General features: G+C 43.5%; 4 protein-coding genes and 1 long non-coding RNA gene across 6 annotated transcripts; 3 read left to right on the top strand and 2 right to left on the bottom strand.

Annotated features, from left to right (window-relative positions):
• The first annotated feature begins 42395 nt into the window (after positions 1 to 42395).
• Positions 42396 to 57808, top strand: LOC112264533 (transmembrane protein 106B). Of its 2 annotated transcripts, none has more exons than XM_024441197.2 (8): positions 42396 to 42507; positions 46500 to 46682; positions 50223 to 50286; positions 50432 to 50591; positions 50898 to 51038; positions 51905 to 51954; positions 55486 to 55539; positions 55675 to 57808. In XM_024441197.2, exons 2-8 carry the CDS (start codon positions 46508 to 46510, stop codon positions 55832 to 55834), a joined length of 804 nt encoding a protein of 267 aa, XP_024296965.1. In that variant the 5' UTR covers positions 42396 to 42507; positions 46500 to 46507; the 3' UTR covers positions 55835 to 57808. The 2 variants fall into 2 exon arrangements, with proteins under 2 accessions (XP_024296965.1, XP_024296967.1); XM_024441199.2 differs by lacking the exon at positions 42396 to 42507 and adding an exon at positions 45299 to 45370.
• An 870-nt stretch (positions 57809 to 58678) lies between these two features.
• LOC121838934 (protein rtoA-like) lies at positions 58679 to 60639 on the bottom strand. Its single transcript, XM_042294899.1, has 3 exons — positions 60608 to 60639; positions 59335 to 60140; positions 58679 to 58698 (listed from the first exon to the last, which is right to left on the bottom strand). The coding sequence occupies exons 1-3, from the start codon at positions 60637 to 60639 to the stop codon at positions 58679 to 58681; spliced, it is 858 nt and encodes a 285-aa protein (XP_042150833.1).
• A 6830-nt stretch (positions 60640 to 67469) lies between these two features.
• On the top strand, positions 67470 to 80390 carry scin (scinderin). Its single transcript, XM_024441195.2, has 16 exons — positions 67470 to 67793; positions 70297 to 70451; positions 71101 to 71262; positions 71810 to 71959; positions 72188 to 72280; positions 72355 to 72487; positions 72612 to 72700; positions 75961 to 76176; positions 76431 to 76552; positions 76661 to 76751; positions 77990 to 78160; positions 78401 to 78578; positions 79113 to 79234; positions 79328 to 79405; positions 79480 to 79540; positions 79828 to 80390. Exons 1-16 carry the CDS (start codon positions 67601 to 67603, stop codon positions 79995 to 79997), a joined length of 2184 nt encoding a protein of 727 aa, XP_024296963.1. The 5' UTR covers positions 67470 to 67600; the 3' UTR covers positions 79998 to 80390.
• Positions 80383 to 124091, bottom strand: LOC112264532. The gene is made up of 4 exons (XR_002955651.2): positions 124009 to 124091; positions 96101 to 96189; positions 86024 to 86144; positions 80383 to 81521 (listed from the first exon to the last, which is right to left on the bottom strand). It is a non-coding gene; the product is annotated as an uncharacterized LOC112264532 (long non-coding RNA).
• LOC112264531 (ADP-ribosylation factor-like protein 4A) lies at positions 81467 to 83798 on the top strand. The gene is made up of 2 exons (XM_024441196.2): positions 81467 to 81619; positions 82435 to 83798. Exon 2 carries the CDS (start codon positions 82596 to 82598, stop codon positions 83205 to 83207), a length of 612 nt encoding a protein of 203 aa, XP_024296964.1. The 5' UTR covers positions 81467 to 81619; positions 82435 to 82595; the 3' UTR covers positions 83208 to 83798.
• Positions 124092 to 144179: the final 20088 nt, after the last annotated feature.

Raw genomic sequence — 144179 nt, 5'->3', positions numbered from 1 at the left:
AGTTGCAATCATTTTAGACAAATTGTTTATGGAAATAAATGCGATAAATATAGGTTTTATTCCATCCTGGTGGATTGTAGTATGATATTGATATAAAAGACACAGGCCTATGTGTTATTTGTTGAAAACAAAATTAGTTAGTCATACTGCAACTTCAAAACAGCATTCAGTGGAACATAAGAAAATATGCATCACAAAAAACAGTGCAATTAGCTAACACAGATAAACGCTACCAGACATAATTCATTAACAACCATCATTTCATTGTACTACAGTGTTGCTGTATTTTAATGACAATGCATTGTTGTAAAGATATCCTGTATTATTGTGCATGTTTATCTTACACGCTGGTAGCCTACAACAGATGTTATGGAAGTGAATGTGCACTTTTCAATTGGGTGGCCTGCAGCTACGGAAACCACTGCCCTAGCCTGTAGTAAAAACAAGCATTTATTGCATCTGAGATTCTCTGAATTAGGGACCATTTCTTATAGTTATATGATTAAAGGACCACAGATACTGTCACACATTTTAGTTTAAATGACCTAGCAAATTCCATAACTTTGGGGTGAAATGTGTAGCATTTCTTTGTTTAAATTTGTTTTGTATTTCAACACCTGCTGAATAAAAACCTCAAATGGCCCTGCTCCTGAAAATGTTAATTGGGCCAGATAAGCTGAAGTGCAATCGGTTGGGCACCATTAGCCGAAGCCCAGAGTAATATGATTCTGCTGGACTCGGGAAGAGCTCGGCACGCATGAAGCCCTCCAAGTCAGAGTCCAGGCCGAGTCCCCCGAGTCTCGTATTAGGACTCTAACCCGCTTTGGTGTGCTCTGCCGGCACTTTTTGCCAAGTGTGCTAAGTTGAATTATGCAAACCCTGCTGAAATAGAACATTACTCAAGTGTTCATAATTGTAATGGTTCTTATATGCAATAGGTGCATATGGCCCACAAACACTATGCCGATGTTGATATAGATCGATGTCAATTAATTGAGTGGCATTTAGTTAACTGGTAAGTAGTTCAATCAGATTTCAACCAAAAGCCAGATATCCATAATAAGACAGTATTTTTTTTAAATAAGTCTTAATCTGATTGTAAGACGTCCCGACCAGATTTCAACCAGTAAAGGGTCCTTTATCATGTCGTATGCCTACTGGGATATAATAAGCAATATGTTTGGAACATCAAATCACAATAACATCACAGTATCAAATCATAATACACATAGAATCGTGAGAATTGCACTACATATTGTATCGGCACCTAAGTATCGTAATAATATTGTATCATGAGGTCCCTAGTAATTCCCAGCCCTAGTTACTAGGTGTTTTAATGAGTGTCAGTTCACACCTTTAATTAACAGGTAAGAGTCGTCATTCACAAGAATGAACGTGTGCCGGGTATCATGTGTACCATGTGTATTCCTGCATATTAACATCAGAAGCCTCCTCCCTAAGTTTGTTTATTCATTGCTTTAGCACACTCAGCCAACCCAGATGTCCTAGCCGTGTCCTGGCTTAGGAAGGCCACCAAAAATCCTGACATTTCCATCCCTAACGATAACATTGTCCGACAAGATAGAACTGCCAAAGGGGGCGGAGTTGCAATCTACTGCAGAGATAGCCTGCAGAGTTCTGTCATACTATCCAGGTCTGTGCCCAAACAATTCGAGATTCTACTTTTAAAAATCCACCTTTCCAGAAACAAGTCTCTCAATGTTGTTGCTTGTTATAGACCCCCTTCAGCCCCCAGCTGTGCCCTGGACACCATATGTGAATTGATTGCCCCCCATCTATCTTCAGAGTTCATACTGTTAGGTGACCTAAACTGGGACATGCTTAACACCCCGGCCGTCCTACAATCTAAGCTAGATGCCCTCAATCTCACACAAGTTATCAAGGAACCTACCAGGTACAACCCTAAATCTGTAACCATGGGCACCCTCTTATATATCATCCTGACCAACTTGCCCTCTAAATACACCTCTGCTGTCTTCAACCAGGATCTCAGAGATCATTGCCTCATTGCCTGCGTGCATAATGGTTCCATGGTCAAACAACCACCCCTCATCACTGTCAAACGCTCCCTAAAACACTTCAGCGAGCAGGCCTTTCTCTCTCCATCTTAAATAAGCATGCCCCATTCAAAAAATGTAGAAGTAAGAACAGATATAACCTGTGGTTCACCCCAGACTTGACTGCAGTTGACCAGCACATTAACATCCTGTGTCATTCTGCATTAGCATCGAATGGCCCCCGTGATATGCAACTTTTCAGGGAAGTTAGGAACCAATATACACAGGCAGTTAGGAAAGCTAAGGCTAGCTTTTTCAAACAGAAATTTGCATCCTGTAGTGCAAACTCAAAAAAGTTCTGGGACACTGTAAAGTCCATGGAGAATAAGAGCACCTCCTCCCAGCTCCCCACTGCACTGAGGCTAGGAAACATTGTCATCACCGATAAAACTACGATAATCGATCATTTTAATAAGCATTTAACTATGACTGGCTATGCTTTCCACCTGGCTACCCCTACCCTCCGGCCAACAACTCAGCACCTACTGCAGCAACATGCCCAAGCACCCCCCCCCCGCGCTTCTCCTCCACCCAGATCCAGACAGCTGATGTCCTGAGAGATCCAAAATCTATATCCTTACATATCAGTTGGGCTAGACAATCTGGACCCTCTCTTTCTAACATTATCCACCGAAATTGTTGCAACTCCTAATACTAGCCTATTCAACATCTCTTTCGTATTGTCTGAGGTCCCCAAAGATTGGAAAGCTGTCGCAGACATCCCCCTCTTCAAAGCTGGAGACACTCTATACCCTAACTGTTATAGACCTATATCCACCCTGCCCTGCCTTTCTAAAATCTTCGAAAGCCAAGTTAACAAACAGATCACCGACCATTTCGAATCGCACCGTACCTTCTCCACTATCCAATTTGATTTCCGAGCTGGTCATGGGTGCACCTCAGCCATGCTCAAGGTCCTAAACAATATCATAACCGCCATTGATAAAAGACAGTACTGTGCAGCCGTCTTCATCGATCTGGCCAAGGACTTTGACTCTATCAGTCACCACATTCTTATCAGCAGACTCAATAGCCTTGGCTTCTCAAATGACTGCCTCGCCTGCTTCACCAACTACTTCTCAGATAGAGTTCAGTGTGACAAATCAGGGGGGCCTCTTGTCCGGACCTCTGGCAGTCTCTATGGGGGTGCCACAGGGTTCAATTCTTGGGCCAACTCTTTTCTCTGTATATATCAATGATGTCACTTTTGCTGCTGGTGATTCTCTGATCCACCTCTACGCAGACAACACCATTCTGTATGCATCCGGCCCTCCTTTGGACACTGTGCTAACTAACAGTCTCTATGGGGGTGCCACAGGGTTCAATTCTTGGGCCAACTCTTCTCTCTGTATATATCAATGATGTCACTCTTGCTGCTGGTGATTCTCTGATCCACCTCTACGCAGACAACACCATTCTGTACGGATCCGGCCCTCCTTTGGACTGTGCTAACAAACCTCCAAATGAGCTTCAAATGCTTGCTTTAAAATGCTAGTAAAACTAAATGCATGCTCTTCAACCGATTGGTGCCCTCACCCTCCTGCCCGACCAGCATCACTACTCTGGACAGTTCTGACTTAGAATATGTGGACAACTATAAATACCTAGGTGTCTGGTTATACTGTAAACTCTGCTTCCAGACTCACATTAAGCATCTCCAATCCAAAATTAAATCTAGAATCGGCTTCTTATTTCGCAACAAAGCCTCCTTCACTCATGCTGCCAAACATACTTGTATAATTGACTATCCTACCGATCCTTGACTTCGGCAATGTCATTTACAAAATAGCCTCCAACACTCTACTCAGCAAACTGGATGTAGTTTATCACAGTGCCCTTTGTTTTGTCACCAAAGCCCCATATACTACCCACCACTGTGACCTGTATGCTCTCGTTGGCTGGCCCTCACTACATATTCGTTGCCAAACCCACTGGCTCCAGGTCATCTATAAGTCTATGCTAGTGTAACAGTATAACTTTAGACCGTCCCATCGCCCATACCCGGGCGTGAACCAGGGACCAAAGCCCCATATACTACCCACCACTGTGACCTGTATGCTCTCGTTGGCTGGCCCTCACTACATATTCGTTGCCAAACCCACTGGCTCCAGGTCATCTATAAGTCTATGCTAGTGTAACAGTATAACTTTAGACCGTCCCCTCGCCCATACCCGGGCGTGAACCAGGGACCTGCACACATCAACAACTGACACCCACGAAGCATCGTTACCCATCGCTCCACAAAAGCCGCGGCCCTTGCAGAGCAAGGGGAACTACTACTTCAAGGTCTCAGAGCAAGTGGCGTCACCGATTGAAACACTATTTAGCGCGCACCACCGCTAACTAAGCTAGCCGTTTCACATCCGTTACACTAGGTAAAGCCCCACCTTATTTCAGCTTACTGGTCACCATAGCAACACCCACCCGTAGCATGTGCTCCAACAGGTATATTTCACTGGTCATTCCAAAAGCCAACACTTCCTTTGTCTGCCTTTCCTTCCCATTCTCTGCTGCCAATGACTGGAACAAATTGCAAAAATCACTGAAGCTGGAGTCTCATATCTCCCTCTCTAACTTAAATCAGCTGTCACAGCAGCTTACCGATTACTGTACCTGTCTGTAAATAGCACACCCAACTACCTCATCCCCATATTGTTACTTATCCTCTTGCTCTTTTGCTCCCCAGTATCTCTATTCTCTACATGCACATCTGTCATTCCAATGTTAACGCTAAATTGTAATTATTTCGCCTCCATGGCCTATTTATTGCCTTTCCTCCCTACTCTTCTACATTTGCACACACTGTACATAGATTTTTCTATTGTGTTATTGACTGTTGGTTTATGTGTAACTCTGTGTTGTTGTTTTTGTCGCACTCCTTTGCTTTATGTTGGTCAGGTCGCAGTTGTAAATAAGTTCTTGTTCTCAACTGGCCTACCTGGTTAAATAAAGGTGAAATTTAAAAAATGAAAATAAATGTGTTTCAACAACCATCCCCAATTAGACTAGGCTTAATATTGTTCTATGTGTCAAAAAGGAAATTTGGCCAAGAAAAGCTTATTCAGTCAAATTAAAGGAAACTTTGTCAGTTTTCTGGCAACATGTCTGCTGTATAGAAATCAGTTCAGTAATAGAGAGGTGCTAATTAGGACATTTGGGGCAAACAAGGATTTTTTTCAAGGAAAAAACTCAATATTTAATAGTTTTCATTAGATGCATTTTGAAAATTCCACCCCCCATCAAACACAAATGACATTCCCATGCACAAAAAAATAAGGAAAAAAAGAATGCCGGATGAAATGTGGCATTAATAATGTTTATACTGCTGAGAGAAGCCCTGACATCAAAGAGTTGTCATCAATATATTCAGGATGTGTGATCGCTTGTTCCTTTAGCTGAAGGTGGATCAAACTTATCTCAGACTCAGAGGGAGATCCTTCCGAGTCTCATGAGACCAAAGTGACAGAAGTAAAGTAAAATCATCACCAGTCCCTTCCTTTAATTATGGCTAGAAGGATAACGAAGGAGGAAGGATGGGATGAACGAACGAGAGAACAAGAGAAGTGCGTGGAGGAGAATGCATTTTTTGCGTCTACCTCACACTTCCCCTTTCTTTTATCCCTCGTTTGCGTCCGTACCCCCCCACACACACACACACACCCTGCGACTCCCTTAATCTTCAGCGCAGCACTCCAAGCCAATGAGTGCTCAACGTTTCACATTCCTTCCCGGAGACAGTGGAACCTCCCGGTCGGCTACATAGGAACCCTTTATCATTCTGCTCTGCCAGTCACGCAGCTTAACACCAATCATATGCTGCTACCCCGGTGCATTCCGCATCACATACCTCCTATTTGGCAAAGCGCACAATATGGGGCTTTTCAAGGTTTAGTTAGTTACTACCCACAGGCATGACGAATGCCTTAGCCTGGGGAAGGAAAGGCAAAGCAAGCCATGCTCAATTACAGCACAGACAAAAAAATAATGTGAATTTTGTTTGTTACATTCCAGCTTATGATTCTGAGCATTGTTCTTGTCTTTCTTGGGGTAAAGTAGAGGGGGTGGGGGTTGATTGTGATTGGGAATGCCACTTCCTTGTGGTTCCTTGTCCGACATATCAGGATATTGAGCCATAAGTGTCTGCCCAAGGACTCTTCTGATCAATACCGTTGAGCTCATTGTCAGCTCATGTTATATCTCGGCCTGCTATGGCACACACACACACGCGCGCGTGCACACAAACACACACATCTTACTTGGCCTGCTATGGCAGCTGGGCCTAGGTGTCATCTCAGGGTGCATTGAAGCCTCATGACATAGAACATAAAAGAAACAAAAGTGTCTGTATATGAGGGGAAACCAGCTAAACACCATTCAGTATCAACAGAACAATATACCATCTGTGTGGAAAGTAGATTACATTTCATTATATTTATAGCTTTTATTCAATTCAATCTCTAAAAAATGACGTTTGAGTGTTGAGTGGAAAATCATCTCCTGATGGAAATTATGTGAGCTGAGGGGTTCAGATTAGGTCGTGAATTCATATGACATATTTCAGATACAGTATGTTTGGAGAGGTTTAAAAGCCTCAACAATGACATTAATAGGGAAAGTAAAACATACCAGAAACCGCTGGTCGTTGCTGCAGGGCTGTAACATAAAGTACATCATTAAAGTTATTACGACTGCGTCCAGAATGACACCATTTATATTCCCTTTATATTCCATTTATAAACCTTTTATATTCCCTCTTTCCCTTTACACTATAAGAAGAAAAGGAATAGGGTGTCCCGCAGGGGTGTTCACATTAACAAAATCGACTTGTCTGTAAAAAATTGTCACCTGCACTTACTTGTATGCCGATCATACTGTTGTGTACGCTATTGCCCCCACGGTTGACCAGGATCTATCTGAACTACAGTCGGCCTTCATTGTGTTACAGAAAATATTTATTGACCTGAAATTAGTATGGAATGCAGTTAAAACTAAGGATATGTTGTTCTCTAGAGTGCATCAAAACAACTCTGATGGTTTAAGCATATGTCATTTGGATGGTGTCATTTGATTGTGTCCCTGCTTACAAATATCTGGAGATTTGAATATATTAAAAGTTTTTTTTTAAAGCCTACTGATGAGTTAGTTAAGACGCCGAGAATAAAAATGTGCTTCTTCTATAGAGATAGGTGTCTGCCTTTCGCTAAATAATACTGATTATTCAGTCGACGTTGCTGTGGGTCCTAGACTATGGCTGCATCATCTATATGAATGCAGCTGCCACTTCATTAAAGCCGTTAGATGCTATGCTTTATTACAGGCGACAATCTTAGTACTCATCACTGCATTCTCTACCAGAAAGTTGGTTGGCCCACTTTGACGGCCTTTTACAAAAAGTCCCACTGTACCTAATATCTTTACTAAACTTTAGACATACGAGTTACCACACCGGTCATGACTAACTCCGGAAATTCCTTTGCTCTCTACTGAGTTAAATCAGCTATATAAATCAGCTATATAAATCAGCTATTAGTTTTCTTGCACCTTCTTTGTCAAACAATCTTCAAAATGTTCTTAAATTGGATGTTTTTCTGCTTGCATTTTGTATTCATATTTTGATGTGTGTATTTTCTGTAATTTATGTAATTCAGGGCTAATCTGTAAAATAGACCTTGGTCTCAGTATGACTCCCTGAACAAAATAAAGGTTAAGTCAAATGTGGGACACAGCCTAAGGGATCTCTCTGAACAGATGTGCCAACATATCAGTTTGTACAATATGGGTTTCCTATGTGGGTTTATCATTTCATTCCTATGGCCTTTTTCACAAGCAACAGCCTAGGAGCCTATAATCAGGTCAGGGAAAGTTGAGAACAGCAGTACCTCCTCTTTCAGATCAACTCAACCACATCAGAAATCCATGATACAGATGTAAACAGAAAGGCCAACTCATTTGAAACCAGATCCCCTGACAAATAGGTGAGCAACATTGTTTGTGTCTCTCTTCCGACGTGTACCCTTTCCATATCTTTGATTCAAGCAACGTGAAAAGATGAAATCGATTATATCCTAGCTGCATTCATAGACAAAAGGAAGCAGTTATCTCTAAGAATGTCGCCTCACACCTTCTCGGTCAGGCAGGGACGTACTGTACCGTACTGTTAGGCTTGCGATTCCCACATCAAAATTACATCTCAATCTTCACCAAGAGGAGTCTGGGCAGTAGAAGGGTTCTGCCAGCTGAGGGAACACAGCAAGGTTAATTGGAGCCACTTGTTTCACTGTGGCGACACACACAAACCACACACACACACACACACACACACAAACACACAGGTAATTGATGTCCACAGGCGCCCCGGCCTGCCTGTTGGATCGGAAACGTGGCTCAGCTCACCGTGACAATCAGAGACGTCTACTGCTGAGCTACAGAAGAAAGGAGGGAAAGAATAGGGGGAAGAAAAGACGGATGTTTAAGAGGAGGAAAGAAGATACGTTTTAAAGAGGGGGAAGATTGCTGGGGGTTAATAGACAGATAAGAAAAGAAAAGCCAACACATATTACGCATTATTACCTCTTATAAGCATGTATGAGCCTTTCTAATGTCTTATTATGATCTCATTCCTAGCCTGCCCCTGAAATGTTCTGAGACAGTACAGCCCATCTGTATAGTCGGTTCTATCCTATACAGGATGCACAATATGTGTTTCTAACAATGTATCCATTATTCAAGGTTCTACAACAAACGTTGATATTCCTAAAATGTGGGTCAGCCAACCAGTGTTTTTCTCAGCAACTACCAATTGCCCATCTGCAAGCCCTCTGCAGCCCCTCCCACACCCACCAATCAGCTGCAGCAGGCTGGTTTGCTCCCATCCTTCAGAGTGGATAGTGTGGGTCACACATGGGTCGAAATCACATTTCAAATACTTTAGGTGCAGTTGTTTGAGCTTCCTGGCAACACAAGAGAACGGTTCCAAAAGTGAAAATCATGTACACCTGGAACAACCAGTAATCTTTCCTGTGAGTACAATAAATACCAAATCAAATTGTATTGTCACATGCGCCGAATACAACATGTGTAGACCTTACAAGGAAATGCTTACTTCCAAGCCCTTAACCAACAATGCTTTAAGAAGTTAAGAATTGTTTTTTTTAAATAAGGGTTAAGTAAAAAATAGATAAGTAAATAAAAATAGAAAATAAAGAAGCAAATAATTAAACAGCAGCAGTAAAATAACAAGCAAGGCTATATACAGGGGGTACCGGTAGAGAGTCAATGTGTGGGTGCACCAGTTAGTTAAGGTAATTGAGGATATATGTACATGTAGGTGGAGTTAAAGTGACTATGCATAGATTACAAAAAGAGAGTAGCAGCAGGGTAAAAGTGGGGTCTGGGTAGCCATTTGAATAGCTGTTCAGGAGTCTTATGGCTTGACGGTAGAAGATGTTAAGAAGCCTTTTGGACCTTGAGATGGCGCTCCGGGTACCACTTGCTGTGCGGTGCAGAGAGATCAGTCTATGACTAGGGTGGCTGGAATTTTTGACATTTTTAGGACCCTCCTCTGACACCGCCTGATATCAAGGTCCTGAATGGCAGGAAATTTGGCCCCAGTGATGTACTGGGCCGTACGCACTACCCTCTGCTATGCCTTGGGGTAGGAGGCTGAGCAGTTGCCATACCAGGCAGTGATGCAACCAGTCAGGATGCTCTCGATGGTGCAGCTGTAGAACCTTTTGAGGATCTGAGGACCCATGCCAAATCTTTTCAATATCCTGAGGGGGAAAGGCTTTGACATGCCCTCTTCACAACTTAATGTGTTTGGACCATGATAGTTTGTTGGTGATGTGGACACCAAGGAACTTGAAGCTCTCAACCTGTTTCACTAGAGCCCCGTCGAGGAAAATGGGTGCTCGTCCTCCTTTTCCTTTAGTCCACAATCATCTCCTTTGTCTTGATCACGTTGAGGGAGAGGTTGTTGTCCTGGTACCACACAACCAGGTCTCTGACCTCCTCCCTATAGGCTGTCTCATCATTGTTGGTGATCAGGCCTACCACTGTTGTGTCATCGGCAGACTTGATGATGGTGTTGGAGTCATGCCTGGCTATGCAGTCATAAGTGAACAGGGAGTACAGGATGGGACTGAGCACACACCCCTGAGGGGCGCCCGTATTGAGGATCAGCGTGGTGGATGTGTTGTTCCCTACCCTTCCCACCTGGGGAGGCCCGTCAGGAAGTCCAGGATCCAGTTGCAGAGTGAGGTGTTTAGTCCCAAGGTCCTTATCTTAGTGATGAGCTTTGAGGGCAGTATGGTGTTGAATGCTGAGCTGTAGTCAATGAATAGCATTCTCACATAGGTGTTCCTTTTGTTCACGTGGGAAAGGGCAGTGTTGATCTGTTGGGGCATTTCATGGCTACAGACGTGAGTCCTACGGGTCGGTAGTTATTTAGGTAGGCTACCTTCGTGTTCTTGGGCACAGGGACTATGGTGGTCTGCTTGAAACATGTTGGTATTACACACTCAGACAAGGAGAGGTTGAAAATGTCAGTGAAGACACTTGCAAGTTGGTCAGCACATGCTCGCGGGTACACTTCCTGGTAATCTGTATGGCCCTGTGGCCTTGTGAATGTTGACCTATTTAAAGGTTTTACTCACATTGGCTATGGAGAGCGTGAACACAGTCATCCGGGACAGCTGGTGCTCTCATGCATGTTTCAGTGTTACTTGCCTTGAAGCAAGCATAGAAGTAATTTAGCTAATCTGGTAGGTATTCGTAACCGGGTAACTCGTGTCTGTGCTTCCCTTTGTGTGTAAATTAATCATGTCCTGAAAAGTAATCAGATTGACTGTGCAGGGACACACTCACATAGACACAACATGAATGAATAAATGCCCTGTAAACGGAGAACAGTAGAACTGTGCAGAATATCTTGCCTACAGTACATACACTGTCACTGTGCAGTTAGATCACACACACACGACACAGGGACATAGTGGAGGGTGAGCACGACAAGCTGAGAGAGAGAGGTCTGTGGTCTATGATTAAGGGATAATCTGCCAACCAGCCACCCCACGACACACACCTGCTGATCTGGGAGTGGCCTGGCTGGCGTGAGAAAAAACAATTACACAGACATGGAAATAAACATTGTGGCATACCAGTAGAGGTATATCAGACCTTTCTTGATGTACTCAAAGATTCATTATAAGCATGTTTTAATTACTCCTATCAACATTATCAAACATCAAGATACCAGGCCTGGTCTTCATTTGAAAAGGCATTTGATAAAGTATGACTATAATTTATACATACAGTAAATGCCAATGGGTATCAGGAATTTATTTATTTTATATTATTTATTTAACCTTTATTTAACCAGGTAGGCCAGTTGAGAACAAGTTCTCATTTACAACTGCGACCTGGCCAAGATAAAGCAAAGCAGTGCAACACAAACAACAACACAGAGTTAAACATGGAATAAACAAACATACAGTCAATAATACAATAGAAAAAGTCTATATACAGTGTCTGCAAATGAGGTAGGATAACGGAGGTAAGGCAATAAATAGGCTATAGTGGCAAAATAATTACAATATAGCAATTAAACACTGGATTGATAGATGCGCAGAAGATGAATGTGCAAGTAGAGATACTGGGGTGCAAAGGAGCAAAATATATCAGTATGGGGATGAGGTAGTTGGATGGGCTAACTACAGGTGGGTTATGTTCAGGTGCAGTGATCTATGAGCTGCTCTGAATCAAGGTAAGACCCAGATGCAGACTGTTGGGGGCCTGTTTTGCATGTTATTTTGGCATTAATACGTGTAACAAATCAGTTTGCAAACAATGTATAAAAAATATATATATATATATATATATATATATAATTGAGTTAATGAAGCCACATACGAACATGGTCTCTCTTTTGTTTTCTTGAGTAAGGCAGTTCCAAAATGCATGCTTTCACCACCACCACCACCACCACCACCACCACCACCACCACCACCACCACCACCACCACCACCACCACCACCACGTGGTGCAGCCAGCAGAAAATACAGGGTGTAGGGCTTGGTAATGTTTTCTAGTTGTGCCGTGATTGGCTCAGTGTTCTGTCACTAATGAGGACACTACATCACCGCAAAATCTACAGGGAGAGCTCGAAAATTCAAGCCCCTTGGGTGCTGCCATAGAGTTACATTAGAAGTGCCTATCCAGGAAGGCTATAGACTGTTTTAGAGAAATGTAATCCTCAAATATTGTAAGAGCTTTCATTTTCTGCTTATATACCCCCTTTATTTATCCTACGGTTCTGACTACAGGGGGAGAATATTGTAAGAACAGCCCATGTTCTGAATTCTGTACATTTCAAAGGTCCTGAACAAATAGTTATATTGACTACGTCTGTCCTAGCTCACTCATTAATGTCTTAATCGAAATTACGGATTGCCTCTTATCCGCTTGTCTTGCCCTTATGCCATAGTTTGTATATCTCAGAATGTAGAAACCACATTTGTTCAAGAAAGACAACCATAGCAACTATGTTTTTTTAAACGGCAGTAAATGAAGCTGAATGAACTGTTTTAGATAAGGCTCTGATGAAAGCCAAGTGTAGCAGTGGTAAGGTGTTGGGACTGCTGTTGGGACTCTACTGTTAGGACAGCTTTATGTAGGCCCTAACAGTTTGTGGGCACCGTTTGTCACCATTAAGGTGCAATTCATGTATTGTTGACTGTTATTTGTATTTTTTTCCCACCAAGATTTACATGCTAAAATTGCCACTGCACAGAGGTGATGGAAGATTTCATCAAGCAGCTGAGGGACAACTTCTCCACCAGATTTGAAGACGTTTGTACGTAATCATCTCACAGTCCACTCAGGTGGAAAATCCTCCTCCCTTGCTAAGAAAACTATACCCTCGCTGGATGAGGCCGCAATTCAAACTGAGTTGATTGAATTCCAGATTTCGAGCCAAATTAGGGATGCGCTCAGAAGTGACTAGTCCTTGTGTGAGTTGTGGGTGGAATGCTCAGAGGAATACAGAACTATAAAGAAACTTGCATTATAAACTCAGCAGAAAAAGAAACATCCTCTCATTGTCAACTGCGTTTATTTTCAGCAAACTTAACATGTGTAAATATTTGTATGAACATTACAAGAATCAACAACTGAGACATAAACTGAAAAAGTTCTACAAACATGTGACTAACAGAAATGGAATAATGTGTCCCAAAACAAAGGGGGTCAAAATCAAAAGTAACAGTCAGTATCTGGTGTGGCCACCAGCTGCATTAAGTACTGCAGTGCATCTCCTCCTCATGGACTGCACCAGATTTGCCAGTTCTTGCTGTGAGATGTTACCCCATTCTTCCACCAAGGCACATGCAAGTTCCCTGTCATTTCTGGGGGGAATGGCCCTAGCCCTCACCCTCCGATCCAACAGGTCTCAGACGTGCTCAATGGGATTGAGATCCAGTCTCTTAGCTGGCCATGCAGAACACTGACATTCCTGTCTTGCAGGAAATCACGCACAGAACGAGCAGTATGGCTGGTGGCATTGTCATGCTGGAGGGTCATGTCAGGATGAGCCTGCAGGAAGGGTACCACATGAAGAATGTTTTCCCTGTAACGCACAGCGTTGAGATTACCTGCAATGACAACAAGCTCAGTTCAATGATGCTGTGACACACCACCCCAGACCATGATGGACCATCCACCTCCAAATCGATCCCGCTCCAGAGTACAGGCCTCGGTGTAACGCTCATTCCTTCGACGATAAACGCAAATCCGACAATCACCCCTGGTGAGACAAAACCGCGACTCGTCATCGAAGAGCCCTTTTTGCCAGTCCTGTCTGGTCCAGCGACAATGGGTTTGTGCCCATAGGCGACGTTGTTGCCGGTGACGTCTGGTGAGGATGTCACAGGCAACAAGTCCTCAGTCCAGCCTCTCTCAGCCTATTTTGGACAGTCTGAGCACTGATGGAGGGATTGTGCATTCCTGGTGTAACTCAGGCAGTTGTTATTGCCATCCTGTACTTGCCATGCAGGTGTGAAGTTCAGATGTACCCATCCTGTGCCACGTGGTCTGCCACTGCGAGGACGATCAGCTGTCCGTCCTGTCTCCCTGTAGCACTGTCTTAGGCGTCTCACAGTACGGACATTGAAATTTATTCCCCCGGCCACATCTGAAGTCCTCATGCCTCCTTGCAGAATGCCTAAGGCACGTTCACGCAGATGAGCAGGGACCCTGGGCATCTTTCCTTTGGTGTTTCAGAGTCAGTAGAAAGGTCTCTTTAGTGTCCTAAGTTTTCATAATTGTGACCTTAATTGCCTACCGTCTGTAAGCTGTTAGTGTCTTAACAACCGTTCCACAGGTGCATGTTCATTAATTGTTTATGGTTCATTGAACAAGCATGGGAAACAGTGTTTAAATCCATTGCAATTAAGATCTGTGAAGTTATTTGGATTTTTAGGAATTATCTTTGAAAGACAGGGTCCTGAAAAATGATTATTTTTTAAATCTGAGTTTATGTGCAAACAATGTTTGGATAGACTTACACCTGTGAGTCCTCCTTTTCCTCTATGAAAGCAAACAAGACTCACGATAAGAAGCGGCTTTCACATAAGTCAGTGGAGGACTGCCTGCGCATCAACATCACATCCATCTGACCTGACATCCACAAGATCGTGTCCGAGGGGAAATGCAACTTTTCACATTGAGTAAATAACTTAGTGGCCTATATGATTGTATTTAGAAAATACTAACATTATTGTGAGTGCTTATCCAGGGCCATTTTGTTCTAAAGCTGACAGTATTTATTTTTTTCTGTTACAGGAGCATCCAATCCAGAGACTCCCGATACAGACATTCAGACACAGACAGCACCTTTTTTTCTTTCAATTATTGTTTTATGTAGGATGCAACATTTTTTTCCAGTTGCAATTGTAAGTAGGCCTAATAAAAAAATGTAAAACACCTCTGTTAGGCAATATTTTTTTTTATTGTGAAAGACTCTGTTAAGCGCCATAGCCTACCTCAGCCAGTTAAGTTATTTTATATGGGCCTTTGTTTGGAATAAATAGACTCCAATTAAGCCGTATTGTTGTTTGTAAAGTCAAATTAAAATGAAGATTACTGTAGAAATGAATTACTTGACTGGTGTAGTTTTTCTCCATCTGATGCTGTGAGCCACCTGCATAACAAGGTCACCTCCTGTTGATTGAGCTGCGGTTGCAGCTTTACGTTTCAGCACCACAAAATGGTCCACTGCCTGCTTTATTAGTTGACTGTCTCTTGCATTCAGGGCCGAGTTTGGAAAACCCTGTGATAGAGCACTCACCCTGTGACCAGGGTCGATGGTTCAAGTCCTGGTCTAGCGGGTCCCCATAAATCATTATAATAGAGATTAGCTGCAGCCCTCTCTTTCTCTCCCCCTCTCTGTTCTCCATCAGGGCTGTATTAAACAAGAAAGTGACTGCAAAGAACGGAGGAGACCTCTGCTGAATGTTTGTTCAGATATTGCACTTACTGTAAGATATCAGTACGCCATGCTCTAACCGCAGATGTATCTAATCTAATACTAGTAGTTATTTGGAGAGATATATAATTGAGGCTTGAGGTAAGTGTGGGTAACTGATGGTATGTCTACTGTGAAGGTCACGTAATCCATTTAATCCCATCAGGCACAATAGTGAGAAAAGAATGCTTGTGCTTTAGTTAAATAAAGTTAAAGTCATACTTATCAACAAATATGTCATATATTGTATTATGCATTATTAAGGTGTCTAGTATGATTCAGAGAAGTTTCATATGATTTCTCAAAATGGTCAGAAGACGACAAGCGTATATCTCCAAAGGTGTACATTTACAGACAAATTTGACCCCAGAAGTCTGTATTCAACAGCTTAAAAAACAAATGCATTGTTGAAATAAAATATTGGTTGAATAAAGAGAAAACAATAGCTTAAAAAATCCATAAATATCATTTTTGTGCAATTTATATCTATAGGCTACATTGAGGTTTTTCTTTCATTATTTTAGGCTATCTGGCATCAATGAGTAATTCGATTACATGTTAGGGTCATGTCTGGGAAAAATTGGGAACAAATGGGTTAACAGAGGTGGCTTAGGGCCTTAGGCTTCAGCTCAGCAGGCTAACACAGTCTTACGCAGGAGGAGCAGGTTTAAACCCACACACATCACTGACTGCAGTGTTCTCTGTAGGGTTGTATTCAGCGTACTGTAAGGTTTGACTTTAAGACACTGTTTGGAGAAGAGAGGAAAAAGAGACTTCTGAGAATGTAGCCACTCACCATAGAGGGAAATTGATTGTGTTCAGTCTAATGGCACGGAGAGAGTGCCCAAGACAAATTATGGTAATTACTTTGGGTCCAGATAGATAGCAGCAATCTGATCAATTGAAATGTAAAATGAGGTCTTCCCGGTCAGAGGTGGGGGCTGATGCTAATTAGATTTACATCACATTTGGAACCTTGGAGTTCTTTTTGATAGGACCACATTAACATTATACAGCTGCATTAGCCAACCACAACCTTTGGGGGGTAATGATTTTCCTGTGACGTGAATTTTGCTGGGAATTGTGGGTAGCTGGGTGCCGGACGGTCAGCCCATTTCCCATGTGACCCATGGTGCTGATAGGATAGACGGTGAACAGCCGCTCAATTATTAAAACCACCTTATTCCCATGAGCCTTTGTAGGTCGTTCATTGTCATCGATGATATCATCTTCTAAAGTAACAAACAACATATTGTGGAGATTGCATGTTGCCAACTGTCCTGTTTAAGTATGGTGCCTTCGGAAAGTATTCAGACCCCTTGACTTTTTCAACATTTTGTTACATTACAGTCTTATTCTAAAAAGGATTAAATTGTTTTTTTTTCTTCATCAATCTACACACAATACCTCATAATGAAAAAGCAAAAACAGGTTTTTAGAAATGTTTTCAAATGTATAAAAAAATTGAAATATCACATTTACGTAAGTATTCTGATCCTTTAGTCTGTACTTTGTCGAAGTGCCTTTGGCAGCGATTACAGCCTTGAGTCTTGTTGGTTATGACTCTACAAGCTTGGCACCTATATTTGGGGAGTTTATCCCATTCTTCTCTGCAGATCCTCTCAAGCGCTGTCGAATGGATGGCGAGCGTCGCTGCACAGCTATTTTCAGGTCTCTCCAGAGATGTTCGATCGGGTTCAAGTTCGGGCTCTGGCTGGGCCACTCAAGGATATTCAGAGACTTTTCCTGAAGCCACTCCTACGTTGTCTTGGCTGAGTGCTTGGTGACGTTGTCCTGTCAGAAGATGAACCGTCGCCCCAGTCTGAGGTCCTGAGCGCTCTGAAGCAGATTTTCATCAGGGATTTCTCTGTATTTTGCCCGATCCTGACTGGTCTCTCAGTCCCTGCTGCTGAAATACATCCCCACAGCATGATACTGCCACCACCATTCTTCAATGTAGGGATGGTGCCAGGTTTCCTCCAGACTTCACTCAACTCATCTAGGTTTCATCAGACCAGAGAATCTTGTTTCTCATGGTCTGAGAGTCCTTTAGACGCCTTGTAGAAGTTGTAGAAACATCTCAAGGATGCTCAATGGAAAACAGGATGCACCTGAGCTCAATTTTGAGTCCCACAGCAAAGGGTTTGAATATTTATTTAAATAAGGTATTTATGTTTTTTATTATGGGGTATCGTGTATAGAATAAGGCTGTAATTTTAGAACAAGGCTGTAACATAACAAATAGTGGAAAAGGGGAATGCGTCTGAATATTTTCAAAATGCACTATGAAACATAATTTGGAATACCTGATCGTATAATTCCCATGAAATGCACTAGACGTGTTGGGTTTAGTCTTCTGTTTAACAATGTCATCAATTGATCCAAAATCATCAGCTTGAAAAGCCCTACATTTATTCAAACTGTACTACACATTCTCCCTTTGTTACAGTGTGATATGAGGGTTAATGTAAGAGGTATGTGGGATAATGACTTCTTTCTCTCTCCTTCACTCCTTCCTCTGTCACTCCTTTTTCTCTCTTTCTTTATCTGGTCTAATAAGGTGGAAGAAAAGAAGCCACTGCTCCTTGCTGGTTCACCATAAAATCATATTCGGGAGATTCCACGCCAGGACAGCCCAAATTTGGGGGGGGGTATTTCTCAGACTGTTCAGGAATTTTCACATGTAACCTTGGGATGAAGGACGTTTGACATGCTTTTTACATTTGGGAAAATCCTGATGAAAAGGGCCATTTGAGGCTCTTTTAGACGTATAGATTCTGTAAGACCCTGCATGATACACACAACATCTTGGTTTCATTATACTCCTTATAGTGTCTCTAAAATAGGGAGTTTGTTTAGATTTTTTACATGAATTTATTCAGAATTATAACATATGTGATTTTGTTCATTTTTTTTTTTTTAAATCATAAAATTGTCACTTTCATCACGACTTTTTCAAAAACTGTTTGTAAAAAGCATGTTAAACATCCTTCCTACCAATTAAGTTTATATGTGAGAATTTCCAGAACAATATGAGATACCCTAAATATTATTGGGCTGTCCCGGAGTGGAATTGCCCATTCTTCCTTTCTTCTTCTTCTCTTTCTCTTACTTCCCTTCTTCAGTTTTTCAAATGGCCCTGTCGGGAGAGAGAGAGCCTGGCCCCATCAGATCAGTTCATGTTAGTCTAAATGAAACACGTTAAAGCACTGCGATTATTCATCCAGACAGGGTCGATCTGTGCAGTTATTTCATTTTTATTTCAATTCCAACTGAAAAAAATATCTTATCAGCATATCCCGATGACTCTCTGATTGGCTATAAGGTATGGCTAATACGGTTCTGAGCGGTGTCCTTGATAACCAACAGTTCCAGGGGGATTTGGCTTGGGGCATAAATCATTATGAGACATTCAGATAAATGTTTCCTGTCATTTCTGATTTAATAGAGGGCAAAGCAGTGAGTGAGATAACCTACCCTTCACTGCATCCATCTTCAAATAGGTTTTTCTGTTTTGATATTTTCATTCTCATAACAAATCATGGCCCTTATTAACTCGCAATGTCGGAGCTATTGAATCCTCAAAAAGCAAAGGGCATGTGTACATATATGTGTCTGTGTCTTTATCAGCTTCTGTCTGCCTTTGTGTCTGTCTCCTTTACGACCTTTGTTGATGAGAGAAACAACTGGAGTCTCTGTCTCTCTGGTGATGTCATTATGGCCTGCCATACAATGGCATCCTGGTCTCTTCTTCAGTCCCTCTATAACTACACGTCCCAAAGGAAGTAGACAACAAAAGGAGTGCATGTCACTCTGCCACCATGGCAACCATCTTACTAACAGCAGCATGGCACACGCACGAACACACGCACGCACACACACACACTCTGATGGAGCATGACATAGAGAGAGAAGGCCTGACAATCATTAACCTCGGCCAGCTGCTAATTACAACACAACCCCTATATAGTCATTATAGGAGGAGGGGAGAAGATGAGAAGAGAGGAGGAGAGGAGAGGACAAGAGAAGAAGAGAAGAGAAGAGAAGAGGGGAGGGGAGGGGAGGAGAGAAGAGAAGAGAAGAAGAGGAGAAGAGGGAGGAGAGGGGAGAAGAGGAGATGAGAGTAGGAGAGGAGAGGAGGAGGGGAGAAGAGGAGAAGAGGTGTAGTCAGACAAAGAAAAACTGAGAGCTTGGGTAGGTAGTTAGTCTCCCCTCTTCTCCCCTCCTGAGTTCAAAATGCACAGCTTACACAAATAGACACAAACATAGACACACGTGTGTACTCTCTTATACGCTCGAACACAATGACACAAACACACGGTGAGACATGCACACTCACAGACACACAGGCACACCTCCCTCTGCCTCTCTCCCCTCCCCCACCCCACCATGGGAAGGGTCATTGTGTCCCTCTCTTCTAGCTTTGTGAAGGTGAGAAAATATCTGCTGCGGTGCGCACTTTCATGTCCGGTCCACCGTTCGCTCTCCAAGGTACTGATTGTACCAACCTGCTCCGTCTTTACACAATCACTGCAGTTTATACAGGGAACAGCAACATCATTATACAACATTGTTAACTCCATCTTAAGCCAAAACACAGCCACTATAGTTTTGTAAGGGGTCTGTTTGTTATGTGTCTAAGGCCAATTCAATTGATGTGTTCATTAGTTGGACCCACCCATCAGTCTCTGATTGGAACTCTTCAGAATCACTTTTCAGTAGAAATAGCCCAGCACATCCTTCATGACATCATGGTGTCTTGCGGTCAAACAGAGAACAGAGCACAGAGCTTTTCATGGGTTGTGACCAAGGATGTGGTGGTAATCTACCTACTATTATTATTATTACTACGCTAAATTGAAGTCCTCCCTTGTCACTACTGCACCATGTCACGGTAGGACACAAATCACACACCCCGCTGGCACATAAGCCTACACACACACACACAAACACACACACACACACACACACACTCTTATCTCCCCTGGCCTCGTCTGACCGCTGGTGGACACACACACTTCAACTGTGTCATAACAGAGTGAAACAGAATGAGCTTTGGGAGCAACCCAGTAAACACAGAATCAACTGCTGGACAGGACTCCATCAACTGCTGGACAGGACTCCATCAACTTCTGGGCAGGACTCCATCAACTTCTGGACAGGACTCCATCAACTTCTGGACAGGACTCCATCAACTTCTGGACAGGACTCCATCAACTTCTGGACAGGACTCCATCAACTGCTGGACAGGACTCCATCAACTTCTGGACAGGACTCCATCAACTTCTGGACAGGACTCCATCAACTTCTGGACAGGACTCCATCAACTGCTGGACAGGACTCCATCAACTTCTGGACAGGACTCCATCAACTTCTGGACAGGACTCCATCAACTTCTGGACAGGACTCCATCAACTGCTGAACAGGACTCCATCAACTTCTGGGCAGGACTCCATCAACTTCTGGACAGGACTCCATCAACTGCTGGACAGGACTCCTTCTCACTACCCTATCAAGGCTTTACGGTGCGATCATTTTATTTGCATATGCGTGTAAATATTTAGCTGTACGACCTGGAATTTTCATTTAGGAGTATCAGTTTGCCTAGAAGAAATCACCCAGGTGAATATTGTTGCAATGATTACTTGACTGTATCACAGCCCCTGAGAGCCATGGAGAATACACCGAGCACAGATTCATGACCGTCATGCTTGCACCATTAATACAAAGAAAACGTCTTGTTACTGCACATTTTTTTCATTGTGCTCCTACATTACTTTGTGTGCTCTTAAAAATGTTCAACTTAGCCGCACACGTGCTCCTTGTAAAAAAGGTCATCGTATAGCCCTGCCTGTCTCACAACTGCACATGGAGGAGAACTGATCCAAGTAAACAGATCGAGAGAAAGACTGAGAGATGGGGGGAAATCCATCCACTTTGTCTTGACGCAGCAAAAAAAATAGATGAATGCTCCACTCCTCTCTAGGCCAGACAAAAGTTCAGAGAGAAACACCTTGAATATGTTAGAAACCCAGCAAATTTCATGTCTTACATTAGCTTCAGCCCAGATCACTTTATGGTTCACGGTTCCCTACATTACTGTGCAATATCAGCTATGCATTGTTTTATTTGCTATATCAGATACAGTGTTCCGCGCAACATGTAACATAAACGGACAATACACACCACACACACACAATGTAGTAGTAGAGTAATTAATCATAGTCATACGGAATATGGAGGATCGACCAATGGAGAAACCACATGGCAGCATTACACTTGACCGACACGGTTCAAAACAGAGGATGTACAGTACATTGAAAAACACCAGTCCAGAAATGGTCTGCTACTGTAGACTAGACACGGAGTCGATGGCGCAGACCCTAGCCTGCGTCAGCTTTTCCTCCCCTGACAAATGCCAAGTGTGTGTATGTTATATGACAGCTCACTGTGGTGGAGGAGGTCGTACCCTTTGTGTTGATTTGACAAGGAGTGAGTCATCCTGTCACATGTCTGAGTGTGACATATGACAGCTTTTTTTTTACTACAGAGCATGAAACACACACACACACACACACACAGTGAATATGAAATACACCTCTCTGCATGATGCTCTGATTTAGGGGGAACCAACCAGTGACAACATGGTGCTCATTCCAAACTGCATCTATGCCAACCATAGTGGGGGAAAGAGAGAGAAACTGAGGGGGGGGCGAGAGAGAGAGAAGTAGGGGGAGAGAGGGGGTGAGAGAGAGAGAAGCAGGAAGAGAGAGAGAGGGAGAGGGGCGAGAGAGAGAAGTAGGGGAGAGAGGGGGGGTGAGAGAGAGAAGCAGGGAGAGAGAGAGAGAAGTAGGGGGGAGAGGGGGGCAAGAGAGAAGCAGGGAGAGAGAAGAAGGGTGAGAGAGAGAGAAGTAGGGGGAGAGAGAGGGGGCGAGAGAGAGAGAAGCAGGAAGAGAGAGAGAGGGGGAGAGGGGGTGAGAGAGAGAAGTAGGGGGAGAGAGGGGGGGAGAGAGAGAAGCAGGGAGAGAGAGAGAAGTAGGGGGAGAGGGGGGGTGAGAGAGAGAAGCAGGGAGAGAGAAGAGGGTTGAGAGAGAGAGAAGCAGGGAGAGAGGGAGAGGGGGCGAGAGAGAGAAGCAGGAAGAGAGAGAGAGGGAGAGGGGGCGAGAGAGAGAAGTAGGGGAGAGAGAGGGGATTGAGGTAGAGAGAAGCAGGAGAGAGAGAGAGGGAGAGGGGGCGAGAGAGAGAAGTAGGGGGAGAGAGAGGGGGCGAGAGAGAGAAGTAGGGAGAAAGAGAAGCAGGGAGAGAGAGAGAGAGAGAGAATTAGGGAGAGAGAGAGAGAGACAGAGAGAGAAGTAGGGAGAGAGAGAGAGAGAGAGAGAAGCAGGGAGAGAGAGAGAGAGAAGTAGAGAGAGAGAGAGAGAGAGAGAGAGAGAAGTAGGGAGAGAGAGAGAAGTAGGGAGAGAGAGAGAGAAGCAGGGAGAGAGCGAGAGAGAGAGAGAGAAGTAGGGAGAGAGAGGGGGGGGGTTGGGAGTACAGTAGCTTATATTTCTATGGTACAGTAGCTTGCATCACTTCTTCTATTCATACACCACACTGTCCAGTGGCTTGATTATAGGGCCATAAATAGGCCTCTATTCTCTTCACAGGGCCTTTAATGTTTTTAAGCATTCTCTAAAAAACCACTGTACATTGAATAAACCACTTTGCCATGAACCGTCTGTGGAGGGAGCTCTGGGCTTAGCCAGAGGGTACATCCATACCATAGAAATATAATCTATGGTTCATACCATCATTTGACCTTAGGGGTCAGACCAAGGCCCCGATGGACTATAAGCAACTAATGAGCCTCTAACACACAGCTGAGTCACTCCCCTCATTAAGAACAGGAAGGCTGTCCTGCCGAAGACCAGGGCCTTTGGGTTAGACTAGAGCAGGCCTGGCATGGAGCAGAACTAAATAACCATCTCAAACATAAACCATTTCAAATATGGATCTGACATTTTAACATTTCATTATTTCTCTAAACATTGCTTATGACTTTGGGCTTTCTATTCTTTCTCACTTACTTGTGGGTTAGAGTAGAGTGTGTTACAGTACAGTACTACTGTATATGACCTTGGGCTTTCTTTCGTTCAGCCCACTATCCATTTCCAGGTATGATGGTGTGATGAAAACAAGTTATTTGACTACATAACAATTTGGTTTGTTCTGCATGTCTTTAATCATTACAGATATTTACACCAGTACAACACATCAGCCCACATACATATTTATGAGCTCCAAAAGGTTGTACGATCGTAATTACAGATTGATGTAAACTGTTTCCCCCCTGTAACAGGAAATGTCCTTTAATATTTCATGGCAGTTACATGCTAAGTATTCACGATATAGGCAATAATAACGGGGGTTTTGTACGTTCACTTAAAGGCTTCATTTAGTATTATGACAAAGCATTTCATTTTTCTTTGAAGCCAAGCTCAAGGATATCTATAGCCACCTTATAAATATTTAACCTTGTTTATTTCTCATCATCAATTGTTTCTGAAATATTACATATACCTACAACTATGTGACAGACTGGAAATCGAGGCTAAGTATAGTTTGTCCCAGGTATTGTGGTTTTGATAGGATATGTTTACATTTGTTTATTTTTTTAACAATGAAAAAGAGTTAAACATGTCAGCCTTCATTTTAAATCATGTAACATTGCACTTGAGGAAGAAAATAACCCTGACCTGAGAAAAAGAGCAAAGGGCCCACATAAAAGCAGGACAGGACCCACATAAAAGCAGGACAGGACCCACATAAAAGCAGGACAGGACCCACATAAAAGCAGGACAGGACCCACATAAAAGCAGGACAGGACCCACATAAAAAGGCAGGACCCACATAAAAGCAGGACAGGACCCACATAAAAGCAGGACAGGACCCACATAAAAGCAGGACAGGACCCACATACATAAAAAGGACAGGACCCACATAAAAGCAGGACCCACATACAAGCAGGACAGGACCCACATAAAAGCAGGACAGGACCCACATAAAAGGACAGGACCCACATAAAAGCAGACAGGACCCACATAAAAGCAACAGGACCCACATAAAAGCAGGACAGGACCCACATAAAAGCAGACAGGACCCACATAAAAGCAGGGACCCACATAAAAGCAGGACAGGACCCACATAAAAGCAGGACAGGGCAGGACAGGACCCACATAAAAGCAGGACAGGACCCACATACAAGCAGGACAGGACCCACATACAAGCAGGACAGGACCCACATAAAAGCAGGACAGGACCCACATAAAAGCAGGACAGGACCCACATAAAAGCAGGACAGGACCCACATAAAACAATGCCAAATTAGATTAGAGAAACCAGGATTGAATATCTTGTCACATTCCCCTTGTATCATCTCAGTAATGGATAATAAAACCATTAACATGCTGTTATAAAAAAATAGATAACACAAGGACAGGGAGGATAAACATGAAAATAAAAAATGCAACATGACAGACTGACAATAGATACACTGCTGTTCCTAATGCAGAGGATGGAAGAAAGAGAGAGAGAGGAGAGAGAGAGAGAGAGAGAGAGAGAGAGAGAGAGAGAGAGAGAGAGAGAGAGAGAGAGAGAGAGAGAGAGAGAGGGAGAGGGACAGAGAGAGAGAGAGAGAGGACAGAGAGAGAGAGAGAGAGGAGAGAGAGAGAGAGAGAGAGAGGAGAGAGACAGAGAGAGAGAGAGAGAGAGGGAGAGAGAGACAGAGAGAGAGAGAGAGAGAGAGAGCGAGAGAGAGACAGAGAGAGAGAGCGAGAGAGAGAGAGAGAGATAGAGAGAGATAGCGAGAGGAGAGAGAGGGAGAGAGACAGAGAGAGCAGAGAGAGAGAGAGGGAGAGAGGACAGAGAGAGAGACAGAGAGAGAGAGAGAGAGGAGAGAGACAGAGAAATGGAGAGAGGGAGAGAGGAGAGAGGGAGAGAGAGAGAGAGAGAGAGAGAGAGAGAGAGACAGAGAGAGAGAGGAGAGAGACAGAGAGAGAGACAGAGAGAGAGAGAGAGAGAGAGAGAGAGAGAGAGAGAGAGAGAGAAGATCATGATGAAAGTGTGCCACTGAACTGAGCTCTGCCCCGAGAGAGAGAGAGAGAGAGAGAGAAGATCATGATGAAAGTGTGCCACTGAACTGAGCTCTGCCCCATCACAGCACACGCACACAACAAAGACCCATCTATTGGTGGTGGGAGTGGGACAAATGAGGGCAGAGACATCCATGCAAACAGAGATGGGGAAATTATAATATTGTGATCCAACACACACTGTTATTAGCATGGCCATTAAAACCTCTTGCTTGTGCATAATTGTATGTCAACTGATTGAATTTGGTGTGTATAGTGCACTGCACCATAGCACATAGCGGCTTTTAGCAACACAGATTTGTTTACATACACTAGCGTTGCTCCCAATTGTATTGGGTTGCACAAAAACAGTCTGTGGGAAGCCAGAAGTTAAATACAATTAAATATCAATTTACTGTGCCGGGGGACAGGCGGTTGGTCATGATGGGAGGAATTAGAGACAAAATGTCTGAAGGATATTATTATACAGACTTTCCAAACGTGGGCTTCTTGTGCAATTTACATTGTAAATAGTTTAACTCAAGTACAATTAAAGAAATGATGTGTCTCATTTGACAACTATACAGCATTCAACTTGATTTGATGCATGGGTGTGGCGGATGGTATGGTAATCAAAGCTGTACTATCAGGGTGACATCCAGCTGATAACAGAGGAAGGAGGCTGAGTAAACATTGATATAACAGGGATTTATAGCTACGTTTTCAGAAGACATGGGCCTATAAAGCAGAGTCAAAACACAGATCACAGTAAGAACGTTAGTATGTTCGGAGTTGGTTGGTGGATTTCAAACACTAAATGTTACTGCCATCATGTGGATAGAAACAGAACGGCAGCTCATGAATTCATACAGATTTTGTTTGCAAGAATATGAACATTTCAAAGTAGTAGGCCTACAATTGTAGCGATAATTGAAGATAATTTGCTCATGGTTTGGAGGCCAAGTCCAAGTCTTAGAAATGTTTTTTTTTTACATTTTACATTCTTACTTCCAAAAAACATGTTTTGGACGTGAAGAAGTACTTTCTAGTACGGTTTTGTTTTGCTATGTTTTCAACCTAACACGAGGATCAATCCATATGCACAATCAGTTTCAATCAGCTTCGCACGCAAAGTTGGTGGATTTGGATTCTCTTCTTCTTCTTCTGTGAGGTTTAACGGCGGGTGGCTTGGTAGAGGTTCAGGAAGGGAAATGGCGGCGAGTAGTGCGGACAAAATGGAGGAAATGGAGAAAAAGTTAGTGACGCAACAGCTGTGCTGGAATGCCAACAATATGGGAGATAATTTGAGAAACCAAACTCTTGCATCTTTCACAGCATAGAGCGAGGGATTCCCGGGGGTGACGAGGAGGAGCAATGGTGGAAGCGGAAGTATTGTGCGATTCTCTTGGCGCGAGTATAGTTGGTGAGAATGAGTGGACGATGGTGAAGAAAAGTGGAGTGAACAGGGCTAAAGTTGGAAATGAAAAGGCAGTTTACGGTTGGAGTGCGATTCACGAGCAATGATGTTTTTTGGGGTGACCTGTTTGCAGTCTCAAAGATGGTGAAGGACAAATTGGGTAAATTGGCATTGGTTCAAGCAACCAGGAAATCAAATCAAATCAAATCAAATTTTATTTGTCACATACACATGGTTAGCAGATGTTAATGCGAGTGTAGCGAAATGCTTGTGCTTCTAGTTCCGACAATGCAGTAATAACGAACAAGTAATCTAACTAACAATTCCAAAAAAACTACTGTCTTATACACAGTGTAAGGGGATAAAGAATATGTACATAAGGATATATGAATGAGTGATGGTACAGAGCAGCATAGGCAAGATACAGTAGATGATATCGAGTACAGTATATACATATGAGATGAGTATGTAAACCAAGTGGCATAGTTAAAGTGGCTAGTGATACATGTATTACATAAGGATGCAGTCGATGATATAGAGTACAGTATATACGTATGCATATGAGATGAATAATGTAGGGTAAGTAACATTATATAAGGTAGCATTGTTTAAAGTGGCTAGTGATATATTTACATCATTTCCCATCAATTCCCATTATTAAAGTGGCTGGAGTAGAGTCAGTGTCATTGACAGTGTGTTGGCAGTAGCCACTCAATGTTAGTGGTGGCTGTTTAACAGTCTGATGGCCTTGAGATAGAAGCTGTTTTTCAGTCTCTCGGTCCCAGCTTTGATGCACCTGTACTGACCTCGCCTTCTGGATGACAGCCGGGTGAACAGTCAGTGGCTCTGGTGGTTGATGTCCTTGATGATCTTTATGGCCTTCCTGTAGCATCGGGTGGTGTAGGTGTCCTGGAGGGCAGGTAGTTTGCCCCCTGTGATGCGTTGTGCAGACCTCACTACCCTCTGGAGAGCCTTACGGTTGAGGGCGGTGCAGTTGCCATACCAGGCGGTGATACAGCCCGCCAGGATGCTCTCGATTGTGCATCTGTAGAAGTTTGTGAGTGCTTTTGGTGACAAGCCGAATTTCTTCAGCCTCCTGAGGTTGAAGAGGCGCTGCTGCGCCTTCCTCACGATGCTGTCTGTGTGAGTGGACCAATTCAGTTTGTCTGTGATGTGTATGCCGAGGAACTTAAAACTTGCTACCCTCTCCACTACTGTTCCATCGATGTGGATGGGGGTGTTCCCTCTGCTGTTTCCTGAAGTCCACAATCATCTCCTTAGTTTTGTTGACGTTGAGTGTGAGGTTATTTTCCTGACACCACACTCCGAGGGCCCTCACCTCCTCCCTGTAGGCCGTCTCGTCGTTGTTGGTAGTCAAGCCTACCACTGTTGTGTCGTCCGCAAACTTGATGATTGAGTTGGAGGCGTGCATGGCCACGCAGTCGTGGGTGAACAGGGAGTACAGGAGAGGGCTCAGAACGCACCCTTGTGGGGCCCCAGTGTTGAGGATCAGCGGGGAGGAGATGTTGTTGCCTACCCTCACCACCTGGGGTGGCCCGTCAGGAAGTCCAGTACCCAGTTGCACAGCGCGGGGTCGAGACCCAGGGTCTCGAGCTTGATGACGAGCTTGGAGGGTACTATGGTGTTGAATGCCGAGCTGTAGTCGATGAACAGCATTCTCACATAGGTATTCCTCTTGTCCAGATGGGTTAGGGCAGTGTGCAGTGTGGTTGAGATTGCATCGTCTGTGGACCTATTTGGGCGGTAAGCAAATTGGAGTGGGTCTAGGGTGTCAGGTAGGGTAGAGGTGATATGGTCCTTGACTAGTCTCTCAAAGCACTTCATGATGACGGATGTGAGTGCTACGGGGCGGTAGTCGTTTAGCTCAGTTACCTTAGCTTTCTTGGGAACAGGAACAATGGTGGCCCTCTTGAAGCATGTGGGAACAGCAGACTGGTATAGGGATTGATTGAATATGTCCGTAAACACGCCGGCCAGCTGGTCTGCGCATGCTCTGAGGGCGCGGCTGGGGATGCCGTCTGGGCCTGCAGCCTTGCGAGGGTTAACACGTTTAAATGTCTTACTCACTTCGGCTGCAGTGAAGGAGAGACCGCATGTTTTCGTTGCAGGCCGTGTCAGTGGCACTGTATTGTCCTCAAAGCGGGCAAAAAGTTATTTAGTCTGCCTGGGAGCAAGACATCCTGGTCCGTGACTGGGCTGGGTTTCTTCCTGTAGTCCGTGATTGACTGTAGACCCTGCCACATGCCTCTTGTGTCTGAGCCGTTGAATTGAGATTCTACTTTGTCTCTGTACTGGCGCTTAGCTTGTTTGATAGCCTTGCGGAGGGAATAGCTGCACTGTTTGTATTCAGTCATGTTACCAGACACCTTGCCCTGATTAAAAGCAGTGGTTCGCGCCTTCAGTTTCACACGAATGCTGCCATCAATCCACGGTTTCTGGTTAGGGAATGTTTTAATCGTTGCTATGGGAACGACATCTTCAACGCACGTTCTAATGAACTCGCACACCGAATCAGCGTATTCGTCAATGTTGTTGTCTGACGCAATACGAAACATCTCCCAGTCCACGTGATGGAAGCAGTCTTGGAGTGTGGAGTCAGCTTGGTCGGACCAGCGTTGGACAGACCTCAGCGTGGGAGCCTCTTGTTTTAGTTTCTGTCTGTAGGCAGGGATCAACAAAATGGAGTCGTGGTCAGCTTTTCCGAAAGGGGGCAGGGCAGGGCCTTATATGCGTCGCGGAAGTTAGAGTAACAATGATCCAGGGTCTTTCCACCCCTGGTTGCGCAATCGATATGCTGATAAAATTTAGGGAGTCTTGTTTTCAGATTAGCCTTGTTAAAATCCCCAGCTACAATGAATGCAGCCTCCGGATAAATCGTTTCCAGTTTGCAGAGAGTTAAATAAAGTTCGTTCAGAGCCATCGATGTGTCTGCTTGGGGGTGTATATATACGGCTGTGATTATAATCGAAGAGAATTCTCTTGGTAGATAATGCGGTCTACATTTGATTGTGAGGAATTCTAAATCAGGTGAACAGAAGGATTTGAGTTCCTGTATGTTTCTTTCATCACACCATGTCACGTTGGCCATAAGGCATACGCCCCCGCCCCTCTTCTTACCAGAAAGATGTTTGTTTCTGTCGGCGCGATGCGTGGAGAAACCCGCTGGCTGCACCGCTTCGGATAGCGTCTCTCCAGTTAGCCATGTTTCCGTGAAGCAGAGAACGTTACAGTCTCTGATGTCCCTCTAGAATGCTACCCTTGCTCGGATTTCATCAACCTTGTTGTCAAGAGACTGGACATTGGCGAGAAGAATGCTAGGGAGTGGTGCACGATGTGCCCGTCTCCGGAGTCTGACCAGAAGACCGCTTCGTTTCCCTCTTTTTCTGAGTCGTTTTTTTGGGTCGCTGCATGTAATCCACTCCGTTACACTGGTTGTAAGGCAGAACACAGGATCCGCATCGCGAAAAACATATTCTTGGTCGTACTGATGGTGAGTTGACGCTGATCTTATATTCAGTAGTTCTTCTCGGCTGTATGTAATGAAACCTAAGATGACCTGGGGTACAAGTGTAAGAAATAACACGTAAAAAAACAAAAAACTGCATAGTTTCCTAGGAACGCGAAGCGAGGCGGCCATCTCTGTCGGCGCCGGACAGAGGAACAGTATGATGTTGATTTCGTGTGTGTCAACAGCACAAAAAGAGAAAGCTCTGTGGCTCGACAAAATGTCGACGTATGATGTGGAAAGCTATGATTTTCAGAGTAGGGCACCGGTGTCATCTCTGATGTTTCATTGGACATAGAGGCTGTGTGGTTTAGGGATGACATTCCAAGAGTGGTAGACGCACATCGATTGAAACGAATGAAGGAAGGAAGGAAGGAAGGAGCAAAGCCTATCGGTTATAAGTGGTTCTCCCAATTTATGTCAAACTTGGGTATGTGAGATATGCGGTGAGGACTCCGGGCTACAGTAATCGCAATGAAAATCCCCACTCGGACACAGTCCAGGGACCCCCCTCCCCTCCTGTAGAACATGAGCAAATAAAACGAAACCCCAAACTCAATGACAGTTTAACAAAAACAATCCCGCACAAAACCCCAAAGGAAATGTTGAATGAAATACCTCCCCAAATTAACCAAAGTGAAACCAGGTGATACACAAAACAGACATAACCAAATGAAAAGGAAAAGGGATCGGTGGCAGCTAGTAGACCGGTGACTACGACCGCCGAGCGCCACCCGAACAGGGAGAGGAGCCACCTTCGGTGGAAGTCGTGACAGTGTAGGGATCTGAATAGTACAGTTTTTGTTTGAAATTCAGCATAGTAGGGTGAATTTTGTTTGTGTTTCTTTTTTACATTTTTGGTAATTAGTATGATTTGTTCATCCACAACATGTATCGAGGGGGGGGGGTGTATTTTATTTTACTACCCCATACAATTGTAACAAGTTTGTTCACGTGGCCAAGTGTTTGTCAAAGGAGAGTCAGATGAAGCATGTTGTTGTCATTCAAATTTTAAATCATATCAAATTGTATTGGTCACATACACATCTTTAACAGATGTTATTGTGGATGTAGCAAAATGTTTGTTATTGTAATGGGAATCATGTTCCTGAGTTTCTGGAGTGCCCTGTATGGATGAAGGAGGTCGCAGTAGCTAGGATCAGGGGCATCCAGCAGGTCTCCTATGTGATGGAAGTGAAAATAGCAGAAGGAGTGAGTAGAGAGGATATTTTATTTTTATTTTTTATTTCACCTTTATTTAACCAGGTAGGCTAGTTGAGAACAAGTTCTCATTTGCAACTGCGACCTGGCCAAGATAAAGCATAGCAGTGTGAGCAGACAACACAGAGTTACACATGGAATAAACAATTAACAAGTCAATAACACAGTAGAAAACAAAGGGGGGAGTCTATATACAATGTGTGCAAAAGGCATGAGGAGGTAGGCGAATAATTACAATTTTGCAGATTAACACTGGAGTGATAAATGATCAGATGGTCATGTACAGGTAGAGATATTGGTGTGCAAAAGAGCAAGTAAATAAATAAAAACAGTATGGGGATGAGGTAGGTGAAAATGGGTGGGCTATTTACCAATAGACTATGTACAGCAGCAGCGATCGGTTAGCTGCTCAGATAGCTGATGTTTGAAGTTGGTGAGGGAGATAAAAGTCTCCAACTTCAGCGATTTTGTTCGTTCCAGTCACAGGCAGCAGAGTACTGGAACGAAAGGCGGCCAAATGAGGTGTTGGCTTTAGGGATGATCAGTGAGATACACCTGCTGGAGCGCGTGCTACGGATGGGTGTTGCCATCGTGACCAGTGAACTGAGATAAGGCGGAGCTTTACCTAGCATGGACTTGTAGATGACCTGGAGCCAGTGGGTCTGGCGACGAATATGTAACGAGGGCCAGCCGACCAGAGCATACAGGTCGCAGTGGTGGGTGGTATAAGGTGCTTTAGTGACAAAACGGATGGCACTGTGATAGACTGCATCCAGTTTGCTGAGTAGAGTGTTGGAAGCCATTTTGTAGATGACATGAAGTCGAGGATCGGAAGGATAGTCAGTTTTACTAGGGTAAGCTTGGCGGCATGAGTGAAGGAGGCTTTGTTGCGGAATAGAAAGCCGACTCTTGATTTGATTTTCGATTGGAGATGTTTGATATGAGTCTGGAAGGAGAGTTTGCAGTCTAGCCAGACACCTAGGTACTTATAGATGTCCACATATTCAAGGTCGGAACCATCCAGGGTGGTGATGCTAGTCGGGCATGCGGGTGCAGGCAGCGATCGGTTGAAAAGCATGCATTTGGTTTTACTAGCGTTTAAGAGCAGTTGGAGGCCACGGAAGGAGTGTTGTATGGCATTGAAGCTTGTTTGGAGGTTAGATAGCACAGTGTCCAATGACGGGCCGAAAGTATATAGAATGGTGTCGTCTGCGTAGAGGTGGATCAGGGAATCGCCCGCAGCAAGAGCAACATCATTGATATATACAGAGAAAAGAGTCGGCCCGAGAATTGAACCCTGTGGCACCCCCATAGAGACTGCCAGAGGACCGGACAGCATGCCCTCCGATTTGACACACTGAACTCTGTCTGCAAAGTAATTGGTGAACCAGGCAAGGTTATGTTAGTGGATGTCCAACAGTCTGCAGTGAATGTCATGCAGGAGAAAGATCCCTACACAGTAATAGTGAAGAAGGTGGACTTTGTTGCGTTTATAGCGCAAGTGATGAATTGAACTTCACCACCGAGATCAATGAAAGGAGAAAAAAACTGTATCCCATCATGAAGGAAAAGTGTTGCCTGTATCAACAAGTCTCCATGGTGATGGATAAACTTTACATCAACTGGGAACTGAATCGGGACTCTAGAGTAACTCCCTGGCTATTTTAATCCAATGTTCAAATCTGAGTTTGTGTGGTCTAGCGTATCATGACAACTTCAACTATAATGAACACATGCTCTATTGATCTCCACTTGACAAGGAAAGGGTTGCATATAGCTAAGGTGAATGTATGCAGCCTTCCTAGCAAAATACATGGGGTTTTTAACTTGGTCAACATAAATAATATTCATATTTTGGCTTTGACCGAAACGCATTTAGATGCATCTGTAAATTATGGACAAATGAACAATCAAGGACATAGTCTACTTAGAAGGAAGGGACAGGAATAGGAATGGTGGGGGTGTAGCACTGTACATTCAGAATAATATACCTTTTAAGAGGAGGGATGTCACCAGGCAGGGACCCATATTGTTGTATAGACTACCTAGCTCTAAGGTGTCCAATCTGGATGATTTATGCACTGGGTTTGAACAGGCCACAGATAATAACAGAGATGTATTTATCTTGGGTGATTTTAATATAAATTGTAAGGATCATAATAATTCAAATAGAACTAAATTGATGAGATATGCCGACAACTGTTTTTTGAAACAAATGGTTAACGACACTACTAGATCATCAACTACGTTGGGTCACTGTTCGGACACATGCATTGAACTGATCTTCTGTAATATACAATTCCAATGCTTAAAAGCCAGATCAATGCCAGTGGGCTGGACAGACCATAATATAGTGACCATAACCATGAACACCAAAGTTCCAAAGAAACCCCTAAGGATTGTGGGTAAGAGACATTTAAAAATATTTAATCATGAGCTATTTCAAAATAATTTGGCTGCGGTACCCTGGGAGCTGAATTATCTAGAGGATGATTTAAATCACGCTACAGAATGTTTTATTGATTTGCTCACTGGGGTAATGGACCATTATGCCCCAGTAAGAAAGACTACAGTTGGGGCTCATCCATCTCCATGGATTGATGATGAACTGAGTGAGGCTTTTTCTCAAAGAAATATGGCAAAAGTCTTAGCAGCCAAATCTAAACTAGACATTGATGAATATAATTATAGAACACTACGTAATTATGCAGTTAAATTGAATTGTAAGAAAAAAATGTTATTTTACAAAAATGCTTTTATTGATTGTAAAAATGATTGTAAAAAGGCATGGAACACAGGTTTACTTCGTACATCAATCTCATCATGCCCATCGAGTGTGGAGGTTGGTTGGAGAACAATAACAAAACCAGCTGATATTGGCAATCATTTTGAAGATTTTTTTTACAAAGAAAATTAATTTACATAGCGATAATGTAAACACCCATTCTTCCAAACAAACTATTGTCCAATGAATTGATGATAATATTATGAGCAACAAAACTAACTTGCTCTTTTAGTCTACAAATGGTGTCAGTAGAGGAGGTGTTGAACCTATTGAAGTCATTACCCAATGGTAAATCCACAGGTTATGATCTTATGGACAATTTTTATTTTGCTATGCTGCTTCCCCAGATGGCAGCTCCACTGAAATACATATTTAATTGGTCACTGGAAAAGGGGATGTTTTCAAATGCATGCTAAACTGTGTCCTATTCCGAAAGACAGCAAAGAACCCATTACTCCTGCCAATAGTCAACCAATTAGTCTACTCCATTCACTCAGTAAGATATTGGAGGGTATTGTGAGTAGACAAATATGGGAGTACATGGAAAAGAATGATCTGATTACAGCCAGTCAGCATGCTTATTGCAAAAACCATTCCACTACCACTGCATTGATTGACATGACTGACCAGTGGCTCAATGCTATGGATAATGACAGGTTTGTGGGTGTACTATTTATAGATTTTAGTGCAGCATTTGATTTAGTGGATCATGAAATCATTTTGACAAAAGTCATGCATTGTGGTTTTAAGGAGGTATCTAACTGACAGGAAACAGTCCAGCTATATCAGTGGTTAATGTTCTTCCCCTCATGATTTAAACTGTGGAATACCACAGAGCAGCTGCCTTGGGCCACTTCTTTACTCAATATTTACCAACAACCTTCCTTATGCCTTCTGAAATTCAAGCTACTATATTTGCAGATGATACTACAATTTATACAGCAAGACATTCGGTTCAACGGGTACAGCAAGCTCGACAAGTAGATTTGGAAAATATCAGGGAGTGGGTTTGCCGGAACAAACTTGTTTTAAACACCAAGAAAAACAAAGTTATGTTGGTCTGTTCACCCAGGAAATGGTTGATACAATTAGCATGGGGATACAATTAATTATGGAAGGAGTACAAGTTGAGGAAGTGGCACAAACAAAACAACTGGGAGTGCAGCTAGAGAACTGCTTATCATGGTCGCCTCAAATAGTGTAACGGCATTCAGAGGTGGAAGAAGGATCGGACCAAAGCGCAGCGTGGTAAGTGTTCATGATGATTTATTCAAAACGAACTGAACACTGAAATACAAAACAATAAACGATGTGACCAAAAGAAAAACGTGTGGCCCAACCACTCACACGGAAACAAACACCCACAAACCAAAACCGAAACAGTACCGTGTGGCCCAACCACTCACACGGAAACAAACACCCACAAACCAACAGTGAAACTCAGGCTACCTAAGTATGATTCTCAATCAGAAACAACTAACGACACCTGCCTCTGATTGAGAACCATACTAGGCTGAACACAAAAACCAACATAGAAAAACAAACATAGACTGCCCACCCCAACTCACGCCCTGACCATACTAAAACAAAGAATTAAATAACAGAACTATGGTCAGAACGTGACAAATAGCTAATCTATGTAAAGAAATAGTAAAACTGCATGCATGATCAGAAGGATAGGTACATTTTTACCAGTAAAGATTCTTAAGCAAATAACACAAGCATTAATTGAGAGTCAGATGAACTACTGTTCTGTGGTCTGGGTAAAAGCAAGTGAAACTAGGAGGCTGCAGATTGAACAGAGCAAAGCAGCAAGGATTGTTTTAAGGTGGAGATAGGGTTCTTCTGTTGTAGTCATGCGCAATGCTCTTTGTTGGTCATCAATCAACAAGAGAATTGAAAAAAAACATGCTTAATTTATTTCATAATATACACCATTTTAAAATGGCCAAACTCTATTCACAACAGTGTTCAGTTGGTAAGAGACAGACATTCAGTAAATGCTAGGAACAGATTGTCCACCATCTATGTGTTATCCAGACAGAAAAGAGAAATAGGCAAAATAACATTTCGATTTAGAGCAATAAAGAAATTGAATAATTTAACTGAGCAAACCAGAAACCTTTCAATATATACATTTAAACAATACTTTAAAACCATTTGAATATAATACATAGGAAGGTTGTGCAGGACTATGATAAGTGAAGAATCAATCTAGATTTTTAGACTGTTAGAGTATTTATCTGGTCAATATGTCAGTGTATTATGTGTTTGTAACAGCATGTTATATGTGAAAATGTGATCGTATTAAAAAATGTATTTTAATGTTTAAGGAATCTTGGAATATTATTCCAAATGAGGACTAAAAGAGATCTAAATAAAATCAGATGAGCAGAATGGTACCGCCCTGAGCCGCCATTGATTACAGGGGCCTATGATAGAAATGGTAGATCAATTAAGAATTAAAAGTGACTCCAGCACACAAATGCTGCGTACGCATTTTAAGAATGTAGTAAAACTAACTGTTTTCTTGGCAACCATGTGTTTTTTCGGTGCAGCGCGTTGTCCAGCCGTTTGTCCACTGATCTCCACGGATGATTGTCGACATTTTGTATGCTCCGCAAAAACACATTCACGTTTTTAGTGCACAATTAAAAGAAAAGTTGTATTTGTTTATTTAACCTTTATTTAATTATTGATTTTATTACACAGTATGCCTAAACATTCATAGGCTACATACATTTTTGTTTTAAGAAAATGTACTGAAACCAAAATACCTTTAGTAATAAGTACTCACAAACTCCGAAAACCAACATATACAAAATAATGAACGTGGGTACAAAACCTGTCGCACACCAGAACTTCAATACAACAAACAATCACCGACAAGGACATGAGGGGAATTGATGGGATTGGAACCAGGTGTGATGGAAGACAAGACAAAACCAATGGAAAATGAAAAATGGATCAGTGAAGGCTAGAAGGTCGGTGACGTTGACCGCCGAACACCGCCAGAACAAGGAGAGGGACCGACTTCGGTGGAAGTCGTGACAGTGCCCCCCCTGACGCGTGGCTCCAGCAGCGCGTCGACACTGACCTCGGGGACGACCCGGAGGGCGAGGCGCAGTGCGATCCGGATGGAGACAGTGGAACTCTCTCAGCATTGAAGGATCCAACATGTCCTCCACCGGAACCCATCATCTCTCCTCCGGACCATACCTCTCCCAGTCCATGAGGTACTGAAGGCCCCTCGCCCGACGTCTCGAATTTAGTATAGAACGAACGGAGTATGCCGGGGCCCCCTCAATGTCCAGAGGGGGTGGAGGTACCTCCCGCACCTCAGACTCCTGGAGCGGTCCAGCCACCACCAACCTGAGGAGAGACACATGGAACGAGGGGTTAATGCGGTAATCGGGGGAAGCTGTAACCTGTAACATACTACATTCACTCTCCTCAGGACTTTAAATGGCCCCACAAACTGCTGACCCAGCTTCCGACAGGGCAGGCGGAGGGGCAGGTTTTGGGTCGAGAGCCAGACCCGGTCCCCCGGCCTCACTGTGGTGACGGTCTGCGCCAGTCAGTCGTCCACCGCAGGAGCCTCGGTCTGACTCTGAGGAGCCAGAACAGGCTGATACCCCAATACACACTGGAAGGGAGAAAGGTTAGTGGAGGAGTGGCAGAGTGAGTTCTGGGCCATCTCTGCCAAGGGCACGAACGTTGCCCACTCCCCCGGCCGGTCCTGGCAATTGTCGTTGTGGAACGGGTAAAGGTTGTAACTTACCTCTGGGCAGGTGTCTAGGAGCCTTGCACTGGGCGCACACCGAGCAGGAGGAAACATAAACCCTCATGTCCATAGCTAAAGTGGGCCACCAGTACCTCCCACTAAGACAGCGCACCGTCCGACCGATACCAGGATGACCAGAGGGTGACGTATGGGCCCAATAGATCAGCCGGTCGCGAACAGCAGACGGAACGTACAGACGCACAGCCGGACACTAATGGGGAGCGGGCTCTGTACGTAACAACTGCTCAATGTCCGGGTCCAACTCCCACACTACCAGTGCCACCAGGCAAGAGGCCGGGAGTATGGGAGTGGGATCCATGTGCCGCTCCTCTGTGTCATACATCCGGGGCGGTGCGTCTGCCTTCGCGTACTGGGAACCTGGTCTGTAGGATAGGGTGAAAACAAAACATGTAAAAAAAAAAACATGGCCTACCTTGCCTGGCGAGGATTCAGTTTCCTCGCCGCCCGGATGTACTCCAGATTGCAGTGGTCAGGCCAGATGAAAAAAGGGTGCTTAGCCCCCTCAAGCCAATGTCTCCACGCCTACAGAAGCCTTGACGACAGCCAACAATTACCAGTCTCCCACGTTAGTTAGTTAGTTTAGTTCTGCTAGGCTGAGCTTCTTCGAAAAGAAGGCACAGGGGCGGAGCTTTGGTGGCGTACCCGATCGCTGAGAGACCAGCCTCGCATGCGTCCACCTCCACTATGAAAGCCAAAGAGCGATCCGGATGAGCCAGCACGGGAGCCGAGGTAAACAGAGCCCTCAGCTGACCAAAAGCCCTGACTTCCTCAGCTGACCACTGCAAACGCACCGGTCCCCCCTTCAGCAGTGGGGTAATGGGAGCTGCTACCTGACCAAAGACTCCGGTAGTAGTTGGCAAACCCTAGAAACCGCTGCACTTCCTTAACCGTGGTGGGAGTCAGCCAATTACGCATGGCTGAAATGCGGTCACTCTCCATCTCCACCCCTGAAGTGGAAATGCGGTACCTTAGGAAGGAGACGGACTGTTGGAAGTACAGACATTTCTCAGCCTTGACGTACAGGTCATGCTCCAACAGTCGACCCAGCACCCTGCGCACCAGGGACACATGCTCGGTGCATGTAGCGGAGTATATCAGAATGTCATTGATATACACCACTAGACCCTGCCCATGCAGGTCCCGGAAAATCTTGTCTACAAAGGCTTAGAAGACTGATGGAGCATTCATCAACCCGTGCGGCATGACGAGGTACTCATAGTGCCCTGAGGTGGTACTAAATGCCCGTCTTCCACTCATCCCCCTCCCGGATACGCACCAGGTTGTAGGCGCTCCTGAGATCCAACTTTGTGAAGAAGCGCGCCCCGTGGATTGACTCAATCGCACTGGCGAAGGGAGGTAGCGGGTAACTGTACCTCACAGTGATTTGGTTGATGCCTCAATAGTCAATACACGGGTGCAGACCTCCATCCTTCTTCTTCACAAAAAAGAAGCTTGAGGAGGCAGGTGAAGTGGAGGGCCGAATGCACCCCTGCTCCAGAGATTCGGAGACATATGTTTCCATAGCCTCTGTCTCCGCCTGTGAGAGGGGATACACGTGACTCCTGGGAAGTGCAGCATCTACCAGGAGATCTATCGCACAATCGCCCCGTCGATGAGGTGGTAATTGAGTTGCCTTATTTTTGGAGAAGGTGAGAGCCAAATCGGCATATTCAGGGGGCATGCGCATGGTGGAGACCTGGTCTGGACTCTCCACCGTAGTAGCACCAACGGAAACCCCTAAACACCTACCTGAGCACTCTCGCGACCACCCCGTGAGAGCCCTCTGTGGCCAAGAAACAGTGGGGTTATGACAAGCTAACCAGGGTAGGTCCAGCACCACGGGAAAAGCAGGAGAGTCAATAAGGAAAAGACCAATTCTCTCCGTGTGACCCCCCTGCGTCACCATGCCCAAAGGAATGGTGACCTCCCTAATTAACCCTGACCCTAATGGTCGACTATCTAAGGCGTGAACGGGGAAGGGCACATCCACGGGAACAACTATGAGCTAATGCTCAATCAATGAAATTCCCAGCCGTACCTGAATCTACGAGCGCCTTATGCTGGGAATGCAGGGAAAACTCAGGAAAAGTGACAGACACAAACATATGTGCAACAGAAGGCTCTGGGTGAGAATGGTTCCGGCTCACCTGGGGTGACGCCAGAGCGCCATGCCTGCTGCCTCGATTCCCAGAGGTACCAACCCGGTACCGACCGGCAGTGTGACCTCTGCGGCCACAGATGGTGCATGAGCGGGAACCCCCTCCGGTCTCCCTGCGCACCGCCCGTCCGCGAGTAGCCAGCAGGTTGTCCAGCCGGATGGACAGGTCCACCAGCTGGTCGAAAGTGAGGGTGGTGTCTCTGCTGGCCAGCTCCAGGGTGGACGGTGGCCAGATATAGGTCTAATTGTAATAAGAAACCCTGGCAGATCGCAGCTCTCCCTTCCTACTCCTGGGGCAAGGAGAGACAGATCCCACTGGGTTCAGGCAGGAAAGTGGCGCTCAGGAGAGACCACGGTTGTGCTGGTGGAGGTGCTGGAAGAACTCCCTGTCTCTCCCAGCGGTCCATTGTCTGGACAACGCGATCCATGGCAGTGCCAAGATGGTGAAGCATAAGCGCATGCTCCTGGATGCGCTCCTCCACCTCAATGGCCAGGGCACCTTCTCCTGCTGACTCCATTTGTGGTCGGTGATTCTGTAATGGGTGCGTGCTGGTGGCAGGGAAGCCAGGCGCAGGAGAACGATTCAGTCTTTCCAGCCTGGTGCAGGTCAATAATTTGGTTTCTGGTGTCCTTTGACAGCTCTTTGGTCTTGGCCATAGTGGAGTTTGGAGTGTGACTGTTTGAGGTTGTGGACAGGTGTCTTTTATACTGATAACAAGTTCAAACAGGTGCCATTAATACAGGTAACGAGTGGAGGACAGAGGAGCCTCTTAAAGAAGAAGTTACAGGTCTGTGAGAGCCAGAAATCTTGCTTGTTTGTAGGTGACCAAATACTTATTTTCCACCATAATTTGCAAATAAATTCATTAAAAATCCTACAATGTGATTTTCTGGATTTTTTTTTCTCATTTTGTCTGTCATAGTTGAAGTGTACCTATGATGAACATTACAGGCCTCTCTCATCTTTTTAAGTGGGAGAACTTTCACAATTGGTGGCTGACTGAATACTTTTTTGCCCCACTGTATAAGTTATCCCGTACGAGCTTTTGTGCCAATTACATTACGTTGCTACAGGTGTCAAGCTTATGGGCATGTGGCAGCAGTGTGTAGGAGGGATATTCCTAGGTGTGAGAAGTGTGCAGAAGGGCATGAGACATAAAGAATGGGTAGAATTTGGGAAAGTAGTGATATAATTAATTAATTGTAGGGGTGCCCATGGGGCTGGGGATCCGCATTGTCCGGAGCGAGAGAGACAGGTTGGAGTTTCCAGGGTTAGAGTAGTGCAGAAGTTATCATATGCTGAGGCAGTGAAGAAAGTAGAGGAAGATGGGTCAAGGGGGAGGGATCCTGAGAGGCCAACAAGTGATATATGTTTCAGTAAGATTGGATTTTTAGCCTTATAGCAATGGTTATCAACTCTACTGCAGGGATTGAACGTAAATCACAGAAAATTGAGGTTGTGGTGGCAGCTGCAGAGAGGTATATGGGTGTGCAAGACTTGACATCAGAAGAGTTACAGGGTGTGTGTTAAGTGGTGGTGTCACATCCTTTCAGGCTGTTGGCCTGAAGTAGGACTAAGTAGATGTAAATATTGCAGTAGGGTAGTTTTATTTATTATTATTTCATTTAAAAAAAAAATGTTTTGTCAGAGTTGTGGTAGATTGTATTTTATTTATTTTTTCAAACTAAGTATGAGGGAGTTGTACTCCAGTCTAGTAGGTGGCGGTAATGCAACATTTGTTGAATGCCAACTGCCATTTAAACCTCATCTAAGAAAAAGACAGTTACGTCTTCACTCGAAATGCACTGCGCATGTCAGTTTGTTTGATAGATAAACAAGAACTGCATAAGCTTAAACAAATACAACGAAAAACTTAAATCGTATTCTGGTAAGATGGACAATAGTAATTTACCGTTATGAATAGTATGCAGTTAAATATGTGTCATTTAATTCCAGTGCAAATCAAACAGCACTGGCCTGCTGCTAATATCGTTAGCTAACGTTATCCTGTTGCTGTCATTTTCGCTATCTAGCTAACGTTAGCCAGCTTGTGTTATGATAGTTTATTTACTAACTAGCTCATTTACAAACCAGCTAGCTAGTTTACAAACCAGTCGACAACCATGGTTCTTGCTAACCGAATGAGGAAACTCAATTGAGTTTAATTGGCTAACGTTATTTAGCAATCACCCAAATCCAGACAGCTGATGTCCTGAAAGGGCTGCAGAATCTGGATCCCTACAAATCAGACAATCTCGACCCTCGCTTCCTAAAATTATCCGCCGCCATTGTCGCAACCCCTATTACTAGTCTGTTCAACGTATCTTTCGTATCGTCTGAGATTCCTAAAGATTGGAAAGCGGCCGCGGTCATCGCCCTCTTCAAAGGGAGAGACACTCTAGACCCAAACTGTTACAGACCTATATCTATCCTGACCTGCCCTTCCTAAAGTATTCGAAAACCAAGTCAGCGAACAGATCATCGACCATCTCGAATCCCACCGTACCTTATCCGCTATGCATTCCGGTTCCCGAGCTGGTCGAATCAAATTTTATTTGTCACATACACATGGTTAGCAGATGTTACTGTGAGTGTAGCGAAATGCTTGTGCTTCTAGTTCCGACTATGCAGTAATATCTAACAAGTAATCTAACAATTTCACAAGAATATGTTCATAAAATATATGAATGAGCGATACATATGAGATGAGTAATGTAGGGAATGTAAACATTATATAAAGTGGCATTGTTTAAAGTGGCTAGTGATACATTACATCCATTTTTTGTATTTATTAAAGTGGCTAGAGATTAGTCAGTATGTTGGCAGCACCCACTCAATGTTAGTGATGGCTGTTTAACATGGCCTTGAGATAGAAGCTGTTTTTCAGTCTCTCGGTCCCTGCTTTGATGCACCTGTACTGACCTCGCCTTCTGGATGATAGCAGGGTGAACAGGCAGTGGCTCGGGTGGTTGTTGTCTTTGATTATCTTTTTGGCCTTCCTGTGACATCGGGTGCTGTAGGTGTCCTGGAGAGCAGGTAGTTTGCCCCTGGTGATGCGTTGTGCAGACCTCACTACCCTCTGGAGAGCCTTAGGGTTGTGGGCGGAGCAGTTGCCGTACCAGGTGGTGATACAGCCCGACAGGATGCTCTTGATTGTGCATCTGTAAAAGTTTGTGTTTTTGATGACAAGCCAAATTTCTTCAGCTTCCTGAGGTTGAAGAGGCGCTACTGCGCCTTCTTCACCACGCTGTCTGTGTGGGTGGACCATTTCAGTTTGTCTGTGATGTGTACGCCGAGGAACTTAACTTTCCACCTTCTCCACTACGGTCCTGTCGATGTGGATAGGAGGCTGCTGCCTCTGCTGTTTCCTGAAGTCCACTAGCATCTCCTTTGTTTTGTTGACATTGAGTGTGAGGTTATTTTCCTGACACCACACTCCGAGGGCCCTCACCTCCTCCCTGTAGGCCATCTCATCGTTGTTGGTATTCAAGCCTACCACTGTAGTGTTGTCTGCAAACTTGATGATTGAGTTGGAGGCGTGCATGGCCACCAAGTCATGGGTGATCAGGGAGTACAGGAGAGGATTGAGAACGCACCCTTGTGGGACCCCAGTGTTGAGGATCAGCAGGATGGAGATGTTGTTACCTGCCCTCACCACCTGGGGGCAGCCCGTCAGGAAGTCCAGGACCCAGTTGCACAGGGCGGGGTCAAGACCCAGGGTCTCGAGCTTAATGACGAGTTTGGAGGGTACTATGGTATTAAATGCTGAGCTGTAGTCGATGAACAGCATTCATACATAGGTATTCCTCTTGTCCAGATGGGTTAAGGCAGTGTGTAGTGTGATTTCGTCGTCTGTGGACCTATTGGGGCGGTAAGCAAATTGGAGTGGGTAGGGTGTCAGGTAGAGTGGAGGTGATATGGTCCTTGACTAGTCTCTCAAAGCACTTCATGATGACGGAAGTGAGTGCTACGGGGCGATAGTAATTTAGCTCAGTTACCTTCGCTTTCTTTGGAACAGGAACAATGGTGGCCCTCTTGAAGCATGTGGGAACAGCAGACTGGGATAAGGATTGATTGAATATGTCCATAAACACACCAGCCAGCTGGTCTGCGCATGCTCTGAGGACACGGCTGGGGATGCCGTCTGGGCCGGCAGCCTTGCAAGGGTTAACACGTTTAAATGTTTTACTCACGTTGGCTACAGTGAAGGAGAGGCCGCAGGTTTTGGTAGCGGGCCGTGTCAGTGGCACTGTATTGTCCTCAAAGCAAGCAAACAAGCAACCAGTAAGAAAATGTAGGGGATGATGGCCCTCACTTATTAAACAAAAAATGTATTAACATTTGTGGGATTTACAGTGCATTGTGAAAGTATTCATCCCTCTTGGTGTTTTTCCTGTTTTGTTGCATTACATCCTGCAATTTAAATGGATTTTTATTTGGATTTCATGTAATGGACATACACAAATTAGTGAAGTGAAATGAAAAAAAGTACTTGTTTAAGACAGAAAAGTGGTGCGTGCGTATTCACCCCCTTTGATATGAAGCCCCTAAATAAGATCTGGTGCAACCAATTACCTTCAGAAGTCACATAATTAGATAAAGTCCACCTGCGTGCAATCTGTCACATCATCTGTCACATGATCTCAGTGTATATACACCTTTTCTGAAAGGCCCCAGAGTCTGCAACACCACTAAGCAAGGAGCACCACCAAGCAAGCGGCACCATGAAGACCAAGGAGCTCTCCAAACAGGTCAGGGACAAAGTTGTGGAGAAGTACAGATCAGGGTTGGGTTATAAAAAAATATCTAAAACTTTGAACATCCCACAGAGCACCATTTAAATCCATTATTAAAAAGTTGAAAGAATATGGCACCACAACAAACTTGCCAAGAGAGGGCCGCCCACCAAAACTCACGGCCCAGGCAAGGAGGGCATTAACCAGAGGTGCAACAAAGAGACGTTTGGCAAAAGGCAAGTGGGAGACTCCCCCCAAAATATGGAAGAATGTACTCTGGTCAGATGAGACTAAAATTGAGCTGTTTGGGCATCAAGGAAAATGCTGTGTCTGGCGCAAACCCAACACCTCTCATCACACTGAGAACACCATAACTATCTTTTTCATCGGCAGGGACTGGGAAACTGGTCAGAATTGAAGGAATGATGGATGGTGAAAAATACAGGGAAATGCTTGAGGGAAACCTGGTTCTGTCTTTCAGAGATTTTAGACTGGGACGGAGGTTCACCTTCCAGCAGGACAATGACCCTAAACATACTGCTAAAGCAATACTCGAGTGCTTTAAGGGGAAACATTTAAATGTCTTGGAATGGCCTAGTCAAAGCCCAGACCTCAATCCAACTGTGGACTTAAATATTGCGGAACCCATCCAACTTGAAGGAGCTTGAGCAGTTTTGCCTTGAATGGTCAAAAATCCCAGTGGCTAGATGTGCCAAGCTTGTAGAGACACCCCAAGAGACTTGCAGCTGTAATTGCTGCAAAAGGTGGCTCTACAAAGTATTGACTTTGGGGGGGTGAATAGTTATGCACGCTCAAGTTTTTTTTTTTCTTATTTCTTGTTTGTTTCGCAAAAAATATTTTGCATCTTTAAAGTGGTAGGCATGCTATGTAAACCAAATGATACAAACCCACACAAAAATCAATTTTAATTCCAGGTTGTAAGGCAACAAAATAGGAAAAATGCCAGGGGTTGAATACTTCTGCAAGCTGCTGTATTTCTCCCATCAAGGTACTCTTGAAGAAAACAGAAGTCTAAATGTCATTATTTAAACTGCCTTGATTGTCTTAGCATTCCAATGTAAATATATATTTTTTAAAACATGTCAAATGCCAACCAGTAACCTTTGACCCCCTCCTCCTCCAGGTGTGACCATGGGGAAGGCCTTCTCCCTCCTGTCCATGCAGGCATGTTACGATGACTCCCTGACCACCACACAGGACGATGATGGGAAGAGAGAGGACGTGTCCCAGTTCCCCTACATAGAGTTCACAGGCCGGGACAGCGTCACATGTCCCAGCTGTCAGGGCACTGGGAGGATACCTAGAGGTGAGCACCACACACACGCATACTTATGTAGAGTTCACTGGCAGGGACAGCGTCACATGTCCCAGCTGCCAGGGTACAGGCAGGATACCTAGAGGTAAACAGGAGGAGTAGAGTACTACTAGCCTGGTCTCAGATAACATCGATAAGCTGCTATACCATTTGAATGAATATGACTCGGTAAGAGTTTTGATCAGCTCAGGATCATAGTCAGACGGCAGTTCAAGTGCTGATGTATATGGAAAACCACGTTGGTGCTATCTTGTGGATAATGAATAGTGTGACTCCGACTCACTCTGTGGGCTTGAGGGAATGAGACCAATGACTGAATTTGGCATATGAAGGACACATGCTTTGCCCGTAGACTCACTATAATCAAAGCTGTGTTTGTAGTTTATGATTTTATCCCCAGAGTCTGGTGAATTTTCCCTTTGAGGGATAATAATGTACAATAATGATTAGTGATGTGAATCTCTCCTTTCAAGCCTGATCCGATACCCATCTATCCATTTGATTGATTATTTCACAATTTAATGAAAGAAATCTTATGAAGAATAAACTATTTCTAAGAGTTTTTCCGCAAGGTGGCGGCATAGGTGTCAATAGTGTTGGAGAAGAAGTTCTGAGGGCCAGCACCAATCCACAACTAGGAACACCACATGATTGAACACGTACTAATGCACGCACAGATTTCTGACACACCATGAACACAAACATGCAAGCACAGGCAGTCAAATAATAACCCCTATTTTTCATGGGAAAAACACTGCAGCTGTGCAGTCACTCCTTCATGGCTCTGACAAATAACCTGACTATTTTCCTTGATTTTTCCCTAGGCCACACAGTAGTCTTAGTTTTGGCACACAAAACCGAAAAGTATTTGAATTGTGGAACTAGATGTTCATACACTTGTTTGAGGACGTTACATCATGTCATCACACCCACCAGTGGTGAGAGCCTGCTCTAGTTGTTTTTCCCATCCTCTGTGCCCAAGTTGGTTTTAGGTGGTGCTACTTCACAGTTCTGTTTGCTTCCCTGAAGCACATGTATTTGGAACCAGGATAGCACTGTGAGAGCTTTTGCTGAGAAAGTGACTTCCTGCTATTGTTTGAGCCTCCTAAAATAATTATAAAGTTAAAATATATATTTGCCTTTTTCATCCTATTTTTCCGAATATCTGTGGAATTATCATCCAAAATCGGTAAAATACCATATTGGCCAATGAAATCAGTGAAATTATTTAAGCTCTAGCTATGACACAGCCAGTTAATATAGCATAGTTTTGAATGACACATTATTTAAACTCTTTATAGTGTTTTATTTACATTTTAGAGGCGATAAGTTGGACAGATCGAGTGGAAAAATAAGTTTTCCCACACTACATCTGTCCTTCTCACTATCACGCATTAGTTTTGCTTCTCCACCCGCCATTTTTACAAAGACCCGACGGAGCTCATTGCCTTGTTGAATTATGCAGAAACGGGCAGCGTGGAGCTCATGTCATTGATTTTGTTGGAAAGGGGATAAATTGTGCTTTACAATGGTATTGACATTACAGTTGATCTGGAAGTATTGTGTTTTTTGGGTGCTAAAATAAGGTCAATTGTACGGACCAAAGCGATGTACAAAGTGAGTGAGTTTACATTAGTATGTATGTCGTGAAGTCAATAGCAGTGACGCTATGACAGTGTAACTCCGGTAGGGCAACATCTGAAAAATAGTGCACTTGGTAGTGTACCGGTGCTCGACCAGTCGGCGAAAGCCAACATCACCCACAACAGAGTACGGTTGATTATCAAGGGAAATTGATTCCATTATCTTGACTTTAATGGATTTCGTCTTTTGAGTTGTCTCGCTGAAATTTTCTTACTCTTTCATATGACTGCTCGACCAATATATCGTGCATCCCTAAAAAACATGTTTAAAAAATTATAAAGTAGTTTCTTCAAAGTAGCCACCCGTTGCCTTGATGACAGCTTTACACCCTCTTGCAATTCTCTCAACCAACTTCATGAGGAATGCTTTTCTGAGAGTCTTGAAGGAGTTCCCACATATGCTGAGCACTTTTTGGCTGCTTTTCCATCATTCTGCAGTCCAACTCATCCCAAACCAGCTCAGTTGGGTTGAGGTCGGGTGATTGTGGAGACCAAAGGACACATTTCATCAGACCAAAGGACATTTCCACCGGTCTAATGTCCATTGCTCATGTTTCTTGGCCCAAGCAAGTCTCTTATTCTTATTGGTGTCCTTTAGTAGTGGTTTCTTTGCGGCAATTCAACAGTCTCATCGGAACAGTTGATGTTGTGATGTATCTGTTACTTTAACTCTGAAGCATTTATTTGGGCTTCGATTTCTGAGGCTGGTAACTCTAATGAACTTATCCTCTGCAGCAGAGGTAACTCAGGGTCTTCCTTTCCTGTGGTGGTCCACATGAGAGCCAGTTTCAATAGTGCTTGATGGTTTTTGCAACTGTACTTTCAAAGTTCTTGAAATGTTCCTTATTGACTGACCTTCATGTCTTAAAGTAATGATGGACTGTCATTTCTCTTTGCTTATTTGAGCTGTTTTTGACAAAATATTGACTTATTGACTCCTATTTGGTAAAAGACCATCTTCTGAATACCACCCCTACCCTGTCACACAACGCATTAAGAAGGAAATAAATTACACAATTTTAATTTTTAAGAAGGCACACCTGTTAATTGAAATGCATTCCAGGTTGACTACCTCATGCAGCTGGTTGAGAGAATGCCAAGAGTGTGCAAAGCTGTAATCAAGGCAAAGTGTGGCTACTTTGAAGAATCTGAACTATAAATATATTTTGATTTGGAGAACAATTTTTTTGGTTACTACATGATTCCATATTTGTTATTTCATAGTTTTGTTGTCTGTGTTATTATTCTACTATGTAGAAAATAGTAAAAATAAAAACCCTTGAATGAGTAGGGTTGGCAACTTTTGACTGGTACAGTATAGCTTTTAGGGAACCTGGCAATTGAAAAGCACCAATTAGCATTAAGCTGTTCATTCAGCAAGATGTGAGTCGTGTTCACTCCGGTAGCCTTCACTCTGCTGGTAAAACACCATACAGCGCATTTGTTAACAATTACCCAAATTACATTTGTCACCTAACTAATAAAGCTTATGATTTGACATTGCGAAAGCCATTTTACAATTGTTTAAGTGCTGAAGGTGCTACGCAGATACACAAATATTAGATCAGGGATAGGCTCTCGTTGCCTTGAGTTGCGGATCTCTGTGTGCACAGTTGTTATCTGACTTGGAGATCAATGATAGGCTGCTAATTTCAGTCACAAGATTTAGAGCTATTTTTGGATGGGGGACATACAATTACGAGTAAAAAAACAAAACATTTGTGAACCGGATTTGGATCGGTTTGGGCTCCTGCGAATCGATGCACTCATATCTTAAACATTTGAACCAGGGACTGATGCCTGTTGGTCAATTGTTACATTCCTAGTATTGCTGTAATCTTGTAGTTATGTCAGATGATTAGTTTAAATATTTCCTTGCATTACACAGGCCAAGAGAACCAGCTGGTGGCATTGATTCCATACAGTGACCAGAGACTCAGGCCCAGGAGAACGTAAGTGGAATGTTGTTGTTGGGTTGGTAGCTATAGGCTAAACGTCACAATGTTTTCCCATGTGACTGCAAGTAACTATTCCTTTCTTGCAATATTCTTTGTATCCTGCTACTTCTGACCCTGCCTTTGGCTCTCTCTTTCACAGAAAGCTGTATGTGATGGCCTCAGTGGCTGTGTGTCTGCTGCTGTCCAGCCTGGCTGTCTTCTTCCTATTCCCTCGTACCATAGACGTCTCTTACGGGGGCGTCAAGTCTGTCTTCGTCACCTACGATGAGGATAAGAGGATTGTCTATCTCAACGTGACGGTGAACCTCCTATGTTCTAACCACACCATGATGATTTGGATCAAGTAGGACGGTCACAGGAAGAGACTGCTTTTCCTTATCAACCGGTTCTTTGCTCCAAAGGTTGCCCGTGTTCGGGCAGATGAGTTGGGTCACAAATATAGTGGGATTCTAGGTATCCTGCCATCCCTGGCGATTGAGCCCTTGAGCAAGGCACCTAAACTGCACCAGTGTTGCCTTACTGGCTAACTCTGGTTTCCTGTGTGTTTGTGTGAAAAGATGAATTTCTGTGATCATAAAATTACAAAATATTCTTCTTCATTCCAGAACACTCTGAATATCACCAATAACAACTACTACAGTGTAGAGGTGTCTAACATCACAGCCCAGATCCAGTTCTTCAACACAGTGATCGGGAAGTCCTGCATCAATAACAGCACCGCTATCAGTCCTCTGGGCTTGCAGCAGGTACACAACTCTCATAACACGGTAACAACTCTGCAATAACCAGGGGGGTACAGCGTCCAGGCAAAATATATAGCTGGGGTACATGAGCCTATCACAATAATTGTAACAAAATGTCAAGACAATTGTAGACTATTACACCACTTGGTATTATTACTGCATGTCAGCAGCATGAAAACAGGTGACATAGCCTATGCCGCAAAATGTGATGTGGTTTGTCGAGAACACTGACATTTTGCCAAGGCAGAGATCTGTGGCCATCGCCGAGACACGCGCGGGCAGCAGTGGACACATACATTTTGGCCTAAATGTCATTACACTGTAACAGATGACTCTTTCCATTCACCACTGTTTGGAGGCTGGTAATATGAGGCTGGTAATATGTTGCCAGTGGATGAATGTGGGCGGGTAGCTAGTATATGAGCCCTTTGAAGTGATTGTGAGACAATAGGATGAAAACATGACTGGTTGTATTTATGCTACGGTAATAGGTCATACGTTTTACAAGTTAAATAACATCTTTACGATGAGGCACACGGAGATCCTAATAAGGTTTCTATATGTAATTCTATGATTAGGCCCTTACAATTCTACTTTCACCACTGGTAATAACACTAACCGCACTGTAGTAGTGTGGTTATTACACAACAATCATTATTGGACGTGCAGCAGAAACTCCAGTTTCACTAAATTCAAGATCCAACAACCCCTAGCTGGGGTTTTTTGTACTAGATTCAGACACCTCTTCCCTGCCCTGCATCCCTTGTCACAGTGAGGATTTCAGGTCAATTTCCTATTTTTGGTTCTTAGAGCACTCTTTCTCCATGTCACCTTTTTGATCATAACCCTGTGTGTTGTGTTGTTCCCAGGTTGACTACATGGTTCCCACCATTATAGCAGACGAGATGAGCTACATGTAGTAAGTACAGCACGTCACAGTACTAGTATTATGAGAACACTGGGAGCCTAATGGTCGAGATGTTGTTTAAAATCAATCCTATGGGAGTACAGATTGCAGTGTGGAGTCCTCTTTCAGTTCTTGCTTAACCTCATCCCCAGGCTCATATGTTACCGCATATAGAGCCTGGAAACCACGGGACACTAAAGTGTGACTTGAAAGGGGCACATGCTAAAGGCTGGAGAGGGACAGAGAGCCTGTCACAGCTGGATTAAACTTGCAGTGAATAGCCATGTTGGATCACACCGACCCATATGACTTTTTGGAAGCCCAATTGATTCTGATCTTCGGCATATAACGTTTATGTGAAGACGTATTTTTAGATCAATGGTATTCAACCAGGGGTCCATGAAACATTTTTTTTGTTATTTTTGTATGCATGTATTGCTAGCAACCAATTTTAATTTATTATTACATACCTACAATAGAAAAGAGGATCATATCTTATGTCAACTTTATTTCGTAAACTTCATATATTGAGCCAGTTACACTCATTGGAATATCTGACATACAGTTGAAGTGGGAAGTTTACATACACTTAGGTTGGAGTCATTAAAACTCATTTTTCAACCACTCCACAAATTTCTTGTTAACAAACTATAGTCCTGGCAAGTCGGTTAGGACATCTACTTTGTGCATGACATGTAATTTTTCTAACAATTGTTTACAGACAGATTATTTCACTTATAATTCACGGTATCACAAATATATTTTTACATACACTAAGTTGACTGTGCCTTTAAACAGCTTGGACATTTCCAGAAAATGATGTCATGGCTTTAGAAGCTTCTGATAGGCAAAAAAATAAATAATCACGTTTATTTAACCAGGTAGGCTAGATGAGAACAAGTTCTCATTTACAACTGCGACTTGGCCAAGATAAAGCAAAGCAGTGCGACACAAACAACAACACAGAGTTACACATGGGATAAACAAATGTACAGTCAATAATACAAGAAAATGTCCATATACCGTGTGTGCAAATAAGGGAGGTAAGTCAATAAATAGGCCATAGTGGCGAAATAATTACAATATAGCAATTAAACACTGGAGTGATAGATGTGCAGAAGATGAGTGTGCAAGTAGAGATACAGGGGTGCAAATACAGTATAGGGGATGAGATAGTTGGAAGGGCTTTTACAGATGGGCTATGTGTAGTGATCTGTGAGCTGCTCTGACAGCTGGTGCTTTTGCATTTAGTTCCAGTCATTGGCAGCTGAGAACTGGAAGGAAAGGCGGCCAAAGGAGAAATTGGCTTTGGTGGTGACCAATGAGATATACCTGCTGGAGCGTGTGCTGCTATGGTGACCAGTGAGCTGAGATAAGGCGGGGCTTTACCTAGCAAAGACTTATAGATGACCTGACCAAGTGGGTTTGATGACGAATATGAAGCTAGGGTCAGCCAACAAGAGCATACAGGTTGCAGTGGTGGGTAGTATATGGGACTTTGGTGACTAAACGGATGGCACTGTGATGGACTGCATACAATTTGCTGAGTAGAGTGTTGGAGGCTATTTTGTAAATTACATCGCCAAAGTCAAGGATTGGTAGGATAGTCAGTTTTATGAGGGTATGTTTAGCAGCATGAGTGAAGGATGCTTTGTTGTGAAATAGGAAGCCTATTCTAGATTTAATTTTGGACATCATTTGAGTCAATTGGAGGTGTACCTGTGGATGTATTTCAAGGTCTACCTTCAAACCCAGTGCCTTTTTGCTTGACATCATTGGAAAATCAAAAGATATCAGCCAAGACCTCAGAAAAAAATTGTAGACCTCCACAAGTCTGGTTCATTCTTGGGAGCAATTTCCAAACACCTGAAGGTACCACGTTCATATGTACAAACAATAGTACGCAAGTACATACACCATGGAACCACGCAGGCGTCATACTGCTCAGGAAGGAGACGCGTTCTGTCTCCTAGAGATGAAGGTACTTTGGTGCGACAAGTGCAAATCAATCCCAGAACAACAGCAAAGGACCTCGTGAAGATGCTGGAGGAAACAGATAATAAAGTATCTATATCCACAGTAAAATGAGTTCTATATTGACATAACCTGAAAGGCCGCTCAGCAAGGAAGAAGCCACTGCTCCAAAACCATCATTAAAAAGCCAGACTACGGTTTGCAACTGCACATGTGGACAAAGATCTTTTTTAATTTAGAAATATCTTCTGGTCTGATGAAACAAAAATAGAACTTGTTTGGCCGTAATGACCATTGTTGTTTTTGGAGGGAAAAGGGAGAGGTTTGCAAGCCGAAGAGCACCATCTCAATCGTGAAGCACTGGGGTGGCAGTATCCTGTTGGGGGTGCTTTGCTGCAGGAGGGACTGGTGCACTTCACAAAATAGATAGCATCATGAGGAGGAAAATTATGTGGATATATTGAAGCAACATTTCAAGATATCAGTCAGGAAATTAAAGTTTGGTTGCAAATGGGTCTTCTAAATGGACAATGACCCCAAGCAAACTTCCAAAGTTGTGGCAAAGTGGCTTAAGGACAACAAAGTCAAGGTATTGGAGTGGCCATCACAAAGCCCTGACCTCAATCCTATAGAAAATGTGTGGGCAGAACTGAAAAAGTGCATGCGAGCAAGGAGGCCTACAAGTCAGTTACACCAGCTCTGTCAGGAGGAATGGGCCAAAATTCACCCAATTTATTGTGGAAAGCTACCCAAACCATTTGACCCAAGTTACACAGTTTATAGACAACGCCACCAAATACTAATTGAGTGTATGTAAACTTCTGACCCACTGGAAATATGATGAAATAAATGAAAGCTGAAAGAAATCATTCTCTCTCCTATTATTCTGACATTTCACATTCTTAAAACAATGTGGTTATCTAAACTGACCTAAAACAGGGAATTTTTACTAGGAATAAATGTCAGGAATTGTGAAACTGAGTTTAAATGTATTTGGCTAAGGTGTATGTAAACTTCTGACTTCAACTGTAGGCTTTAAAAAAGCACCTGTGAAAAGTGCTGCCGGTAAGCTTTCTTGACTTGGACATACATTTTTGCAACACATTGGCTAACCTTTTATTTTAAACAGCAGCTCTTAGAGAACATGTGTTTGCAGTTTATTTTCTACCTAATAGACAGAGTTTATACTTCCATTTATAATGTTGGCAAGTCTAAATCCATTTTTGGGGTCACCAGTTTTCCTGGGAGGGGGTCCCTGGGCAAGAAAAGGTTGAAGACCCCTGTCTTAAATTCATACTTTCCGATTTCCCAAACTTCATTTCTTGTTTAGCCTTTCACTTGTGCTGCTCCTGCTTTGAAATCCACAACGTATTGGGGTGGTTCAAGTGGTATGCTGATGGACTGAAAGGTCAGCAATAGGCTCCTTTCAAGTCCCTTTCTGAAACTCTGTGAAAGCAGACTGTTTAACAGAGAAAGAGCCAGCTGGTGGACAAGATGATTTATTTTGTTTGTTTTCTTATCACGTGAAACCGCCAATCTGACTGAAGCTTCTGTTCTTCTTTTTCCCAGTGATTACTGCACCCTACAGACCATAAAGGTGCACAACATTGTGGTTATGATGCAGTAAGTACTCTGTCTACACATCTCTTTTAAATATTCATACAGGACCGCAGAAGCCTGGTTCCCATTCTCCCATGTAATACTTGTTAATGCACTTGTAATACTTGTCAATAATATATTGAATAATCCTGTTTCCAGGGTGACGGTGACCACAGCGTACTTTGGCCACATGGAGCAGGTTGCTCAGGAGATGTACCAGTATATAGACTGTGGAGGTAACACCACCACTGTGAGGGGGGAGCAGCACATGGTGTCTAATGCCCCAATACCCCCATACTTGCCCCTCTACCTGACCTGAGCCCGGTCCTGGTGAGGGTCCTTGGATGCTAGTCTTAGATCAGGGATCTAGGAAACCTGCCAAATCTGGAGAGGAGCTGTGTGTGTGTGTAGGCTATTGTTCCAGCCCTTCTCTAACACAGCTGATCAGCAGGATATAGAATGTTAGAGCAGGGATAAACGTGTCCACCCAGTAGCTCTCCAGGAGGGGGGTTTGCCACCCCAGCCGAAGATGGTACACTGTGTTTCTCCTTCCTCTTCACCATCCATCTACTGATGAAGACCCCACTGTCATGCATTTCTGTGTTAGCTTACCATTTTGTTGGGAGTATATGCCAAATGTGCAGTTGAGGGGAAAAATACTTGTTTTAAATGTATTAACACTACCACAATGTTTCAGTACCAAACCATTATGCACTTTATTAATGCAGTTCAAATTCATCCTGTCACTGTGACAATGTAACATTTCACGATGCCACTCCCGACTCCTCCAAACCACTTTGAACTGTAAATGTATATGAAGTAATAACACTTTCCTGTCTATGGATGAGGATAACCTCTGAAAGAGTTCTCTCAGTAATCTGATCTCAAATCATTATGATAGTCAGAGAAGTTGAGCCAACAGATCTGTGACCATCTTCTATTCTCAAAGTTAAACCTGTTTTAACACAATAGTGTGTGTTCTCAAGACATTAATCTAGTCCATTTAAATCTGCTGGTAAATCACAATCCCCTATATAGCACTACTAGGGCTCTGTCCAAAGGTAGTGCGCTATATAGGGCCCTCAAACTCAACTCTGGACCTCGAAGCCAGTTTCATTGTGGGCTTTCATTGTTCCCCTCTAGTCATGGACTGATTTAGACCTGGGACAACAGGTGGGGTGCAATCATCAGGTAGAACAGAGAACCAGCAGTCTCTGGACCTCGTCGGGTTAGAGTTGAATTCCCCTGATATAGGAAATAAGGTGCCATTTGAGATGAAGCCAGAATGTGGCGTTTCCAGAATTTCTCAGCTTATAATGACCAGGTTCTCCTTTAGAGGGCTCTGTACAATCTGTGAATTTGGACCAGTTTACTGCGATCCGTTGTGTGTCTGATCCGTTAACGTGAATTGAAAGGCTTATATCCCTGAAATTGAGTAAATTTTAAGATATTAAGTTCCTTCCACCACTCTGTTCCCAATTGGTAAAATATTGATTGATTGATAGTGATTCCTTATCAGTAATTTACTCCTCTGTTTGTGCCCACGAGGGAGTTGTGTAATGTTTTGCGATCTGTACCTACTGCTGATTTGTATTTGACCAACTGAATTTTTACATTCCATCGGATCCATTTTCATGATATACATAGAGGATTTATTAATAACCTGCAAGGAACTGCGTTTTGATAATTTACTTCCCCGCCTATCAAACTCAGTTGAGTTTGTAGAACTACCTAGATTTAATGAAAACCTGTTTTAATACAACTTTTGTAATATGAACTCAAATGAATATAAACTACCCTCTTTCATAGATATAAATATACCTTGAATTATACAACTGTAATATAAACTACCCTCTGTCATAGAAAAATATACCTTGAATTTCTTAATGAATATTCAAACTGTGTAGTTTGATGTAATTAGCCGTTTCCTAGGTTATTGTAGAGCACATTTAATTTAGTTTTTGTTTCTAATCATACACCTTAATCGTGTATGGAAGAGTGGTTCAGCTTTTGATGGAATGTTCGGATCGAGTGAAGACTTGAAATACTATTGGTACATCAAGAAGAAGAGTGGTTTTAATGATCTGATGAGGTTGTTCTTTCTGAATGTCTACTTCTGTGGGGTAGATACATTATTCTGATTAACAACTATTTGACAAGATGTAAATACAAGCTGTATAAATGTAGTTTTATTTATTGGCTTTTCATCACATATAAAATTGTTTGTCCTACCTAGGTATGTTGTCATGCTTTCAGGAAGAAATGTAATAGCATGAATGAAGTTGTCACCACATTTGTCTTTTATCTTGTATTTTCTTCAGTCTTTGTTCATACCTTTTTATATTTCCAAACCACAGAGGAACTGGTAAGAAATTGAACACTCACATGTTTAGCACATGAATCAGTGACATCACAATTCACTCACAATGAGTTCATGAACCAGAATTGGAATCATACTGGTAATTCTGATTCGATGGATGTTAGCAAAACGGTTGTCTTCTGAGCAAACCTGAACTCGCACAGTGTTGCCATGGAGACAGTGGACAGCCGGTGGGAACAGTTTTTACATCTTAAACCCCATATTTGACAAACACCTGTGCGTAAATAGCCCCTTTCGTTGGCATTTGGCACATTATTTAATTTCCTTAGGTGGCTGAAGGTATGTTGGCATCCATGCACTTTCAGGACAATTTGGAAGGTGATCTTTTGCCTTACTGTAAAATAATGGTAAGTTGATATCACTGATGACATGTTGATGCAAGCTTGTATACTTACTGCCTTGTCAGATGAGCCTTAACGTGGTTGTAGCCGCAAAGTCGTTTGACTTGACAATGGAGCAAGAGCATCAATTGATCCTGGAACAGGCCAGTAACCAAAGTTTGAGTCCCAGGACGGACAGGGAAATCTGGAGGAAGTTGCAGCCGAAGAGTTGCTGGCTCCAATATCCTATGTTCTATACCCAGTATCATTGTGCCCTTGGGCAAAGCACTTACCACCAGCAAATATGAAAAGAATGTCTCTGTGAATAGTATTGAATATTACACATAATGTATAACTGGTTTATTTTAGCATTTTGTGTATGCAGTACCAGCAGTTTCATTACTTGTGAACAGTGTATGCAGCACCATCGACATCCTGGCATGGTCTTCCTGTGTCCCCCACCTCACCAGCTGGCCTTGACCACTTCAGAGATACAAGGGGGCACATTTCCAGTGGTGTAAAGTACTTAAGTAAAAATACTTTTAAGTACTACTTAAGAAGTTTGGGGGGGGTATCTGTACTGTACTATTTATGTTTTTGACAACTTTAACTTTTACTCCACTACATTCCTATAGAAAATAATGTACTTTTTACATTTTCCCTGACACCCAAAAGTCCTGCTAAGCAGGACAGGAAAATTGTATAATTCACACACTTATCAAGAGAACATCCCTGGTCATCCCTACTTCCTCTGATCTGGCAGACTCATTAAACACAAATGCTTCGTTTGTAAATTATGTCTGAGTGTTGAACTGTGCCCCTGGTTATCCGTAAATTTAAAAAACAAGAATATCATGTCTTCTGGTTTGCTTAATATAAGGAATTTTAAATGATTTATACTTTTACTTTTGATACTTAAGTACATTTAAAACAAACCAATACTTTTAGGCTTTTACTCAAGTAATATTTTACTGGGTGATTTTTACTTTTACTTGAGTTATTTTCTTTTAAGGTATCTTTACTTTTAGTATGAAAATTGGGTACTTTTTCCACCACTGCACTGTTCCCATGAACCCTGTTGAAACACCTGAGACAAGCCAGCATCAGGAAGTTTCTGACTGGAGCCACGGGAGTTCTGACTGGAGCCAGAGTTCTGACTGGAGCCACGGGAGTTCTGACTGGAGCCACGGGAGTTCTGACTGCAGCCAGAGTTCTGACTGGAGCCACGGGAGTTCTGACTGGAGCCACGGGAGTTCTGACTGGAGCCACGGGAGTTCTGACTGCAGCCAGAGTTCTGACTGGAGCCAAAGTTCTGACTGGAGCCACGGGAGTTCTGACTGGAGCCACGGGAGTTCTGACTGGAGCCACGGGAGTTCTGACTGGAGCCAGAGTTCTGACTGGAGCCACGGGAGTTCTGACTGGAGCCAGAGTTCTGACTGGAGCCACGGGAGTTCTGACTGGAGCCAGAGTTCTGACTGGAGCCAGAGTTCTGACTGGAGCCACGGGAGTTCTGACTGGAGCCACTGGAGTTCTGACTGGAGCCACGGGAGTTCTGACTGCAGCCAGAGTTCTGACTGGAGCCAAAGTTCTGACTGGAGCCACGGGAGTTCTGACTGGAGCCACGGGAGTTCTGACTGGAGCCACAGGAGTTCTGACTGGAGCCAGAGTTCTGACTGGAGCCACGGGAGTTCTGACTGGAGCCAGAGTTCTGACTGGAGCCACGGGAGTTCTGACTGGAACCAGAGTTCTGACTGGAGCCAGAGTTCTGACTGGAGCCACGGGAGTTCTGACTGGAGCCAGAGTTCTGACTGGAGCCACGGGAGTTCTGACTGGAGCCAGAGTTCTGACTGGAGCCACGGGAGTTCTGACTGGAGCCAGAGTTCTGACTGGAGCCAGAGTTCTGACTGGAGCCACGGGAGTTCTGACTGGAGCCAGAGTTCAGAGTGTTCTGAGCCACCCAAGAAGAAGAGAAAGAAGAAGCATGTTGCACCTAAACAGAGAAACCCAGATGGCAGCTTTAATTGGACAAGTACAAGAGAATAATGTAACTGCTGAGGAAAGATGAAGTGGAGGTGGTGGATGAGACACTGACTAACAGACACTGACAGTGAGTCTGAGCAACCTATGAATCGAATGGTGACAGCAGTGAGTAAAGGGAAAAAGCAGTGCATCAAAAGGGAAAAAAGCAACAGTGAAAAGTAGGAGCTGAAACTAGGCTAACCGACTAAACCAAGACAACGGATACTATCAGCAATCTGACATATCCTCATCTCTGGTAGAGACACAGACCGATGGACCACTGGAGTGCTTATTCTACCTAGTAGCAGAGGGCAATGACGAGGCGGACCTGCTCTCAGAAGTGTCGGATGGGCCCTCAGCAGTCCCAACATACCTAGACTTCTCCGAGGGCGCTTTGAGCAACATGATCCTTTCACAATATGCCACTCTCATGAACATGTTCCCTCATCTGCCGCGTCCTCCCTTACCTGTACCCTCCATCCTCCCTCTGCAACCTCACCTCGGCCCAGTCTATGGAGAGACTCCAGACCTACTCACACCATCTACCCACAGCGACTGAGTCACCCATGGCAACCCCAGTGATGCCGGCTACACCCATACAGCTGGCCGTTTTGAGGACCAGTATCCAGCCTCCCGAGAACCCCAGCAGCCAGGTGATGCCGACTACACCAATACCTACTGCCATTCCGGGGTCAGCTTTTTTCCATCTACGTAACATTGCAAAAATCAGAAACTTTCTGTCCAAAAATGATGCCGAAAAATTAATCCATGCTTTTGTCACTTCTAGGTTAGACTACTGCAATGCTCTACTTTCCGGCTACCCGGATAAAGCACTAAATAAACTTCAGTTAGCGCTAAATACGGCTGCTAGAATCCTGACTAGAACCAAAAAATTTTATCATATTACTCCAGTGCTAGCCTCCCTACACTGGCTTCCTGTCAAAGCAAGCTCTGATTTCAAGGTTTTACTGCTAACCTACAAAGCATTACATGGGCTTGCTCCTACCTATCTCTCTGATTTGGTCCTGCCGTACATACCTACACGTACGCTACGGTCACAAGACGCAGGCCTCCTAATTGTCCCTAGAATTTCTAAGCAAACAGCTGGAGGCAGGGCTTTCTCCTATAGACCTCCATTTTTATGGAACGGTCTGCCTACCCATGTCAGAGACGCAAACTCGGTCTCAACCTTTAAGTCTTTACTGAAGACTCATCTCTTCAGTGGGTCATATGATTGAGTGTAGTCTGGCCCAGGAGTAGGAAGGTGAACGGAAAGGCTCTGGAGCAACGAACCGCCCTTGCTGTCTCTGCCTGGCCGGTTCCCCTCTTTCCACTGGGATTCTCTGCCTCTAACCCTATTACAGGGGCTGAGTCACTGGCTTACTGGGGCTCTCTCATGCCGTCCCTGGAAGGGGTGCGTCACCTGAGTGGGTTGATTCACTGATGTGGTCATCCTGTCTGGGTTGGTGCCCCCCCTTGGGTTGTGCCATGGTGGAGATCTTTGTGGGCTATACTCAGACTTGTCTCAGGATGGTACGTTGGTGGTTGAAGATATCCCTCTAGTGGTGTGGGGGCTGTGCTTTGGCAAAGTGGGTGGGGTTATATCCTTCCTGTTTGGCCCTGTCCGGGGGTGTCCTCGGATGGGGCCACAGTGTCTCCTGACCCCTCCTGTCTCAGCCTCCAGTATTTATGCTGCAGTAGTTTATGTGTCGGGGGGCTAGGGTCAGTTTGTTATATCTGGAGTACTTCTCCTGTCCTATTCAGTGTCCTGTGTGAATTTAAGTGTGCTTTCTCTAATTCTCTCTTTCTCTCTTTCTTTCTCTCTCTCGGAGGACCTGATCCCTAGGACCATGCCCCAGGACTACCTGACATGATGACTCCTTGCTGTCCCCAGTCCACCTGGCCGTGCTGCTGCTCCAGTTTCAACTGTTCTGCGTTATTATTATTCGAACATGCTGGTCATTTATGAACATTTGAACATCTTGGCCATGTTCTGTTATAATCTCCACCCGGCACAGCCAGAAGAGGACTGGCCACCCCACATGTGCTCTCTCTAATTCTCTCTTTCTTTCTCTCTCTCGGAGGACCTGAGCCCTAGGACCATGCCCCAGGACTACCTGACATGATGACTCCTTGCTGTCCCCTGTCCACCTGGCCGTGCTGCTGCTCCAGTTTCAACTGTTCTGCCTTATTATTATTCGACCATGCTGGTCATTTATGAACATTTGAACATCTTGGCCATGTTCTGTTATAATCTCCACCCGGCACAGCCAGAAGAGGACTGGCCACCCCACATAGCTTGGTTCCTCTCTAGGTTTCTTCCTAGGTTTTGGCCTTTCTAGGGACTTTTTCCTAGCCACCGTGCTTCTACATCTGCATTGCTTGCTGTTTGGGGTTTTAGGCTGGGTTTCTGTACAGCACTTTGAGATATCAGCTGATGTACGAAGGGCTATATAAATAAATTTGATTTGATTTTGATTTGATTTGACCCTTTAGCTATAACTCCAGAGCCCATGCAGCCAGAAGACTACACCAATTCAGGCAACCACTTGGAGGAACAATATGTTGCCTTACCTGACAATATGGTAAGACCTTTTTGGGACACTGACTATATTTCTACTGAGCCTGCCTCCTCCCCAGAGCCAGAGCCAAGATTCAGCCATTAGTGCTGAGTGCGGAGAGCGAGCCGATGAAGAGGGAGGCCCAGAGACTGAGGCAGCGGGAGGCCCGGGATACATTATATGGCCTGGGCCGCAACCCACTGGCTGACAGGGAGGACTTCACACTGGAGCTCTACCTGTTCACTGACTGAAACACAGTGACTGTGACTATGGAAAAATAACCAACAAACATTTGGAATAAAGACAATGCTCTGCTGTTGTTTATTCTAGTGTAATGTGTGCTTGTTTACACTAGAATCAGTAGTAGGAAATAGAATACCTTCATTATAGATTAGCAAGTGTGAATACCGTGACACTGTTAGCTAGTTGATTAACTAGTCATTTTGATATCTCCATGTCTCTGGGAAATGAAATGTAGTTGGTGGATTTACGTTATTGATTGATATCAGGCAGCAATGATGACAAACAGGACTATAACATATCAAGACGAGGAAGGAAGACAAGGTGCTATATTTTTTTCAGCACTTGTTTTCTGCTGTTGGAACTGTGGCTGTCGTTCGAAGCAGTTGTCTGATTTTAAGGGCTATGTGTGTAGGCCTTATCCTATCAAGACTGAGCGCCCCAAAGGACACAACAGAACAGGACAAGACTTCTGTTCACATGGAGACCCAATATGAAGACATAATATCTGGCCCAATCAAGCAGACGATTCATCTTGTGTAACATGCTGACCCAGAAGAAAGCACTCACTGAAAAATTGCCTTAATGAAATTGACTACACTGCTGTCTAGAGGCAGACAGATTGAAATATTGTCTGTGCTTGTGCTATGACAGTTTGCTACGGGAGTCAGGTAATACATTGATACTGTAGGCTATTACATCATACAGTTAATGCTACATCATCGCTCGTTATGTAGTGTTATCAGTGCTTGACTTGGACTGAAATAGGTTCCGGTACTCATTTTGGGTGTCGGTATTGTTTTTATTTAGGTGTAGGAGCTCCACAATACTTTTGAGCTAATATTCTATAAGATGAACAGGAATTTATCTGGTATTTATGACATCATTGTCACGTTCTGACCATCGTTCGTGTGTGTTTTCCTTGTTTTAGTGTTGGTCAGGACGTGAGCTGGGTGGGCATTCTATGTTGTGTGTCTGGTTTGTCTATTTCTATGTTTGGCCTGATATGGTTCTCAATCAGAGGCAGGTGTTAGTCATTGTCTCTGATTGGGAACCATATTTAGGTAGCCTGTTTTGTGTTGGGTTTTGTGGGTGATTGTTCCTGTCTTTGTGTTTGTGGCACCAGATAGGACTGTTTTGGTTTTTTCACGGTTCTTGTTTTGTAGATTGTTGTACTTTCATCTTTATTAAAGATGCACAAAACTAACCACGCTGCATTTTGGTCCGCCTCTCTTTCCCCAGAAGAAAACCATTACAATCATAGCTGTTCTTTACGAAATAATGAATTAAACCTCTCAAAGATTAAATTCCCAGCAGGTGGTACCTTTTAACTTTGAAACAGTGTCAACTAGAAGTTGTTGAGTTGAATTCCAGTAAACGTTTGATTTAATTATGAGCCATGTAATAAACTTGTAATAGATGACACGACAGAACTTGTTTACTTAACTGCATGCAATCACTTACTGGTGGAGAGGTCACAGCCTGTCTTTGAATCTAATACACACACACACTTTTACTGCACTCATTTCACGGTACCACTGCCTGTAAACTTCCCCTAAATGCCCTATCTTACCATCAAATATTTTGCCTACCTCACCATTGTATTGAAAATACTATGAGAAAATAACACAGCCAATGTAAAGCTGAACATAGTCACTTTAAGTGATGAAGTGTGGGTGTATATTGCAGATAAAGGGAATTGACACCCATTGCTTGTACTTTAATATCAGATCCACACCAAAAACAGGATATCACATGACACTGTGTTTTGATATGTTTACAGTGCTAAGCAACAGCACTGTTTTGCTCTATTTCATTTCTGACATAGACAGGGAAAATAGGTGATCTATCTTTCATATGCCTATAGACTATATTTTCAGCATTATATTGAAAAATGACCCAAATCAAAAAATATATTCAAAAAATGAATGTATGGAAATTATTATTGAACTCAAAATACCACTCATATTTCAGAACAAGTGGTAAAGCTTCATTTGACTCCAGTTTTTGCTTTGTAGCACCTACGTATGAAATATTATGGAGTCCTGGGTAAGTCCAAAAATGTCCTAAATATGCCAACTTTGATTATTTCTCAATTATGTTTTTTGATACAAATGTCAAATGTATGTCAACAATACTTCCTTCAAAGGACCATTCTATTTATTAAATGTTGTGAAAGTCCCGAATCATGGTCTTATTTTGTCCTGGTTTCGTGAGGAATCACCATTATAAAGCTTCCATCACTGGTCTGGTTCCTCTTCCATTGCTCACATTAACTGACACTAAGTGGAAACTGGTCACTGGCGTCACCAACTTTAAAATAACCTTATTTTTGAGGGGGTTAAAACTCTACAGTACTCAAAACAGATTAGTTGCACAACATTAGCAGATTGGTCTTGTAAAAAAAACACTTATGTAATAGTTAGTAGTAAGTAGTTGTACTACAGACTGTCATTGCATTTCAAGACTTACGAGGAAAATGCTTGACATTTTCCAAAGATTTGGCCCCAAGCTGTGCAATGTGTTGGAATTGAGCAGGTACGGCTGGTAAATCTACAAGTTTTTTTTTACCATCGCAAAAAACTTGAACTAGGGCTCTCCCCTAAACCATAACCTTTAGAGACCAGTCTAATTCGAAACAAGAAATAGGGAACTTGAAAGGGAACCATTCTGTAATGTCTGGTTTATATTTAGTTTCTTGGTCAAATGGTAATATTTCTTTAAACCAGAGTAGAGATCAGCTCTGAACTGATGCAATTATGGGGATTGTTTTCCGGTTCTTTGTGTTTATAAGTGCAGAGACAAATAACCACACACTGATATCATGGTCCAAACACACCAAAACAGTCATGAAGAGGGCACGACAAAACCTTTTCCATCAGGGGAGACTGAAATGATTTGGAATGGATCCCCAGATCCTAAAAAAGTTCTACAGCTGCACCATCGAGAGCATCCTGACCGGTTGCATCCCCGCCGGGTATGGCAACTGCTCGGCATCCGACCGTAAGGCGCTACAGAGGGTAATGCTTATGGCCCAATATATTACTAGGGCCAAGCTTCCTGCCATCCAGGATCTATATACTAGGCGGCATCCGAGGAAGTCCCCAAAAATGGTCAAAGACTCCAGTCACCCACGTCATAGACTGTTCTCTCTGCTACTCTGCGGCAAGCGGTACCGAAGCGCCAAGTCTAGGTCCAAAAGGCTTCTTAACAGCTTCTACCTCCAACTTCTGAACAATGAATCAAACGGCCACCTGGACTATTTACCTTGACCCCCCCATTGTTTTTACACTGCTGCAACTCACTGTTATTTATCTATGCATTGTCACTTTACCCCTACTTACAAGTGTCAATCAATCAAATGCATCTTAAAGCCCTTTTTACGGCAGCTGATGTCACAAAGTGCTGTACCGGTACCCAGCCTAAAACCCCAAACAGCAAGCAATGCAGATGTAGAAGCACGGTGTCTAGGAAAAACTCCTTAGAAAGGCCAGAAACTAGGAAGCAACCTAGAGAGGAACCGGGCTCTGAGAGGTGGTCAGTCCTCTTCTGGCTGTGCCGGCTGGAGATTATAACAGAACATGGCCAAGAAGTTAAAACGTTCATAGATGACCAGCAGGGTCAGATAATAATAATCAAATTGGTTGTAGAGGGTGCAACAGGTCAGCAACTCAGGAGTAAATGTCAGTTTGCTTTCATAGTCGATCATTCAGAGTTAGATACAGCAGGTGCGGTAGAGAGAGAGTCCAAAACAGCAGGTCCGGGACAAGGTAGCATTACCTCGACTAACCTGAACCCCCGCACATTGACTCTGTACCGGTACCCCCTGTTTATATGGCCTCGTTATTGTTACGTCATTTTATTGTGTTACTTTTTATGAAATGTTTTACTTAGTTTATTTAGTAAATATTTACTTACCTCTATTTTTTAAACTGCATTGTTGGTTAAGGGTTTGTAAGTAAGCATTTCGAGGTAAGGTCTACACATGTTGTATTCTGCGCATGTGATAAATATAATTTGATTTGATCTGCTGAGCTCTGTGGAAACTACGAGATAAATATCTCTGTTGACCTGATCTGAATGCAAGTTATTTGAAGCCTAATATTATGATGTAATAAAGTTATTATAGCAGAACCTTTACTCTGAGCGCTTTTCCAAGGGCATATTGGAAATATTGAGCATGGATAGAGACAGTAATATGTAGGTGTAATGAAAAGGTGTGTGTGTGTGTGTGTGTGTGTGTGTGTGTGTGTGTGTGTGTGTGTGTGTGTGTGTGTGTGTGTGTGTGTGTGTGTGTGTGTGTGTGTGTGTGTGTGCGCACGAATTGTGTGTGTGCGCACAAATTGTGTGTGTACTTTGGCCGCTTCTAAGACACACCCACCTCCTCTCAGCCTCAACCTCAGCCTTAGAGCCCTGCACACTGCTGCTATTGACTCACTCCTCCCCTGGACCAGACAGAGAACAGAGCAGCAGTCTGTGCCTCGCTCTCACCTCATACTCTTCTCACCACACCAGGGATCCACATCCAGCCGTCGCCCGTCTGCCACCAGACAACCAGAGGAACCATGGTGCTCTACCACAGGGAGTTTGACAAGGCAGGCAGGGCAGCCGGTCTCCAGATATGGAGGATAGAGAAGATTGAGCTGGTACCTGTGCCTGAGAACCTGCACGGGAGCTTCTATGTTGGGGACGCGTACGTGGTCCTCCACACCGTCAAACAGCGGGATAGCTGCTTCTACGACCTGCACTTCTGGCTGGGTGAGTCGGAGTGAATGAGCGAGTGTGTTTCCTCAGGCTCTTCCACACAACATGTCACACGCTGGATGATTTGTTTACTGATGGAGGGTTATGGATCCTTGGAGATCAACGTGAATACATGTGGGGAGAGCGTCATAGACGTTCACGTTTTATATCTACAGGCTGGAATCCATGGCATAATATTCTCAGAACCTTCTCATTAACATTAATAAATACATTGGCAATAGCTAAAATAACTTAGCATCAAAGGACATAATATACCAACAGTGTTATAACACATTCCCTTCATCATAGGATCATATCTGAGTAGATGTATTCATATAAGAGAAGAACAGGTTGTACATTACAAGACAGAACAAGATAGATGGTTTGGCTTGACACCACAAATGCAGATATGAGATGCTGATAATGTTGTGAAAGATAGTTGAGTCGTAACCGGCCGCGACCGGGAGGTCCGTGGGGCGACGCACAATTGGCCTAGCGTCGCCCGGGTTAGAGAGGGTTTGGCCGGTAGGGAAATCCTTGTCTCATCGCGCACCAGCGACTCCTGTGGCGGGCCGGGCGCAGTGTGCGCCAACCAAGGTTGCCAGGTGCACGGTGTTTCCTCCGACACATTGGTGCGGCTGGCTTCCGGGTTGGATGGCGCTGTGTTAAGAAGCAGTGCAGCTTGGTTGGGTCGTGTATCAGAGGAAACATGACTTTCAACCGTCTCTCCCGAGCCCGTACGGGAGTTGTAGCGATGAGACAAGATAGTAGCTACTAAACATTTGGATACCACGAAATTGGGGAGAAAAAGGGGTAAAATGTTTAAAAAAAACTAAAAAAACAGACAAAAAAGATAGTTGAGAAATGGATTAAATAATCACTATGATTTGGCATTGCTGGCCTGCACCTCCCCTGAAAGACCCCATGTCAACCTAACAGTAGAATGCCTCTGCTCTTTGTGGATGATCGTGTGTGAGCAGGGATGGAACAGAAGGATTTTGGGCACTGGACAGCCAGTCTTACGTATTGGCCTCAAGGCCTTTGTCAGAGCCCAGGTCTAAATGCCATGCGATGTTTGAAAAGACAAAATGTCAATAGCCAGGTAGCTAGTTGGGCACATTTTGTACTAGCCCTGTCTGAAAAGTACTGGCAATGAGTTAATGGGCTAGCTTAATTTCCATCCCTGTGTGTGAGTGACGTTTCGTAACGTTTCACAACTGTGAGGTCTCGAGGTGCTGTTGTCTTAGTGTACAGAGAAGTAAAGCAGAAGCAAGTCAGCCGATCTTGTCATCAGCTGAGCTGAATACAGTTTTTTTTTTGCCTGAAGTAAAAAATGAAAGTGACTATCTGGGTGGGGTGATTGACGATCATGAATCTTCCTGGATAAGATACGGTCATTCTCAGCAGTGGTCGTAAACTATATCAGTCCTCGTTCCACACCTAATCTGGGAAAACGATCACGCCTTTTCATTAACCTTTGAGTAACTTCTCTGTTCAGCTGCCTCAGAGTACACCCATTGTACCTGAAAGTACTGTTAGTTTTGTGGTGGGACGACTGAACCATGCAAGTCAAGGCTACTGATCTGTAACTCCAGCTTCCTTCCTTGACACATAATCATATATTTTTATGTCTCTCTCTCTCCCACACCCTCTCTCTCTCTCTCCCACCTTCTCTCTCTTCCACCCTTCCTCTTTCCTCTCCTCCTTCATCCCCCCCATCATGAATCATTAACCACTTAACATGCTAATGCTCCTCAAATCAAATCCAATTGCATTGGTCACATACACATGGTTAGCAGATGTTATTGCGACTGTAGCGAAATGCATGTGCCTTTATTTCCAACAGTGCAGCAATATCTAACACTGTATTCTCACAATTCCACAACAACTTACCTAATAAAAACATATACATATAAATATATGGATGAGCAATGACAGAGCGGCATAGGAAAGATGCAATAGAATGGTATAAAATATAGTATAAACATATGAGATGACTAATGCAAGATATGTAAACATTATTGAAGTGGCATTATGAAAGTGACTAGTGATCCATTTATTCAAGTGGCCAATGATTTCAAGTCTGTACCCAGGCAGCAGCATCTCTGTGTTAGGGATGGCTGTTTAACAGTCTGAAGGCCTTGAGATAGGTGTTAAACCACTGTTGTGTTGTTGCAGCAGCAGCAGTTACCCAGAAATGTACAATGGCAACACGCAAGGCTGTTAGATTCTGTTTGAGAGTGAAAATATGAAAACCGCATCACCAGTGTGATTATTATTGCCAAGCTATCTATCTGCAAGGGTGACAAAAAAGATGTGAACAAACAGGCCCACGCCACACAGTGTGAAAATAAAGCATACTATGAACATCACAGTGATAACATCAGCTAGGCAGTTTGACTCATAAGAATGAACATTGTGCTTAAGTTCCTTTGTCTAAACTTGAATACTCTCTCATTTCATGCTAACATTCATCACATTGTATTTAAGTACTGTACCACTCATGTTCTCTCCTTAGGTAAGGAGTGCAGCCAGGACGAGAGCACGGCGGCGGCCATCTTTACTGTTCAGCTGGATGATTTCCTAGGAGGGAAGCCTGTCCAGTACCGAGAACTGCAGGGGTTCGAGTCCACCGCCTTCACGCGCTACTTCAAGGGAGGCATCACATATAAAGTACAATATTGTCTTACTGATGCATTTTATTTCAGTTTATTTCACTAATATTATATTTGTTCCTGTATCTGTCTTACTGCTATTTACTACTAGAAGATATGGTGTTATATTAAACCAAAAAGCACCCTTGTTTTTAGCAGTGAACATTCATTCCATTTGCCACATTTCAGACCCTGGGCATCATACTCTGGAGGTCTGCTATTCAATAAACACTTGTTGTAATGTTTTGTTTGGTCCTGACCATGGGCAGCAACACTGACTCATGGGATGGTAAAGGAACCTGGTGTGCAGATGAAAAGGAAAAACAGTTATGCCTGATCCTCACATTGTTTGTTTTTCTTGGTTCTGAACCTTTCTTAATTTTCCTTAATATTGCCCAATCACTAGAAGGAACAACTTGACATTCTAACCTTGTTCAACCTCACAGGCTCATAGGCTCTGACGTTGCCTTTTATATGTTGTTTCAGGGATGTTTGTGTTGGGTACTATGTGACTGTGTATCTTGTTTTGTATGAGATGTGTGCTATGTACATCTACATCTTGTATTGCTTTTAAACTGAGCAAGACAAATTCCTTCTTGGGAGCAATGAAGTTTTCAATTTCATCCTGATCTACTCCATTTTTTCTATTCTATCCTGTTCTATTTTAGGCTGGAGGCGTGGCTTCTGGGTTCCATCACGTGGTCACCAACGACCTGTCAGCTCTGAGACTATTCCATATCAAAGGTCGCCGCGTCATCAGGGCAACTGAGGTCACCCTCAACTGGTCCAGCTTCAACACAGGGGACTGCTTCATCGTGGACCTTGGAGCAGTAAGTTTTGATTGATTAATTGATCTACTGATTGACTAATTGACTCATTGATGGATCGACAGATCAGTAGATTGTACTTTAGCCTCCCTCTATGTGAGAGTATACCATATAGATATAGAACATGTATCAATGATATAGTGTCTATGTTGGGAACACTGCCTCTGCCACTTGTATGGCACAGATGGTAGTGCACTCAGTCACCCTGTAACAACAGTTTGTTTGACTGTCACCTTCCTGAGAAAACAGACACATTGTCCAGTCAAACTTCAAATTCTGTTGAAAGTCAAATATTAACTGTTCGGCTTGAGTTCTTCTTAAATATGTAGGCCTACGGTATGTTGACTTGAGGTGAGTTTATGTATCAGATAATTTGATATACAAGGTGTCCTAATGTTTACCAAACTAAACTGGGATGAACATGGGTCATCTGCTTGCCTCAGCATAGTGTTAGTTATCCCTCGAAGCTAAACGCCTGTATGAACCTGGAACTTTATAAAGTGAGCAACAACCTTCTTTCAACTGAACCGTACCTGTTACCTGTCTTTAGGTTATCTACCAGTGGTGCGGTTCAGAGTGCAACAAATTTGAGCGCCTGAAGGCAGCACAGGTGGCTGCCAGTATCCGGGACAATGAGAGGAATGGCCGAGCAAAGCTGGTTGTCGTGGAAGAGTGGAGCGAGCCGCCTGAGTTAACTGAGGTGACAGATGTTAATTCAATATGTATTTTTACAATATTGAACTTTCATTCCCTAGTCTAAAATTTGCACTCTTGAATGGACATTAATCTTGAATTACTGCAGGCACTTAACTGTATGACAGTTAAATAATCCAGTTCTGTACACTATCATTTTGCTATCTCCATTAACACAAGTCAATATTATCTTGGTCTTTTTTGTCTTTGTGTTTATACCGGTCAACTTTAACAGGTACTTGGCAACAAGCCAGATCTACCAGAAGGTGATGACAATGATGATATGGTGGCAGATATCTCCAACAGGAAGATGGCCAAACTCTACATGGTACGGTACATAGTCTCTACACACTCTAACACACACTCACACACACAGACTCATCTCGCTGTTGTTCCTTTCAGGTATCTGATGCGTCCGGAGAAATGCAGGTGACCCTGGTCTCAGAGGAGAACCCGTTCTCTCAGAGCCATCTGCTGTCTGACGAGTGCTTCATCCTGGACCACGAGAAGAGCAAGATGATCTTTGTCTGGAAAGGTACTTATTTAAACTGCTACACATGCTTATCTTGGCCATCTAAATTCACCCCCTCATCCTTTAGTACCTCCCATCTTTTTTGTACCTCTTCTTCTGCATGAATCTTCCATCGTCACCCATAAAGGCCGTAACGCCAACCCCAGCGAGAGGAAGACTGCCATGAAGACTGCTGAGGGCTTCATCAAGCAGATGGGCTACCCAGCTAACACACAGGTTCATGCTCATTATCATCCATATAGCGTCAGTCATAATTGCTTTGGTTGGATCTTTTGATTGGATCAACTCGTGACTCAAATATCAGTCTATGTCAGTTCATGACCTGCTAAACTGATCAAATCAAATTTAATTTGTCACATGCACCGAATTCAACAAGTCTAGACCTTACTGTGAAATGCTTACATACAAGCCCTTAAGCAACAGTGCAGTTCAAGAAGAGTTAAGAAAATATTTACCAAATTAACTCAAGTAAATAATAATTTGTACATGTAGGTAGAGGTGAATTGGCTATGCATAGATAATAAACAGCGAGTAGCAGCAGTGTACAAAACAAATGGGGGTGGGGCAGTTCTCTGACCACACTGCCAGTTCTCTGACCTCCTCCCTATAGGCTGTCTCATTGTTATCGGTGATCAGGCCTACCGTTGTTGTGTCAACAGCAAACTTAATGATGGTGTTGGAGTCGTGTTTGGCCATGCAGTCGTGGGTGACCAGGGAGTACAGGAAAGGACTAAGTACACACCCCTGAGGGGCCCCAGTGTTGAGGATCAGCATGGCAGATGTGTTGCTACCTACCCTCTCCACCTGGGGGCGGCCCGTCAGGAAGTCCAAGATCCAGTTGCAGAGGGAGGTGTTTAGTCCCTGGGTCCTTAGCTTAGTGATGAGCTTCGTGGGCACTATGGTGTTGAACGCTGAGCTGTAGTAAGGTGTTCCTTTTGTCCAGGTGGGAAAGGGCAATGTGGAGTGCGAGTGATATTGCGTCATCTGTGGATCTGTTGGGTATGCGAATTGGAATGGGTCTAGGGTATCCAGGAGGATGCTGTTGATGTGAGCCATGACCAGCCTTTCAAAGCACTTCATGGCTACCGACGTGAGTGCCAAGGGGCGGTAATCATTTAGGCAGGTTACCGTCGCTTCCTTGGGCACTGGAACTATGTTGGTCTACTTGAAACATGTAGGTATTACAGACTCAGTCAGAGGTTGAAAATGTCAGTGAAGACACTTGCCAGTTGGTCCACGCATGCTTCGAGTACACGTCCTGGTAATCCATCTGACCCTGCGGCTTTGTGAATGTTGACCTGTTTAAAGGTCTTGCTCACATCGGCTACCGAGAGCGTTATCACATAGACATCCAGAACAGCTGGTGCTCTCGATCATGCTTCAGTGTTGCTTGCCTTCGAAGCGAGCATAAAAGCATTTAGCTCGTCTGGTAGGCTTGCGTCACTGGGCAGCTCACGTCTGTGTTTCCCTTTGCAGTCCATAATTGTTTTCAAGCCCTGCCACATCCGATGAGAGTCAAAGCCGGTGTAGTAGGATTCAATATTAATCATGTATTGACGCTTTGCTTGTTTGATGGTTCGTCTGAGGGCATAGTGGGATTAGTGTCACGCTATTTGAAAGCACCAGCTTTAGCCTTTAGCTCGATGCGGATGTTGCCTGTAATCCATGGCTTCTTGTTGGAATATGTACATACAGTCACTGTGGGGATGACGTCGTCAATGCACTTATTGATGAAGCCGATGACTGAGGTGGTATACTCCTCAATGCCATTGGATGAATCCCGCAACATATTCCAGTCTGGGCTAGTAAAACAATCTTGTAGCGTAGCATCCACGTCATCTGACCACTTCCGTATTGAGTGAGTCACTGGTACTTCCTGCTTTAGTTTTTGCTTGTATGCAGGAATCAGGAGGATAGAATTATGGTCAGATTGTCCAAATGGAGGGCGGGTTAGAGCTTTGTATGCATCTCTGTGTGGAGTAAAGGTGGTCTACAGTTTTTTCCCCTCTGGTTGCACATGTGACATGCTGGTAAATATTTGGTAAAACTGATTTAAGTTTCCCTGCATTAAAGTCCCCGGCCACTAGGAGCGTCGCTTCTGGGATATTATTTTCTTGTTTTCTTATGGCCTTATGGAGTTGTTTGAGTGCGGTGTTAGTGCCAGCTTCTTCTGTGGTGGCAAATAGACAGCTGCAAATAATATAGATGAGAATTATTTTGGTGGATAGTGTGGTCTACAGTTTAAGGTACTCTACCTCAAGCGAGCAATACCTCGAGACTTCTTTAATATTAGACATCGTGCACCAGCTGTTACTGACAAAAAGACACACACCGCCACCCCTCGTCTTACCAGACCTAGCTTCTCTGTTCAGCAGGTGTATGGAAAATCCCGCCAGCTCCATATTATCCGTGTTGACATTCAGGCACGACTCGGTGAAACATAAGATATTACAGTTCTTAATGTCCCGTTGGTAGGATAATCGTAATCATAGGTCATCAATTTTATTTTCCAATGATTGTATCAGGATAAGGTAAGACCCAGATGCAGACCGTGTCAAAGTAACAATGTTGATTACAGCAACAGGGGCAAAGGTACAGGAAGGCAGGCAGGCTCAGGGTCAGGTCAGGTCAGGCAGAGGTCGGTAATCCAGAGACGGGCAAAGGTACAGGATGGCAGCCAGGCTCAGGCTCAGGCTCAGGCTCAGGCTCAGGCTCAGGTTCAGGCTCAGGCTCAGGTTCAGGCTCAGGCTCAGGTTCAGGTTCAGGCTCAGACTCAGGTTCAGGTTCAGGGGCAGGCAGAGTGGTCCGGCGGGCGGGCTCAGGGTCAGAACAGACAACGGTCAAAAACAGGAGGACAAGAGAAGACAGACTGGGGAAAAGCAGGAGCTGATACAAAACCGCTGGTTGACTTGACAAACAAGACGAACTGGCAACAGACAAACAGAGAACACCAGAATAAATACACAGGAGATAATGGGGAAGATGGCAACACCTGGAGTGGGGTGGGACAATCACAAAGACAGGTGAAACAGATTAGGGTGTGACAGATTGCATGTTAGCAAGTAGAATGGATGGCAGTGAGAGTTTACTCGCTCGCTTACCGATTCTCAGAAGGCAGCCAGATCTGCGTCCTCTTTTCTTTATGCAAATGATGGGGATCTGGGCCTGTTCCCGGGAGATCAGTATATCCTTCTCGTCAGACTCGTTAAAGAAAAAAGATTCTACTAGTTCGTGGTGAGTAATTGCTTTTCTGATATCCAGAAGTTATTTCCGGTCATAAGAGACGGTGGCAGCAACATTATGTACAAAATAAGTTAAAAAATAAGTTACAAACAAGGCAAACATTTACAAAATAGCACAATTGGTTAGGAACGTGTAAAACGGCAGCCATCCTCTTCGGCGCCGTCTTAATCAGGACTGAAGGAGAGTTGATCCCCCAACCCTGACATTCATAGAAACAACTCCTCTATCTCCAGATCCAGGTACTTCCAGAGGGTGGGGAGACTCCCATCTTCAGGCATTTCTTCCAGGGCTGGAAGGATAAAAACCAGAGCGAAGGGTTTGGGAAGGTCTTTGTGACCGAGAGGATCGCAAAGATACGTCAGGTGGAGTTCGATGCCTCCAAACTCCATGAGTCCCAGGGCATGGCAGCCCATTATAACATGGTGGATGACGGCACAGGAGACACTCAGGTACAGAACCATGTGTTACTGCCACAAGACTGTTAGCCCGCTGAGCTAAGGTCTAAGCAATAGATCAAGGAGCTAACACAGGCCTTCAGGTATCAGGCAAGGTTCCTCATTACCCAAGCATTACGAGCAGTGAATAAGGAAATGTGCTAATCTAAAAATGAGTCAGGTGTTTTATTCAACTGACAATTCCAATCACATGGATTGTAAACAAATGATAGTAGAATAGCAAGCCAGATGCATGTTTCATGTTCCAGATCTTCAGAGTCGAGAGCAGTGGTCGCGTCCCAGTTGACCCAAAGACGTATGGTCAGTTCTATGGAGGAGACTGTTACATCATCCTCTATACATATAAGAGAGGACAGATCATCTACACCTGGTGAGTCTGGTAGACCTGTACTTATATATTCAATTAGATTGATTGGTTGATTGGTTGGATGGATTGATTGATGAATTAATTGATTGATCCCTATACTTCCTGTGGCAGGCAGGGGGCTAGCAGCACTCTAGATGAGCTCACAGCTTCTGCCTTCCTAACTGTGGAGCTCGATCGCTCTCTGGGTGGAAATGCAGTTCAGGTAAGTCTAACCTAATTTAAGTTGAGGATCTCTTATTGTCCAATGTCCACAGATGTCCAGTGGATGTGCTTTATCCCAACCCCTCCGAAAGACACACACACTACTGCTCAGTGGAAATGTGTAAAAGCTGTAGAAGGTTTTAAACATTTTTTTTTAGATCACAGTTGTAAAGTGTGATACTAGAGGTTTTTCTCTCCAGCCCATAGTTCCCTAATTTGATTGTTTCATCAGGGTTTACTCCATGCCTACAGGGCATGATGAAATCTTTTCTCTGGTTGTGAAGTTGGTATCTCATTATCTGATTCAATGTTTTATGATAAACTGTTAGCTCAGGGTGCCGCTGGGAGATTCTCAATTGGTTTTTACTAACTCCTCCATTCTCTCCTCATCTCTTTTTTTTTTTTAAAAAGGTCAAAGGTAATCAAGGAGAGGAAACGTGGAAACAAATGCGCTTGTATGAAATGAGAATCTCCTTCTCCACTCGTGCCTCAGCAGGCAAATCGAGAGCTTGGGACTAAAAGGTTCAATGTGGAAAAAGATGATTCTAAGATAATTAAAGTTCTGATCCCTCAATGGTTTGAATGGTGTCCGTGATGTTTATCTTGTATTCTTTTGAAATTAACAACATGATTTGGGGTATTTAGAGTACTATATAGGTAGAGAACATTGAACAGAACAAGGCTATGTCAATGACAACATTTCGACAAAAATGCAGATACAATCTTATAGTCCCAAACTCTCAAAATGTGTTTACAGGGGTGGAACACCCAAATAAATGTGTAACGTGATGACAACAAATGGAGCTAGTTGTGGCAGACAGTTTATAGATAAGTAGAGTATAGTTTTTAAATGTGTACATGTTTTTCTCCTTCGAAAAAAACATCTGATTCAAAGTGGGTGTGGCGGATTATAAAACCCTTCTGCGCTACCTGCCGCGAGGACACTCTTGTGCATCCGCTGCCGAAGGAGGCCATCGAATAGGGAGACTCCTTTGTTCACCTACTAACGAATTGACACTTTCCTCGACCACTCGGCAACTTATCGGTTTCTGGGTCACAGAGGATAGATAACCGTATTTTGCCCAAATGAGAATCTTCCACTGTGTTTTCCGTGTTATAGTGCCCCCTAGTGGTTGTCTACAGCATAGTTTTCTACCTGGCCCTCCAGCTATGGCTTTGCTATCCATGAGCTCCTGTACCAAATTTGATATGCGTTAATACTCTCTTTTGGTGTCCTAGGTGAGAGTATCCCAAGGAAAAGAGCCTGCCCATCTCCTGAGTCTGTTCAAAGCCAAACCCCTCATCGTGTATAAGAATGGTACCTCACGCATCGGAGGCCAGGCATCTGCGGCCCCCACACGCCTGTTTCAGGTCCGACGTAACCTGGGCATCATCACACGCATCGCAGAGGTAAGGATATTCTCTCACACAGACACACACCTATGGTTGTTTGATTGGCAGAGATGCAAGGTAAACACACATAAATGCAGTTTTCACACTATATTCTGAATAGGCACTGATTATTGCTAAATTTGCATTGGCATTTTCGATGCTCATTTGTCATTTCCTATCATCTAGACTGAAGGTCAGCATTTGCTCACCACTAGATCCCAGTTGCATTGTCTGTTGTGTGTGTGTGTGTTGTGGCAGGTGGATGCGGAGGCTGGCAGCCTGAACTCTAACGACGCATACCTGCTGAAGCTGCCCTCGGGGGGGAGCTACCTGTGGGTGGGTAAGGGCGCCAGCGAGGACGAAGAGCGGGGGGCCCAGTACCTGAGTCAGGTGCTGAAGTGTCAGACGCAACGCATCGTAGAGGGACAGGAACCAGGTGAGAATATCATACAGATTCCTCGGCCTGGGCTCATGTTCATAAAACGTCTCAGGGAAGGAGTGCTAATGTAGTATTAGTTTTCCTTTTTAGTTCATAATGAATAAGAATATATGGACGGGTTCTTGATATTAGATCAGAAGTTCTACTCCGAGAAGCTTTATGAGGGGTGGCAGGTAGCCTAGTGGTTAGAGCGTTGGACTAGTAACTGGAAGGTTGCACGATCGAATCCCAGAGCGTACAAGTTAAATATCTGTTGTTCTCCGCCTGAACAAGGCCTTTAACTCACTGTTTCTAGGCCGTCATTGAAAATAAGATTTTTTTTCTTAGCTGACTTGCCTTGTCAAATAAAGGTAAAATAAAATAAAAATGAGATGTGATGTGATGTAGTACTCAGGAAAGTCACCAGGGGGAACACTGACACAAGGAAAGTCTTCAGACAGATTGACAAGTTTGAGGTTTTTAGTCCTAAAATGTATATCACAAGTTGAAGATGCAAAGAAACCCAAGCAGATTTGTTTTGTTTGGTTGTAGCGGACCTCTGGGCAGCGTTAGGGGGAAAGAAGGACTACCAGACATCAGAGAGACTGGCGAGTAAGAGCCTCACTCAACAACCTCGCCTGTTCGCCTGCTCCAACAAGACTGGCAGGTTCATCGTGAGTACCACACACTCTCACTCACTCCCTCACTCACTCACACACTCACACATACACACACTCAAATAGATAGATGACAAATACTGCTTTCAGATTGAGGAGGTTCCAGGAGAGTTCAGTCAGGAGGATCTAGCAGAGGATGACGTGATGCTGTTGGACGTCTGGGATCAGGTATGGAGACCATTTTCAGCCCATTTCTAACTCTATGGAGGTTGAACTACATTGATGTTATTTTTTTGCGATAGGTGTTTATCTGGATTGGCAAAGATGCCAATGAAGTTGAGAGAACTGAATCTGTAAAATCAGGTGAGTTTTGGTCTTTGCGTTGTGTGTGTATATAGGGTAATTTATTTTTCGTAGTACGTTTAATATATAGTTTACTATAATACATGTATAATATATATATATATGTGTGTGTGTGTGTGTATATATATGTGTATATATATATATATATATATATATATATATATATATATATATATATATATATATATATATATATATATATATACCTTTAATATATAAGAAGTGTGAACACCCTCTTTTCTATGGTTTATCCCATTGATAACATCTATGTGCTCCCTTCCTTACAGCCAAGACATACATCGAGACGGATCCAGGCGGTCGGGATAAGAGGACCTCCATAGTGGTGGTGAAGCAGGGTCATGAGCCCCCCACCTTCACAGGGTGGTTCCTGGGGTGGGACGTGGCATGCTGGGACTCAGACACCATGGCCAGGACCATGAAGACACTGCATATTTAGCATCAATGAATCCTAAAAGTTATAACACCGTAATAACACTGTTTAGACAGTTCTAATAGTTATAACATTCACTCTGTATTCAGTAGAGGGTTTACAAATACTAGTGTGAAAGGAGGGTTAGCTTGCCCTTCGGGGACTAGTGTTAACCACAGATGATGTGTACTGCTTGGACATCTGTGTTGTTTTTGTTCAAAAGACCAAAAAGTATATATGATATATAAGATATATGATGTTAATTTGAATGCGGATCTTTACATTTGGACTACGTCTGGAAATAAGTATTGCTATTTGCTCTATAAAAACAAAAATGCCAATAAGACGTTTGTAATTTGTGTGTTGGCGAGTATGGAAGATTGAATGCTTTTGTCATTAAAAACTCTGATAGAAAATGCATAACGCCTTCTGAGAGTTATTTGCATGAACTCACACCGAGAAAGAGAATTTCATAGTTGTTTTGTCCTCGAGTCTAACCTAGCCTCGAAAGCCGCCTGATCTCGCGAGCTTACATGAATGGTTCGCAAATCAGTCTGGTAATTACCAAGCTAAAAGTCTAACCACGATGGACAATCAAATGAACTCAAGATGGGCTAATACATTATTAAAAATGTATTAGTTCCAGTGTCTTGTCTTCATCTCAAACCTTGGCCTCCTGTGTAGCCTGTAAAATGAACTTGTAATTCATATCCTACAATATTCGAGTACCTGAAAGTCATTTTGGTCACTTTAGAATATCAAAAGAAAGACCTAGGCTTTCCAATGAGAGACATAACTATCACTAGTAAATTGAGCATGCGATTGAGCACAGACATCAATTCAACGTTAATTCCACGTTGGTTCAACGTAATTTCATTGAAGTGGAAACAACGTCGATTCAATCAATGTGTGCCCAGTGTGTTTGCACTGCAATGTTATTTCAAATGTACATTTCCTACCATCACAATGTCTGGCGTCTTTCAGATCATACAATTGAAACTGTTGAGCGATCAGACCAGACCCGAGAGACCACCCAAGTCACTCAGTAAATGTGCTCTTGATGGTCCTCATCTTGGTAAAGAAAATCACATTTAGGCAGGACACATCTTTTAAGAAGACCTAGATCTTAATATTTTTCATATTCTTGACGTTTGTTGCAATCAATGAAACTTGAAACATTTCAATCACAAGCCACACAAGTGTAGCCTATAGATGAGTTCCAGATAAGATACACATTTTACACAGAAAACATATCAAGTACAAATACATCTAGAATATATAACACGCCCTTTTCATTGCAACCAGTACAATGTAATTTCAGAGTTCAATGACACCAAGTGACAGAAACAGGTGGCGCGTGGAGGTGTGTCGCTTGAGGACGACGACGACGACAGACACCGCTCATCACCAATCGGACAAGGTGAAAACGGAGCGCTCTGGGACTTCAACCAAACAGAGCTCTCGCTAGAAACATTCTGGGTTGAACCCGTGGTGCGGGAATGGAAGGGAGAGGGAGTCCATCCACGTTTATCGCTCAGTAGTCGTGTGGACCTGAAAGTGTGAGCAAGAGAGAGGAGATCATAAACGATACCCTGTTGCAACGATTGCGCTTTCATGTTTTGGAAAGTCCATAGGCCTACATCACAAAGGTAGGTGTGCATTCTACAAACGATATAATTGTGTAGAGATTGGAGATTATGCATAGAGATTACGTTTAGTACAATATGTGGAATGAATTAGATTATACCCAAACCATCGTCGCCAATGTTTCATGACAGTTTGCATTGAATGTCTGCCTAGACCGCCTATTATTGAGTGCAAGATGATTGAATAACAAACTAGCAATAGCCTACTAACATATATAAGAGCATTCGATGCAGTGTTTTGTTTTTTCATAGCACATGTTGGCATAACCCCTCTGTCTGCCTGTCAACCCATTCGTTTTGTCGTTAGTGGTAGAAGACTGATGTTGCCGCGCAACAGTTTCTTGATGGCCAGCCAGTCAATCTTCTGTAGCCTATTTAGATGATTCTCTCAATTTACGATTTGTCAGGCAACGAGCAGAATAATGTTATTCCTTGTGCCAACGGCAATGATCATCAACCCGAAGACAGTTAAAGTCGGATTTTGTTGGGAGCACGCCGGCGTCCTTGTCATTCAATATCGATAGCCTACTGTCTCTGAATGGGAATTACCATATGAAATCCACCGAGCTCCGAGCGCTGCTCTAGACGCTACATGTGCAAATATAGGCTCCTTTCACACCCCTCTGGTTTACCTCTCATTCATCTCATGGCCCGAAATATTAAAAATGTATAAGGAAGAGAGAGACCTATAGGCCAAGGTTTATATTCACTTACAATGCATAGCCCCTCCAATTGTAAAGCAATAGACTGCTATTCTTGTTGGTTGTTGAGTGCTTTTTACATCTGCTTACATTGTATACTCTCTCTTTTATGTCTAGGTGAATGCTGCAGCACAGCCCCCTGGAAAAGGAATGAGCAAAGAAGTCTAGGAACAGCCTAGGAACAGTGGGTTGCTCTGCTCTCTACAGTGATTATTTGTTGAAGCAGCGGCGGCCCGCTTCTCCCCTGTCTGAGTCTCCCTCAAAGTGTGAGTAACACCATGGGGAATGGATTATCAGACCAGATCTTCCCCAGCCTTCCTTCCTTCCAGGCCCTCCATATTGTCATCCTGGGTCTGGACTGCGCTGGGAAGACCACTGTCCTCTATCGCCTTCGTTTCAATGAGTTTGTGAACACAGTCCCCACTAAGGGATTCAACACGGAGAAGATCAAAGTGTCCCTGAGCGCGGGCGGAAAGTCCTGGCGGAAGGCGGCGTTCCACTTCTGGGACGTGGGCGGTCAGGAGAAGCTCCGCCCCCTGTGGCGCTCATACACGCGGTGCGCCGACGGTATCGTGTTTGTGGTGGATTCCGTCGACACGGAGCGTCTGGAGGAGGCCAAGACGGAGCTCCATAAGATCACGAGGTTAGCAGAGAACCAGGGGGTGCCTGTTCTAGTGGTGGCCAACAAGCAGGACCTGAGGAACTCCCTGCCACTTCACGAGATGGAGCGCTCTCTGGCGCTAGCAGAGCTGGGTAATGGAACGCCCTGGCACCTGCAGCCCACCTGCGCCATCATAGGGGAGGGGCTACAGGAAGGTCTCGAGAAGCTCCACACCATGATCATCAAAAGGAGGAAGACGCAGAAAGCTCAACAGAAGAAGAAGAGATGATCGGATTGGTCACACACACAACAGCCATCATGGCGGAGTTGGTGGAGTTACACAAGGACTTAATGTGAGATACCAATGGTGATGGACGGGGTGTTAACCTGTTAGCCATGAGCTGGACATGTGGTGTTGACTAGTATGGTCTACCAATAATGCTAGGCGTCTCCTTATCAATACATTGACCAGGTGATGTGAAGCACTCAGTGATGGGTCAGCTGCTTGCCGGACTGCCTGCCTTCCTGCAAGTCTGTCTTGGCTCAGTTGTATCGGTCAAATGGAATGGGACTGAGTTTGTTCAGGGCTGTCTTGGGGTGTTGTCACTATGTCCTCACGGGAACTGATGGAATAGATTTGTTTCACCATGTCATGGATTTTGGATGGTAACAGAACTGGCTGGCACAGCCACACGGGACAGTAGACACTAATGTATTTTTTAAGTATTTCGTCATACCATGAGGCACACGAGAGTTCCCAGAGAGACAAAACAATCAAAACGTTGAAGTGTCAGAGAAGTCAAATGCACACTTGACTGTATGCTGTCTTTACTGTCAAGTGTTACAGGTGTATGTAGCCTATTGTTCAATCAGTTTGAAACATGAAAACACAATGAAATGATAGGTTTACTAAAGCTTTTGTTGACAAGGAGATTACATGTCGAAAACACAAATAATGACTATCAAGTTGCAGTAGGAGTCATGTTAGTGTGACCTCTGAAATGTTGTCTTACAATCAGTCAGTATTAGAAGCAGGGGCGCCACTTTCACTGGGAACGGGGGACATGTCCCCCCCCCCACATTCTGAAATTGCATTTTTGAGAATGTTTAATCATTGGAATGTGATACAAAACGAGGCAACTGTGTGCTTTAGGACCATGCGGACGCCTCCAAGCAGTCGGGTAAACTGTTTGGAGTGTTTGTCCGACTGGATAAAATAAAACAAAAAATGACGTTCCCCCCTTTTCTAAAACCAAAGTTGCGCCTCTGTATACAAGTTTAGAGAGTTGTTCACAATAAGCTCAATGATGATGATTCACTGAGAAGAGAATACAGAGATGGACATTTTTAAACGTAAGTGTAACAACATTAGTGTTTCATCAGTGATAAATGATTAGGATCTACAGCAGTTAGGCTATTTAATGTTACGATCACTTGGGTGAAGTATGGTCAAGGTGGGGTATAAACTCAGTTCAACTCAGCACTATTGGTGTCAGTGTCAGTGGTTGTAGTTGTGTCTTGTGTAATTCTGTTGATTGTCAGGCTCAGTTGGCTAAGCAATCTCTGAATATTCCTTCCTGGCTTGGCTAGCGGTCTGATCTGGACCCTGTACATCAAAAGTGTCAGGCATCTGTCAGATCCAGGCCCCGTACCTGCCTAAGACTTTGGGTGCGTTCCAGAGTGTAGATCCAGGCCTACGTCACTATCTACCTAAGACTTTGGGTGCGTTCCAGATACACCTTTTCTGCTGTCAGATCCAGCCCTACCTTTTCTGCTGTCAGATCCAGCCCTACCTTTTCTGCTGTCAGATCCAGCCCTACCTTTTCTGCTGTCAGATCCAGCCCTACCTTTTCTGCTGTCAGATCCAGCCCTACCTAAGACTTTAGGTGCGTTCCAGATACACTCATTCTATTCAGGTCCTTGCAGTTTATAGGATCCTTATATCATGTTGATGTGCTTCCTGAGATGTTAAATAGTTCTCCAAATGATGTAAAGAGACCTGTGCAGAGTTTGTTTACCTGGAACGCACCCATGGACTTCCATATTCCATAGGGACATTCAAGTAAATGCACTTTATTGCTCCGTTTTCTGACCTTGCGTCATCAGATTTTTGTATGACGTTTATTATGATACTTAAAAGAAGTCAAATATTGATATTGTTTTGGAGGAAGCGTTTTAAAAAAAAGTTGTTACACTGTTACCACATTGGACAGTCAGTTATGTCCCCCTGTTTACTCTGTCTGTGTGTGAGGGGGGAGGGGTGATCATATGTATGTGTTTGTTTGTAGGAATTTGTTCAACTCGAATAAAGCAACAATTAAACGCAATAACATGACATCGCACAGTGGTTTTCTCCTCTCTCATGTCATAATTTCCTAGATAACGTTAGACATTGGGCAACGGTGTTATGAATATTATCTTCAGAGGAAAAAGAAGAATATTTAAGTTACATTTCTACCATAGCTTATCAGCAGTTCTATGGCATTTACACACTGCATTGGATTCTGGGGGGAAAAAATTGTAAATCACTGATATTTGCTCATGAAATAGGTTCCCGCCTATCTCACTGCCTATGCCCCAAAACTCCTTAATTCACTGCCTACGCCTAAACCCCTTAATTCACTGCCTACGCCCCAAACCCCTTAATTCACTGCCTACGCCCCAAACCCCTTAATTCACTGCCTACGCCCCAAACCCCTTAATTCACTGCCTACGCCCCAAAACTCCTTAATTCACTGCCTACGCCTAAACCCCTTAATTCACTGCCTACGCCCCAAACCCCTTAATTCACTGCCTACGCCCCAAACCCACTGAATTCTGCTGTGAAACTAATTCAGGTTCAACAGCTACTCTCACTGTTAGCTAGAAGTGAGGCTGGTGTTCTAATGAGGCTCATGAATATTCCTGTGAAACACTGAGGGAAAAGCATGATATGCATAATGTAACAGGGAACAGGGTCATACCAGTGGGATTTGGAGCTGGGCACAGAATTACAACTCTGATAGTGGTGCTGATCAGGTGGCCTTGGGATATAGGCTACCTCCATTACAGGACAAGCAGTATAACATGCTCACACCATTACCAGCTGTTTAAATGATGTATTACCTTGTGTATTATCTGAGGCTGGTTTCAGTGGTGTTGGGTTGTATCTGTTTGGAGAAGAGACGAGCGGTCACAGCCAGTTCTAGCCCAGGAAGACCCGCCCTCCTCAGAACAATAACAGATACTAACAGAGAGAGGGAGAGAGAAAGGGAGGAGAGGGGCAATCAGTCAGAGGAGATGACCCAGTAAGGAGTTATTTTTCTGGACTTGTTTCCCCTGTTAAGCCCTTTCCTGGTTGTTGGCTGGATGGAGGGGAAGGCACAGTCATGTGAGGGGAGGGCACACTGACACGTACACACACGCGTACAAATACACACACACACACACACACACACAACGTGGTCACCCAGGTATCTGATAGGGAGGGATAATGTAGTGAAACTGGCACACAGTTGATTGTTTCAGAGATAATGAAATGTGCAAAAATATTCTCTCTGCATATTCATGTCCTCTCTCTGCATGTGCACCTACAGCAAGCCTGGTCCTGCACCAAAAACGTCAAAGAGAATTTCAAATGTGTTTTCAAACATTTTAAGAATTTAGTATTTTTTTATGAATGGAGGAGCAACATAGACATTGTAACTAAATAAACAGCAGAACACAGAAATAATATGAATTTGACTTTGTAAAGCTTCGCACTACTTTTTCAAACTACTCTTCGCTGTACTGTAAACATTTGGACAAAACATTTCAATACTACACCTAACCAAGTGTTACTTTCCTACCACGTGGATATGACTGAATGATCGTCCGGGGTCCTGCCATGTAAACGGTGGCACACTGTTTCTGTGACATCCCTTCTCTGGGGCTAAATGGCTGCTTGCCCATGTCGATTTTTCCATCATAGTGACGTCAGACAGATGTGTTTGGCACCAGAGGTTAAGGCCAGGGGGACACACACACACACACACACACACACACACACACACACACACACACACACACATACACACACACACATGCACGCACAGTTTAACAGAGTCATATTGGGGTGTAGTCGTTCCCATACCCTCCTATCATTCTCCCTCTCTTCCTCCTTTCCTCCTTTCCTGTATCACTACAAGCCCTGCCTGGGCCCCTGCCCTCTGATCTTTTGATGTAAGTAGCATGGTATTAGTGTGTTAAGGGGCTAAACACATGGACTCCAAGCCCCTTCAAATTGAGCTTTGCGTGACTTAATTTGTCCTGTACAATTAAACCAATGGAATTGTCCTTAAAGTGCAAACTCTGAGCGAAATCAAGCGCACCTGCTGACCAGCATCATGGGATTCCTCCCTGCCCTGAGAACTAGCTGATTCAGAAGCTGTATGTCAAACAAAACACCTTGTTCCAGTCCAACCCTGTTCCAGTCACACACCCTTGCTGTCCCACTCCCCCCACACCCTCCACTCCACCTATGTGACACTGAACTAGGCCTGCTCTAGGGTCACAAAAGAGAAGCTCACAACCATAAAAAAATCACTGTGCACGTGGTCATTACAGGTTTCCATGGAGGGATATAGTGTGGAGCCAGATCTGGACATGTTTTCATCTACACCAGATGTTTCACTGTACCTTCTGCTCTCGCTGCTGTGATGTGACGCAGGGCAGTGCCCTAAATTATGAGAGCCAAGCTCACACGCTGATGGCATCTCTGTCCACCCTTTTCTTCCTCATTTAATTTCATGCCATTTGTATTTATTTAACCAAGATAGTCCACTTAGTCACAATTAGCACAATTATGTGAAAGTGAACACACTCAACTCTGTGTTGAGTTCATTTTGTGTAGTCCACTAAGAGGTTAGTCTGATCTGATGGCTTTCTGTGGTTGAGGAGAGGAGGTATTACCAGAACAAGCTCTATATTACTGCTTCTCTATCACTATTACCATTCATTTGAAGCCTGTCTGCCTCAGAGGTCTAGCACTGTCAGTACTCCAGAGGTGTGAATGTGGGAGTGGAATCATTCATGTTGGATGGGTGTGTGTGTGTGAAGCTCCAATCATCCCTCAGCTCCAGCGTGTGTGAGCTGTGGGGCAGGGTGTGTAAACTGCTGTAGCGAGGGTGTGGATGGTGAGGCCGTCATTGATAAGAGAGGAACCAGAGTTACCACTCCCTACAGCATGGCTTTCCTGAGAAGAGGCCTAGAGCGGCCTGCCCTCGCTAACACTCAGAGAGGCAGGACATTACAGCAGAGCTTTTCACACTTTTTTAGGGGGGGAAATGAAGATTTTTTTCCCTACACCCTTTCCCCACTTTACAAGCATGGCCTATTGTCTCACCCTTTCCCCACTTTACAAGCATGGCCTATTGTATCACCCTTTCCCCACTTTACAAGCATGGCCTATTGTCTCACCCTTTCCCCACTTTACAAGCATGTCCTATTGTCTCACCCTTTCCCCACTTTACAAGCATGGCCTATTGTCTCACCCTTTCCCCACTTTACAAGCATGGCCTATTGTATCACCCTTTCCCCACTTTACAAGCATGGCCTATTGTCTCACCCTTTCCCCACTTTACAAGCATGTCCTATTGTCTCACCCTTTCCCCACTTTACAAGCATGGCCTATTGTCTCACCCTTTCCCCACTTTACAAGCATGGCCTATTGTCTCACCCTTTCCCCACTTTACAAGCATGTCCTATTGTCTCACCCTTTCCCCACTTTACAAGCATGTCCTATTGTCTCACCCTTTCCCCACTTTACAAGCATGGCCTATTGTCTCACCCTTTCCCCACTTTACAAGCATGGCCTATTGTCTCAGCCTTTCCCCACTTTACAAGCATGTCCCATTGTCTCACCCTTTCCCTGTCAGTTTATTTCTCATATATCAGCAATTTTTTGCCAATAATAATGATATAATGCATTTTAGAAAAGCGCAGTGTAATGTTGTGAAACATCAATTATTTCCACCTTTTTGTGTTAAGGTAAACAAACATCAGATTAAAAATAATTTATGTGCCTAAATACTCCTTAATAACAACTAACTACTGTGCTAAATTGCATAATAAGGCTTAATGAACCATTTTAATTTATTTTTCATAATAACAGGAAATGAATGGGTGATTGAGGTGGCGGCGGAAAAGATGGCTGCCGTTGTACGGGCTCCTAACCAATTGTGTTATTGTGTGTGTTTTTTCACGTTATTTGTAACTTATTTTGTACATAATGTTTCTGCAACCATCTCTTATGACCGAAAAGAGCTTCTGGATATTAGGACAGCGATCACTCACCTCGTTCTGGACAAATATTTTTTACTTAACAAGTCAGACGCAAAGTTTTCTCCACCCGACTAAAAATGACACCCGAGAAGGCCCAAAACCCTGTCTTTCACATGAAGAAGAGACTGAGATATCAGGGACCTAGGTAGGGATGCCTTGCAAGGATCTGACGGCCAGTGAGTAATCCCCCTCTACGATCAGTCCTATTAGCCAACGTGCAATTTAAAAAATAAATAATTTCACCTTTATTTAACCAGGTAGGCCAGTTGAGAGCAAGTTCTCATTTACAACTGCGACCTGGCCAAGATAAAGCAAAGTAGTGCGACAGAAACAACATAGAGTTACACATGGAATAAACAAACGTAAAGTCAGTAACACAATAGAAAAGTCTATATAAAGTGTGTGCAAATAAAGTAAGATTGGGGAGGCGAAAAACAGTTGAAGTCAGAAGTTTAGATACACTTATGTTGGAGTCATTAAAACTTGTTTTTCAACCACTCCTCAAAATTCTTGTTAACAAACTATAGTTTTGGCAAGTCAGTTAGGACATCTACTTTGTGCATGACACAAGTAATTTTTCCAACAATTGTTCACAGACAGATTATTTAACTTATAATTCACTGTATCACAATTCCAGTGGGTCAGAAGTTTAAATACACTAAGTTGACTATGCCTTTAAACATCTTAGAAAACTCCAGAAAATGATGTCATGGCTTCTGATAGGCTAATTGACATCATTTGAGTCAATTTGAGATGTATTTCAATTTGTGGATGTATTTCAAGGCCTACCTTGAAACTCAGTGCCTCTTTACGAAAGTATCTATATCCACAGGAAAATGAGTCCTATATCGTCATAACCTGAAAGGCCGCTCAGCAAGGAAGAAACCACTGTTCCAAAACCGCCATAAAAAAGCCAGACTATGGTTTGCAACAGCACATGGGGACAAAGATCGTACTTTTTGGAGAAATCTCCTCTGGTCTGATGAAACAAAAATGGAACTGTTTGGCCATAATGATCATTGTTATGTTTGGAAGAAAAAGGTTGATGCTTGCATGCCGAAGAACACCATCCCAACCGTGAAACACGGGGCTGGTAACACCATGTTGTTGGGTCCTTTGCTGTAGGAGGGACTGGTGCACTTCACAAAATAGATGGCATCATGAGGAGAGAAAATTATGTGGATATTTCCTGACATCAGACATCAGGAAGTTAAAGCTTGGTCGCAAATGGGTCCTCCAAATGAATGAACAATGACCCCAAGCATACTTCCAAAATTGTGGCAAAATAGCTTAAGGACAACAAAGTCAAGGTATTGGAGTGGCCATCACAAAGCCCTGACCTCAATCCCATAAAAAATGTGAGGGCAGAACTGAAAAAGCGTGTGCGAGCTAGGAGGCCTACAAACCTGACTCAGTTACACCAGCTCTGTCAGGCGGAATGGGCCAAAATTCAGCCAACTTATTGTGGGAAGCTTGTGGAAGGCTACCCAAAATGTTTGACCCAAGTTAAACAATTTAAAGGCAATGCTACCAAATAGTTATTGAGTGTATGTAAACTTCTGACCCACTGGGAATGTGATGAAATAAATAAAAGCTGAAAGAAATCATTCTCTCTACTATTATTCTGACATTTCACATTCTTAAAATAATGTGGTGATCCAAACTGAACTAAGACAGGGAATTTTACAAGGATTAAATGTCAGGAATTGTGAAAAACTGAGTTTAAATGTATTTGGCTAAGGTGTATGTAAACTTCTGACTTCAACTGTAATTACAATTTGGATAACCTCCTCCGGTGCAATCCAATCATTGGATAACAAAATGGATGAGCTCCGATCAGGACTGTCCTACCAACAGGATATTAAAAACTGTAATATCTTATGTTTCACCGAGTCATGGCTGAAAAACAACCTTGGATAACATACAGCTGCCGGGGTTTTCGGTCCATCGGCAACATAGAACAGCTGCCTCTGGTAAGACAAGGGGGAAAACTCTAGACCACCTTTACTCCACAGACAGAGATGCATAAAAAGCACTGCCTCGCCCTCCATTTGGCAAATCTGACCATTTGGCAAATCTATCCTCCTGATTCCTGCTTACAAGCAAAACCTAAAGCAGGAAGTACCAGAGACTCGCTCAATAAGGAAGTGGTCAGATGCTAAGCTACAGGACTGTTTTGCCTGCTCAGCCTGGAATATATTCCGGGATTCTTCCAACGGCATTGAGGAGTACACCACATCAGTCGCTGGCTTCATCAATAAATGCATCGATGACGTCATCCCACAGTGACCGTACGTACATACCCCAACTAGAAGCCATGGATTAATCAAAATCAAATCAAATCCAATTTTATTTGTCACATACACATGGTTAGCAGATGTTAATGCGAGTGTAGCGAAATGCTTGTGCTTCTAGTTCCGACAATGCAGTAATAACCAACAAGTAATCTAGCTAACAATTCCAAAACTACTACCTTATAGACACAAGTGTAAGGGGATAAAGAATATGTACATAAAGATATATGAGTGAGTGATGGTACAGAGCGGCATAGGCAAGATACAGTAGATGGTATTGAGTGAAGTATATACATATGAGATGAGTATGTAAACAAAGTGGCATAGTTAAAGTGGCTAGTGACACATGTATTACATAAAGATGCAGTAGATGATATAGAGTACAGTATATACATATACATATGAGATGAATAATGTAGGGTATGTAAACATTATATTAGGTAGCATTGTTTAAAGTGGCTAGTGATATATTTTACATAATTTCCCATCAATTCCCATTATTAAAGTGGCTGGAGTTGAGTCAGTGTGTTGGCAGCAGCCACTCAATGTTAGTGGTGGCTGTTTAACAGTCTGATGGCCTTGAGATAGAAGCTGTATTTCAGTCTCTCGGTCCCAGCTTTGATGCACCTGTACTGACCTCTCCTTCTGGATGATAGCGGGGTGAACAGGCAGTGGCTCGGGTGGTTGTTGTCCTTGATGATTACAGGCAACATCCGCACTGAGCTAAAGGGTAGAGCTGCCACTTTCAAGGCGTGGGACTTGGATGCTTATAAGATATCCCGCTATGCCCTCTGACGAACCATCATACAGGCGAAGCATCAATACAGGACTAAGATTGAAACGTACAACACTGTCTTCGACGCTCGTCGGATGTGGCAGAGCTAGCAAACTATTATGTATTACAAAGGGAAGCACAGCCGAGAGCTGCCCAGTGACACAAGCCTACCAGGCGAGCTAAATAACTTCTATGCTCGCATCGAGGCAAGCAACACTGAAGCATGAATGAGAGCATCAGCTGGTCCGGATGACTGTGTGATCAAGCTCTCCGTAGCAGGTCAACATTCACAAGGCCAGACTGATGACCAGGATGTGTACTCAAAGCACGGCTGACCAATTGGCAAGTCTCTTCACTGACATTTTCAATCTGTCCCTGACTGAGTCTGTAATACCAACAAGTTTCAAGCAGACCACCATAGTCTCTGTGCTCAGGAACACCAAGGTAAACTGCCTAAATGACTAGCGACCCGTAGCACTCTTGTCTGTGGCCATGAAGTGCTTTGAAAGGCAGGTCATCGCTCACATCAACACCATTATCCCAGATACCGTAGACCCACTCCAATTTGCATATCGCCCCAACAGATCCAAAGATGATGCAATCTCTATTGCACTCAACACTGGCCTCTCCCACCTGGACAAAAGGAACACCTGCTTGAGAATGCTATTCATTGACTACAGCTCAGCGTTCAACACCCTAGTGCCCTCAAAGCTCATCACTAAGCTAAGGACCCTGGGACTAAACACCTCCCTCTGCAACTGGATCCTGGACTTCCTGACGGGCCAGCCCCAGGTGGTGAGGGTAGGCAACAACACATCCTCCACACTGATTATCAAAACAGGGGCCCCTCAAGGGTGCATGCTCAGTCCCCTCCTGTACTCCCTGTTCACTCATGACTGCATGGCCAAGCACAACTCCAACACCATCATTCAATTTGCCAATGTCACAACAGTGAAATATATGTATTTATATAGCCCTTCTTACATCAGCTGATATCTCAAAGTTTGTTGCTTATTGTCGCTCCTGAATTATGTTTTTATTTTTTTTATTTTTTTACTTCAGTTTATTTTAGTAAATACTTTCTTAACACTTTTTTGGGTTAAAAAATTTGTTGGTTAAGGGCTTGTAATTAAGCACTTCACTGTAAGGTCTACACCTGTTGTATTTGGCACATGTGACAAATCAAATTTGATTGGATTTTAAGCTCACTATGGAGTAGATAATATCAGGGAACAGTAAGCTCTGGAATCTGTGACCTGTTTTCTTCAAGGTGAACCTTCCAAATGCCCTAAGGGATTATTCAAATGTAACTCAGATATTTTTCTCATATACTTATTTGATTTTGGCTTGAATGGCAGTTCAACAAAACATGTACAAATATTCTCTTTCAAGTTAACAGACCGGTTCAACTAGTGCAGAGTGTGTGTGTGTGTGTGTGTGTGTGTGTGTGTGTGTGTGTGTGTGTGTGTGTGTGTGTGTGTGTGTGTGTGTGTGTGTATGTGTGTGTGTGTGTGTGTGTGTGTGTGTGTGTGTGTGTGTGTGTGTGTGTGTGTGTGTGTGTGTGTGTGTGTGTGTGTGTGTGTGTGTGTGCGTGTGTGTATATATATATATACATAGGGGTGGTAGAGCCAATGGAGGAACACCTCAGACCCAAGCAGTCCTACTTCACTCTATTACGTAACTAAGGCCTGAATTTGGATGCCCCAGAATTCTTATTGTCCCTGTTTAGAGGAGAGTTTAACAAAAGCAATCATATCTCCACTTAACTTCAATCACATACATTATTAAGTGTTAAGAGAAAAGTTCTGAACTCTAATTCAGTCTGTCTCTCACCCCGTAGCTGCACTCCACATATGATGTGATCAACTGGAGACTTTGCCAGTTGTATGACTGTTTCTGAAACTTTGCAAGTGGGACAAAGCAGGTTTCCCTTTCTCCCTGAGACAATGGGAAGAGAGACAGGGGGCGGAAGAGGGAAGGGTGGGGGAGGTTAGATGGAGGTGGCTGGACAGTCCTGTGGATTTGTTATTCCATAAGTTCTGAACTTCACAGCCTTCAAAGGGTGTCCTCCTACTCTAACCGAGTCCCTGTGACAACATGTAGTAAGTAGTATGAGTGTTAACCCTGGTGTTCTGACTAAATAAACAATATGTAGTAGTATGAGTGTTAACCCTGGTGTTCTGGCTAAATAAACAATATGTAGTAGTATGAGTGTTAACCCTGGTGTTCTGGCTACATTGCCACCCTGGCCCTCATACTATTATGGCCATCATTGGTCACGTAATCATGTCCACCTTCCAATTGGCTCATTCAACCCATCTCCTCTCCTTTCTACTCAAGATTGGTGCTGTGAATGCACCTTTTATTAGTTTGCACACCACCACAAAACCTCAAAGAAGTTGCTGTGAATGAGAATGTGTTCTCTTCTCAGTCAATTTCCATAGTAAGTTTAGGGTTAAATAAAACAAACATGAAAGCTGGAGTGTTGGCAGTCGGCACTTTGGCGGCTCAGAGAGCACGAGTTCTGCAAATTCACACCAGTCAGGAAGTGAGGTCACACCGTCTTGTCCTGTTCGTGTGATAAAAGAGCATGTTCTATAACGGGTACAGTACATTGGGCCCTTTTATCAATTATCTTTGTAGTAGGGGAAAATGCAAAACATAAGATACCAATACCCTTTGGAAAGAGGTCATGTGACCCCAACGGGTCTTTCTGGTTAAATCAATAAATTCAACATTAATTAAGTGATGTTTTGTTGAAAATGTTTCTAAATTGTTCACCACCATGTTCAGGATCCAACATGATTTCCAGAAGCATAATGCATGTAGTAATAATATACAATATGTGTGTTCTATGTCTTAATATGGCGGGCCAGACAAGACGTTGATTGTCTGTTTGTCTTTAATGGCTCCAGACTCTTAAGGTCAGAGTATTTATGAGCATTATTAGAGTAAACTAATACTGGTGGAAACAGTAACTGAAAAGGGGTGGATAAGGAGGGGCAGAGGGAGGGATGAGGAGGGGTGATGAGAACTAAGACGGGTGGGGAGGAGGTGGAAGAAGGGAGTGGTAGAAGTATAGGAGGGGTGAGGAGAACTAGAGGGGAACGGCAGAGGAGCATTGGGGTAGAAAAGTATGGAAGTAGGGGCAGAGGAGGTCAATATAACAGGAGCTTGCTGAATCAGTCCAGGAATTTGTATGTTTTTTGTTCATTTACAGGTTGGGGATGTCCTGAGCTTCCTGCTCTCTGTCCCGACCCCGGCCTCGACACACAGCCCACTGGGTAACACTGGGGTTAGGAGGTGATGTCTTTGACGTGTTCCTCGGAAAGAGATAGCCCACTGAGAGGTCAGGATTTAAGATTTCCTTCAATGCAACGCTGTTCAACTCTAAGGAAGAGGCTCAAATGTTTGTCTTTCTATACTGTGCCCTATCTGTATACTGAGCCCTATATAATTCTATCTACAGTACAGTGTATCTCTAAACATTGAATAGCAAAACTGACTATTAATACTCATCTCAAATCTAACTGAAGGTGTGATGGCTTGTATTGTTGTACCTTCCTCCACCTCTCTCCACCAAACACACTGGGCACAGACGTCAATTCAACGTCTACTCCACGTTGGTTCAAAATAATTTTATTGTAGAAGATGGCACCAGAGGATAGGGCTGCTGTCGTATCGGCTCTTAGCCAACCATGCTATTTTGTTAGTTTTTTCTCATTGTTCATAACTTATTTTGTACATAATGTTGCTGCTACCGTCTCTTATGACCAAAAAGAGCTTCTGGACATCAGAACTGGAATTACTCACCTCAAATTGGACGAGGAGTTCTTCTTCAATGAGTCGGACGCGAGGGATATACTACGGACACCCGTCCAGGCCCAGATCCCAGTGATTTGCTGGAAAAGGAAATATAGAAGTAGGTTTTGCGGAAAGAGATCAGGATGCTTTGTGAGGATCAGGCGACGAGTGGCTAATCTGCCCATGCCTTCCATTCTGCTAGCTAATGTTCAATCGCTGGAATATGCATGGGACGAACTGAAAGCACAAATATCCTACCAACGGGACATTAAAAACTGTAAAATCTTATGTTTCACCGAGTCGTGGCTGAATGACGACATTAAGAACATACAGCTGGCGGGTAATACACTCTATCAGCAGGACAGAACTGCAGCCTCTGGTAAGACACAGGGCGGGGGTCTATGCATACTTGTAAACAATAGCTGGTGCACAATATCTAAGGAAGTCTCAAGGTTTTGCTTGCGTGAGGTAAAGTATCTCATGATCAGCTGTAGCCCCCACTATCTACCTAGAGAGTTTTCATCTGTATTTTTCGTAGCTGTCTACATACCACCACAGACCGAAGCTGGCACTAAAACCGAACTCAATGACAGGAAAAAGCTCATCCAGAGGCAGCGCTCCTAGTGGCCGGGGACTTTAATGCAGTGAAACTTAAATCAGTTTTACCGAATTTCTATCAGCATGTTAAATGTGCAACCAGATGGATAACATTCTAGACTACCTTTACTCCACACACAGAGACGCGTACAAAGCTCTCCCTCGCCCTCCATTTGGCAAATCTGACCATATCTCTATCCTCCTGATTCCTGCTTAGCACCAGTGACTCGGTCTATAAAAAAAGTGGACAAATGAAGCAGATGCTGAAATACAGGACTGTTTTGCTAGAACAGACTGGAATATGTTCCTGGATTCTTCCAATGGCATTGAGGAGTACACCACATGTCACTGGCTTTATTGATAAGTGCATCGAGGACGTCATCCCCACAGTGACCGTACGTACATACCCCAACCAGAAGCCATGGATTATAGGCAACATTCGCACTGAGCTAAAGGGTAGAGCTGCCGCTTTCAAGAAGTGGGACTCTAACCCAGAAGCTTATAAGAAATCCGGCTATGCCCTCCTACGTACCATCAAACAGGCAAAGCATCAATACAGGAATAAGATCGAATCGTACTACACCGGATGCGACGATCGTCAGATGTGGCAGGGCTTGCAAACTATTACAGAAAACAAAGGGAAGTACAGCTGAGAGCTGCCCAGTGACACAAGCCTACCAGACGAGCTAAACTACTTCTATGCTAGCATCGAGGCAAGGAACACTGAAACATGCACGAGAGCATCAGCTATTCTGGACAACTGTGTGATCACGCTCTCCACAGGTGACGTGAGTAAGATTTTTAAACAGGTCGACATTCACAAGGCCGCTGGGCCAGACGGATAACCAGGACGTGTACTCCGTGCATGCGCTGTGTCTTCTCTGACATTATCAAACTCTCCCTGAGTCTGTAATACCAACATGTTTCAAGCAGACCACCATAGTCTCTGTGCCCAGGAACACCAAGGTAACCTACCTAAATGACTACCGACCTGTAGCACTCATGTCTGTCGCCATGAAATGCTTTGAATGTCTGGTCATGGCTCACATCAACACCATTATCCTAGAAAACCTAGACCCACTCCAATTTGCATACTTCACCAACAATTCCACAGATGATGCAATCTCTATTGCGCTCCACACTGCCCTTTCCCACCTGGACAAAAGGAACACCTATGTGAGAATGTTATTCATTGACTACAGCTCAGCGATCAACACCATAGTGCCCTCAAAGTTCATCACTAAGCTAAGGACCCTGGGACTAAACACCTCCCTCTGCAACTGGATCCTGGACTTCCTGACGGGCCATCCACAGGTGGTCAGGCTAGGTAACAACACATCCGCCATGCTGATCCTCAACACGGGGGCCCCTCAGGGGTGCATGGTCAGTCCCCTCCTGTACTCCCTGTTCACTCATGACTGCATGGCCAGGCACAACTCCAACACCATCATTAAGTTTGCCGATGACACAACAGTGATAGGCCTGATCACCGACAATGATGAGACAGCTTATAGGGAGGAGGTCAGAGACCTGACCATGTTGAGCAAGGACAACCTTTCCCTCAACATGAAGGCATCAAGACAAAGGAGATGATTGTGGACTACAGGAAAAGGATGACTGAGCACACCCCCATTCTCATCGATGGGGCTGTAGTGGAGCAGGTTGACATCAAGTCCCTTGGTGTCCACATCACCAACATACTAACATGGTTCAAGCACAACATGACAGTCGTGAAGAGGGCACCACAAATCCTATTCCCCCTCAGGAGACTGAAAAGATTTGGCACGGGTCCTCAGATCCTCAAAAGTTTCTACAGCTGCACCATCGAGAGCATCCTGAGGGGTTGCATCACTGCCTGGTATGGCAACTGCTTGGCCTCCGACCGCAAGGCACAACAGAGGGTGGTGCGTACGGCACAGTACATCACCGGGGCCAAGGACCTCTATATCAGGCGGTGTCAGAAGGAAGGCCCTAAAAAGTGTCAAAGACTCCAGCCACTCTCGTCATAGACTGTTCTTTCTGCTACCGCATGGCAAGCTGCACCGGAGCCCCAAGTCTAGGTCCAAGAAGCTTCTAAACAGCTTCTACCCTCAAGCCATAAGACTCATGAATAGCTCATCAAATGGCTACCCAAACTATTTGAATTGCCCCCCCCCATGCTGCTGCTACTCTCTGTTATTATCTATCATTAGCCACTTTAAAAACGTTACCTACATGTACATAATTACCTCAATTACCTTGACACCAGTACCCCCTGTATATAGCCCGATATTGTTATTCTCATTTTCTTAAAACTGCATTGTTGGTTAAGGGCTTGAAAGTAAGTATTACCTGTAAGGTAAACACCTGTTGTATTCAGCGCATGTGACAAATACATTTTTATTTTTATTAGATTTTAATTCAACCAGTGTAGGAACCTTATATAATGTCATGTTTATTACTCCCTGTGCATGCTTGCTGTTTTATAGTATTCAAGGTATGTGGACAGTATTGTGTTCCCTGTTAGCCCTTTATTCAACTTTCAGTCACTTTAACAAACTTCTTCGGGATAGGGGGCAGCATTTTCACTTTTGGATAAATAGCGTGCCCAATTTCAACTTCCTGCTACTCATCCCCAGAATATAAGATATGCACAGTATTAGTATATTTGGATAGAAAACACTCTGACGTTTCTAAAACTGTTTGAATCATGTCTGTGAGTATAACAGAACTTATGTAGCAGGCAAAACCCAAAGGACAAACCATTCAGATTTTTTCGTTGTTGAGGTCACTGTCTATTTAATGAGATTTCATTGGGAAACTAGATTTCTAAGGGACTTGTTTGCAGTTCCTACCGCTTCCACTGGAGGTCACCAGTCTTTAGAAATTGGTTGAGGTTATTCCTTTGTGTAATGAAGAAGTACGGCCATCTTGAATGAGTGTCATTTGAAGTGGCCTTTTTGAGAGAGGCGCATAACTAGAAAAGTAGCGTCAGTTTGTTGTCTTCCTGTATTGAAAACAGATAGTCCCGTATTCAATTTGATCGATTATTAACATTTAAAAATACCTAAAGTTGTATTACAAAAGTAGTTTGAAATGTTTTGACAGGTAACTTTTGAGATATTTTGTAGTGACGATGCGCAAATTGGAAGCTGTGTTTTTCTGGATCAAACGCGCCAAATAAATGGACATTTTGGATATATATCGACGGAATTAATCAAACAAAAGGACCATTTGTGATGTTTATGGGACATATTGGACTGCCAACAAAAGAAGCTCGTCAAAGGTAAGGCATGATTTATATTTTATTTCTGCGTTTTGTGTTGCGCCTGCAGGGTTGAAATATGCTACTCTCTTTGTTACTGTTGTGCTATCATCAGATGATAGCATCTTATGCTTTCGCCGAAAAGCCTTTTTGAAAACTGACATGTTGGCTGGATTCACAACGAGTGTAGCTTTAATTTGATCTCTTACATGTGTGATTTAATGAAAGTTAAGATTTTTACAGTATTTTCTTGAATTTGGCTCTCTGCATTTTCCCGCCTATCCCAGATTAAACAAACATTTTAAAAAATTGCAGGTTATAAAAGGCGCTGTAATAAAGTGATTTTGAATGTTTCCTCTCCACCATTCACAAGCACCCAAACATCTTACACCTTCCACCTTTTCTCAAGGCGTGACGGTGTGACTCAAAAAGTATGCTAGCTTGGGCCTTGAAATCAAAATGATTCAAACCCACAATGATAAAGGCAGAGAGGATTTCTTTTTCACACCATTTTTCATGATATACCATTTTGATATAATTCAGATCTTGTCTCATCGCTGCAATTCCCCAACGGGCTCAGGAGAGGCGAAGGTCAAGTCATGCCTCCCCGAAACATGACCCGTGAAATCGCATTTCTTAACACCCGCCCGCTTAACACAGAAGCCAGCTGCACCAATGTGTTGGAGGAAACACAGTTCAACTGACGACCAAAGTGAACCTGCAGGTGCCCAGCCCACCACAAGGAGTCACTAGAGCACAATAACCCGGACAACACTGAGTCAAGTGTACGCCACCCTATGGGACTCACGGTCACAGCCTGTTGTGACACAGTCTGGGATCGAACCCAGGTCTGTAGTGACACCTCAAGCACTGAGATGCAGTGCCTTTGACCGTTGCGCCACTCTGGAGGCGGCAGAGATGTTTTTAGAGTATTTCGTGTTAACTGTCTCCAAGGAAGCATTTCCTTTACACCATATTTGATTGAGGGGAGAACGGCCCATAATAATGTGATTGATGTAATTGATACCATTCCACTTTTCCGCTCCATCCGTTACCATTTAAGGTGCCACAAACCTCCTATAGTACCATTCTATACCATGTAGAGAGATTGTGTGGTTGATGGGTATTGGAGAGTGGAGGGAAATGGCTTGGCTTGGGTTATGCAACACTTGTTGGCACGATGATCAGGGAAACACCAGGTAGGCAGACCACTGTGAAAACACGCAAAGAGATTCCTCCCAGCAGACACACAGTAGACTTCCTAGGTAGAAGTTCTGTGTTGAATCTAGTGTATATCTATTGTTACACCCCAATGAGGTACACCCCAACTGGGCCTGCTGAAGGGTGATGGACAGGTGTCACGTGTGCTACTGGGAGAGCCATGTTTTATCTGGAAATACACACAAACACACGCATCCACACACACACCCATACACACACTCATACACACGCCCATGGGAAGGCTGTTTACGGAGGTGAACCAACAGGATTACCTATTGGCATGTAACAGATATAGTTCCAGGATGGGACATGCAGAGAGCCACTGACTGACACCTCATTATCATCTTTGATGGATACATCGACAGGAGGAGCAACAGCTCACACACCTTCAAACAGACACATGTAATCCTCAAATAGACTATGTGTTTACTCAAAGACAATGAGGTATCCTTCAAAAAAGCCCCACATGTTTAAAGGCATTCAGATATACGACTTCCTGTTGCCAAGTATTTGACACAAACAAATCCCACCTGGAATGGATTACATCCCACAGCAGCTTAAGAACATTCAGTTCCTCCTCACATCTCCTTGAAATTAAATACTTGTCCTTTCTAAGTCTTATACAATACAGTGTGTGTGTGTGTGTGCGAGTGTGCGTGTGTGTGTGTATGTTTGAGGACATCAAACAAGGTAGAACTGTGATAGTGTACACATATCAGGTGTCCCTAAGATGACAAAACACAACACAACAGTGTAGTCTGTTCCAGGGCCGTTTACTGTTATGTAACGCTGGTGTAGTTTCCCTCCACAGCGTCTGCTGTGGTATGTCCAAATGAGGCTCTGGAACATGTTCCAGCAGGAGTGTGTGTGTGTGTGTGTGTGTGTGTGTGTGTGTGTGTGTGTGTGTGTGTGTGTGTGTGTGTGTGTGTGTGTGTGTGTGTGTGTGTGTGTGTGTGTGTGTGTGTGTGTGTGTTTTGTGTGGTGTGTGTGTGTGTGTGTGTGTGTTGTGTGTGTGTTTTGGGGTTTTGGGGGTTGGGGTTAGTTTAGGGGTAGGGTTAAGGTTTTTTAATGGTTTTTAATGGTCAAACATTTTTACTGTCCAAAAAGTGTCTGAGTGCATGGATGCATGCATGAATCCGTGTGTGTGAATGGGTGTGTGCATCTGTGTGTGTGGGGGTGCGTCTCTCTGTTTGTGTAGCGGTGTTGTTGTAAGATAGGCCACAACTCTTTCCCAGTGTGGTTCTGGCACCAACTCACCAATCACAGACTGAGCCTTCAGCACACTGTCTGGCTCAGAGGAATAATATTTTGGAAGTGCTGAGTTGAGTAACGGCTGATTCTCATGCCATGTTTAATTACTTTTGCCTTTTCTAACAGTCCTCTCTGTCATTTCAGATTGTTAATATTCATAACAGTTATATGTTGATTTTTGATGCTGAAAACACACTAAGTTTTAAATCAGTTTAATTTACTAAACAATATGCTTTAAAGGCCCGGTGCAGTCACTAATGAGACTTTCCTGTGTTTTTTATATATTTCCACAGTAAGAGGTTGGAATAATACCGTGAAATTGTGAAAATTATGATAATACCCTTTTGGTGTAACAGCAGTTTGAAAGGCCGCCTGAAATTACAGCTTGTTTAATTGGGATGGAATTTTGATCTGCGTGGTGACATCACCAGTTAGTTAATAGACGAATAAGAAAGCGAGTTCCAAATGTCACTGCCAATAACAATTTTGGTTTTCCCCTCCTCACTCAAACCACTCCCACACAGTCCTAGCAAAATCTAGCTTGAGAAATTGCTCTTTGCTAAGAAGCTATATTGGTTTATTTCTGACCATTTTAATTAAAACCAGCATGTTAAGGTACTTAATTGTTACTCAGTAATTTTTTGATATTGACATCAAACTGCTGCATTGGGCCTTTACTTATGATAGGCAAGTAATCCCTGCAGTGTTGTGAAGTACTGGAGAGTAATTTAAGTAGCTTTTTAAGGTATCTGTACCCTACTTTACTATTTATATTTTAGCCAACTTTTACTTCACTACATTCCAAAAGAAAATAATGTACTTTTTACTCCATTAATTTTCCCTGACACACAAAAGTACTTGTTACATTTTGACAGGAAAATGGTCCAATTCAAGGGAACATCCCTGGTCATCCCTACTGCCTCCGATCTGGCAGACTCATTAAACACATATACTTTGTTTGTAAAATATGTCTGAGTGTTGGAGTGTGCCCCTGGCTATCCGTCAATAAAGAATATATAAAACATGGTGTGGTCTGGATTGCTGGATATAAGGAATATGCAATTATTTATGCTTTTACCTTTACTTTTGATACTTAAGTACATTTTAGTAATTCCATTTACTTTTGATACTTAAGTATATTTAAAACCAAATACTTTCACACTTTTGCTCAAGTAGTATTTTACTGGGTGACTTTCACTTTTACTTGAGTCTTTTTCTATGGAGGTATCTTTACTTTTACTCAAGTATGACAATTGAATACTTTTTCCACCCTGAATCCCTGCATATATTTTAACAGTGGGCGTCAGACCCCTATTCTTTTACAATGGGAGAACTAAGTTGTAAATCCACTATAAACACAGGCCACGAATATCCTCAAAAGTACTTCATGTGAAAACTCTGACTTCTCCAACATTACCACACTACAATATACAGTAGCCCTGTCCACTGTAAATGTTTGCAAACAAAAGTGAATAGTTAAGCCACCCTGAAGCTGATTTTTATGAAAACAAAACCTTTTTCCCGCTTTGCTCCTCCTTCCCCTGTCCCTCACTTCCCCTCCCTCCCCTTACCCCACTCCCCCTCCCTCCCCTGTCAGCCCAATGTGTTGATATTGTATTAATGTTATTGACCTGAGAGCTCAGATAACAATGGCAGGGGACTGAGAGGAGGGAAATGTATTCTTCTGACTCTGTAAAGAGGGGAGCAGCAGGAGGGGGATGCTGCTAGGGAGCCAGGGACACAGTCAGGGGCCCAAGCATAGCCCACAGTCGTTACTGGGCAGGAGCTGAGGCTCAAGCTGGGGCTCCCCTGTCATCTCAATCAGCTGTTTTACAAACACAAAGGGATTGCTATTTGAGGGTCAACCCCAGGAGCGGAATGGGACCAGAATTCGGCCCTGGCATTACATTTTTTTTCTTTGAGGCCCACATACTAGACACTTTTTTTCCTCAAGCCCCCACACCGTCCCATTTTTTCCCCTTGAGGCTGACATTATTAGTCAGATAATGATAATTTTGTTATACAGGCCATCTGGGCTAAAAATGCCTGATGGCCAGTCCGCCCCTGGTCAGCCCCCCTGAACCCCTCCACGGTTGGTTAAATCATGTTATATCACCTTGAGACTTTCCTGTCAATACACTAACGTTAAAAAGTTTTAGAACACCTACTCATTCAAGTTTTTTAAATTTTAATTTAGACTATTTTCTGCATTGTAGAATAATAGTGAAGACATCAAAACTATAAAATAACACATGTGGAATCATGCAGTAACCAAATAAGTGTTCAATAAATCTAAATATATTTGAGATTCTTCAAATAACCACACTTTGCCTTTTTTTAACTAAGTAAGTCATTTCAGAACAACATCTTGTTTTTATGACACCTAGGAACAGGGGTAGAACAACAGATTTTTACCTTGTCAGCTCGGGGATTTGATCTGGCAACTTTCCGGTTATTAGTCCAAAGCTCTAACCACTAGGCTACCTGCCGCCTTGATGACAGCTTTGCACACTCTTGGCATTCTCTCAACCAGCTCCATGAGGAATGCTTTTCCAACAGTCTTGAAGTAGTTCCCATATATGCTGAGCACTTGTTGGCTGCTTTTCCTTCACTCTACAGTCCGACTCATCCCAAACCACCTCAATTTTGTTGAGTTCGGGGGATTGTGGAGACCGAGTCATCTGATGCAGCACTCCATCACTCTCCTTCTTGGTAAAACAGCCCTTACACACCCTGGAGGTATGTTGGGTCATTGTCCTGTTGAAAACAAATGATAGTCCCACTAAGTGCAAACCAGATGGGATGGCGTATCACTGCAGAATGCTGTGGTAGCCATGCTGGTTAAGTGTGCCTTGAATTCTAAATAAATCACTGATAGTGTCACCTGTAAAGCCCCCCACACCATAACACCTCCTCCTCCATGCTTTATGGTGAGAGATACACATGCAGAGATCACCCACACCGCATCTCACAAAGACATGGCGGTTGGAACCAAAAATCTCCAATTTGGACAACAGACCAAAGGACAACTTTCCACCAATCTAATGTCCTTTGCTCGTGTTTCTTGGCCCAAACAAGTCTCTTCTTATTATTGGTTTCCTTTAGTAGTGGTTTCTTTGCAGCAATTTGACCATGAAGACCTGATGCACAGTCTCCTCTGAACAGTTGATGTTGAGATGTGTCTGTTACTCTGTGAAGCATTTATTTGGGCAAACATTTCTGAGGCTGGTAACTTTAATGAACTTATCCTCTGCAGCAAAAGGTAAGTCTGAGTCTTCCAATCCTGTGGCGGTTCTCATGAGAGCCAGTTTCATCACAGCGCTTGATGGTTTTTGCGACTGCTCTTGAAGAAACTTTCAAAGTTCTTGAATTGTTCCGTATTGACTGGCATTCATGTCTTAAAGTAGTGATGGACTGTCATTTCTCTTTGCTTATTTGAGCTATTCTTGCCATAATATGGATTTGGTATTTTACCAAATTGGGCTATCTTCTGTATACCTTGTCACAACACAACTGAATGGCTCAAACACATTAAGAAGGAAAGAAATTCTACAAATGTACTTTTAACAAGGCAGACCTGTTAATTGAAATGCATTCCAGGTGACTACCTCATGAAGCTGGTTGAGAGAATGCCAAGAGTGTGCAAAGCTGTCATCAAGGCAAGTGGTGGCTATTTGAAGAATCTCAAATCTATTTAGAGTGTATAAAACATTAAGAACACTTTACTATTATTCCTCAGAACAGCCTCATTTCGTCAGGGCATGGACTCTACAAGCTGTCGATAGCATTCCACATGGATGCTGGTCCATGTTGACTCCAAAGCTTCCCACAGTTATGGCAAGTTGGCTGGATGTCCTTTGGGTGGTGGACCATTCTTGATGCACACAGGAAACTTTTGAGCACGAAAAACCCAGCAGTATTGCAGTTCTTGACACAAGAACGACTGGCACCTTCTACCATGCCCCGTTAAAAGGCACTTAAATCTTTTGTCTTGCCCATTCATCCTCTGAATGGCACACATACAGCATCCATGTCTCAATTATCTCAAGGCTTAATCTCCCCTTCATCTTCACTGATTGATGTTTAACAAGTGACATCAATAAGGGATCATAGCTTTCACCTGGATTCACCTGGTCAGTCTATGTCAGGGAAAGAGCAGGTGTTCTTAATGTTTTGTATACTCAGTGTATATCCGTCCTCTGCTAGCCCTTACACTAGAGGCGTGTGATGGGTGTGTCAGAGTGGCCTGCTTCTCGCAGGAGGAAGTAGAAAAAGCATTCTGGGAACATGATAAGACCCTCATCAATCACTGACATCACATCAGGACCCCTGTGAGCTGCCCTGGGTTCACACAGGGGCCGTGTGTGTGTGTGTGTGTGTGTGTGTGTGTGTGTGTGTGTGTGTGTGTGTGTGTGTGTGTGTGTGTGTGTGTGTGTGCGTGTGTTACAGCCGACCTGAGATCTAAAACCTTGCCAAGAGTTATGTGAAATTAATGATGCAGTGTTTAATGAATGAACACTTATGATAATATCTTACCCGTACTAGGACCCCTGGGGGTATGTAGCCTATCCACAGGAGGTACTTGAGAAGACTCTTGAAACCGTAGGCTTACTGGTAAAATGCACACAGGCGGTAATTCAGGAGTACTCCGGGTAGAGCAAAATGAATTTGGTAGGGCAATAACCGAAAAAGGTTGGGAACCACTGAATTAGAGCGTGTTGTCTCAGCGGAGGGAGCCTTGGGGTAAATGAAACCTGTTCACAGAAACAGAGAGTATCTGGATGTGTTGTTTCCTGCAGTTGTACCACAGTTTGCTCCAACTGCACGACTAACGATCCGTGTGTACAGAGCCTTCAGAAACTATTCACACCCTTTGACTATTTCCACATTTTGTTGTGTTACAGCCAGAATTTAAAATAGATGAAATTGAGATTTTGTGTCACTGATCTGCACACAATATCCCATAATAAGTGAAATTTTGTTCGTAGAAATTTGTTCTAAATTAATACAAATTTAAAAGCTGAAATGTCTTAAGTCGCTAAGTATTCAACCATTTTGTTAAGTTCAGGAGTTAAAATGTGCTTAACAAATCACATAATAAGTAGCATAGTGAATTTCAAGCACAAATTCAACAACAAAGACCAGGGAGGTTTTTCAAATCATTGGTAGATGTTTAAAAAAATAAAAATACAGATGCTAAATATCCCTTTGAGCATGGTGAAGTTATTAATTAGGCTTTCAATGGTGTATCAACATCTAGTCACTACATCTACAAAGATGCAGGTGTCCTTCCTAACTCAGTTGCCGGAGAGGAAGGAAACTATTCAGGGATTTCACCATTAGGCCAATGGGGATTTTACAGAGTTTAATGGCTGTGATAGGAGAAAAATGGATCAACAACATTGAAGTTACTCCACAATAGTAACCTAAATGACAGAGTGAAAAGAAGGAAGCCTGTACAGAATAAAACATTATTCCAGAACATGCATCCCGTTCGCAACAAGACACTAAAGTAATACTGCAAAAATAATGTAAAAGAATTTCATTTTTTGACCTGAATACAATGTGTTATGTTTAGGGCATATCCAACTTTTCACTGAGTACCACTCTTCATATTTTCAAGCAGGGTGGTGGCTGCTTCATGTTATGGGTATGCTTGTCAATGGCAAGGACTAGGGAGTTTTTAGGACAAAAAGAAACAGAATACTATAAGCTATAAGCAAAGGTGTCACGCCCTGGTCTTAGTATTTTGTGTTTCTATTTATTTGTTCAGGCCAGGGTGTGACATGGGTTTATTTTGTGTTGTGTTTTTGTATTGGGGTTTTAGTAGGTATTGGGATTGTGGCTGAGTAGGGGTGTCTAGCATAGTCTATGGCTGCCTGAGGCGGTTCTCAATCAGAGTCAGGTGATTCTCGTTGTCTCTGATTGGGAACCATATTTAGGTAGCCTGGGTTTCACTGTGGGTTTTGTGGGTGATTGTTCCTGTCTCAGTGTGTTTGTATTCACCAGATAGGCTGTATAGGTTTTCACGTTCCGTTTCTTGTTTTTGTATTTGTCGTGTTTATTCTTTCATTAAACATGTATCGAACTAACCACGCTGCATTTTGGTCCGACTCTCCTTCGACGGAAGAAAGCCGTAACAGAATCACCCACCACAACTGGACCAAGCAGCGTGGTGACAGGCAGCGACAGCAGAAGCAACAAAGAGAGGAATGGACATGGGAGGATGAATTGTTCGGAGAAGGACCCTGGGATCAGCCTGGAGAATATCGCCGCCCCAAAGAAGAACTGGAGGCGGCGGGAGCTGAGAGGCGCTGGTATGAGGAGAAGCAACAGCGGCAGCAGGAGCAACAATATCGGGACTACACTATTTGGGAGGAAATAGACAGGTGGGCTGTCGACCCAGAGAAAGTGCCGGAGCCCCCTGGGATTCGCTGGAGCAGTGCGAAGCAGGTTATCGGAGAATGGAGTTGGCGAAGCAGGCATGGCGGCGCGGACGGAAGACCGAGAGTCACCCCCAAAAATGTATTGGGGGGCTCAGGGAGAGAGTGGCAGAGTTAGGAGTCAGACCTGAGCCAACTCTCCCTGTTTATAGTGAGGAGCCAAGGAGGAGACCAGAACCAGAGCCGGTGTTGGGGGTGAGCGAAGCAGAGACTGTGAAGGAGTTAATGGGGAAATTGGAGGAGAGAGTAATGAGGGAGTTGCTAGTTTGGTGCTTTAGGTACGATATTCGTCCGACGGAGCGAGTAGGGGATTTGATGGCACCTGGGTCAGCGCTCCATACTCGTCCTGAGGTGCGTGTTAGTTGGCTGGTGAAAATTGTGCCAGCCTCACGCACTAGGCCTCCTGTGTACCTACCTAGCCTTGCACGTCCTGTGCCAGCCCTGCTCTCAGGCTCTCCAGTACCCCTTCACGGTCCGGTCCATCCTGTGCCACCTTCACACACCAGTCCTCCGGTGGCAGCTCCCCGCACCAGGCTTCCTGTGCGTGTCCTCGGTCCAGTACCACCAGTTCCAGCACCACGCACCAGGCCTTCAGTGCGCCTCGCCTGTTTAGCGCTGTCAGAGCCTTTCTCCTCTCCAGCGCTGTCGGAGTCTCCCGCCTGTTTAGCGCTATCAGAGCCTTCCTCCTCTCCAGCGCTGCCAGAGCCTCCCCGCCTGTTCAGCGCAGCCAGAGCCTTCCTCCTCTCCTGTGCTGCCGGAGTCTCCCGCATGTTCAGCGCTGCCAGAGCCTTCCTCCTCTACAGTGCTGCTGGAGTCTCCTGCTTGTTCAGCGCAGCCAGAGCTGCCAGCCTACATGGAGCAGCCTGAGCTGCCAGCCTGCATGGAGCAGCCTGAGCTGCCAGCCTGCATGGAGCAGCCTGAGCTGCCAGCCTGCATGGAGCAGCCAGAGCTGTCAGTCTGCATGGAGCAGCCAGAGCTGTCAGTCTGCATGGAGCAGCCAGAGCTGTCAGTCTGCATGGAGCAGCCAGAGCTGTCAGTCTGCATGGAGCAGCCAGAGCTGCCAGTCTACATGGAGCAGCCAGATCCGTCAGTCTGCCAGGATCCGCCAGTCAGCCAGACTCTTCCAGATCTGCCAGTCAGCCAGACTCTTCCAGATCTGCCAGTCAGCCAGACTCTTCCAGATCTGCCAGTCAGCCAGACTCTTCCAGACCAGTCAGCCAGACTCTTCCAGACCTGCCAGTCAACCAGACTCTTCCAGATCTGCCAGTCAGCCAGACTCTTCCAGATCCACCAGTCAGCCAGGATCTGCCGGATCCAACTACCTGCCTGAGCTTCCCCTCAGTGCTGGGCTTCCCCTCAGTGCTGAGCTTCCCCTCAGTGCTGAGCTTCCCCCAATGCTGAGCTTCCCCTCAGTGCTGAGCTACCCCTCAGTCCCGAGCTACCCCTCAGTCCCGAGCTACCCCTCAGTCCCGAGCTTCCCCTCAGTCACGAGCTTCCCCTCAGCTTCCCCTCAGTCCCGAGCTTCCCCTCAGTCCCGAGCTGCCCCTCAGTCCAGTGGGGTCCTTGGTGAGGTTATTAGGTCAAGGTCGGTGGCGAGGGTCGCCAATCAAAGGACGCGTTACAGGGGGACTAAGACTTGGTTGGAGTGGGGTCCACGTCCCGAGCCGGAGCCGCCACCGTGGACAGACGCCCACCCGGACCCTCCCCTATGGGTTTTAGTGTGCGGCCGGGAGTCCGCACCTTGGGGGGGGGGTTCTGTCACGCCCTGGTCTTAGTATTTTGTGTTTTCTATTTATTTGGTCAGGCCAGGGTGTGACATGGGTTTATTTTGTGTTGTGTTTTTGTATTGGGGTTTTAGTAGGTATTGGGATTGTGGCTGAGTAGGGGTGTCTAGCATAGTCTATGGCTGCCTGAGGCGGTTCTCAATCAGAGTCAGGTGATTCTCGTTGTCTCTGATTGGGAACCATATTTAGGTAGCCTGGGTTTCACTGTGGGTTTTGTGGGTGATTGTTCCTGTCTCAGTGTGTTTGTATTCACCAGATAGGCTGTATAGGTTTTCACGTTCCGTTTCTTGTTTTTGTATTTGTCGTGTTTATTCTTTCATTAAACATGTATCGAACTAACCACGCTGCATTTTGGTCCGACTCTCCTTCGACGGAAGAAAGCCGTAACAAAAGGCAAAATCCTAGAAGAAAACCTGGTTCAGTGTGCTGGTTCAGTGTTCCACCAGATACTTGTAGATTAATTTACCTTTCAGCAGGACAATGACCTAAACCATACTGCCAAATCTACACTGGAGTTGCTTACCACGACTGCATTGAATGTTCCTGGGTGACCAGGTTACAGTTTTGACTTAAATCGGCTTGAAAATCTATGGCATGACCTGAAAATGGCTGTCTGGCAATGATCAACAATCAACTTAACATGGCAAGTACTGTACAATCCAGGTTTGCAACGCTCTTAGCCCGTTTGGGATAGGGGGCAGTATTTTCACGTCTGGACGAAAAGCGTGCCCAAAGTAAACTGCCTGCTACTCAGGCCCAGAAGCTAGGATATACATATATTGGTAGATTTGGATAGAAAACACTCTAAAGTTTCTAAAACTGTTAGAATACTGTCAGTGAGTATAACAGAACTTATTTGGCAGGCGAAACCCGAGGACAAACAATCCAGGGAATTTTGTTTTGAGGTGACTGTGTTTTCTATTGTTTTTCTATGGGTAACTAGATTTATGAGGCACCTAGCTGCAGTTCCTATGGCTTCCACTAGATGTCAACAGTCTTTAGAAATTGGTTGATGTTTTTCCTTTGAGAAATGAAGACGTACGGCTGTTCAGAATGAGTGTCAAGCCAAGTGTACTCTTTTGTTTGGTGCGTGTTCCAGGTTACGCGCTCCACGTTGATTTTATCCGCTATTGAACACAGTATATTCTGTCTTAAATTTGATCGATTATTTACATTTTAGGATACCTAAAGTTGGATTAGGAAAGTTGTTTGAAATGTTTGGACCAAGTTTACAGGTAACTTATTAGATAATTTGTAGTCATGTTGGGCGAGTTGGAACTGGTGTTTTTCTGAATCAAACACGCCAAATAAATTGACATTTTAGGGATATAAAAAGGAGTTTATCGAACAAAAGGACAATTTGTGATGTTTCTGGGACATATTGGAGTGCCAACAGAAGAAGATCTTCAAAGGTAAGGCATGAATTATATCGTTATTTCTGACTTTCGTGTCGCACCTGCTTGGTTGAAATATGATTTTCATGTGTTTGTATGGTGGGGTGCTGTCCTCAGATAATCACATGGCTTGCTTTCGCCGTAAAGCATTTTAAAAATCTGACACGGTGGCTGGATTAACAGGAAGTGAAGCTTTATTTTGGTGTATTGCACTTGTGATTTCTTTTTATTTTCTGTTACGCCTAGCCGCCAAAATACTCACATCTGTAATCGCCGCCAAAGGATCTTCTACAAAGTATTGAGTCATGGATGTGAATACTTATGTAAATGAGATTTTTCTGTATTTCATGGTCAATAAATGTGATAAAATGTCTATAATCATGGTTTCACATTGTCATTATGGGGTATTGTGTGTAGAGAGGAAACAAATATATTTAATCCATTTTGAATTCAGGCAACACAACAAAATGTGTAATAAGCCAAGGGGTATGAATACTTTCTGAAGGCACTGCAACTGTGAGTCAATGAGTCTTCACACTTAGAGAGAGTAGAGGACGACCCTGGTAGATTACAGAAACACAATGCAGAAACGTTCAACAGTACAAAGGTCTCGTTAGTCATCCAAAGCAGTGAAAGCTATTACCTTGGATAGTTTGTTTTGTTTATTACCATTACTTTGATTTTGATATGGGGTCCTGGTTCATGAACATATGTGTCATACTGTGCATTTCTTCTCTTCGTGAGTCATTACGTTTGATTTGATCAAACCAAGAGTCTTTATCCTGTTTTCTAATTACACATAAACAGATGAGTCCTACATTTTCCGATCCCTACGGTATTTGGTCCAACCCCTGATTAACCATTAAGTCATCTTGAAACCCAGAAGTCTGTCATAAAGGCACGGACACACCGGTAGCGTTTTCCGGCTGAGAGTACTTAGCACTTAGCACCCCTGAGCAGTGTGTTAACTGAGTACAAACCGATTCTACACCTAGAAACTATGAAAATGTATGCAGTCAGACACATACATGCGAGTAGACCCTAAAACACACTGCGCCAAACGAACAGTGAACAAACTGCAAACGAACGGCACCGTCATTCGGTGCGATGGGTTTTTTCCTTTAGAGATGAACCATTAAATTAAATAGTGATGTGATTTAGTGAGGAGAGCCAGGCATGGCCCATATTATCAATATCTTGAATTGGATATCTGTTAGATTAGAGAGATGCAAGGCAGGGAATGATACAGTCAGTGGTGGGATGAGATGGAGAGAGCCTATAGTTTTGCCCTGTGCTGTCAGTTTATTGACAGGATATCTTAGAGAGATCTAGGGCAGGGAAGGGATGGCTTCACAGGGAGATAGTGAAGAGCTCAAGACTCAAAGGTTAGTTCGCTTAAAGAGGACTGTTTTGCTCAGATTACACCTGAATTGTCGGAGAGAAAACAACAGGCCTCGCCCTCCACCTTTGCTTCTCCCATGAACAGGGTTTGAGATGATGACAGGGTCACTGTAGAGCAGTTAGATATCTGTTCCTGTCTCCCTCTCCACATCACTCCCTTCTCCCTCCACCTTTCCTTCTCCCATGAACAGGGTTTGAGATGATGACAGAGTCTAGGTAGAGCAGTAAGACCTGGCTGTCTCTGTCTCTGTCTCTCTGCATTCTACCCCTGCTGAATAATTCTGTATCACATCCTTACAGATGTCTCCGAGGCTGAGGCTGTCTGAGCCCACGTCTTCACAACGTGCTCCGTAACTGTAGTACTCAGATTATCTACACAGGGAAGCAATCTGACTGAACCAAGAGAGAAGATAATCATTTCTGTGACACCCTGAAGATGTGTGTGCAGTGAAGAGATCAAACTTCAGTAGGGTGAATCTAAATCCTCTTGTAAATTATTGAAAGAATGCAAGCAAGCCGCTAAAAGAATCACCCCGAAAGAATCACCCCAAAATAACTCCCAAACATATGTTCATAGATGACAAAACATTAAGTACATTTAACTTTCTATCCCTTAGCACTCTGGAGTGTGTGTGTGTGTTTCAGTGTGTTGTGTGTGTGTGTGTGTGTGTGTGTGTTTGAACCTGTGTCTGGTCTGCTCTCCTCTGGCTGTTCCTCCCTAGTACAGATCCATCTCTAATTACCTCAACACTCCTTATCACTGCCCTGTTATTCATTATTCAACACACACCCATGTCCTGCCACCATGGAGAGCTGGATGGCAGCCGCAGAGGAGGTGAGGCTTGTTTTAAGGTCTGGCACTGAATAGCCAATAACCCCCTCAGTGACTGGGCAGAAAAATCCCTATCTGTGCCCATCCGTGACTCATCAACCACCACAGGCCCCCAGCCATCCGACACATAGGGAGAGACCAGTGGCCCAAATCCCAAACCAACTTTCCATTAAGCCCTGGAATCTATTGAACCAACCATCTGCTCTCTCACATCAAGCCCCACCTAACTAATTTAAACAAAGTGTCCCTGTTCTGTTCTCTTTAATGATCTTCCTAACAAATATAGAAAAGACATGGACAGTCTACTTGTGTGTTGTTTCGTTGGCCAAAAATGATAACAAAGACGGTGTTTAAAGCCTTTGATGTTGGAAGTTGTTTTCCTCAGAGACACTTGTTTTTAAAACACACACACACACACACACACACACACACAAACAAACAAGAAGGGAGCGATGGGATTAAGTAGGAGCTAGAGGCGTGGTGCCCAGAACTACTCCTCCATAAATACACCTAGGAAACGGCTTCATCTGTTCATCTATTCATGGAAACACCATTCCTCCCCTTCACTTCCTGTCCAGGCCCTTATTAGCTTATCACCAGGTCATTAATCTAACCTGATTAATACTGTATTTCCCCTTATACATGTCTTTTTACAGCTTCTCCCCAAGTCGGCTATTAAGAATGTCTTAATAAAGTTCCACCCTACAACCATGCTGTAGGAATATGTAGGAAAGTTCCACCCTACAACCATGCAGTAGGAATATGTAGGAAAGTTCCATCCTACAACCATGCTGTAGGAATATGTAGGAAAGTTCCACCCTACAACCATGCTGTAGGAATATGTAGGAAAGTTCATTTCCTACAACCATGCTGTAGGAATATGTAGGAAAGTTCCATCCTACAACCATGCTGTAGGAATATGTAGGAATGTTCCATCCTACAACTATGCTGTAGGAATATGTAGGAAAGTTCCATCCTACAACCATGCTGTAGGAATATGTAGAACAGTTCCATCCTACAACCATGCTGTAGGAATATGTAGAACTGTTCCATCCTACAACCATGCTGTAGGAATATGTAGGAAAGTTTCATCCTACAACCATGCTGTAGGAATATGTAGAACAGTTCCATCCTACAACCATGCTGTAGGAATATGTAGAACAGTTCCATCCTACAAACATGCTGTAGGAATATGTAGGAAAGTTCCATCCTACAACCATGCTGTAGGAATATGTAGGAACAGTTCCATCCTACAACCATGCTGTAGGAATATGTAGGAACAGTTCCATCCTACAACCATGCTGTAGGAATATGTAGGAAAGTTCCATCCTACAACCATGCTGTAGGAATATGTAGAACAGTTCCATCCTACAAACATGCTGTAGGAATATGTAGGAAAGTTCCATCCTACAACCATGCTGTAGGAATATGTAGGAAAGTTCCATCCTACAACCATGCTGTAGGAATATGTAGGAAAGTTCCATCCTACAACCATGCTGTAGGAATATGTAGGAACGTTCCATCCTACAACCATGCTGTAGGAATATGTAGGAAAGTTCCATCCTACAACCATGCTGTAGGAATATGTGGAACAGTTCCATCCTACAACCATGCTGTAGGAATATGTAGGAAAGTTCCATCCTACAACCATGCTGTAGGAATATGTAGGAATGTTCCATCCTACAACGATGCTGTAGGAATATGTAGAACAGTTCCATCCTACAACCATGCTGTAGGACTTTGTAGGAAAGTTCCATCCTACAACTATGCTGTAGGAATATGTAGGAATGTTCCATCCTACAACTATGCTGTAGGAATATGTAGGAAAGTTCCATCCTACAACCATGCTGTAGGAATATGTAGAACAGTTCCATCCTACAACCATGCTGTAGGAATATGTAGGAAAGTTCCATCCTACAACCATGCTGTAGGAATATGTAGAACAGTTCCATCCTACAACCATGCTGTAGGAATATGTAGAACAGTTCCATCCTACAAACATGCTGTAGGAATATGTAGGAAAGTTCCATCCTACAACCATGCTGTAGGAATATGTAGGAAAGTTCCATCCTACAACCATGCTGTAGGAATATGTAGGAAAGTTCCATCCTACAACCATGCTGTAGGAATATGTAGGAAAGTTCCATCCTACAACCATGCTGTAGGAATATGTAGGAAAGTTCCATCCTACAACCATGCTGTAGGAATATGTATGAACGTTCCATCCTACAACCATGCTGTAGGAATATGTAGGAAAGTTCCATCCTACAACCATGCTGTAGGAATATGTGGAACAGTTCCATCCTACAACCATGCTGTAGGAATATGTAGGAAAGTTCCATCCTACAACCATGCTGTAGGAATATGTAGGAAAGTTCCATCCTACAACCATGCTGTAGGAATATGTAGGAAAGTTCCATCCTACAACCATGCTGTAGGAATATGTAGAACAGTTCCATCCTACAACCATGCTGTAGGAATATGTAGGAAAGTTCCATTTTCTCACATTAGCAAGTCTTTCCACTTCACATCATTTTCTTCTCTTTGTCTTAACATTTATATTTAAAATGTGATGTTACACTGATCCTGTTTTTGTTTTTGTTTTATTTCACATCCACCCCCCAAAAAAAATTACTTGAGAAAGACCTGATATAGACTAAATCTATATCAGGTCTTTCTCAAAGAAAATATTTTTTGAGGTCATTGCTCTATGCAGGCCAGTCAAGCTCTTCCACACCGATCTTGACAAACCATTTCTGTATGGGCCTCACTTTGTGCACAGGGGCATTGTCATGCTGAAACAGGAAAGGGCCTTCCCCAAACAATTGCCACCAAGTTGGAAGCACAGAATCATCTAGTATGTCATTGTATGCTGTAGCGTTAAGATTTCCCTTCACTGGAAATAAGGGGCCTAGTCCGAACCATGAAAAACAGCCCCAGACCATTATTCCTCATCCACCAACTTTACAGTTGGCACTATGCATTGGGGCATGTAGCATTCTCCTGGCATTCGCCAAACCCAGATTTGTCCATCGGACTGCCAGATGGTGAAGCATGACTCATCACTCCAGAAAACTAGTATCCACTGCTCCAGAGTCCAATTGCGGTGAGCTTTACACCATTTCAGCCGACATCTGACATTACACATTGTGATCTTAGCCTTGTGTGCGGATGCTCGGCCATGGAAACCCATTTCATGAAGCTCCCAACAAACAGCTGCTGTGCTGATGTTGCTTCCAGAGGCAGTTTGGAACTCGGTAGTGAGTCTTGCAACCGAAGACAGACGATTTATGAGCGCTACACTGCTCAGCATGCAGCAGTCCTGTTCTGTGAGCTTGTGTGGCCTACCACTTCGCGGCTGAGCCGTTATTGCTCCTAGACATTTCCAATTCATACATAAAAGCACAGTTGGCCGGGGCAGCTCTAGCAGGGCAGAAATTTGATGAACTGACTAGTTGGAAAGGTGGTATCCTATGATGGTGCCGCGTTGAAAGTCACTGAGCTCTTCAGTAAGGCCATTCTACTGCCAATGTTTGTCTATGGAGATTGCATGGCTGGGTGCTCTATTTTACTATTTTTCTATTTTCTATTTTTCTACACCTGTCAGCAACGTGTGTGGCTGAAATTGCCGAGTCCACTAATATGAAGGGGTGTCCACATACTTTTGTATATATAGTGTACCTGGATAATAGCTAGTGAAAGAGAATCAGGTCAGAAAACCAATTGAGTGAGCAATGTAAGTAAAGAAAGGATAGAGAGAGGAATGTGCATGTTTAATTACAGATGATGACAGAGAGTCAAGGATGAAATCTAATTTTATTTTAATCTTATTACAAACACCTCACACAAAAGCATTTTCTGACTTCTATCAACATACAGAGTCTTCGGAAAGACTTCTGACCCCTTGACTTTTTCCACATTTTGTTACGATACAACCTTATTCTAAAATGGATTGAATTGTTTTTTTTCCCTCTTCAGTCTACACACATCACCCAATAATGGCAAAGCAAAAACAGGCTTTTATACATTTTTTGGAAAAAAAACAAAAACGTAAATTTCACATTTACATAAGTATTCAGACCCTTATTCAGTACTTTGTTGAAGCACCTTTGGCAGCGATTACAGCCTTAAGTCTTCTTGGGTATGATGCCTACAAGCCTGGCTCACCTTTATGTGGGGAGTTTCTCCCATTCTTCTCTGCAGATCCTCTCAAGCTCTGTTAGGTTGGATGGGGAACGTCACTACACAGCTATTTTGAGGTCTCTCCAGAGATGTTCGATCGGGTTCAAGTCCGGGCTCTGGCTGGGACACTCAAGGATAATCAGAGACTTGTCCCGAAGCCACTCCTGGCTGTGTGCTTAGGGTCGTTGTCCTGTTGGAAGGTGAACCATCGCCCCAATCTGAGGTCCTGAGTGCTCTGGGCAGGTTTTCATCAAGGATCTGTCTGTACTTTGCTCCGTTTATATTTCCCTCGATCCTGACTAGTCTCCCAGGCCCTGCCGCAGCAGAAAAACATCCCCCATAGCATGATGCTGCAATCACCATGCTTCACCTTAGGGATGGTGCCAGGTTTCCTCCAGACATGACACTTGGCATTCAGGTCAAATAGTACAATCTTGGTTTCGTCAGACCAGAGAATCTTGCATCTCATGGTCTGAGAGTCCTTTGGGTGCCTTTTGGCAAACTCCATGTGGGCTGTCATGTGCCTTTTACTGGGGAGTGGCTTCCGTCTGGCCACTCTACCATAAAGACCTGACTGGTGGAGTGCTGCAAATATGATTGTCCTTCTGGAAGGTTCTCCCATCTCCACAGAGGTACTCTGGAGCTCTGTCAGAGTGACCATCAGGTTCTTGGCCACCTTCCTGACCAAGGCCCTTCTCCTCCGATTGCTCAGTTTGGCCGGGTGGCCAGCTCTAGGAAAAGTCTTGGTGGTTCCAAAATTCTTAAATGTAAGAATGATGGAGGCCACTGTGTTCTTGGGGACCTTCAAGGCTGCAGAAATGTTCTGGTACCCTTCCACAGACCTGTGCCCCGGCACAATCCTGTCTTGGAGCTCTGCGGACAATTCCTTCAACCTCATGGCTTGGTTTTTGCTCTGACATACACTGTCAACTGTGGAACCTTATATAGACAGCTGTGTGCATTTCCAAATCATGTCCAATCAATTGAATTTACCACAGGTGGACTTCAATCAAGTTGCTAAAACATCTCGAGGATGATCAATGGAAACAGGATGCACCTGAGCTCAATTTCAAGCCTCATATTATTTTTCTGTTTTTTATTTGTAATATATTTGCAAACATTTCTAAAAACCTGTTTTAGCTTTGACATTAAGGGGTATTGCTAATTAATTGAATACATTTTAAAATAAGACTGTAACGTAACAAAATGTGGAAAAAGACATGGGGTCTGTATACTTTCAGAATGCACTGTATAATGGATCATGTGAAGCCTAAACGTGACCATTATTAATCAGCAATGGCTCTGTGTGAAGCAGGGATAATAATACAGATAATAAACTCATTAAGGAGATGAGGCTCTCCCCTGTTATCTGTGATCACTGTTGCATTAACTGTGTCATCCATTTATAGATCAAACACGGTGGTGCATCTGAGCCGGCCATACTCTGAGAGAGAGGGGAGGGAAACTCATTTGATGGGCAGGAAACCGGTTTGAAATCATCAGATTCTCAAAGCCAAATGTTTCGTCTCATATCGTACCTCACCAAGCTCATTAGCCCAGTCTGGGGCCTTGTGTTTGACATAACAACAATGACCTTTTTCCACGGAAGAGAACTGAAGTCGAAATAAAGTAAACAGTTTGTTTGTTGTTTAGTTTTTCATTTTAATGAAGCTATTACATTATACAGATAAAACACAACAAAATCTAGGTAAACTGTAAATAAATAGATAAACTATCTATCTCTACACACTGACCTTTCACCTACAGGCCTTCACCCTGTCCTCATTGCCTTATTAAAGCATGTCTGTCTGAGGATCAGTTTCTCCGGGTGGAACTAAGATGCAGACATTAATATCTCCAGTCAGACAACTGGCTTCCAAAAAGCTTAGTGGTATCGGGGATCCGTGGGACGTCTCTACCCTAAACCCTAACTTTAAACTTAACTCCTACCCTTACTCTAACCGTAAGCTTAACACGTACCGAACCGTTTAAAATTTGAACTTCAATGGGGTGAGGTCAGATTTGGGACTTCCCAAGGATCCCATTTACACTTTTCCCTTACAAAAAGGTGGCAGTTACCACCCACATACAGAGTATGTCTTTACCCTAGAGATATCCTCTGGGTGAACCCACCTCCAGAACTACACTGTGCTGTTCCAAATCCGAGCTCTTCGGGGACCTCACTAGCCAATATAGGCCTCTACTCAACTAGCCAATATAGGCCTTTACTCAACTAGCCAATATAGATCTCTACTCAACTGGCCGATATAGATCTCTACTCAACTGGCCGATATAGGCCTCTACTCAACTGGCCGATATAGGCCTCCACTCAACTGGCCGATATAGGCCTCCACTCAACTGGCCGATATAGCCCTCCACTCAACTGGCCAATATAGGCCTCTACTCAACTGGCCAATATAGCCCTCCACTCAACTGGCCAATATAGGCCTCTACTCAACTGACCAATATAGCCCTCCACTCAACTGACCAATATAGCCCTCCACTCAATTTTACCCTCCTATCATTTCAACTGGTGTTCAAAGCACAACGTCACTGCCTGGACCTCTACTCCACAATACTGCTCCATAATAAAATCCCCAGCCCTTCAAGGACCTCTGTCACAATATGGAACATGGATCTCTACCCCAAATTAACACCGACCCACTGCCCTGTCCACTACACTGGCCACTGTCCTGTCCAATCCACTACTCCAACTTCACACCAACCCACTGCCCGGTCCACTACACTGGCCACTGTCCTGTCCAATCCACTAATCTGCAGTCTCTGAAAACTGCAGTCAGACTGGTCTCTGGAACACAATGACCTGACCTGAAAATAAAGGGTTGAATGGAAGGAAGGAGAGTGGCGCAGAGACAGGAAGCCAATCAGACCAGAGGAAATGTGCTGCAGCGTTCTTCTCACTCTTGACACACACAGAGGCTGCGCCCCGAATGGCATCCTGTTCCCTATGTATTCCATAGGGCTCTGGTCAAAAGTAATGCACTATATGGAGAATAGGGTGCCATTTGGACACAGACAGAGGCTTCCAGTGGCAAACGCTGGTTATGGACTATAGTAACCTTTTCACACATCTGAGCATACCCAAGCCACTACACTCCTTCGCACCTACCTGATGCCCGTCATATTGTTGAACTGGGTACTAAATCTTACATGTGGATGTTACGATGCTGTTTGGAAGATGTTATCATTTAGATCTGCTCTCCAGCCCTGAACTCATGGCCTTTTTCAGTGAAAAAAATTGGAATCTGAAATGCTATGATTCTCCCTTGCACCCTCTGCCACTGTATCCACCATCTCCACACACACACACACACACACACACACACACACACACACACACACACACACACACACACACACACACAGGTTGCTGTTGACACTGGATGGTTGTGTAACACACCTGCAGGCTTTGTCTGTCTGAGTCTGTACCTGGGTCCTCACCAGTGTTCACTTAAATTTTTTGGGGCACTGAGCAAATTTTAGGTGTTGTGAGCGGCTCGAGTTTACTGTGAGCCGCTCACAACACTGTGTTGTAAATATGCAAGACACCACTTTACAAAATAGAAAATACATATACATTATTATTACCATACAGAGAATTAGAATTACCCATTTTGCCTACTGGCTTATTTGCATATTCAAGCCTGTCTCAAAATACAACACTGCCCCTTTAATTAATACATACGCGTTTTACCTGACTCGCTTTTCAAAGACAGCTTGACATGCAGACTACTCAAAGACAAATTTAACTGTGCCTACTCAAAGACAGCTTTAACTGTAGCCTACTCAAAGAAAGCTTTAACTATGGCCTACTCAAAGAAAGCTTTAACTGTAGCCTACTCAAAGACAGCTTTAACTGTAGCCTACTCAAAGACAGCTTTAACTGTAGCCTACTCAGACAGCTTTAACTGTAGCCTACTCAAAGACAGCTTTAACTGTAGCCTACTCAAAGACAGCTTTAACTGTAGCCTACTCAAAGACAGCTTTAACTGTAGCCTACTCAAAGACAGCTTTAACTGTAGCCTACTCAGACAGCTTTAACTGTAGCCTACTCAAAGACAGCTTTAACTGTAGCCTACTCAAAGACAGCTTTAACTGTAGCCTACTCAAAGACAGCTTTAACTATATCCTACTCAAAGACAGCTTTAACTGTAGCCTACTCAAAGACAGCTTTAACTGTAGCCTACTCAAAGACAGCTTAAAATTTAGCCTACTCAAAGACAGCTTTAACTGTAGCCTACTCAAAGACAGCTTTAACTGTAGCCTACTCAAAGACAGCTTTAACTGTAGCCTACTCAAAGACAGCTTTAACTGTAGCCTACTCAAAGACAGCTTTAACTTTAACTATAGCCTACTCAAAGACAGCTTTAACTGTAGCCTATCAAAGACAGCTTTAACTGTAGCCTACTCAAAGACAGCTTTAACTGTAGCCTACTCAAAGACAGCTTTAACTGTAGCCTACTCAAAGACAGCTTTAACTGTAGCCTACTCAAAGACAGCTTTAACTGTAGCCTACTCAAAGACAGCTTTAACTGTAGCCTACTCAAAGACAGCTTTAACTGTAGCCTACTCAAAGACAGCTTTAACTGTAGCCTACTCAAAGACAGCTTTAACTGTAGCCTACTCAAAGACAGCTTTAACTGTAGCCTACTCAAAGACAGCTTTAACTGTAGCCTACTCAAAGACAGCTTTAACTGTAGCCTACTCAAAGACAGCTTTAAATGTAGCCTACATCAAAGACAGCTTTAGACTGCTCAAAGACAGCCTACTCAAAGACATCTTTAACTGTAGCCTACTCAAAGACAGCTTTAAATGCAGCCTACTCAAAGACAGCTTTAAATGTAGCCTACTCAAAGACAGCTTTAAATGCAGACTACTCAAAGACAGCTTTAATGCAGACTACTCAAAGACAGCTTTAATGTAGCCTACTCAAAGACAGCTTTAAATGTAGCCTACTCAAAGACAGCTTTAACTGTAGCCTACTCAGACAGCTTTAACTGTAGCCTACTCAGACAGCTTTAACTGTAGCCTACTCAAAGACAGCTTTAACTGTAGCCTACTCAAAGACAGCTTGAAATGTAGACTACACAAAGACAGCTTGAAATGCAGACTGCTCAAAGACAGCTTGAAATGCAGACTACTCAAAGACATCGTGAAATGTAGCCTACTCAAAGACAGCTTGAAATGCAGACTACTCAAAGACAGCTTGAAATGTAGCCTACTCAAAGACAGCTTGAAATGCAGACTACTCAAAGACAGCTTGAAATGCAGAGTACTCAAAGACAGCTTGAAATGCAGACTACTCAAAGACAGCTTGAAATGCAGACTACTCAAAGACAGCTTGAAATGCAGACTACTCAAAGACAGCTTGAAATGCAGACTACTCAAAGACAGCTTGAAATGTAGCCGACATGTTTTGATGCTCTTGTAGGAAGCAGTAACTCCCCATTGCTAGACTTATCTATAACTGGGCGAATAACTAGCCAACTAGCAAAGAATATCAACACATGATCTGAACTGATCTGAAAAGCGCATTCATTCACTCACTGGTGATGAAAAGACCCCTCATGGGCGACCCACCCCGAATTCTTCTCCGTTGTGCTCTGGCTCTGCCTACAACAATATCACAGACTCAATCTTCCAAAGTTAGACTTGTTTTGGCTTGTTACGTTGAAATGGGGCGGATATAATGTTGATAAGATCACGGAAAAAGTGTTGATCTACATGTACAGTTGAAGTCGGAAGTTTACATACACCTTAGCCAAATACATTTAGACTCTGGTTTACACAATTCCTGACAATTAATTCTAGTAAAAATTCCCTCTCTTATGTCAGTTAGGATTACCACTTTATTTTAAGAATGTGAAATTTCAGAATAATAGTAGAGAGAATGATTTCTTTCAGCTTTTATTTCTTTCATCACATTCCCAGTGGGTCAGAAGTTTACATACACTCTATTAGTATTTGGTAGCATTGCCTTTAAATTGTTTAACTTGGGTCAAATGTTTCGGGTAGCCTTCCACAAGCTTCCCACAATAAGTTGGGCGAATTTTGGCCCATTCCTCCTGACATAGCTGGTGTAACTGAGTCAGGTTTGTAGGGTTCCTGGCTCACACACACTTTTTCAGTTCTGCCCACAAATTGTCTATAGGATTGAGGTCAGGGCTTTGTGATGGCCACTCCAATAACTTGACTTTTTTGTCCTTAAGCCATTTTGTCACAACTTTGGAAGTTTGCTTGGGGTCATTGTCCATTTGGAAGACATATTTGCAACCAAGCTTTAACTTCCTGAGTGATGTCTTGAGATGTTGCTTCAATATATCCACATAATTATCATTCCTCATGATGCCATCTATTTTTTGAAGTGCATCAGTACCTCCTACAGCAAAGCACCCCCACAACATGATTTTTATTCATTTTATTTGACTTATTTCACCTTTATTTAACCAGGTAGGCTAGTTGAGAACAAGTTCTCATTTGCAACTGCGACCTGGCCAAGATAAAGCGTAGCAATTCGACACATACAACAACACAGAGTTACACATGGAATAAACAAAACAACAACACAGAAAACAAAAAGTTACAGTGACAAATGGAATAAACAAAACATAAACACAGTCAATTAATGTACAGTAGAACAAAAGCAAAATAAATAAATAAAACAGTATGGGGAAAAAGTCTATATACAGGTGCAGTGATCAAATTAGGTGAGGGAGATGTGAGTTAAGCTTCAGAAATAACTTAATAAATAAATTGGCTTTTGGGGTGAATGGATGCTGCTATGGTGACCAGTGAGCTGAGATAAGGCGGGGTTTTAACTAGCAGAGACTTGTAGATAACCTGTAGCCAGTGGGTTTGGCGACGAGTATGAAGCGAGGGCCAACCAACGAGAGTGTACAGGTCGCAATGGTGGGTAGTGTATGGGGCTTTGGTGACAAAACAGATGGCACTGTGATACACTGCATCCAGTTTGTTGAGTAGAGTGTTGGAGGCTATTTTATAGATGACATCACCGAAGTCGAGGATCGGTAGGATGGTCAGTTTTACGAGGGTATGTTTGGCAGCATGAGTGAAGGATGCTTTGTTGCAATATAGGAAGCCGATTCTAGATTTAATTTTGGATTGGAGATGCTTAATTTGAGTCTGGACGGAGAGTTTACAGTCTAACCAGACACCCAGGTATTTGTAGTTGTCCACGTATTCTAAGTCAGAGCCGTCCAGAGTTGTGATGCTGGATGGGCGAGCAGGTGCGGGCAGCGATCCATTGAAAAGCATGCACTTAGTTTTACTTGCGTTTAAGAGCAGTTGGAGGCCATGGAAGGAGAGTTGTATGGCATTGAAGCTCGTCTGGAGGTTAGTTAACACAGTGTCCAAGGATGGGCCAGAAGTATACAGAATGGTGTCGTCTGCGTAGAGGTGGAGAATCACCAGCAGCAAGAGTAACATCATTGATGTATACAGAAAAGAGAGTCGGCCTGAGAATTGAACCCTGTGGCACACCCAGACACTGTCAGAGGTCCAGACAACAGGCCCTCCGATTTGACACACTGAACTCTATCAGAGAAGTAGTTGGTAAACCAGGCGAGGCAATCATTTGAGAAACCAAGGCTGTCGAGTCTGCCAATAAGAATGTTGTGATTGACAGAGTCGAAAGCCTTGGCCAGGTTGATGAATACGGCTGCACAGTAATGTCTCTTATCGATGGCGGTTATGATGTCGTTTAGAACCTTGAGAGTGAAAGGATGATCTTTGTCCCCACGTGCAGTTGCAAACCGTAGTCTGGCTTTTTTATAGTGTACGTAAACTTCCGACTTCAACTGTATGTAGTGCAAACTCATGGGGTGAACTCAGTGAAGTTCAATCCCGTGTCTCTCTGCGCGGCCTGGCATTTCTTCTGCGCAGTCCTGAAAGAGGTGTGCGGCCGTGCATGGGCGCAGCTTAGAGGGAACATTGGTCCCCACTGAAATACCAGATGGCTGTGTGTGTGTGTGTGTGTGTGTGTGTGTGTGTGTGTGTGTGTGTGTGTGTGTGTGTGTGTGTGTGTGTGTGTGTGTTGCAGCGACTGCCTGGCACGTCAACATGTCACACCCATCACCCAGACTGTGAAGATGGCAGAGAGGCAGGCTTTTCAATGACACACACACACACAGACACTCACACTGGGATTCTCACGGGCAAAGCTAGCATTACAGCACACTCTACCAGAGTACAAATTAGGTCAAAACCTCCAATCAGAATTCACAGTAGGTCCTGTGGTCAAAGGGATAATGTGTAGCCACTGGAACTATTAGAGCTTTTGCCGATTACACAAGTCAATGCTTACACAGAAGCATCAACACCTTAACTTTTGCAATCATGCCTTAAACAAAGGCACCGAAAATACAAACACATTTTCACTTGGTTTGCAATTCTGCAACACACTTGCAAAATACTACACACTGTTTCTCACATTAGACACGTTCAAGAATGAAATCTCTTGCAATCATTGGGAAAACACTTCTTTACAAAATGCAAAACATACCTGAAATTGGCAACACACACACACACACATGAAAACATTTATGCAGAATTTAAAACAGCAATTAGTCTGTGCCTTAGCACTACAAACAGACCTCAGGTAAGCTCACCTCATTTGTGAGAGCGAGAGGAAGAGGAAGAGAGAGAGAGGAGTAGGAGGAGGACAAGAACAAAAAAGGGGACCAGGCAATAGACGGAGACATATTTCCGATGACATTAGGGCCACGTTGTTGGAACATGTCATAAATCATGGCCTGGCGATGTGGGAGGCTGGGCAGAAAGTCCAGCCCAACCTGAGTCGCTACACGGTATCCTCCATAATACGGACATTTAGACGGGAGAACAGGTATGTCTTCAACTTTCTACATTAAACTGTACCTATGTAATTGCTGCACATGATTCTGCATCACAGTACAAATCGATGTAGTCCTACAATATTAGGTCTATGCTCCTCAGTGAATAACAAAAAAATAGGTATAGTGCTGTGAAGTAGTACAGTTTTGATGTTACTGTGTTCAGTTTGACAGTACAGTATGTAAAACTAACCAATGACATCATATTGTTGTATTTTCTAGAGATATGCCAGACGACCTCCTGAGGGTGAAAGGCCACGTCTGTTCCCCATGAACAGGAACTGGCCGTTGTCAATCTAGTGTTGGCAAACAACACCATCCGCTGACATCAACAACGAGAGTAAATCATCGCAGATCGCACAACATTCCATAATATCAACCATGTCAGTATGTCGACACTCTTCGGCGTCTTGCTTCAACACCAACTTACGATGAAGCAGCTGTACAGGGTTCCATTTGAGAGGAACAGTGTTAGAGTCAAAGACCTTCACTGTGACTATGTGCTAGTAAGTGTCACTGTACTATACTGTAATACAGTGATGAGAGTAGATTGTGTCCTATTGGCACTGCATAGATACATTCAGACAAGCAGGTGCCCCCATTCTGGGAGGGTGGGGGGTGGGGGAGTATCTGTGGGTGGGGGGGTTGGGGGCACCTGGTGGGGGCATCCCAACCCACAACCCACCCCCATCCTTGTGTAAAAATTTAGACATTGTAGTCCTGTATTTGAGTTACACCATATTCACGGTACAGTGTATGCATATTCTGTTACAAAGAGTCCTGGACTTTGATACAACTGCACAGCCTCATGAGTTTGTTTTCATTGATGAAGCTGGATTCAATCTAGCTAAAACCAGGTGTCGTGGCCAAAATACTATAGGACAAAGAGCCGTTGTGAATGTCCCTGTGCAGCGCGGGGGGAAATATCACCTTGTGTGCCGCCATTAGTCTGCAAGGAGTTCTCCATCACCATGCCACCCTCGGTCCCTACAATACTGCACACATAATCATATTTCTGGATGCATCACCATGCCACCCTCGGTCCCTACAATACTGCACACATAATCATATTTCTGGATGCATCACCATGCCACCCTCGGTCCCTACAATACTGCACACATAATCATATTTCTGGATGCACTACATATTGTGCAGGACGGACCGGAGCAGCCCAGGTTTGTTGTCATCTGGGATAATGTTAGTTTCCACCGGGCTGCTCTGGTCAGGGACTGGTTCACCAACCACTGGTTCACCAACCACAATAACTTCACAGTTGTGTACTTGCCCCCTTACTCCCCTTCTCAATCCGATTGAGGAATTATTTTTGGCTTGGCGTTGGAAAGTGTATGACTGCCAATCACATGCCCGCCTGCCTCTTCTGCAAGCAATGGAAGAGGCATGCAGAGACATTGAGGTGAGGTCAGTCCAGGGTTGGATACGGCAAGCAAGGCGATATTTTCCCCGTTGCCTAGCCAGGGGTGACATTGCTTGTGATGTGGATGAGGTGATGTGGCCAGACCCTAACAGAAGGTGGGATCCATAAACCATCCATCCCCTCCCCCCTTACAATCCCTCACAATACTAGTTTCTGTTTACCATTGCACTCATTTTACTGTCTTTATTTTTGTTTCAGTGAGATTACAGTAATATATTGTATTGATTACTGTACTGTAATTCTACTTTTCTTTGTTTTTGTTGTTGTTGTAAAAACCTGCAATGGCAAAAAAAAAAGAAGCTTTGTATTTTTTTCTGAAGCTTTTATATTTTTGTGTTCATTAAATGTGAGTAGATTTACTGTACTGGAACAATCTTTCACATAAGCCTGTATGATACAATTAAACAGGTGTACTGAAGACAGCAGTGTGTTGTTGCTGCTTTGAAAGAGTCATTTCAAAGGGTGCATGTGTGTATCATTTTGTTGCAAAAATGCCATTTTGAAAAAGGATTGTTAGGTTTTGACATTTAAGTGAGATGTTTATCTCTATGTGTTGTGTCATATTTGGCTTGTGTGTAGAGTTTTGACACGGTTCATCTAATGGTACAAAATGAGTATATATTTACTTAGAAAGTACATATTGACATGGTAGTTACACAGTAATCACCTATGAAGTTTAATGTAATCAAAGATGTAGCAAATATTTGGACGTATACGCTTGATTCATCTTAGTTTGCACTTTTAGGACTATTCCAATGGTTCCACGTGCAGCTCTCGTATTTGAGGTATGTATTTGCTCCAGGTCTGGAGGTCTAGTGATCAGTGTTTGAGTGACAGCAGCTGGCTGTCTGTCTGACGGGTCGTGGGCGCTGATGCCACCTCACAGACCTCACAAACAAGTCACACTCCAGATGTCAATAACGACATCAAGGATAGGATGAACCCTGCAGCACTCATTAAATCTCAGTACAGTTTCTGACGGAGAAATATCTAGAACAAAGCATACAATAATATACCAACAGGCATATTTGTCTGGCAATGGTTCAGTTGCATTTGTTGTTAGAAAGTCACATTTTTATGTCCACAGACACAATGCTACACAGTGAGTATTTTAGAGTTTTTTTTTTTTACAATCTCTTACACACTAAAAGTGTAGAGTAACGAGGCACACTCAGTGAAACCATTAACTCACGTACCTAATCTTCAGACCAAGTCGGCGAAACTGTAAGCACGTTATCTGCTTTACACTCAGTTTGCAATTGTAAAACACACTTTTTGTAGAACACTAAACACAGTTCTCTACATTAGACACATCATTCAAAATGAACAGGTCTTGTGTTTGGTTTGGAAAACACTGCCATTCAAAATGCCACACTCATTTACAGATTACCTACAGCCAGCGCTGACGTGTCATTTCTTCACTTAGGCTTCAGGTTGGCTTTCTTGGTTTGGACAACAATGGAGGCCAATTTTGGAGAGAGGGCTCCAGACGATACCTCCCCCGCTGTTGAGCCAGAGAGAATAACGCTTGTGATGTCGATGAGGTGCTGTGGCCAGACCCAAATAGGAGACAGGATGCACCCTAATAGTTTTTTTCCCTTATAGTAACAAGCCTATTTGTTTCTCTTCTACTGTTTGTGTTTTGTCTGCTACTGTTCATCTCGAAATCTGGATGGAAATACAATGTTTTGAAAAAGAAATACATGCCTTTCTGTTTATATTGTAAATATATAATGAATATGCAGACATACTGTATATATTTGTGCACATACATGTACGTGTGAGTGCTATGACAAACTGCCGTGGACTCCACTGCACACTGAACATGCAAAAGACACAAGATAGTAGTGTTTTATGTTTGTCACATACATGTGTAGTTGGTGTGTATAAGAGCTAGTCATTTGATGGTTTGTGTGTGGAGTTTTGATGCAAAAACAATTTTGAGGAGAGTTCAAATAGTTTGGAATGAATTGTTTTGGTTTTGCAAGAGATGTGTGACGTTTTGCATGTTGTGTGTGTGCTCTGAGGTTTTGTGTGTAGAGTCTAGAGAAAAGGAGCCATAGTTTCAGAAATCATGTGGAAGCCATTGTCAAAAACTGTAATGTTGACTTTTCTCTTTTAGCTACTAATACATGTCAACATACAATGTATTCTCTGACAGTGGCTGTTAATAGGGAAAGTTACAAAGTTACGAAACTAGTGGCATTTATATGTCTGAATGTTGATGATCCTATTTGGACGTGTGTGTGTGTGCGTGTGTGCGTGTGTGTGTGTGTGCGCGCGCGCATGAGGGGTGTTAATGTAGCTTGTCTGCGGGTGGCATGTGAGAGTGAAATCAAGATGAGGGCTACATACAGTAAATACATACTGTAATCTGATTCGCCATGGAACTTTATTTACCTCCATCCGCCTGTCCATCTGCCTGTCCCCCTTCCTGCCTGTCAGTCTGCCCGCTTTCCTGCCTGCCAGCCTGTCAGTCTGCCCGCCTGCCCGCCTGCCTGCCTGCCTGCCCACCTGCCTGGTAACAAACGTGAGCTAATTTGAGATGCAGATCCATCATGTAGTAACATGGCCCACATACAGCAGCTATCTATGACTTTATATGGCCTTCTGAAGCAAGTGAAAGCCCTGGGTGGGCATTGGTACATGGATCTTAGATTTGACCTAGTTCCTCTGCCCACACATCTCTGAGAGAGAGAGCGATAGAGAGGGAGAGAGAGAGAGAGAGAGAGAGAGAAAGAGAGAAAGAGAGATACAGTACATACTGATACAGCACAAACATATTCCCCAGATTACCTGCAGACTAAACCACTGTGATGTAAAGGGCTATTATCCTGACCAATATTGGATACCAAGACAAAACAATATCCAAACATATGAGATGCTGTTGTTCTGGCTAAGCCAAACATCCACAAAGATATGGACAAATATAGAAATATGCACCCATGCAATCAATCTGAGCAACCAAGACAGACTATCCCCTGTTTATTCTTCAAACATAGAGATGAGAGGATGGACAGTTCGATTGAGAGAAAGAAAGAGGAGATTGATGAATTCCTTATACTTGTCACGTCCTGACCTTATTTCCTTTTTTTTGTCTCTATTTTAGTTTGGTCAGGGAGTGAGTTGGGGTGGGCATTCTATGTGTTGTTCTATGTTTTTGTATTTCTGTGTTTGGCCTGGTATGGTTCCCAATCAGAGGCAGCTGTTTATCGTTGTCTCTGATTGAGAACCATACTAAGGCAGCCTGTTTTCCCACTATGATTTGTGGGTAGTTGTTTTCTGTCTTTGTATGTAGTTTACCAGACAGAACTGTTTCGTTTGTTCTTTTTGTTACTTTGTATTTTTAGTGTTCAGTGCTATTGATTAAAATGAGGAACACTTACCACCCTGCATATTGGTCCGATCCTTCCTACTCCTCCTCAGAAGAGGAGGAAAACCGTTACAATACTACGCAAACCAGATGGCACTATTTTCTTACAGATAGCCGGGGGCACACTCCAACGCTCACACATCCTTTAAAACGAAGCACGTGTGTTTAGTGGATCCGCCAGATCAGAGGCAGTAGGGATGACCACATGTTCTCTTAATAAGTTATTTTCTTATTCCGCTTAACGCGTTGGAAATGTAACAAGTCATTTTGAGTGTCAAAGAAAAGTACATATTTTCTTTAGGAAAGTGGTGGAGTAAAAGTACATTTTTCAAAAATATAAATACTCAAGTATTGAACCCCCCCCAAAGAAAATACTAAAGTGGTTCTTAAAAGTATTTTTACTTTCCACCACTGACATTCAGCTGCTAAGAAGTTCAGTAGTCCTGGCTGGAACTAAGAAGTTCAGTAGTCCTGGCTGGAACTAAGAAGTTCAGTAGTCCTGGCTGGAACTAAGAAGTTCAGTAGTCCTGGCTGGAACTAAGAAGTTCAGTAGTCCTGGCTGGAACTAAGAAGTTCAATAGTCCTGGCTGGAACTAAGAAGTTCAGTAGTCCTGGCTGGAACTAAGAAGTTCAGTAGTCCTGGCTGGAATTAAGAAGTTCAGTAGTCCTGGCTGGGAGGGAAGGAGATAGTCATAGTGGGAGCATACTTCCCAGAATTGTGACACTCCTCCTCTTTGACCTTTCTTCGTAGACATGACAAACACATTGCAACTACAACACTGTACTCTGCTCTGAGTGTAGTTTTAGTTGGGGACTTAATCTGGGTCCAGGCGCTTATAAAACGTTTCACATTATTTATTTATGGATCATTGTCTGGGTCATCATATGTTCATTTAATGTATTTTTGTCTTTCATTTAGGCCAATGGAAACAAAATAGACTATAAGTGATTATACACGCAACAGTTATGTTTATTACATGTTGCGGAACTTGAATGTGCTGTGGGTCTCTCACTCTGACACTGTTAAGTTTCCAAGTCACACTATGTCCAACCTAACCCAAATTCTGTTTGGTCAGAAACATGATCTATCTGCCTCAGATTCAGCCCAGTCTGTACGATCATAGATACACAACCTATCATAAAGTGCTAAGAATCATGCACAGACTGAAGGGAAAAAATCTACTAAATCTACCCTAACCCAGTCTGGTTTCCCAGCTGGACTCGACAGCTAGCTACGTGGTTACACATTAGTTTAAGGCCTGAGAGCACACTGTGTGGGATTCAATGTGGTTTTGTAAAGTATGGTTTTAAACTGAATGTGTGTGGGGTGGCAGACATCACACTCTGCGTAGGGGATGGAGTTTGGTCTTAGTTGAGCTTGGGTGGCCCTGGAAGTGTATCTCTCTAATCATAGAGTGAGAATGTTAGCAGAGACTTGTAGGGGGAGCATGATGTGAGAGCATGTGGGGAGCTGTGGGGAGCTGTGGGGAGCTGTGGCCTGGCCAGAATGTGTTTACACTGAGAGAGAGAGAGAGAGAGAGAGAGAGTGAGAGAAAGAGAAAGAGAGAGAGAGAGAGAGAGAGAGAGAGAGCAAGAGAGCAAGAGAGCAAGAGAAAGAGAGAGAGAGAGAGAGAAAGAGAGAGAGAGCAAGAGAAAGAGAGAGAAAGAGAAAGAGGAAGAGAGAGAGAGAGAGAGAAAGAGAGAGAAAGAGAAAGAGAGAGAGAGAGCGAGAAAGAGAGAGAAAGAGAAAGAGAAAGAGAGAGAGAGAGAGAAAGAGAAAGAGAGAGAAAGAGAAAGAGAAAGAGAGAGAAAGAGAAAGAGGGAAAAAAAGAGAAAGAGAGATGAGACAGGAAGAGAGAGGGAGTAAAAAACACAGAGAAAGGATTTGAAATTATACATTGACTATGGGGCATACTGTCAGCTTTAATTTGAAGGTCGTTTCATCCCATGTCAGGTGAACCATTTAGAAATTACAGCACTTGTTGTACATAGTACCACCTATTTTAGGGGAGCAAAGGTATTGGGACAAATTTACTTGAATGTGTAATGTGTCACTCTCCCAATACTTTTGGAGCTCACTGTGTCAAATGACAGATGGCTCTAGAAGTGCATGAACACAAGCATTTGGCATCAAAAAACACATACAGAATTTGATGCAGCACAAATACACGCTTATACCTTGTCAAGTTTCCAAGGACCTTTACAACCATGAACTCTGTTTTCTAAAGCCTCCAGCGAATTCAGTTGATCAAAAGAAGTGTAAATCTAATTTCAGGTTCATATTCAGATCAGGATGTGAAGGTAGTAAGGTAACTATTTGGGCTAAAAGCTTCTGCTAAGTGGCATATACACAAGTGGCCAGTTTATTAAGTACAACAACCCGGTCACGAAAATGGTTCACTCCTACAGACAGGTTTTACAGCGTGGCTTGCTTTGTAAAGCAGACAGACAGGTTAAAGCACTCAGTCACTGTTCAATTGGACGTTAGACTAGGCAAAACGAGTGACCTAACCCGGCCTCCTGGGATTTTCACGCACAACACTGTTGAGGGTTTCCCGAGAATGATGTGACAAACTAAAACATCCCGTCAGTAGCAGACCTGTGGGCGAAAACAGCTTTTCAATGATATGTCGAAGGAGAATGGCAAGAATCGTGCAAGCTAACAGTAGAACAGTGGGGTGCAGAACGGCATCTCTGAACTCACAACTCGTCGGTGCTTGTCACGGATTGGCTATTGCAGCAGACGACCACACCGGGTTCCACTCCTAACAGCTAAAAACATGAAGAAGCGGCTCCAGTGGGCACTGTGATCACCAACACTGGATAATTGAGGAGTGGAAACACATTGCCTGGTCCGACGAATCTCGGTTCCTGTTGCGTCAAGCTGATGGCAGAGTCAGGATTTGGCGTAAGTCGCATGAGTCCATGGCCCCATCCTGCCTGGTGTCAACGGTACAGGCAGGTGGCTGTGGTGTAATGGTGTGGGGAATGTCTTCCTGGCACAAGTTAGGTCCCTTGATACCAATTAAGCAATGTTTCCATGCCCCGAAAAATTCATGCTGTTCTGGAGGCAAAGGTCCGACCCGGTGCTAGATGGGTGTACCTAACAAACTGGTCACTGAGTGTATATTGGCACATTGTATTATTATACAGTACTTGGGCTCACATTATGCAACCTAATAACATAGTAACTAATATGTCAGCTGAAATATAACTACAATGGTCATTACACTGTCTAGTAGGAGGTAGCTAGTTAGTATATTTCAGTGAGGACTGAGATAGAAACAATGCTAAAGATCCTTTTACTACCATCTGGCACCACACGTCCCCATCCTGCCCTTTGACCTGACCTCATTCCCAGCGTTTCACACAGGCTTTAGGCAACAACAATAATGTCATGTGATCTCTCTATCATGCCTAGATCTAGAAGAGGATAAAACAAACTGTTTAGTAACCGAGGAGAATTGGTCTTTAGTTGTTACAGTCACACACACACACTTGCAACTGAACACATGCAGGCACACACTCATGCATGCGCGCCTGCACAAACACACACAAACACATACACAGGTGCAAAGACACACACACGCGTCACTCACACAATCACATACACACACACACACAAACCCTCCCATACACACACACACATTCACACACAAACATCACACACACAACCACATACGAGCACACGCAACCCCCCCTCCCCCCTCCACACACACACCATGCTATTATATACTAATATAGTACAGATAAAGTACCATTGACAAACAGCCTGACCATAATCAGATTAAAATGATTGAGGGGTTGAGTTAAATAACTGTATAGCCACAAACCACACTTTAAATGATCAATCTGTAATATATACAGGCGCTTGAACTTCTATCTTGTGATGAATAAGGGTTTAAAGTTAATCAGAAGTGAGAAAATAAAGTTTGATCCCACTGCCTGCCAAGCTACGTAACACACCTTCTGTGTTACCTTGTGAAAGTGGCCCAAACTGTTCCACTTATGTAACTGAATCCATTCTCTATAATACAAATGCTGTCATTATTATAACCTCTTAAACTATAACCTCAATAAAAAAAATATGTACACTACCGTTCAAAAGTTTGGGGTCACTTAGAAATGTCCATGTTTTTGAAAGAAAAGCACATTTTTTTGTCTATTAAAATAACATAAAATTGATCAGAAATACAGTGTAGACATTGTTAATGTAAACCATTGTTGCTGGAAACAGCAGATTTTTTTTAATGGAATATCTACATAGGCGTACAGAGGCCCATTATCAGCAACCATCACTCCTGTGTTCCAATGGCATGTTGTGTTAGCTAATCCAAGTTTATCATTTTAAAAGGCTAATTGATCATAAGAAAACCCTTTTGCAATTATGTTAGCACAGCTGAAAACTGGTCTTCTTTAGACTAGTTGAGTATCTGGAGCATCAGCATTTGTGGGTTTGTTTACAGGCTCAAAATGTCTCGAAACAAAGAACTTTCTTCTGAAACTTGTCAGTCTATTCTTGTACTGAGAAATGAAGGCTATTCCATGCGAGAAATTGCCAAGAAACTGAAGATCTGGTACAACGCTGTGTACTACTCCCTTCACAGAACAGCGCAAACTGGCCCTAACCAGAATAGAAAGAGGAGTGGGAGGCCCCGGTGCACAATTGAGCAAGAGAACAAGTACATTGGAGTGTCTAGTTTGAGAAACAGACGCCTCACAAGTCCTCAACTGGCAGCTTCATTAAATAGTACCTGCAAAACACCAGTCTCAATGTCAACAGTGAAGAGGTGACTCCGGGATGCTGGCCTTCTAGGCAGAGTTCTTCTGTCCAGTGTCTGTGTTCTTTTGCCCATATTAATCTTTTAATTTTATTGGCCAGTCTGAGATGTCTTTTTCTTTGCAACTCTGCCTAGAAGGCCAGCATCCCGCAGGCACCTCTTCACTATTGACAACAATATCAATCCCTTTACATAGCCCTTCTCCCCTTGCCTATAGGGGAGACACACACTGTTTAAATGGCCCAAATGTTGATTTAGATGTTAACATATTTTGACTATCGCTAATGTCATGATATGTTTGGTGAAGTAAATCAGAAGGTGAAATATTTTGGGTAGATGTTCCTAAACATATTATAACTATTATGGACATATTCTAAAGTATGAAAAAGCTTATCTATTCAAATTATTTTGTTAAATCATATCATCATATTTGTATATATTTTATTTTAATTTATTGTGTACTAGATAATTTGGGTAGAAAATTCAATTTTGCCCTCTTGCTAGATTGATGACTAAAGCCATTGCTAAACCAAGCAAAATAGCTGTCAGATAAACTTTTAAACTCTAACCAGACTTCAGCCACCTTGGTTCTGAAGGACGACAGTTGTAAAGTTCAAAGGTCCATGTCCACAGAGGGGGTCCCTTGACCTAATGACCTGGTGAAGTCACTGCCCCTTTAGCCCCTGATAGACATCCAGACAGCTTGCTATGGTTCTATGTTAAACCACTATAACCCTCTAGAATCACTCATTGGAGGAGAGGAGAGAAGAGGAGAGGAGAGGAGAGGAGAGGAGAAGAGAAGAGAAGAGAAGAGAAGAGAAGAGAAGAGAAGAGAAGAGAAGAGAAGAGAAGAGAAGAGAAGAGAAGAGAAGAGAAGAGAAGAGAAGAGAAGAGAAGAGAAGAGAAGAGAAGAGAAGAGAAGAGAAGAGAAGAGAGAGAGGAGAGGAGAGGAGAGGAGAGGAGAGGAGAGGAGAGGAGAGGAGAGGAGAGGAGAGGAGAGGAGAGGAGAGGAGAGGAGAGGAGAGGGAGGAGAGGAGAGGAGAGGAGAGAGGAGAGGAGAGGAGAGGAGAGGAGAGGAGAGGAGAGGAGAGGAGAGGAGAGGAGAGGAGAGGAGAGGAGAGGAGAGGAGAGGAGAGGGAGAGGAGAGGAGAGGAGAGGAGAGGGGAGAGGAGAGGAGAGGAGAGGAGAGGGAGAGGAGAGGAGAGGGAGGAGGAGAGGAGAGAGGAGAGGAGAGGAGAGGAGAGGATATTGAAGCTACTGGAAATTCTTGTTTGTATCTAAAATGTTTCTCTACGTAACACTTCTAACAGCAACAGATTAACCGCAGAGACAAGAGAACACAGCCTCATCACCTCTATCGGGAACACTGTGTACGTAAACACTCTCCAAACATCTGAAGGAGATAGGGAGAACAGACTGCCAGCCACTAGTCGATTTACTGGAAACCATTTCATTTACTTGTGAAAATATCTCCCGGGTTCTACTGCCTCCGTCACCACAAAGTCTTCTCTGTGTATCCTCCTCCACCACCACCACCACACAAACAGACAGTTAGATTAGAAAACTAAGTGGAATGAGCCATGTAGAACTATGAAAACAAAAACAGACTTGGATGAGGATCACACATGGACTGGAGCAATGACAGAGGTATTTCAATTACGTGAGGAAGGACGGTAGAACTCATGTTGATCCCAGAAGTTTAGCTTTGATGTAGTTACATGGTTCTGAGAGCAGTTTGGCCCTCTCTCTCTCTCGCTCTCTCTCTCTCTCTCCTCTCATCCCGTCTCGTTTTCTCTCTCTCCTTGTGTCCCTCGCTCCCTCTCATCTCTATTCCTTCTACAGATTCACTCCTAGCCAAGAGGCAGTATACGAGAGAGAGAGGGAGAGATCTTCAAAGTCGTCATAGATTCTCTCTCATCATACCTAAAAAATTGGAATGCAGGACGCTTGCAGGAGAGAAGGCAAGAAACCAACTGTAAGTGAAAAATAAGTGTGGATGACTCCAAAAGTTTTTGAAGTTGGTTTTTAAGACCCAAACGTAGCGTTCTGAGGAAATGTGTGTATACATAGATGTCACTACAAAGTCAAACTATTTATGCTGAGATATTTTTGGACGGCAGACTTGTTATATCATTAACTGTGTTGTTAGCGTGGGTTCCTCAGAGGAAACAGACAGCCCCGACGAGAGACAGATGGACGGATGGCGACTCAGACATAAACAAAAACATAAACACCCCTCCTGTCTGTTGTTGACTCTCTTCCGATGGCAACCGTATGGTGTGCATCCTCCCCGGTATAAGGTCATGGCTGAGTCAGAGTTTTAACGAGGCACAACATCAGGCGGCCAATGTAGGGTCCAGCCTGAGCGTTTGCCCAGGGAAAAGCTAAGGGCCAGTGTCAAACAGGAAGTGAGTCAGCGAAAGCAAGGTATTGACGCAGAGATGGTGTTGCAGCGTACCTAGTGGGCCTACAGTACAGTACATCCACTTGGTCTATCTTATGATCTTATGCTGAGGTTAGTTCTCCCCTGAGACTAAAACCGGGATCAAAGATTTAGCACCATCAAGACATCAACAGCCAGATTGAGATATTGTGGCCTTTGATTTCCTAACATGTTTGTGTTTATATATGATTTTACATCATCGTCCTTGAAAATAAATCCCCAGGGATTGCGTTCATGGTTTTTGATTATGAGACAGAGTACTGTAACATATTGGCCAGTGACCGCAGCTATAAGCCAGTCGAGGCATGTGAATGTCACGGACAATATTTTCAGTCTCCAAAACAACACTGACAGAACCCCCCTACCCCCAACATACACATCAAAAACAGTATTACACCTGGAACTATAATTATATATAGCTATTGGTTTACAATGTTTGTGAGAGAGCTGTGTTTTTGAGGGCCCGTTTACAGTAGCAGACAAATAAATGTTGCCCTACAGCAGCACTGTGTCTCAGTCACAGCAGACAGTCAGCCAGCCGTAGCCCTTTAGGGGGTGGGTATATCTCTGTGTGCATGCAATGTCTTACTACAGGACACCCAGGCCCTGAGGAAAGTCTGTATGTTGTGTAATATTATGGTGAAGAGAGCTATAGTGGACTGACAGAGCCCAGAGGAGAAGAGACAGAACAGAAGCAACACACAACACAGCGTGTGCGTGCGTGTGTACGTGCATGCGTGTGTGTGTGCGTGTGTGTGTGTGTGTGTGTGTTTGTGTCTGCGTGTGTCTGTGTGTGTGAGTGTAGAAGCTGACTTTAATGCAGGGAAACTTACCAAGTTACCAAATGCAGGGAAACTTACCAAACTTTACCAAATTTCTATCCGCATGTTAAATGTGCAACCAGAGGGGGAAAAAAACTCTGGACCACCTTTACTCCATACACAGAGAAACGTACAAATAAAATAAAATAAAATTGTATGTCACTTGCAGGACTAAGATCGAATGGTACTACACTGGCCCTGACGCTCGTCGGATGTGGCAGAGCTTGCAAACCATTACAGACTACAAAGGGAAGCACAGTCGAGAGCTGCCCAGTGACACGAGCCTACTAGATGACCTAAACTACTTCTATGCTCAATTTGAGGCAAATGGCACTGAAACATGCATTAAGATTGCCAGCTGTTCCGAAAGACTGTGTGATCATGCTCTCCGAAGCCAATGTGAGTAAGACCTTTAAACAGGTCAACATTCACAAGGCCGCAGGGCCAGACGGATTACAAGGACGTGACCAACTGGCAAGTGTCTTCACTGACATTTTCAAACTCTCCCTGTCACAGTCTGTAATATCAACATGTTTGAAGCAGACCACCATAGTGCCTGTGCCCAAGAACACTAAGGCAACCTGCCTAAATGACTATCAACCCGTAACACTCACGTCCGTAGCCACGAAGTGCTTTGAAATGCTGGTCATGGCTCACATCAACACCTTTATCCCAGAAACCTTAGACCCACTCCAATTTGCAAACCGCACCAACAGATCCACAAATGATGCAATCTCTATTGCACTACACACTGCCCTTTTCCACCTGGAAAAAAGAAACATCTATGTGAGAATGCTATTCATTTACTGGAGCTCTGCGTTTAACACCATAGTGCCCTCAAAGCTCATCACTAAGCTAAGGACCCTGGGACTAAACACCTCCCTCTGTAACTGGATCCGGGACTTCCTGACGGGCCACCCACAGGTTGTAAGGGTAGGTAACAACACATCCGCCACACTGATCCTCAACACAGGGGACCCTCAGGGGTGCGTGGTCAGTCCCCTCCTGTACTCCCTGTTCACTCATGACTGCACGGCCAGGCACGACTCCAACACCATCATTAAGTTTGCCGATGACACAACAGTGGTAGGCCTGATCACCGACAACGACGAGACAGCCTATGGGAGGAGGTCACAGACCTGGCCTGTGGTGCCAGGACAACAACCTCACCCTCAGTGTGATCAAGACAAAGGAGATGATTGTGGACTACAGGAAAAAGAGGACGTCGCACGCACCTATTCTCATCAACGGGGCTGCAGTGGAGCAGGTTGAGAGCTTCAAGTTCCTTGGTGTCCACCAACAAACTAACATGGTCCAAGCACAGCAAGACAGTTGTGAAGAGCGCATGACAAAACCTATTCTTGGCATGGGTCCTCAGATCCTCAAAAGGTTCAACAGTTGGTTGCATCACTGCCTGGTTTTGCAACTGCTCGGCCTCTGACCGCAAGGCACCACAGAAGGTAGTGCGAACGGCCCAGTACATCACCGAGGCCAAGCTCCCTGCCATCCAGGACCTCTATACCAGTTGGAGTCAGAGGAAGGCCATAAAAATTATCAATAACTCCAGCCACCCTAGTCATAGACTGTTCTCTCTGCTACCGCACGGCAAGCGGTACAAGAGCATCAAGTCTAGGTCCAAGAAACTTCTAAACAGTTTCTACCCCCAAGCCATAAGACTCCTGAACACCTAAACAAATGGCTACCCAGACTAATTGCATTGTCCCCCCCTCTTCTCTTCTCTTCTCTGTATATAGCCATGTTATTTTCTATTCACTATATATAGTCATGTTATTTTCTACTCCCTGTATATAGCCATATTATTTTGTATTCCCTGTATATAGCCATGTTATTTTCTACTTCCTGTATATAGCCATGTTATTTTCTATTCCCTATATATAGTCATGTTATTTTCTACTCCCTGTATATAGCCATGTTATTTTGTATTCCCTGTATATAGCCATGTTATTTTCTACTTCCTGTATATAGCCATGTTATTTTCTATTCCCTATATATAGTCATGTTATTTTCTACTCCCTATATATAGCCATGTTATTTTCTACTCCCTATATATAGCCATGTTGTATTCTGCTCCCTACATATAGCCATGTTATTTTCTACTCCCTGTATATAGCCATGTTATTTCCTACTCCCTATATATAGCCATGTTATTTTCTTCACCCTATATATAGCCATGTTATATTCTACTCCCTATATATAGCCATGTTATTTTCTACTCCCTATATATAGCCATGTTATTTCCTACTCCCTATATATAGCCATGTTATATTCTACTCCCTGTATATAGCCATGTTATTTTCTATTCCCTATATATAGTCATGTTATTTTCTACTCCCTGTATATAGCCATGTTATTTTCTACTTCCTGTATATAGCCATGTTATTTTCTATTCCCTATATATAGTCATGTTATTTTCTATTCCCTATATATAGCCATGTTATTTTCTACTCCCTTTACATAGCCATGTTATTTTCTACTCCCTATATATAGCCATGTTATTTTCTACTCCCTTTACATAGCCATGTTATTTTCTATTCCCTATATATAGCCATGTTATTTTCTACTCCCTTTACATAGCCATGTTATTTTCTACTCCCTATATATAGCCATGTTATTTTGCATTCCCTGTATATAGCCATGTTATTTTCTACTTCCTGTATATAGCCATGTTATTTTCTACTCCCTATATATAGCCATGTTATTTTCTACTCCTTTTACATAGCCATGTTATTTTCTATTCCCTATATATAGCCATGTTATTTTCTACTCCCTTTACATAGCCATGTTATTTTCTACTCCCTATATATAGCCATGTTATTTTGCATTCCCTGTATATAGCCATGTTATTTTCTACTTCCTGTATATAGCCATGTTATTTTCTACTCCCTATATATAGCCATGTTATTTTGCATTCCCTGTATATAGCCATGTTATATTCTACTTCCTGTATATAGCCATGTTATTTTCTATTCCCTATATATAGCCATGTTATTTGATACTCCCTGTATATAGCCATGTTATTTTCTACTCCCTATATATAGCCATGTTATTTTCTACTTCCTGTATATAGCCATGTTATATTCTGCTCCCTATATATAGCCATGTTATTTTCTACTCCCTATATATAGCCATGTTATTTTGCATTCCCTATATATAGTCATGTTATTTTCTATTCCCTATATATAGTCATGTTATTTTATATTCCCTATATATAGCCATGTTATTTTCTACTCCCTGTATATAGCCATGTTATTTTCTATTCCCTTTGCATAGCCATGTTATTTTCTACTCCCTGTATATAGCCATGTTATTTTCTACTCCTATATATAGCCATGTTATATTCTCCTCCCTATATATAGCCATGTTATTTTCTACTCCCTGTATATAGCCATGTTATTTCCTACTCCCTATATATAGCCATGTTATTTTCTTCACCCTATATATAGCCATGTTATATTCTACTCCCTATATATAGCCATGTTATTTTCTACTCCCTATATATAGCCATGTTATTTCCTACTCCCTATATATAGCCATGTTATTGTCTACTCCCTGTATATAGCCATGTTATTTCCTACTCCCTATATATAGCCATGTTATTTTCTTCACCCTATATATAGCCATGTTATTTTCTTCACCCTATATATAGCCATGTTATTTTCTACTCCCTATATATAGCCATGTTATTTTCTATTCCCTATATATAGCCATGTTATTTTCTACTCCCTTTACATAGCCATGTTATTTTCTACTCCCTATATATAGCCATGTTATTTTCTACTCCCTTTACATAGCCATGTTATTTTCTATTCCCTATATATAGCCATGTTATTTTCTACTCCCTTTACATAGCCATGTTATTTTCTACTCCCTATATATAGCCATGTTATTTTGCATTCCCTGTATATAGCCATGTTATTTTCTACTTCCTGTATATAGCCATGTTATTTTCTATTCCCTATATATAGCCATGTTAT

This window comes from Oncorhynchus tshawytscha, linkage group LG13 (assembly GCF_018296145.1).
Source record: "Oncorhynchus tshawytscha isolate Ot180627B linkage group LG13, Otsh_v2.0, whole genome shotgun sequence".
NCBI classification, from domain to species: domain Eukaryota; kingdom Metazoa; phylum Chordata; class Actinopteri; order Salmoniformes; family Salmonidae; genus Oncorhynchus; species Oncorhynchus tshawytscha.
The sequence above is the reverse complement of the archived record's forward strand: the minus strand, read 5'-3'. Positions and strand labels throughout refer to the sequence as shown.

Bases quoted from the DNA above. Each gene is read 5' to 3' on its own strand.
- scin (XM_024441195.2), top strand. From the start codon at position 67,601: ATGGTGCTCTACCACAGGGAGTTTGACAAGGCAGGCAGGGCAGCCGGT. The intron at 71,263-71,809 runs GTAAGTTTTGAT...ACCTGTCTTTAG, and splicing joins TCATCGTGGACCTTGGAGCA to GTTATCTACCAGTGGTGCGG. The intron at 76,177-76,430 runs GTACAGAACCAT...TTCATGTTCCAG, and splicing joins ACGGCACAGGAGACACTCAG to ATCTTCAGAGTCGAGAGCAG.
- LOC112264533 (XM_024441197.2), top strand. From the start codon at position 46,508: ATGGGGAAGGCCTTCTCCCTCCTGTCCATGCAGGCATGTTACGATGAC. The intron at 50,592-50,897 runs GTGAACCTCCTA...TCTTCATTCCAG, and splicing joins TTGTCTATCTCAACGTGACG to AACACTCTGAATATCACCAA. The intron at 51,955-55,485 runs GTAAGTACAGCA...TCTTTTTCCCAG, and splicing joins GACGAGATGAGCTACATGTA to TGATTACTGCACCCTACAGA.
- LOC121838934 (XM_042294899.1), bottom strand. From the start codon at position 60,639: ATGTTGCTCAAAGCGCCCTCGGAGAAGTCTAG. The intron at 60,141-60,607 runs GTATGTTGGGAC...CTCTGGCTCCAG, and splicing joins GCGCCCTCGGAGAAGTCTAG to TCAGAACTCCCGTGGCTCCA. The intron at 58,699-59,334 runs GTCAGAAACTTC...GTATCTCTGAAG, and splicing joins TCAGAACTCCCGTGGCTCCA to TGGTCAAGGCCAGCTGGTGA.
- LOC112264531 (XM_024441196.2), top strand. From the start codon at position 82,596: ATGGGGAATGGATTATCAGACCAGATCTTCCCCAGCCTTCCTTCCTTC.